The sequence below is a fragment of the Macrotis lagotis genome, chromosome X (genome assembly GCF_037893015.1).
Source record: "Macrotis lagotis isolate mMagLag1 chromosome X, bilby.v1.9.chrom.fasta, whole genome shotgun sequence".
NCBI classification, from domain to species: domain Eukaryota; kingdom Metazoa; phylum Chordata; class Mammalia; order Peramelemorphia; family Peramelidae; genus Macrotis; species Macrotis lagotis.
The window spans coordinates 681,998,798-682,110,329 of NC_133666.1; the positions used below are offsets into that span (position 1 = coordinate 681,998,798).

A 111,532-nucleotide genomic window follows, 5' to 3' on the forward strand; every position below is an offset into this window, starting at 1 on the left:
CAACCCTAGGGCCCCAAGAGGGGTGAGGCAGGGCCACTGTGGCCACTGCTGCCACTGCCACCACCCTGAGGCTCCAAGGGACAGGGCCAAGGGATTTTTCAAATTATTTGATTTGGCTTCATTTTCTTTATAAAAAACTTGTAACCCTTGCCCTCCTCCCCACCCCCACCCCCAATCCCAACTAAAACACACACACATTCACCCCTGGCTTTCTGCTGCAATTTAAACATTTTGGTACAAACTCAAGAGCCGGCCCACTCCTGTGCCTGCAGCTCCTAGAACTGAGGAGGAGGCCAGGAGGCAAGAGGAATATCCATTGGCCAAAGGACAGGACTCAAGTTCACAAAGAGAACCAAGCAGATGGGCTCCCCAGTTTCCAGGAAGGGGCAGGAGATGGGGAGAGGAGGGCAAGCCTGGTCTGGTGGGTGATGGAATTGGGGGGGGGGGGGGTCCTGAAGAGTGACAGAATCCAAAAAGCCACGAGGGGCCCGATGTGGCAGCCTGAGCAAGGGAACAAGGGGTTCCCAGTTGTCCGGCCAGTCCAAGGGGGTAGGAGAATCCTGGGGCCTGATCCCAACATTTGGGGAGTTGATTGTGTCCACTGAGGAGAGAAAGGAGGGACAGAGGAGACAGTCCTGGTGGATTGGCATTAAGGAGGTAAAAGCCGGAGCGAAACGAGAATGGCGCAGCTGGTTAAAGCAATATACATTATGTACAAACTCTGGGTTAATCAGTCCACTCGGCTGGCAGCATCCGCACCCCCGAGGTGGGTGCCTTGGCCCCGGGAGAGAGGGGGAGCACGGAGGAGAGGGTGGGTTCATCCGACACCTTCTTGGCACTCGAAGGGGAGGAAAGAGCGCCCACAGCACCTCCCAATATAAAACGTGGAGAAAAACATCTTTAAATAACGGCACGAAACTGAGAATGTTCCCCCCAGGCCCATGGTGGGCGGCGGGCGGGCGGGCAGAGGGGCCACAGCGCAGTCTCTGCAGCAGCACGGGCGGGGCATCAGCAGCACCGCTTCTTCCGTTTACTGTTCTTCGTGAGCTTGACCACATCGTTCTGTTGCTGCTGCTGCTGCTTTGCTAAGTTTTCTTTCTTTGCTCGGAGAACCAGCTCTGTGATGCAGTTGAACATCTGCAACAGATGGGGGACAGCCAGAGAGGTCCATGAGAAACGCTCTGCATCTGGAAGCCCCCCTCTGCAGGGGGCAGGCAGACTTAGACTAGACTCTGGTGCCCCCAAAGGTCTGACCTACAGGCGAGAAGCCAGATCCCCTTCCTCAACCACCCCTTCCACTCTAGGCCCTCTCACATCTACCCCCAAGGTCCCACTCCACAGAACCCCTTCTTCAGCCACCCCTTCCACTAGGCCCCCTCACATATATATCCCCTCTTCTCCCTGCAAAAAGGGATCCCTGTCCAACAGGAAGGAGCAATGCTCCAGGATCAGCAGGGGGTTTCTTGTTATTCTTAGGAAAAGAGGTCAGAAGAGGGCATAGGCTGAATGGTCTAGTATCTTTGCAAAACCCACCAGGAGCCTACTAGATTTCAGAGGAAAGGAGGCTGAGGCCCACAAGTTTGTCATCCACTGTCAGTCGCTGCTCATGGTGAACATTGACACCAATACCTCCTTGCGCCACATTCCCCAAACCCAGTACCATAGCAAAAGGCATAGTTGTGGCCCAAAGAGAAGAGAGGCACTGTAATGGCCCCTGGAAAACTGGGAGGTCCTGGGAAGCCTAGAGCAGCTGCCTGCCTCCCCCCACTCTTCCCCGACTCAGGAGCAGCAAGGTTTATTTTAAAGACTTGGGTGACCTTGTTCAACATCCGGACCAATTAGAGTCGGGGGGGGGGGGGTAAAGAAAAGCTGGGAGCTGATAGGGTAGATGAACCATCAGAGACTGCAAAGCTTCAACTAGGCCAAGCTACCCCCAAGATCTGGGGAGCACTGCACAATAGCAGGCTAGAGCGAAGGCACCCAAAGAGGCTGCAGAAATCAGTGCCCCATGGAGACCCTTCCCAGAGAAGAAACCCCAGTCCTGCAGAGAAGGCCAGGACTTTACCTCTTCCACGTTGACATTCTCTTTGGCGCTGGTCTCAAACAGCTGGATCCCCATCTGCCCGGCAAACTTGTAGGCATCTTCTGTCTCCACCACCTTCCGCTCCGGGTCATCATTCTTGTTTCCCACTGTAGGACACATCAGGATGAGAAGAGTCCCGGGGGAGAGAAGCCGGCCACTTGCACCACCACCCCGTCCCTTCAGCGCAGCCTCACCTAATATCCGGCACACGTCATCGCAGTTCTGGTTGATTTCATGAAGCCACCGCTTGACATTGACAAAGGACTCTGCGCTGGTGACATCATAGACCACAATGACCCCATGGGTCCCTCGGTAATATCTGGAAGGCAAAAGGGGCTGTGTCAGTGTTGATTTGAGACCCGAGACTCCTTGCCATCAGGTAAAGGACAAGGACTAAGGCAGCAGGGGCACTGTGCCCACCCAAGGCTTGATAAGCCAACTGCCTGATGTCAGGTCAGACTTCCCAGGAGCAGGTCTGGGGCCCCTGGTTCGATGCAGCCAGCAGCACCTCCAGTCCTCTTCAAAAGGCAAACAGGAGCTCTCCTTCCCTGTTGTCTCCTGGCTGTGGACCTATTGAGTCTCCTAGACAACCAGGGATGGAATGAAGGAGGGGCCAGGCATGTGGCTACCAAGTCCCCAGACACCAGCTGAGTATATGGGGGGGGGGGAGCAGAGGGAAGCCTCCTTTGACAATGTTTTTGTCTCCCTGGCCAAGAGACGCTTCTGCAGGGTCATTTAAAGAATGCTCTAATTCTCCTTTAGTTCACTTGAACCTCACTACACTTCCAGAAAGGAGGGGTTCACCAGTGTGATTATCCCCATTTTCCAGATGAGTAAAAAAAATGACTCACCCAGACTCACCCAGCTCCTAAGTTTCAGAGGCAAGACTTGAACCCTCCAAGTACAGCATTCATCCCTTTAGGATAAAAGGAGGAACCTAGGGAGATGACCTGGAGATTATCCTCCCCCTACAGTTGTCATACAGCCCAGAGCTGGCAGAGATCAGTTGGCAGAGGGAGATATTGCAATCGCTCTCCAACACACAGGATTTCTTGCCTAGCAGAGAAATCCAAGTCAATCCCGAGTGCTCAACAAAGCCCCAAGAAAAGGAACAAGGTCATGTGGGGAATGGCTGAACAAAACAGGAGAGGTCAGTGTCATGGAATGGTCCTATGCTAGAAGGAATGGCAAAAGGGACAGTTTCCAAGAAGCCCGGGAAGAATCGTATGGACAAATACGGACTGAACGAAGAAGTGCTGAGTGCCATGACAATATCCCAACCCCACTGGGAAAGGAAACCACTCTGAAAGACTTCAAGACTGTGCACAGCAGGCAGCTGGGACTCCAAAGGGGAAAGATTCAAGGAGCAGGAATTTTGGACATGGCAAATGCAGAAATTTATTTTGCTTGATCATGAATGTTAATTTAAATGTAATTTAAGGTGGCACAGTGAATAGAGCACCAGTCCTGGAGTTAGGAGGACCTGAGTTCAAATCCAGTCTCAGATACTTAATAATTGCCTAGCTGTGTGGCCTTGGGCAAGCCACTTAACACTATTGCCTTGAAAAAAAAACTAAGACACTAAATGTAATTTTAAAAAAATGAGAAAAAAAAGGCGTAAGACCCCTAGCAGCCTCAAGAGGGTCTGTTTTGCTGCCCACTTCTCCACGCTGGCAATTTCCCTGATCCCAAGTTTATCAGTGAGGCACCTAGATGAGAGCTCTAGGCTCTGGGGCTGCAGGGAGAACAGCTCCCCCCACCCCCCCTCAGCTCTCCCCCGCAGCAGAAGGCTCCCAGGGCTTATCAGGGACGGCAGCCAGGCAGGCTGGGAAGGCAGCAGAGCTCTCCTCCTTGCTGATGACAAGGGGCTACTCCCCCAGACCTTTCACTTGGTGGTGGCAGCAACAACAACCAGAGCAAATGGTCACTTTTCCTCCCAGAGGAAAATTACTGGGGGAGGGAGGGAAGAAGATGGGGCACCAGGCAGAGGGTTCCCCAGAACAAGCATTTATCAAGTCCTACTATATGGCATGTCCTGGCTAAGCACTTCACAACTGTTATCTCAATGAATTAGCTCCAGCCTTTTCCATCACCCTGTGTCTGGGCTCTTCTGTCACCTTTCTAAAGGCTCAACTGGCCTCCACTCTATTTTTCCCTTAGGGCCACCGAAGAGTGGGGACCCTCCTAACCTAGCTTTGCACATGGCCCCTAAGGGATCCGTTATCTCCTACAGCCCATTCTGGGTCCCCTTCTGGCCCACACCTCCCTTTCTGGAGAAAAGCAAGGTATGCTTTCAGGAGACTGGGAACAGAGGATGAGAACTAGAACTAGAAGTCTCCGCCAAAATAACAGATCTAACTATCCTTGTGCCAGGAGAGGAAATGTTCAAAGAAAAATGAAGCTTGAAAATTCTCGGCTGAAGAATGCCAAGAAAGTCTTTCGTCACGATGAGTCTCCAGTTCCAAGCTCCAAGCCTCGAGCCTCCAGAAGGAAATCTTCCCCACTGCGACACTCTTGTCCTCGCCCCAGTGACAAGTCTTTTCTAGGACTCTTGTGCTTCTGTCCTCAGGGAATCAGGGAATAGTGGAGCTAGTCCTGCCACTGTATTTTAGAAATGAGCAAACTCAGGTCCAGAGACGCAAACTCACTTGCCTAAGGCCCCAAATGCAAGCTCTCCACTCCTAGAACTTGATGGTTCTTCCAAGGTGCTCAGATGGCTGTCATCTTGGAAGTTCAGCTTCCTGAGAGACCACTTTTCTACTCGCCTCATCCCAGAGTTGAGAGGAAAGCAAAGAAAGGCCTTGACCTTTTATCTCAGGGAGGTATGGAGTATTCAGAGAGAACAGGATGGGGAGGCAATTGGACTCCTGGTGTAACCATCCCTGAGGCCTATTATTTTCTTTTTTGTTTTTATTTAGGTTTTTGCAAGGCAAATGGGGTTAAGTGACTTGCCCAAGGCCACACAGCTAGGTTAATTATTAAGTGTCTGAGACCGGATTTGAACCCAGGTACTCCTGACTCCAAGGCCAGTGCTTTATCCACCGCACCGCGGACCGCCACCGCCGCCCCCCCCCCCAGTCAATCAACCTCAGAATGAGGAGTTTAACCTTTAACCTTCTGGGGGTAGTAAGTCCTGGTCATCCAAAGTGAAATTGGCTCAAATTGGTACCCTGACCTCTTGCTTAGTAAAGATTTCATTTCTTAGTTAATTCTTGTGAATCAGAGAAACTGGCTCTTTTTTAACAGCTCTCATTGTTTTTTTCTCCTTTGACATCAAATTTAAAGAGAGAGAGAGAGAGAGAGAGAGAGAGAGAGAGAGAGAGAGTGTGTGTGTGTGTGTGGTGTCTCAAAGGAAACTCTGGAAATATTTCAAGTTCTGGATGTCTTGTAGACAGTTGGAGCAGAGTCTTAACCTCTCTGGGCTGGCCTCAATTCCCTATAACAGATCCTTCCACAGTCCTAGAAAACAGAGGCCTAGAACAAAGAAAGAATTTCTGGCTCTGTCTCAGGAGACACAAGAGAATTCAGTGGCCAAGGCACTGGTGTGGTAGCTGGAGGGTCTGCACAAAGCCCTCTTCTCCCAAAAAGTGGGCCATTGGGTGGCCTCAGCCTTCCTGTCCTCCCAACAATCCTCAGCTCTCCCCAAAAAGACTCATTCAGTAACTCAGTGAAAGGAGAAGAGGAACATGAAGGGAAGGAGTGAGGAAAGGTGCCCTCCCGGTCCATGTTCCAGACTAGGCCAGCACCACCAAAGCAGACACACATTTCATGAAGGCTGCAGGGAGCCAGGGGAGACCTCTGAGATTTAAATCCCATCTCTAGCAAGAACCTCAACATCATCCCTTTTAATTATAGGCCCAGTTTCTCTGAAGTCAGTTTGGTTGGTCCCAACCCCACACAAAGCATTCTATCAGCCCATCTTCCCTAGGTCTATTCTATGCTTTCTGGGGCCCTCCTCCCCATCTCTCTTTGCAGCGTGACTTCTGTAACCATCTAGAAATACGTCTTTAGTGTTTGTTTGTCTCACAAGGTCATTATGAAGATCGGTGAGGTTTTGGCCAGCAAAAGCATTCGGCAAACATGAAGAGGTTGGTTAGACTCATCAGTGGAACCACAACTCCTGAGTCACAGTCTCCCATCCACAAAATGAGGAAACTAGATCAAGAGTTCTTAACCCAGGGGCCATGAGGTCCATAAGGTCCCCAAGATGTCCAATAATTAAACTTGGATGGGGGAAAAAAACAAATCTATCTTTATTACCACTAACCTGTAAACAAAATTTAGCATTTCCTTCAAATATGAATTAAAGAAACAATCAAAAAAAAAACCACCCCAGATCCTGTACAAAGGCCCATCCCACAGCTGCTGCCAAAGGGGCCAGGCATAAACACAGCGAAGAAGCCAACTGGAAGCTCCTATGACGGCAGATTCCAGAGTCCTGGATTTCACTGCATGGTCTTGCAGTTCTGAGAGGTCCATTCCCTAGACCCTAGGTTCCCCTCACAGCCCTTTCTCTGCTTTGTGATGCTTTGGCTCACTCTCAGCATCTTCTGATTCTGACTCTGTAAGCTTGACAGCTTCTCCTGTAGCTACTACTCCTCTTAAGAACAAGAGGAACCCTCAAACACATCTGCCTAACTGGTGTGATCAGAGAAAGCTTAGGGCCTCTGACCCACATGGTGGCAAGCTCTGACACCAGGGGCCACGGGCATCCCAGGGACTTCACGGACACCAGCAGGTTATCTCCACACACACAGAGGTAAGCCACACTGACAGCCCAGGCTGTCAGCGTCTGTGCTTAGTTTCTTCTCACACCCCCAGGCCCACAGGAAGGACAGGAAGTCAGGTTTCCGGGTGACTACTCAAGGAGCAACAATATTAGTAGAGATCTGGAGAAAGTGAACCTGAGGCTAGGTACCCATCTGAGGAGCCATGAGGGAAAAGGAGTCATTTCACATTCTACTCCAACAACCTAAGAAGCACCAATTCCCCAGACATCCTGCTATGTGGATCAGTCTGGATTTTGCCCCCTATTTATTTGCAACTGAGAACAGGGAAGATGCTATTTGTGGACAGCTGGATGGTAGAGTTGCCCGATAGACCCAGCTAGAGAGCTCTGAGCAATCGCTCCGCCCCAATACCCCAAACCACTTCCTGTCTGAGGTAGCTCCCAGATGAGATTGAAGTCAGGCCTGGACAACCCTGGAGAAGCCTCAGTTCCCTGGACAAATGAGTCTAAACAAACAATACAAATGTCACAAAGCCTCAGAAAAAGGAGCCGTGTCCTAGGGACGAGACATTTGCAGGGATTCCCAGCTAAGAATGTGGCCACTCAGAAAAGTGCTAAAGGAGAAGTTAGGGAGCCCCCCAGAGGTGCTGCAAGGAGGACAGTCAGAGAAGCATTATTTCCCAGCCTCCCCCCACACACCCTCTAGCATGGTTCTTCTCCAGTGGGTGGATGGCCAGGCTGTAAGGCTTCAGAAATTGGAAAAACACTGAGGACAATGGTTGCCAAACAACTCTGCCTTGAGACAAGTTTCCCTTCTTCCCCCAAAACAACCTGTCGCTATTATTCCCTTCCCATAACCCCCCCAAGACAGACCTTAAACCTATCCAAATGGAGTGTGAATGGTCAGCGGTCCACCCCAGGCCACCAGAGCCTGGAAAGTCACCCTCAGCCCACACTGCCAGACTTACGTGGAGGTGATGGTGCGGAAGCGTTCTTGCCCAGCTGTGTCCCAGATTTGTAGTTTGACCTTTTCCCCATTGATCTCCACGGTCCGGATTTTGAAGTCTACCCCAATTGTGGTAATGTAGCTGCCTGTACCAAAAGACCACATTACAGAGGCTCCGCTGGCTAAGATCTGGCCCTAGCCTCCTAGAAGCTGCCGACTTCTCACAGACTAGTTGGGCTATCCTTTCCCAGGGTTCACCGAGCTCCGGCTCACCCGGTTATAGAACCAGAAGCCAAGAATATGACTGGAGCCAGAAGACAGAGGTCAAGCATCTTTTCCAAGTTCCAAAGCAATGACACAAAACAAAGAGAACCATCTCCCTCTTCACCTAGCCTTCCAAGGACAATCACTTCTTAGTTCTTTATTGAAGCACCATTGTCAGTGGAGGCCTTCATGGCACTCACCTGTTGGTCTGGCTCATACTCAGGTACCCATTACAAGTGTCTCCCAACCCCTCCCACTCCCCCCACCCCCACCCCCATCCCCTTTTCCCTTCCTCCTTTCTGTTTTCCTCCCCAGGTAAAAATCTAGAATGGACCAGGAGGTCAATGTTCTTGGCTTCTAGGAAAAGGAAATCCAGAGGGAAAAGAGTCCATCGGGCTCCCTGACATTACTCACCTGAGAAAGTGTTGTCTGCAAATCGTAACAGCAAGCTGCTCTTGCCCACACCTGCAAAAGAAGAAAAAAAATGCTAAGGGTTCCTAGGGCACCAAGAGAACAGGTCACGGTGCAACTTCCTCCCAAAGCCAAGGCTCTCCTTGCTGGAGACAGACAGGCCAAAGACAAGAGTGACCAGCAGGTCCATTCTATTTTAAGGAGGGAAGAGGTTGTGGGGAGCAGTGTGAGGGTCTGACTTGGAATGAGGGACCCTGGATCTGAGTCCCAAGTGCCTCTATTAGTCTCTCCTATAAAAAGGGACCTACTCATCCACACCACCTTCCTCTCAGACCTGTTTGGGGGGCATCACATCAGGAACCATTCCGGACTGGAGAAAGGTCAACAGGCTCCTTAGAACTCCCAGCATGTGCTCAGGAGAGCTCTCTTAAGAAGAAGTCGGAGGTCACGCAGCTAGGTAAGTCGGGTCTTATTCTCTATGACTTTTTGCCAGACCTAAACCCAGCTCTTCCTGACTCAAAGAACAGCAAAGAGATAAGCCAGCCTGCCTCTTTTGATTAATCTGGACTAATTTATAATGATTATAAAGGTACCCAAGTACCACAGTAGGGAAAGCTAATCCCATTCAATCCCTGGTCCCTACTGGTTGATCCACTTCCTGAAGCACTAGCTAAGAGTGAAGTCAAGACGGTGAAGAGAAAGAAAACTCTTCACTCTCAGAATCCTCTCAGGGGCACACGAGAATGTGATCCAGATCCCTGCAGTACGAACCTCCGGCAGAGCCCGAAGGACACAACAAGTCAGACACAGTTGGAGGGTGGCGGCTGCCACTACCACTATCATCCACTATCGCTACCCCCACTATCGCCACTACCAATCACTGCCACTCCTATTACTTCTACCACTAGCATTTTCAACCCCACTATCTCTACCACTACTAACCATTACCAATAACACTACCACCCACTATTACTACCACCATTACCAACTACTACCACTACTACCACTACAACTACCCCCTGGTCATTATTATTTATGTCTTTCACATTTACAAAATGTTTTAAATAAACCTTTTCATTTAAGTCTCACAACAAACCTTTTAGGCAGGAACACTTAATATTATTCCCATTTTACAGATAAGGAAATTTAGACTTAGGAAAGAGACTTGCTCAGGGTCACAAGACAAGTCCACTACCCACTCTGCATCTAGGACTCTGGAAAACAGAATTCAGCCCTCTACTGACTGTCAAAAGCTCAAAACTAGAGGCACAGCTAGGCGGCACAGTGGATAGAGCACTGGCCCTGGAGTCAGGAGGACCTGAGTTCAAATTTTGCCTCTCAGACACTTAAAAATTACCTATGTGACCTTGGGCAAGTCACTTAACCCCATTGCCTAGCCAAAAAAAAAAGCTCCAAACTACACAACCTAGAGAACTCAGAGAGCCTCTAGTTCAGGGGTTCTTAACCTTTTGTTGGGAATCCCTCTGTGTCTGTTGAATCCCACAGATCCTGTAGAGGAAGGTAGGTAGATGAAGTGCTGGGCCTGGAGTCAGGAAAATCTAAGTTCAAATCCAGCCTCAGACACTTACTAGTTGTGTGTGACCCTGAGGAAGCCATTTAACCTGCCTGCCTCAGTTTCATCAGCTATCATGGGAGACAATATTAGCACCTACGTCCCAGGGTTATTATATGGATCAAATGAGATAATATCTGTAAAATGCTTATTACAGGGCCTTAAAAGTGGTTGCTTAGTAAATGTTTGTCTTCTATATCTTCTCAGAATCTTCTTTTTAAATGCATAAACTAAAATCAAAATTGCAAAGGAAATCAATTAGGTTGAAAAACAATGGCTAGCACCTATCTAGTGCTCCAGGTTTTGCTAAGCACTTTTCAAAGGCTAGCACTTTACCCTAAAACTCTGGAAGATGGGGGCTCTTCTTATCCCCATTTTGATGGAAGAGGAAATTGAGACAGCAGAGGTTAAGTGACATGCCCAAGGTCACCTAACTACAAAGTGTTTGAGGCTGGATTGATCTCGGGCCTTCTTGATTCTAGGTTCAAAACTCCTGATGTAGTCCAACTTTCTCAATTTACTGATCAAAACAATAACAACAAAAACCTGAGGTCCAAAGAGGACTCCCCACTGCTACACAACCAAGGAAGGTCCTAACTCCCAGGCCCGGGAAGCCTTCAGCTGGGCCACATCAGACTGCTAGGTCTTCTGAAACAGTCAGAAAGTCTCACTGCAAGGGCTTGGGGGAAGTAGGTGGGGGACAGGATTGGGCCATGATGCCAATACATTCACTGACTAGCAGCCCTACACACACACACTCTCACTCTCTCTCTCTCTTTCTCTCTCTCTCAGAGCTCCTCTCCCCCAGGCATCTGGTGTGCCCACAGACAGTCCAGGAACACTTAAGTCTCCCAACCCGGTCCAACATTCGACATCTTCGGCAATGGGCCTATCATGAGGCTTAGAAAAGTTCCCTGCCCTCACCTAAATCCAACAAATCTCTGGAATTACAGCCTGACCAGAGAATGGGATCCAAAAACCCTGGAGGCAACTGCACCATGTCCTTCCATGTCAAATGTGGATGTACAATGCTGTTAAACTCAGGAATTAGCTTCTCTGGGATTCAACAGCCCGTTGGCTGGTTGGTAAATACCCCACCCTGGGCCCACTATTTCAGCCAGGCTGCACTTTCCTACTTCCCAGAAGTCTTCTCATTAACTGCTGTGCCCCTGACCCCCCCTCCAGTTCTGGAATCAAGATCAAAGCAGCTCAGCCAGAATTCCTGGTCAGAACATGTGGCTGACTGTCTCCTGATCAGCATCCTTGCAAAGTGAAGCCCAAATGCCCCTCTTAGGCCCTATTCCCCCCATTAGGATGCAGGCTCCTCTGAGAGGAGGAACTCTCTTTAGCTTCTGTACTTGATCCTCAGAATTCAGCACAAAGCTTCATTAAGTCTATTTCTTTCATTCATTCATTCACCCAGGCATTACTCAGGATATCTTAAAGGTTCCTTCCAGGTATTCCTTTACCTGACTAATATCTAACTGACCTGGTAGCCAGAGGGATTTATTTTATGGGAAACACTAGCCAGCACAATCGGGAAAGAAAAGCCTGGACTCTCCGGCACGACACCCTGAGCACCTGTAGCTCAGCCCTTCGGCCTGAAGCCTGGAGCTCTGTCACTTCCTCATTGAAATCTCAGATCCTCCCAGTCATCTGTGAGGCTTCCTGCTGCAAGCAGTGCAGTACACACAAGGCTCCGGGGCTGGGTCTTCCCAACGGGCCCAAGGCCCAGCGGGCTTGTGAGCTCCCTCCCCTCTCCCACAGCCTTGAGAAGCAAGGAGGCTCTGTCTGTCTCTCAAAAATCCCAGCACTGTGGCCAGATCCCAAGCTTTCTGCTGGTGCAAAACGTCGACCACGGGACTCGTGACTCCTAAGCCGGCACTCAAGACCCCATTATGGAGGAAACCACTCTAGGGAGAGAGCGCTCCTCCCGAGCCCCCCAAAGGAAGGCCCGGCTGGGAGGATCCGTAAATACCATTTATCCAACAGCTCCCAGCCCAAGGAAGGAAGTGAGGGTACCAATTTACCTTAGCCACAGAAAAAACAAAAGGTCAACAGTGGGTGTGAAACCAAGTGACCATAAAAGTCCTCCTATCTGACATCAGAAGCCTAAGCTTCTGCGACTCCACACCTGGGCAACTCATGTTTCCCCGTGGCCTGCGCAGTTAATCTACGCTGCCAGTCCAAGGATGGGAGTGGTCAGCGGTCCAGCGAGCCCTGCTAAGTCCCGAATGTGGCCTTCCTAATCCAGGGGCCAAACTAAGGAAGCATCAAAGAGAAGTCCCCATCTCTCGGCGGGAGGGAACAAGCTCCCTGGTCACATAAGGTGTCCAGGTCCTTTGGGTCCCCCTCTCAGTCAGACCCCCCTCCCAGACGTGCGGGGCACAGCCGGGGCACAACGGAGGCGGCTCTGGCCCGGGTCAGACCGGCCTTCGCCCCGCACCTCGGACAACCAAACGTTCCGATGGACTTACATAAGGCAGACTGTAAGTGGCAGGCTGGAGGCCTGGCCGGCCAAAGCTAGCTCCGGGGCAGCCAAGGGGCTGGGGGGGATTTAGGGTCTCCAGCACAGCAGCCCCTCCCACCTGCAGTCCCGATGGCTTTCGGGGGACCGCGGTCCAGAACCACAATACCCGCGTTCCCGGACCCTCCAGTCGGGCCCCCGCCCCTCCGCCCGGCAGCCTGGGCCCGGGAGGCACGTGCGGCGCGGGCTCTGAAGGTCACTGGCCTTCGGGGGGCAGGTGGGGCCAGGAGGGGCCCCCCAACCTGGGCACCGCGACGTGCGCCGCCCCCGGGCCGGGCCGGACTCCCCGGGCCGGACTCCGTCCCCGGCCCCGGCCCCGGCCCCGGCCCGCGCCACCTGCCCCGGCCCCGCCGCCGCGGCCCTCCTCACCCGCGGGCGCCCACCCGGCCGCGACCACACGCGCCTCTGCGCGGGGCCGGGGTCCCTGCAGGCCGAGCCCCGGGGCCCCCCGGGCAGGGTGGGCTCCGAGCTGCGGCCGGCGGGGGTGGGGGCCCCGGCAAGGTCACGGCGGGGCCGCAGCCCCCCGCCCGGCCCGGCCCGCCGGCCCCGCCACGGCCCCCGCCCCTCCCCTCCCGGGCGCCGCCCTCCCTCGGCCCGCTCGGCCCGCCCGGCCCGGCCCGGCCCGGCCCGGCCCGGCCCCGGCCCCGGCCCCGGCCCGGCCCGCCCGGCCCCGCTCACCGCTGTCGCCGATGATGAGCAGCTTGAAGAGGTGGTCGTAGTCCCGGGCCATGGCGGGCGGCGGGCCGGGCCGGGCGGGCCGCAGCGCAGGGAGGGAGGGAGGCCGGCGGGGGCCGCGGGGCGGCGGCGCGGGCGGGCGGGCGGGCCTGGCGATCCGCGGCGGCTCCGGGCCCGGCGGATCCACTTCCCGAACAAACAGCCGGAACTGACAGAAACGCCTCCCCCCGCCCCTCGCCCCCCCCGCCCCCACGCCCTCCCTCCCGGCCGCCCGGCTTCCCGCCCCGCCCCGTCCGCCGCCACTGCGCACGCGCCCGCGCCGCCGCCCCGCCCCCGCCCGCTCCCGCGCACGCGCCCCAGCTTCGGCGCCGCCCGCGCCCGCTGTTGCGCACGCGCCCGCCGTCCCGCACCCCACCCTCCCCTCGCTCGGTCGCTCCGGCTCTCGGCGAACGGACGCCGCCGCCGCCCCGCCTCCCCGCCGCCCTCACGCCCCGCGTCTGGCTCTGCGCAGCCGCAGCCGCAGCCGCCGCCTCTGGGACGAACGGCTGCGCTCCTGCGCACGCGCGACGGCAAGGCGGGCTCCCGCGCGCCGCCCTTCGGCCCTCCCGCCCCGCCGCGGAGGCCGCCGGGTCCCGGGAGCGCCCCGGGGAGGCAGGTGCGGCAGAGGAGCCGGGGCCGGGCCGGGCCGGGGCCTCGGCCTCCACCCGCCGCGCAGGCACCGTCCGAGGCCTTGTGGGCCGGGCAGACCCCGCGGGCCGGGCCGGGGCGACACGCTGGGGGTCTCGCATCCCTTCCCCGATGGCTCCCGGGGAAATCAGACCCATGGAAGCCTGCTCGGACGCGGCCACTGGGCTCGGCCCGCCTCCCCGGGGCGTGGGGACGTCGTGGCCTCGGGAGCCGCCCGGCGCCCGCACTCGGAGCCTCTCACTCCCTAGAAACCGAGAAAGCAAAACATTTCGCCCCCCAGACTTTAACATTTTAGACCTGAAAGCTCCTCTCTGGCTCTGGCTCCTGAGTGCCGGGTGACCGGACTTCGGATCGTCTGGAGGATTCGGGTTTTAATGCCGAATGTCAGTAGTGTGAGCACTTACCTCTAACCATGCCAACCCGCCCAACTTGGCATCAGACTTGCAGCGCGCGCATTCCGCCTGGTGAGGCTCCGCGGGGTGAGCCCAGTTGGCATCGATGGGTGCCTGGTTGTCGTCCGTCATTCTCCAGGAGGACCAAGTTCCAGGACTCTATAAGAAGCCTCTCAGAACTGATAGGACCTGCTGGAGCTTGTGCTCTGTTGGCAAAGAACGCAGAAGCTAAGACCACCGCCGAGCCCAGAGAAGTATCAGAATTCAGAGCTGGGGCTAAGAGAACTCACCCTAGGTATGGGAAAACTGACTTAAAAAGATGAAAGGGAGTAAGGATTTTAAAGTCCAAGGAGCACTTCATGGGACAGGCATGCACATGCACAAAGTAGAGTGTGATAGGAGCGAAGAAGAGATGGAGAGAGAAACAGTGCTCCAGAAAATTGGAGGAGGTAAATAACCCTCGGTCAGAATTCTAAGACATGCGTGCGAGGAGGGAACGCATCTTTCCGGGCCTGGGCAGAACTTTGTACAAATGTACCATGGGAGAAAATGTAGTGTAGAGTTTGTAACTGAAAGCATGGGACGGAAGTGAGGAGACTACTAAAAAGGTAGTTTGGAATCAGGTTGTGGAGGATCTGGAATGCCAGGCTAGCCAGTTCATATTTTATCCAGAGAGGAGGTGGGGGAAAGGGGGGAGTCACCAAAGGTTTTTGAGCAAGAGAGTGACATGGTTAGACTTCTACACTAGGGAGATTACTTAGCAGTTGTATGAAAAACAAATTGAAGAAAGGGGGAGATACGGCAGGATCTCTATTTTGTGTGCCTTGTGATTCATCCTTCACAAATGGTATGGCCTTGTGGTTCTAGACAAAATTGTGAGGTCAACCCTCTCTGCCCCTTTCAGGAATGTCCCCTGCATGGAGCGGCTAGGTGGCGTAGCCGATAAAGCACCAGCCTTGGAGTCAGGAGTACCTGGGTTCAAATCCAGTCTCAGACACTTAATAATGACCTAGCTGTGTGGCCTTGGGCAAGCCACTTAACCCCATTTGCCTTGCAAAAACCTTTAAAAAAAAAAAAAAAGGAATGTCCCCTGCTTTCCACCCCTTATCTGAAAGGTGCTTCCCGGAGGGGAATAGCCCTATCCCAGACTCTTTCTACTTCTACTTCAACAGACCTCTCCACCACCCCTCATTGCCTGAGATTACTGCTAACTAAAAGCTCCTGTAAAAATAGAAAGAGAATCCTACATCCCTTCCTGTTCTAGGGCACTCCTCTTATTTCACAGTCAAGAAAACTGAGGCTCAGAGATTAAAACGATTGCTCATATAGTAAGGATCAGAGCCAATCCACATCTAAATCTTGGACTCTATATCCCACACTCCCACTACACCCTACATTTGCCCAGTTCCTCTCGGACCCAACTACACCTGAAAGGAATTAATAATTTTGTGTTGTCTAGAAACTACTTCATGTCCAAATCTTCTACGAGTGGTGTAAGTCAGTCTGATTTGTCAGGTCATTCAGGGACTCCCCCCAAAGCTCCACATTCAGCTGTCCAACCAGGAGGTTACCAGGGTCCACTTTCAGACTAAAGAAAGTCTAGGAGACAGGGTGACCATACTAGTACAGGAAGCCTTTCCATAACATCGCCTACAGTTCGTATTTCCCACAAGGCCTTGGGCAGGAACCCCATAGGCATTGGTGGACATGCTCCCTCTTTCTCCTCCCTCTTATTAAACACTAAAGTTTATAGAAGGCTTTACCACATTAAAGCACATAGCGTCAGGGTCAATATTCCAATTTTTACAAATAGAAAAACGGGCTTTAAAAAGGGAAAGGACTTGTCTAGGACATAGCTAGTGAAGGTAGGAAGTCAGATTCATGATGAGGTCATCTTGATTCCAAATCCAGGGTTGTTTCTACCTCAGGATCTTACCTCTATAATCAGATAAACTAATGTTTACTATGGTCTTAATGGTTTCTTAGTTATGTGAGAAGGAGGTGGGGAGCTTCATTATGAGTCAGGAGTATGTTGGAAGTCAGAAATGATAATTCAGCCTTTGACTGGATGAAAAGATAGCATCCTGTACAAGGGAGGCAACGGGTGTCCTGTGGGAAGCCACACCTCTCCCTCTAGTTCAGTTCCATACACACAGGTGTGAAAAAACCTGTGGTTAAAAAGAGCTGGACCCACCGGGAAGGTAGGGATCTGAGTATAAAATACTAATTCACTCTCTCCTTTCCCTTCTCATTCACTCCAATAGATAACATGGGAAACAACATCGACTCATAGAAACAAATAGAAATTTCACAAGTGGGAACCAGACAAGGCTTTCTATAGGATGGCACTCGAACTGAGCTTTGACGGAAACAAGGAATTCCATGAAGTCAAGAATCTTCAGTGTCTCATTTTCCATGCATGAAGCCTCTAACCACTCCAAGTGAGAGGGCTCCTCTCTGAACCATAGCATCTGTTTGAACCACACACACATTAAATACCACTATCCACTTCTGTGTGAATTTATTCCTTGTATTGTTTGTTTTTCTGCTGTTGTTTATCACAGGTGGGTTATAGGCCAGCTGCAGTTACTTTTTGAAGAAGTAAACAAATGAACAGTTTCACCATCCTCCAATACCGCTACCACCAAGAGCTGCCTCTTGAGAAGAGTAACATTTCCACCCCCTCCCAAATCCCTACTTCATTAATCCCCGCTTTCCTCCCTTTTTCCAGTTCAGTCTCAGTCCCATGTTTAATTAGTTCAACTATACACTGTCTCTCTACTCAGCCTCTTGTCTTAGCAACTCATGCCTTGAAAACACTAATCCTGTGATACTTCCACTATCTACCATGACTCCAACTCATGTGCTGCCAAATGTCTTATGAGTCCACTACAAATCTGTATTCTGATTTCAACTGGATACTCACTGCTGTGTCATCTTTTTATTCTTCTCTGATTGACTCGACTTCATTTTTTACTGTTTCAAAGTCTTAGGTACAGTGCAGAGGGAAAAGTACTGGTTCAAGAGTCATAACCCTGGATTCCAATCTTGCCTCTGACATTAATGTCTTTTTCTGACCTCAGAGAAATCAATTAAGCTCCTTGTGCCTCAGCTTCTTCATCTATTGGTCTCAGAGCTCCTTCCAGCTACAAGTCTCTTAAGTCTGTGATCCCTGCTCAAGAATCTTTTCTCAGATCTCTCACTTTTTAGCAGAGAACCTAACCTTCCTTGCCAAGAATGTCAAATTTCTCTTTTCCCCCTGTTCCACACATCAAAATCATTGTACATCAGTCCTACCCTCTCCTATCTTCTCCTTTGCTCCAGTGAGATGGTGTGGCCCATCTTGTGAAGGCTTACTGTTTATGCCCTGAGCCCACCCCCTTCTCTCCTGGCTCCTCCACGTATTTGCTCTCAAAGGATCCTCTTTCTGTCTTATCTTCAAGGTCTCTTAGGTCTCCTCCATCCTTGGAAAAAACCTTCACTTGATCCTGCTCTCCTGTTAAGCTAGTCCCTTCTTTTATAACAAACTCCTAGAAAAAGCATTTTTGCCTCTACATGTTCATTTTCCACTCAGTTTTTAGCCCCTTTGCAGTTTGACACCTGACACAATTGAAACAGCCCCCTCCAAAGTTACCAGTGAACTTTTTTTTGTTAAATACAATGACCCTTTTTGTGGTTCTCGTTTCTCTTGCCATCTCTGCAGCATTTGGCACTGATGACCACCTCTTGGATACTCTCTTTACCATTAGTTTCCAACACTGCTTTCTCCTCTGTCCACCTGCTTCTTCTCACTTGAAACCTTCATTTTCTCCTCTATTCAGTCACAACTGATCCTTCTTGCAAACCCTCTCCATATTCTCTTGATCCTGTCTCCCCCCCCCCCGTCTTCTCCAAAAGATTGGCCCTTCAATCATCTTTCTCTTTTCTAATCCTCAATCATTATCTACTGATTTCTTCCCGACTACCTTCAAATATGCCTGTCTCCTCCATCGTTAAAAAGTCCATGCCTAAGAGACACCTAGGTGGCTCATTGAATAGAGCACCAACCCTGGAGTCAGGGAGGACCTGAATTCAAATCCAGTCTCAGATACTTAATAATTACCTAGCTGTGTGACCTTGGGCAAGTCACCTAACTCCATTGCCTTGCCAAAAAAAAAAAGTCATCATTCTGTAACTTTCCTAGCAAACTCCTAGAAAAATTGTCCACTTTCATCACCTCTACAATAAATATGTGTTAAACAACTACTATGTAACAGGCACTGTGCTATGTTAGAGATACATTCTAATCCAATGAGGGAGACAGCATGTATTACAGTTGCATAAACAGTAAACTCCATACAGGGTAACAGCAAACAATTAACAGAAGGAAGGCACTAGAACTCACTCCCTACCTAGCCCTTTGCAACACATTACTGAAATTGCTCCCTCAAAAATTGCTGTTCAGTCATCCGACTCTTCCTGATCATGGACCATTGTATGCCAGGACCTTCCATTCCAGAGGTCAAATAAAAAAAAATTCAGATCATTCACTGAAAAGTCAAATACTGAACCTGAAACTTAAATACTCTGGCTACATAATGAGAAAACAGGACTCATTGGAAAGACTAAGATTGGGAGCAATTGAAGGCAAAAGGAAAAGGGGCTGGAAGAAGGTAAGATAGTGATGTTTGTCCTTCATTCTTGAAAACCATGACTGCATTATTTCTCAGTCTATCCACATTCAAGCTCATTGTTTCCATGGTACAATCTTAACTACTGCCAGTGCCCAGGATGACAGGGGTCTCCAGGGCAACCTACAACGACCCCACTGTATCCTCTGACTTGGTCCTCCCATTGCCAACACTGCCCAGAGCATTGCTCCTCGGAGCAGCAAGGTTGGTATAGTAGAGCACCAGCAGAGTCTAGAGGATCTGAGTTCAAATCCAGCCTCAGACACTGGACACTTCCTAGCTTTGAAACCTTAGACAAGTCACTTAACTCTGATTCCCTCACATTCCGGGCCATCTGCAGTCATTCTGATCCACGTCTGACCATGGACCCAGATGGCTCTAGAGGAGAAAGTGAGGCCAGTGCCTTAGAACAGGCCCCCTCACTCAAATCCAACTCATGGGCATGTCATAGTAAGATCTCCTTGAAGTCATGGTCTTCTTCAAGAATGAAGAACAAAGGGGCGGCTAGGTGGTGTAGTGGATAAAGCACCGGCCCTGGAGTCAGGAGTACCTGGGTTCAAATCTGGCCTCAGACACTTAATAATTACCTAGCTGTGTGGCCTTGGGCAAGCCTTAACCCCATTGCCTCGTAAAAACCTAAAAAGAAAAAAAAAAATGGACAAACATCACTATCTATCTTACCTTCTTCCAGCCCCTTTTCCTTTTGCCTTTAATCTTTCCCAACATTAGTCTTTTCCAATGAGTCCTGTCTTTTCATTATGTGGCCAAAGTATTTAAGTTTCAGGTTCAGTATATGACTTTCCAGGGAATGACCTGATTTAATTTCTTTACTTTTTTTTTTATTTGACCTCTGGAATGTCCAAGGGACTCTGAAGTTTTCTCCAGCACTGCAATTCAAAAACATTGATTCTGTGGCACCCAGCTTTTCTTATAGTCCAGTTCTCATAGCCATACATTGCTCCTGTAAACCCCATAGTTTTGACTATATGGACCTTTGTTGGCAAAATGATGCCTCTAATCTGTAGTATGTCATTCACATTTGCTATAGCTTTCCTTAAGCAAGTGTCTACGGATTTCTCGGTTGCAGTTGCAGTGTTAATGATCTTTGAGCCCAAGAATATAAATTCTGACTGCTTCCATTTCTTCTCCTTCTATTTGCCAGGAAGTGATGGAACCAATTGCCAAGATCTTGGTTTTTTTGATGTTAAGCTTCAAGCCAGTTTTAACACTCTCAGCCTCATGAAAAGGCTATTTATCTTCTTCACTTTCTCCTATCAAAGCTTTAAAAAACCAGTCTCCCACTGCATCTGGGGCCAATTCCAGTTGTCCTGACCTTGCCACTGGACTCAGCAGATTCTTGGTAGAGTGTGAGGCACAGCCTTGCCTCACTTAAATCCAATTCACTCTCCTGGTGGATAAACAACAACAGATTCCTTAGGAGCACGTATCTCTTTGAGGACTTGCTACATTTGGTTGTGCTCCACATAGAGGCGCTAGTGTAGTCAATGAAGTAGTAGTAGTAGTAGTTTTTCTGAAACTCTCTTGTTCATAATGCAGTGGAAGTTGGCCATTTGGTCAGTGATTCCTCTGCCTCTTAGAAGACCAGCCTACTCTTCCGGTAGTTCTTGGTTTATCTATTGCTGAAGTCTAGGTGCAGAATCTTAAGCATAACCTTGCTGGTGTGTGAAATGAATACAACTGTCCTATAATTTGAACTGTGATTTTGCCCCTCTAAAGGACTGGGACATAAACTCATCTTTTTTTCAGTCCAGTCCAGTGCCGCTGTGGTTTTCCAAATTTGTTGGCATATTGAGTGTTAATACTTTAACAGCATCATCTTTGTGGATTTTAAATATTCTATCACCTCCACTATCTTTATTGTTAACTTCCTAAGGCCCATTTGATTTCATTTTCCAGGATGTCTAATTCTAGATCAGCAACCACATCATTATGGTTATCAGTGATGATAAGATCTTTCTTGTTTAGTTCGTTTGGGTATTCTTGCCACCTCTTCTTAATTTCTTCTAATGCTAATAAATCCCTTCTATTTTTGTTTTTTTATCTCACTCTCATTCCCTAAGAGTCTTTTCCATTCCATTGTACTTATTCTATGTCGTTGCATTGCTTATCCAAGAAAACCTCATCTTTCCTTGCTATTTGCTGAAACTCTGCATTCAGATGGATATTTTTCCCTTCTTAACTTTCTGCTTTCCTTCTTTGCTCAGCTATTTAAAGACTCATCAGACAGCTGTTTTTCTTTCTTGCTCTTCTTTTTCTTTGGAATTTTTTTTGCCACCCCCTGTACAATATTGTAAAACCCCTGGCCATAGTTCTTCTGGCATTCTTTTACCATATTTAATTCCTCAAATCTATTCATATCTCCATTTCATATTCATAAAATATTATTTAGGTCATACGTCTGATGGTTTTCCCCTACATTCTTCAATTTAGGCTTGAAATTTGCAATAAGAAGCTTACTCTTATTTTGACCAACTCTGTAGCGATTTGACTGCAAAGTATTTAATCAATCTGATGTCTGAGTTCATTATTGGTTGATATCTATTTGTAGAGTCACCTCTTGGATTGTTGAAAAAGAATGTTATGACAAGTGAGTTATCTTGGCATAGTCTGTTAGTCTCTGCCCTGCTTTATTTTGTACTTCAGGGCCAAACTTGTCTGTTATTCCAATTATCTTCTGATCTACTGCTTTAGCATTCTATTCCCCTATGATGAATGTGACATTTCTTTGGTGTTATTTCTAGAAGATGTTGCTCATTGAACTGAGCAGCCTTGGCCTCTTCATTAATAGTTGGAGCACAGACTTGTATTACTGTGACAGTGAATAGCTTGTCTTGGTTTCAAACAGATATCATTCTGTAATTTTGGGGATCATACCCCAGTACTGCTTTTCTTACCCATTTATTGACTATGAGGGTAATCCAAATCTTTGAAGGGATTCTTGCCGATAATAGTATATGTAATGAAATGATGCTGATGAACCCACCGTTCCTTTAAATGTTTCCTAAATGGTTTTTGCAAGGCAATGGGGTTAAGTGGCTTGCCCAAGGCCACACAGCTAGGTAATTATTAAGTGTCTGAGACCAGATTTGAACTCAGGTACTCCTAACTCCAGGGCCAGTGCTCTATCCACTGCGCCACCTAGCTGCCCCCACCATCTTTATGGTCACCCAGATTGGCAACCTTGGGAGTTATGCCTAGCTCTGCCTTCTCCATCACCCCCAAACAGCCAGTCAATTGTCTTGTTGGTTCTCCTTTCACCAGTCTCGTAATTGAACTCACCATTTCCCCTCTCAAACTATCCTCCACACAACCTGATTTTCCTAAAGCACAAGTCTGACCCTGTCACTCTTCTTTAAAATAGACTGTGGCTTCCTATTTTAGCCTCTTGGATACAATCAAAGCTGCTCAGTTTGACATTTAATGTTCTTCATAATCTGGTTCTAGCCTGCATTTCCAAATGTACTCCATCTCACTCCTCCCATTCTGCATTCCAGCCTCACTGGCCTACTTGTTAGTTCTTAATTCAGCATTCTGTCTCCACCTCCATGGTTTTGCACAAGTCTTATTCCATTCCTAGAACGTTCCTTCCTTCCTTCAGAATCTTAGAATCCTCCGGTTTCCTTCAAGGATCACTTCCGCTGCCCCTTCCAACTGAAGCCTCCTAATTGTTTTCGCTAAAAAATATGTCCACTTTGTTGAGAGCAGCTCCAACCTTTTACTTGTGTTTTTGTATCCTACCAACTGGCCTAGCACAGTTCAGTGGATGCTTGTCTAAATGAACTGAGGCAATGATAATTGCTGTTTATGTAACACTTCAAGGGGGATGAGGTGCTTTGTGAGTAGGATTTCATTTGGTCTTTACAATCAACCTGTAAGAGAGGAAGTTCACCTGTTATCACCCCCAATTTAAAGCTGCAGAAAATCAAACTAATATGCCCACAGTCACATAGTGTGGAAGTGTGGAAGTAGGGCTTCAAACTCTCACGTCAAGTGGAGTCAAGACCTGGATTCAGATCCTGCCTCTGCAGCTTGCTACATATAATCTGGTTCAAATCACTCAGCCTGGCTGGGCTTTGGTATTCTCCTCTTTACAATGAGGGGATTAAGATCAGATGGTCTGTTCTGTTTTGCCAGTGTGTCTCAAGGAAACTAGCAGTATACCATGGTGGTTGGTTTTTTATGAGCATTTTTATTCTAGTTTTACTGATATTTTTGTTTTTATTTTACATACATTCACAGATTATTCCCACTTCATGAGAAATCTCTTATAATAAAGTAAAACAAATCAAACTAATAATGCAATGATCTCTTCTGAAAGAGTATGCAACATTGCACATGTTTTTTTTTAATTAACAGAAACCTTTTGTTCTCTATATCCCCACTCATTGAAAACAAAGATGAACTTCTTAAAACAAATATGCATAATGAAGCAAAATTAATTCCCTCAATATCTATATGCAAAACTCATGTCTCATTCTGCATCCTAAATCATCTCTGTAATGGCTAGCATGCTTCATTATTGTCTCTCTGAAATCATAATCATTGGATTGTTCATAGTTCTTACAGCTCTCAAAGCTGTTTTTTGCTGTATTGTTATTATAGAAATTACTCTCCTAGTTCTGCTCACATCATTTTATCAATTTATAAAGATCCTCAGCATTGTTCATATTTATAATATTGTTATATAAATTATTCTTGCATTTCCTTTCACATTGCGTCGTTTTTTCATGTCTTCTTGAAATCATATCCTCATTTCTTACACATAAAAGATATTTTTCTCTTTCTTCTCACTTTCTTTGACCTATATAAAGCAGTTATATATCAGGGTCAAAGGACCCACATTGAATAAGACTCTCACTGCACATATTTTCACTGGCTGCTCCTCATGCTTAGAATGCTATCCTTGCCTCCTGAATCCTCTGACTTCAGGTTCCAGCTAAAAATCCCTCCTGCTATCCGAAGCCCATCCTAACTTCTCTTAACTCTAATATCTCTCCTTTTAATTATTTCCAATTCATTTCTCCTCTATAGGGTTTGTTTATGGTTGTTGGACTGCTAGTACCCCTTAAGATGATGAACTGTAGAACAGATACTATCCTTTTACACTCCACTTTATCTCCAGCATTTAACACACGGCCAGTAGAAAGTAGGAGCTTAATTTTTTCTTGATTAACCTTTTTGCTATAAAGTAATATAATTCTATTATTACTTTTGACTATAAAGTAATATAATTCTATATTACTTTCCAGAATGGCTAGACTTATTCACAGTTCCACCAAAAGTGCATTAAAGAACCTGTTTTCCTAACACCCTTCCCACGTTTGTTATGTTCCTCTTTTGTCATCTTTGCCAGTCTGATGGGTGTGAGGTAATATTAGTTGTCTCAGAATTAACTGTCTATTAATAGACATTAAAAATAGGCATTTGAATTCTGCCAGAATTTTGTTTCGACTCAAGGGTTCTAGCACTATAAAAGAATGTGAATGGCCATGCTGTCCGGTCCTGCTTCCCTCACATATGTAGTCTTGTCTCTGCCACCAGAGCGCAAGCTCCTTGAGGGCATTGCTGTATGCCTGCTGATACTGGCCCATAATAAATGCTCAATAGATATTTGTTGACTAGATGGATTCCACCTTCAGTAGTTTCCAATTGGCTCCTAAATAGCCCAAATTCCTTATCCTGGCATTCATTCAGGGTCCTCCACAAACTAGATCCAACTTATTAGTCACCTAACCTCTGTTTCCTCCTAATGCTTCCCAGTCATTTGCTTATGTCTCAGCCAAACTGAATCACTCATTAAGCTTTTCTTGTTTCTCTCTTCACCGTCTGTCTGATCCTTGGAATGAACTCCAACCCTGGCCCCTCACTCCCCACCATTCTCCACCTTTTCCTCCAAAGTCTCACCTCATCTGTGAAATCCTTATTTTGTCCAAGTAAAAGTAGGCCCTCTCCAGTTTCTCATAGGAATTTGAACCTTTCTTTTATCTTCACCATGTTCTGTGTTCACCAGTTTTGTGAGTCAGTTATTTTTATTATCTTAGACCCTCCCTGATTCAAAAAGAAGCCTTTTGAGAGTAAGATTTGTCATATTCTGAGGTTTGTCCCCATTGCCTGGCACTTACTGTGATTCATCAGCCAAGGGAAACTGGAAAACCCCAGCCTGTTTTTAACTTAGTCAACAGGTCCTTGAGAACTGTCTCGGACACTGAGAGGCCAGGGACTTGCCCAGTGCCACAAAGAAAGAATCAAAAACTAGACTGGAATCCAGCTTTTCCTAATCTCAGTCTGACATTATCCACTGTAACTAATAACCCATTTTTAAAAATGAATCAACAGCCACTACTGTCCTTTCCATAGCATATAATCAGGTGCTTTGTGAAATAACTTAGAGGGAAGTCTTGGCTTTACATACCTCATAAAAAATAAAAACAGAAATCACAAAATCATGGCATTTTAGACCTGAGACAATAGTCTTTACACATCACCTCGTTCAATCCCTTTTATGGGTGGTGAAGGAATAGTTAGGGGATCATAGATTTAGAGTTGAAAGGGACCCTTACGGGGCATTGAGTTCAGCCCCTTCATTTTGCAAGAAAGGACTGAGACCAAGAAACTCTGTGATTTGTTCAAGGTTAACCAGTAAATGCTCAAGTTGGGGTTTGAAACCAAGTTTTCCTGACTCCAATTCCAAAATGCCATCTACTACCCAAGCTGACTCTGGGTTTACTTATCTACCCCCACATCCCTATTGCAATTGTTCACAACTCAAAACCAGAAATACACACACACACACACACACACACACACACAGAGCTTTAAGATTCTAGGACTATTTATGTGATTCTTCTCCCTCATCTACTGAGTTGGAAAATTCTTAAATGCATCTCTTCTAGGAGTAACTAAGGTTGGCATCAAAACCATGAAAAAGAAGCTCAATCTAAAAGAAAATCAACTACTCTCAAGTTCACAACATGCCAAGATAGAGTATGACCCATTCAGAGCTTTCCACTTTTGCTTCCCATAAGCCTGGCCCTCTAGGTCAGTTGCTATCCTTGGGTCCAAGTCGGGGGTGGGGATAAGGGAAGACAGGATGAAATGCCTCAGAAAGAGTGGCAATAGATGTCAATGATCGATGTGGTCACAATCTTTGTAGTACCCAGGAATAGTCACTCAGAAATGCTGTTAAGCTCATCTTGGGACCAGTTTTTCCAGTTCATGGACTTTTCTTGACATAAGCACTCCCACCCTCTCTCCCAGGCGACCAGGATCCCTCAGAGCTGAACTAAGCAGCAATGGCCCAGAGGCCAGTTAATAAAAGTTGAGCTCCTCCTTCCCTGGAAGCTGAAACCCACAGTGCCTTTGAGGGTTATGGGCTAAAAATCTAACTCATTGCTCTTTTTTCAATACTTCTTGCAAATAATTGGGTAGGAACACTAGGCTCAATGACAAGAGAGTAAAGGAATACGGATTCTTTTCCAATTTCTTCCACCTGACTATGTGACCTTGAACAAGTCACTTGCTTTCCCTGACTCCACTTTGCTGTCTCTAAAATGAGGACAAGGTCCCAGTGACCTCTCCCATGGGAGAATCTGAAGTTTCATTCACCAGTAATTAAAATATTTTAGCTTAAGTAACTAAAACCTTATCAGTCACATTAAACCTCATTGATTTGGACAACTTTAATGTGGAACTTATGGTAATTCAGCCACAAAATTTTCTCTTATAAAGGAAAAGGAAAGTTTTCAGGAAATCAAATTTTAACAACAGAAAGCTCAGAAAATTCAGGATTCCCTCAGTAAGTCTTCGTGAGTCCAAGAATTCATTTTTATTAATCATTTATTAAATGCATCTGTGTATTGCTATGTAAGGTGCTAGGGAAGCCAAACAGTTCAGCACAGAGATAAAAAATAGCAGCGACTGGCACCAGAAAAAAGGTTAGGCACCGTCCTATGGCAGAGGGATTTGCATACCAGCTAGAGGAGTCTAAATTTGACTGAACAAGTAATGGGGAGCCATGATGGATTTTTTTTTTAGGTTTTTCCAAGGCAAATGGGGTTAAGTGGCTTGCCCAAGGCCACACAGCTAGGTCATTATTAAGTGTCTGAGACTGGATTTGAACCCAGGTACTCCTGACTCCAGGGCCCGTGCTTTATCCACTGTGCCACCTAGCTGCCCCTGGGTTTTTTTCTTAACAGAAGTAATGTGACCAGACCTTACAAAACATCACTGCAGTGGCATGAAGACTTAGATTAGAAGCATTCTTCCTGGATAAAGAGCACTTTTTATTATGCAGTCTGTGCCTAGAATGGATTTATTTTTTCCATTTATTTCCCTTTACTCATTATTCCCCATTTATATCTCAGTTTACTAAATAACAATAACTAAGGCAACTCCTTTGGAGTTTTGGAAGTGAAGCATGGTCAGGAGACTGTGTGTGTGTCTTTGGTGAAATCACTTACTCTCTAAGCCTCAGTTTATCTATAAAATGAGGAGTTAGACTAAATGACTTTGAAGGTCTCCTGTCATTGTAAGGAGCCATCAGCCTTGCCCTGACAATTTTCTTTTTCATAGTCTAGACCTGTGATTTTATTTGGGTCAGGTGCAGACTGACAGCTCATCAGGAATACCTGGTCTTACAGCTATCCAGGAGCACAAAGAGATTAAGTAACGTGCCCAAAGTCACAAAGATTCGAGATTAGACAGGTCTTGCCTACTCTGACACCAGTCTCTTTATTGAGATTTCCACCCCCCCCTTAAATTGTATAATTAACCTTACTTTTTTTTAAATAAAATTTTACTCAATTTTTTTTGCTTTTCCATCACCTGCATCTTCCAGTTAATCCTCCCTTCTCCCAAGAGAGCCAGGCTTTATAACAAAAAATAAAAAGGGAGGTGGTAGAATCAGCAAAACTAACCAAGACATCAGAAAAGGCTGACATAAACAGTGTTTCACCCCTAAAGTCCCCCACCTCCACAAAGGATAGAAAGAGATGTTAAGTTTTATTTTAAACAATAAAGTTATTTTGGTCCATGTGAGAGAAGCACATGAATTAAGAAGGGGAAGAGAAATCTATTTTCCATTCTTATTTTAGTATTTTCACTTTGTAAATCTTAAAGTACTATATGCCAGTTGTCATGGTCATCAGCACCATCACCATCATCATCATCATCATCATCATCCTCCTCCTCCTAAAAACATAACACTACTCATTCAGATGACTGCAAACAAAATAGCTCTTTCCACCTTGTGCTACAAAACTCACTCCCTTCACAGATCTTACCTGTGCCTAGTTTCCCACAGGTAACATTCTGGTGTTCCTTTGACAGCCTGGCTCCGGCAGTTTGCTCCCTTCCCCCAACCCAGAAAGCCCTCCTCCTCCTCAGCTCTGTCATCTGGTGCTGACACTTAACTGTCCTTGTCTCATGTGCCAAGGATGGCCTTGCCTCTTCTCCAGAGATGCCCCAGCAGGATGCCCCCAAAGCAGGCAGAAAAAAAGTCCTTTCTCTCACAAACAGCAGCTCCTGTGTCATACTGCTTCTAAAACAGAAGTGATCGTCCCGGTGAGCGGATGACATCTGGAGGATTCAGTCTGTTCTGGCCCCACGTTAGGCAGGGCATTCATGCAAGCTGGAGAATGTCCGGAGGAGGGCTCCAAGGAGGCTGAAGGGCCTCAAGATGATGCCATCTGAGGTAAAGGAACTGGGGTAGTTTAATCTGGAGTCAACATTAGAGAAGACAGGACGGCTATCTTCAAGTATTTGAAGGGCTGTCTTGAGGAAAAGGGATTTCAACGTTTTCTCCTTGATCCTAGAAGACAAAACTAGGAGTAACGGTGGGGAAGCTGCCAAAAAGCAAAGTTAGGTGATGTCAGGAAAAGTCTCCTGACAGTTGGCACAACGGCAAAATGAAATGAATTGCCCTGGAAAGCAGGCAATAATAAAGGCCAGCTAGGCACTGTGCTAAATAGTTTACAAATATTATTCTCATTTGATCTTTGCAACAATCCTGAGAGGTAGGTGGTATTATTATTCCCATTTTAAAGATGAGGAAACTGAGGCAGAAAGAAGTGAATGATTTGTCCAGCTAATAAAGTGTCTGAGGTCAAATTTGAACTAAGGCCCAGGGCACTATCCACTGAGCAACCATTGTTGTTGCTATTGTGTTGTTTCAGTCATGTCTGTGTGACCCCATTTGAGGTTTTCTTGGCAAAGATATTGAAATGGTTTGCCATTTCCTTCTCCAGCTCACTTTATGGATGAGGCAAACAGGCTGAAGTGACTTGCTTAGATCACACTGCTACTAAGTGTCCGAGGCTAGATTTGAACTCAGGTCTTCCTAACACTGGTCCTTGTGCTCTGTCCACCAAGTCACCTAGCTGCTCCTACTTGCCCCAATACTTGTCAAATATATAGAAAAGGCAATCTTGTTCAGATACAGGTTGGATTAGACAATTTCCAAGGTTCTATCCAACTCTGAGACTGGGTCATTGGAAACAAATAACTGTAAATAATGACTGTCAGTAACCATTAAGCACCTACTATGTGCCCGACAGGAACACGAGAAAGGTAGTCCCTGCCCTCAAGGAGCTTACAATCTAATGGGGAGACAACGGGTAAACAAATATGGACAGACAAGCTCTACAGAGGATGAACAGGAGACAAGAGGGAAGGCATTCAAATTTAGAGGGGCTGGGAAGGGCTTCCTAGAGAAGATGTGTCAGGGCGGTCAGTAACTAGAAATAATAAATAGAAGAACCAGAAGACAATGATCTTAAAACCTAGAGAAGAGGTTACAGAAATGTCAAGAAAAATGAGGATGGAGAAGGGGTCATTGGATCTGGCAGTTAAGATGACTTGAAGTTGGGGAACATGAGAAAACATGTAATGATGAAGTTAGAAGCTAGGTTGGTTGTATGAGCTTAAGAGAGAGGAAAGTGGAGACAGCTATTGGCGATGGTCTTTTGAGTTCTGCTACAAAAGGCCGAAGGAAAATACAATGATACTGAATGGGAATGGAAAGATCAAGTGAGGATAGACAAAGCATGGTTATGTTCATAGGCAGCAGGAAAGAAAGGAGAGAGTGGCAAAAGGCATCTGAGTGATAGATGAGGAAGAAAAGCGGGTTCTCAGCAAGTCAGTTTTTCCTGTAAACTCTAAGGCAAGACTCTCAGCTAAGAAGGGAATCCAAGGGAGGCTTGAAGAGGAGTGAGGTCTGGAAGGGCCTTGATGGAGACTGGGAGAGTGAGCTCATGAGGGAGAGACATGATTGCCTAGCACTTAGGCCTAGGGAAGTAGTGTAACATAAATTTACAGTGGATCCAATTATACATGTTGTATAATTTTCACCACTTTTGCTTAGTTCTATATAGGAATGAAGGCAGTGCTTGATAGAAGCGATTCAAAGCTAAGGGGTTAATGCAGTGTTGTTCCAAGATGGGAGGATGGCTAGAACTGAGGTATTGAGGGACTAAAGGCAGTGTGGACCAAGAGTGGGTTTTGGTGAGGGGAAGTAGACGGAGAGAGGTGGGAAGCAAATAGATTATGATCCTATTTGGGGATCCTTGAACATAGAGGTGGTATGTTTGTGGGTGATGGCTGGTGGGTGGGATGAGCAGCTGCTCAGGGGAGATGAATTGTTCAAGGGAAATGACTTCAATCATTGATTTAGAGCTGAGGCCTCAAAAATCAAGACCAGCTCTCATTTTAGAAATGAGAAAGTAAGGCCCAAAGAGCTAAGCTGGCTTCCCCAAAATAAGGGGCAATCAGGATTTGAGCCTCAGGTATTCGGCAGGTCTAGGCCTCTCGTGTGCTCTCTTTTCAAGGTGATTGCGTTTTTCATACCTGGTAATTTAGGGAGGTTACCACTTGTCTAAGTAGACAACCATCCAGCCCAGGACATAGAAACAAGTGTTTACATCTAGATGCATATGATGAAAAGGGCAAAGCCTGGGACTCAACCCAGCTCCTCTCCTTTGGCAAAAAACTGTGCTTTCTTTGGAGAGTAACTAAAATGTATCTTAGATACAAAAATGAGAATTAAAATTTACCCATGTTTAGTGAGAAAAGTTCTATCTCCCCTCTGAAGGGTAACTTTAATTAAACTTTTATGGAGCTAAATTACCTCCTTGGGCATAATAAATTTGTTAGCATCTCTAGTCCAATCTCTTCACTTCTTAGAGAAGGAAAGTGAGACCCAAGGAAAGGACTGACTTGCTTCAACTTTTGACTGTGGGTACAAGCCATACTTGGAGAGGTTATTTGTCATCTAGTTTCTATCTCCTCTCCTAAATCCTGGAAAGAAAAGAAAGCCATGGGAGTGGGAACATTATGAGCAGCAGAACCTCAGGGTGCTTGGGACCCACAAAGGGAGGGTCCCTAAGCCTCCCATGGTTGTAGCAGGCCCCAGTCATACTAAATAGCTACTCCACTGCTTAGGCATCACAGATTGTCATCCTATGAATTTGATTCCAGGATCATAAAGGGACCTCAGAGGTCATTTGGTCTAACTTCTTCATTTTAGAGAAAGGAAACTGTCTCGGTGACAGGTAAAATAACTTGTCCAGGGTCACACAGTTAAGGGTCAAGAGTCAGGATTTGAACCCAAGTCTTGTTGACTCCCAAGTCCAGCCCATTATCCACTGATCTCGGTTGCTGTTTTTGAGGGTCAGCCTTGAAGTTGATGAAGTCTCTCCATGGCGCCAGCTGTTCTCTTGGAAACCTTTTACCAGTTTCCCAAGGGCTCACTCCATTCTCTCCTGCTCATGAAATGCAATCTAAACTAGTTGGTGAGCCCCTAAGTCACTTCCATCTACAAATCAACCTTCTCTCTTCCATTCTGAGCAGAAAGAACTCTTCCTTCTCTAATTTCTGGAATGCAATTAAGTGCAATTGTTCTTTTTTTTTTTTTGTTGCTTTCCAAAATTTGAGAAAAGCATCCATGGATTTCCTTGAGGATCTATCTTCCAGTTTTAATTCAGCAGGTGTCCCATGCAACTTAGAACTCTGAAAACTGAAGGCTGATGGCAGCTACAATGGTTTTAAGGATCACAGGAAAGAGATCAGCTTTGGCTCTCCCTGGAGAAGACTTCACATGCCCCATCCTTCCCGCTGGTGGTGGTCAGAGCTTACTCTTCATAATAACTCAGATCTCAGAAGATGCCAGAGCTGACAGCATACACACAGGTGGTTTGCTAGACTGATGCCCTGGACCAACTGTGAGGGCACCAATGGCCATAAAATCCTGAAAACGGGATATGATTACCAAGTTTCTATGGTTACCATGAGATAGTTCCCTTGTGTGAAATGTCAATTCAGCTGACCTCTCAAAGAGTTTTCAGACCTGGAATTCTACAATGACAAGGAGCCAACCGAGATTGCCACAGATTCAAGAAGCTGGGATGGGTCTGGGAGGTAAGAGACTTGATCCGAGATTGCAGAGACCCTCAAGGTCACATTGTCCTCCAAAAGAAAGGAGGCCTCCAGTGCTGACACTGAACTGAGGGAGCCACAATGTCCATAGCTCATCATGGCTCCTTTTTCTCTGGTGCTTTACACCTTCTTGAAGCCTTTTCATGGTCATTTCTTTGCCTTCTCTTTCTTTCTTCCCCTAACAGTCTCAGTCAGCAGTTTGGACAGGGGCACTGAGGGAAATGGCCCAGAAAAGCTGATGTCACCAGGCCCAGCAGGGTGTGCTCCTGCAGACAGGACGCAGGCAGGCGTCACGAGCCTTCTAAGAACCAGGAGGAAGGAAGTCATTCGTAAGCCAGGCAGATGCTGACCTGCCTCCCGGTTTCCTCTTGGAAGCTCCTCACCCCAAGAACGGGGCTCTTTTGCCACCAGGGGCGGGGTTTTCTTCCAAGGTTGATTTCCTTCCAGAGGGACCCAACCTCACCAATCTGCTTTAGAGTGGAGAACAGGGAACTGGTAAATCAGAACACTGCATTCCCAAACAAATACCTGACTGGGAATACCCAACAAAAAAGGAAGGAAAGAGCTTTCCCCACTGCTCGGTTTGATGAAAGCTCAGCAGAGAAACCAGCTCTTGGCTCTGATAATCTACATGGCAAGAAGCTTCTCTTCAATTCAGTAAGACCTAGGATATCAGCACAGGGGAGAGGGAAGGGACGGGGTCAGAGGTTAGTGTCTGCTTCCATGGTCAAGACAGCTGGGCCCCCAGGGAAAAAGAGAGCAACTGGTCTGCCTCATTCTAAAAGTTACTGGGGCAACATCTGGAGAAAGGACAGAGCTGTCAGCATCAAGATTAAATCAAAGCCTTTATTAAACGTTTGTCCTTTAAACAGCCTGCATCTAACCCCCCTCCCCCGACTCACACTTGTTAATTGCTAAGGCTATTTAAATACGGCTTCAGTCTGCTTGGAGCGCTGGGCCAGTCACAAGCAGCACTGCGGGAAAAAGCCAACCCCTATGCCCGGAGCCCCCCACCTCCCCTGGCCTGCTAGGCCAGGCTACTGGGGAGGGGGGTTGAGGGAAGGCCATTCTCAGTTGCATGTGGGTCTGATTAAGGCTTTGGCTGTGGTCTGTTTAGATAGTAAAATATTCTCTGGGAACCCTGTCTCCTATGCCCCAGTCAAATGAACATTTTCAAAAATGAAAACACTGAGAATTAATGCAGAGTCGAAAGGCTGGGGCCACACTCAGCTTGGTGGGCTGGGGGTCACGTCAGAATGGTGTCATCGATCTGCTCCACAGAGTCTGCCTGGTTGGCCAGCTTCTTCAGAGACCTTCGGCAACCCTCATTCAGCAGCTCCAGGCTGGCCACATCCAGGATCTTGGAGACAGACTATTAGGATGGAAAAGAGAGGAGATCCATAGGAAACACAGACCAGCTAAAATTTCACCAAACACAGCCTCAGTAGTCATGTTAGCAACAGAGGCCCTGCCTGTGGGTAACAGGAAAAACCAGAGAACCCAGCAGATCTGGATGGCCCCAAATCAAAGAGCCTGCACCCCTTTACACTCACTCTCCCTGTCACTATCCCCACAATTAGTATTAGCAAATGCAAAGGTGAGGGAGAAATACAAGGGTTCGGGCCTGCTGGTGAATGCAAGGCAGACAAATGCTGAGACCTAAACCTGAAAGGAGCCTACTCCCAGGCTGCCTCTAACAACCCTCCACAGCAATGAGCAAAGCCATGGGGGGAGGGGGGTGTATATGAGCATATGTGTGTGTGTGTGTGTGTGTGTGTGTGTGTGTGTGTCTGTGTGTCTGTGTGTTGGGGGACCCTCAGTTATGAACAGGGAATGAGAAGTGGAAAAAGCAGCCCCCAGAGGCCAAGTGTATCACCCCTCTGACCTGCAGCACATCCTCGCCCTCTCTCATCTTGAGGAGATTGACAATGGCCTGGTCGCTATAGGCCCTCACGCTGGTGTTCTTGTCCTTAGTGTTATCCAAAAGGGCCTTTAGAATAGGTTTGATGACTTGAGGATCCAGTGAGGGCAAGTGGTCTTTGTTAGCCCACCAGATCATCTTCTCAGCTACCAGCTTGATGTCACTGGATGGATTCTGCAAACACTGTTGAGGAGGAAGGGGAAGAGACCACAAGCAGAACTACAGTTAAGCATGGCACAGGGTGGGAGAAGGGGGAAGTGGACTAAAGTCCTTCTCAGACCTGCTTCGCTTCCATTCCCCATTCTGTTGGGCTGCCTCTTTCAAATGCTTGCTCCTCCAGGGGCCATGTCTCCAGTCCACCCCCTTAGGCCATGGCAAGGTCTCAACCACAGCCATGATGCTGAAGGGAAGGACGGCAAAGGGAAGGATGGCAGAGTCCACAAGCTCCAGCAGCCCCAACTCCCACTCACCTTAATGAAGAGGCTGGTGAGCTTGCCTGGTAAGTTGCCCCCTTCTGATTCGATGTGATACTTCATCAGAAAGCCCATGCCCCGGATGCCACTCACTGCAATGGGGATCTGTAGGAACACAGAGAGAATGGGCTTCTGTGGGTTTCCAGCACTGCTCGCCCTGACTGAGCCCTTCCCCTTTGCTGTAAAGGGCTTCCCAGCCCAGGAAGGGTATCACTGTCAACAGCGCTGAAGAGCCTGGACCAGACAGCATGAAATGCCAGGGCTGGGACTCTAAATCCTTCCCTTTACAGCCCAGCTAAGAGACAGGAAGTGTCCAGAATCAGACAAAATTTGGGTTCCATTCCACCTCTGACACTCAGCAGGCATCCACTTCCCCAACCACTGGGTGCCTCATCTATAAAATGAGGACAGCCCCTATGGCCCCACCTTGCAAGGTAACATAAAACCAACAGAGCATGACTAAAATGTCAGACACCAGGTATCACACCCCAGGTCCCAGAACGACTAAGGGACTGTGCAGGGAGGAGCCGCCAATCTTATCCCCCAGGGAGCACCCCAGACCCCCAAGGCTTCAGGATCTGGGGTAAGGGCTCACCCACCCCTCTGCTCACCCTGTCTGCAGTGGCATTGCTGAGAATCATCTCCTGCACCCCAGGGCTATATCTGGCTGTACACAGTCGGTCTGGACACACGTTCACAGCCACAGAAAGGGCCAGGCTCCGCCCATGCCGCACCATCCAGTCAATTCCAGACACATCCGCTAAAAGGAACAAGACGACCCGAGTCAGCCGCTGGGGAAGGGCCCAAGCCTGGCTGGCAGGGAGGTACAATGCCACCATTCTGGGCTCAGACCTACCTAGCAGGTGCTGCTGGAGCACAGCATTCAGCTCCTCCTCAGTCAAAAAGGCACACAGCTCCCCAAGGCAGCCAGCAGAGGCCATCCTCGTGGCATCCTGTGGGAATGGATAGAGAGGCCATGTGAGGGCAGGCGGGCAGCAGGAAGTCGGGTGCTGCCCCTGTCTACCCCATGACCCTGAGGCCAGACAGGAGCGGAGCTCAAACAGTACACCCTCCACACTAGATTTCATTAATGTGCTGGGGATGGGGATGTATGGGGGGGAGGGGGAATTGTGAACATCTTCACACTAGCAGAGAAGGCCTTTATTTACAGAGCACTTTTCTGTGGTGGAGTCTCAGTGGGCCGTTTATTATCTCCACAACCTAACAAGGAGGCAAAAGACAGGGTTGAGATTCAGATAAGGAAAGTAACCAAGAAGTCCATGACCTGCCCAAGAGAAGAGATCTGGACTGGGCACCCTCTTCCTGTCCTAAAAGATAGTCCAAAACTGCCACCTCCACACCAAGGCAAGGGGACCCAAGGGTGGCCCTTCCCTACTCCCAAGCAAAGCAGATGAAGATAAACACAATCATTCCTGCAATGTTCCGCTATACCAGGATTAGTCTTCTAAATGACAGGCTCCTTGCTGCCTTGCCAGGAGCACCCAAAGCAGGGCTTTGGGCAGGTCAGCTGCAACCACAGCAGGAGAATGGCCATTTAAGCCCGGGGCTTTATTTGGAGGGAGAGGATGAATGAGAACAGGCTAAAACAGCTGAGCAGAAGCTGGGGAATAAATCTGCCCCAACAGAGCCAGAATGAGGCCACTGAAGTGTGAATGGAAGCACAGACAGATGAGCCAGGCTGCAGGAAGGCACGTATCTCCCCTGCCCTCCGTGGAGAGGAACAGCTTGACCCCTCACTCACTCACTAACAGAGTGCTAAGGGAACCAGTCCATCACCCGAGCACTATCTCCACCCCTGGGTGGGGGAGGCAAAACTGCCAAGGCAGGTGTGTGGGGTCTGCCTAAGAATCCTTCATTCATTCACTGAACAGTAGCAGCTACAGGGTTTGGAGCGCTCCTGGGAGAGCTACCCAGTCCCTGCCCTCATGCAGCTTATAGTCTCGTAGGAGAAGATGCCAACACAGATGACACTGCCTGACCATATCAGATGGTTACAAAAACAGTGGTATGGGAAGGATGCAGAGAACAGTCCTAATGAAGCACGGTACGCATGAGTCTCTCAAAAATCCAAAGTGAAAATGACCCAGCATCTGGGTCTGAGCTGGGTCCAGAAGTCTACCCCCGCCATTCCTGACTTGTACTGATCCAATCAGTTTCCATATCCTGTCTTCCTAGGGTGAGGGTGTCTGCCCCACCTCTGAGAGCCACCCAAACCCGAGGCTCCCTTCTTCCCATACCAGCCAGACAGCATCCCCACACCTAAGGAAAGGATGTGGCCCTACAACAGACTCCATTTGAGGCAAAGTGTCTGGGAAACAAAAACATGATTTCTGAAGCTGTAATAGACACTAATTAAGCAACTGCAACCCCTGATGGGCCCAGACATCGGCAGGAACATGTAAACATCATCACCAAGCAAAGGCGCCATCTTTGGAAGGGCTCCCCTTCCTGAGTTCACACACACTGCGGCTGATGGACGGCTTAGGTGCATGTGTGAGAGGGAGAGAGAAAGAATGAGAAGAGCAGAGGGTGGGAGAGGTCATCTTACAAAGGAAGCCAGCCCTTTCAAGGGCCCAGCACAGTGCTGCTCCAGAGTCCTCTGACCCAAGTGGAATAACTTCCATTCCCCAATGATACTCACTGAAAGAATGGAAAAGAAGACAAAAGAAGAGAATAGATTCCCTCCAAAAACCAAAGGTTAGGCACTAGGGTGGCCAGGAGCCCTGGGGCTGCAGCAGTACCTCGTCGTGTCCCAGCATGCCCAGCAGGACGGTGGTGATGCTCTTCCGGATGACTGTGTCCACTTTGCCCCCTGCTCCCTGGGTCACAAACCTCAGGGCTTGCAGCATGGTGTCCCTACAAAACAACACTCCATTTTAAAGCCCGGCTTTCCCCATCTGGGGTTCTCCCTGCTCACGGGGACTTCTTGGCCATGACATGCCCCCCCTTGGGAGGAGTTCTTTCTGGACACCCAGAAAGACCAGACACGCAGCCCTTTCAGGAAACTATGTCCCGAGAAAGCAGGCTTCTGCCAGCCTCTAACAATGCCCTGTGCCAAGGGGAGCAGCCAAACCAGGTGGGAGTTACTGAGAAGCCAGTGCAAATAAATGCACTCAGTGCAAACAAATGATGTTCTAATATTGTCCCTGGGCAGGTGCCTTATTGCTCTGTCTCACCAGGCCCGGCCCTGCCCCACCTGGTGCCTTCCTCTCTCCCATCTCACCGGATACCAGAGTCCTCGGTGGAGCGGATTCCATTCAGCAGCTCAGTGAAGAGGGGGTCCACCTTGATGTGGATGGCAATGAGCTTGCCCAAGGCATCAGCAGCTTTCAGACGCACGGCTCGGTTGGAGTCCTGGAGCGCTTTGGTGAAAGTCGTCTGCAGCTGAGGCAGGAAGGGCTTCAGAGCAATGCCAACCTGCATAAGACACACAGCCTCAACAACAGACTCTGGCCGGGCCCAGGCACAGCCTTCCAAAGGAGAATGGAAAGGGCCAAAAGAATCATGAGAAGTGAGGCTTCTTGTTCACCTGGTTATGGATCCCCCCCACCCTCCTTTTATTTATCCAAGATAAAAAAGTCCATGGATTCAGAGATGTGAACACACGGACAAACATTAAATGTGCAGTGTCAAACAGCGGCTTCTCCTTCGTCCTGCTCTGTTCTGGCCAAGTCTCCTGGTCATCATACACATAAGGCAACGACACATCCGTGTACCATATTTGGTCCTCTCCACTGGGGGTCAGTAAAGGACTTGCCCCAATGTTCTCCCTGGGCCATCCTTTAAGGTGTGAGTGGGCAGAAGGGGAGAGCTGCTCCGGAGGTGATACTGGGCCGGGGGTCCTGCTTGCCACTGACCTTAGCCAGGAGGAGGCTCAGGGTCTCCAGCAGGGCCACCTTCACATTCCAGCTAAAGCGATCTCCCAGGATGCGAATCAGAGGGCCGGTGATGCTGACCACAGAGGGTTTCAGGGCATCAGAAGAGGTCAGGCGGATCACCAAGCCCAGGGCTCTGGCCGCTTCTTCTTTCTGCTCTGGGTTGCCAGTCAAGACTCCCTCCCGGAGCACAGGCAGGATTGAGGTCACTCCCTAACAACAGGAGGATACCTGAGTCAGAGGGCTTAGAAAGGAGTCCACCCACCAGCAGCTCCTAGCGGCCTTCCTGCCTAAAACATGGACACCGAAATCAGTGGACCCAGGGCATTCATTCTGACGAGGAATGCTGGCTCCTACGGGACACCTACCAGGGTGGCCCTACCTCTGCAGAACCTCAAAACTCCCCTCCCCCCTGGCTTCTCTGTTTCATGGCTTCCACAGACCATCGCCTCAAAGCAGGAACCTCTTGAACCCACCTGGCCAGCCTTCACCCGCCCGGAGCACCTGCCACATCTCCACCTCCGCTGCAGCTGCACAGCCAACTGGCAGCTTAAACTCAACAAACCCACCACTTTGTCCCAAACCCTCCTGTCTCCTCCCAACTTCCCTCTGACCATGGAGGTCGTCCAAGTCCTGACCCCGCAGTCTCACTTCAACAGCCAGTCAACTGCCCTCTCTAGGCCAAGCACTTCACCCAACAGCTGATCCTTACCACAGGCCTGGGCCGTGGCTGCCCACTCTGAGGCAGTTGGAGGCTAAGAGACTTGCCCAGGGTCACACGGCCAGTCAGTGTCAGAGGGCAGCTGAATTTGAACTCAGGTCTTCCTGACCCCAGGCCCGGTGGAGTATCCACTGGGTCACCTCACCAACCCTTGACATTCTTCTTTCTCAGAAAAATGAACCCCTCCCCCTTCTCTCCAGCCCCCCCCCCCCCAGCCCTGAGACTGAGCCAATAAACCTTCTGCCCACCCACCCCCCCTGCCCCTAGCCCCTGGCTCCCCACTGGGCCCAACCAGCCCTTCGCATGAGTCTCCCCTTCCCTTCCAAATGACACACGGCTACCTCTCCAAGGCCCTGGCCTCCAATTAAACTCTCCTCCTGCCATTCCCAGGCTTGAGGTCTTTGCAGAGGCCGGGCCCCTGTGCCTGCTTCTCCCCCTCTTAGAACCCTCCCCCACATCCCCCACTCCTAGCCAGACTCGGCTCAAATAACCCTTCCTGTGAGGATCTGTCTGGATACCATCAGTTATTGGTAGCATTGCCCCTGTCTAAATCACAGCGAATTTATTTACCTGGGAACATGCTCAAGAACCCCACAACAATGTAAGGCCACGAGGGCAGGGGCCCTCTCTTCTTTGTTTGTCTAGCATCTACCTGAGCATCCTGAGCACAGCAGGGATCTGAGTAACTCAGGTCACTTTTGACCCTCAGTTTCCTCTTTATAAGATGGTGATAACACCACCATGGCCCCCCTACAAGATACCTTTTAAAACGATTTGCAAACCAGAAAGTATATCATCAACAGATGCTACTGTTTATCATCTGCCCATCACTAGAGGAAGCCAGATAACCACCTGGGGCCCTCATCTGATCTGCCAGGCAGAGCAGGGTGCAGCAGGGCGCCTGGCCCTGCAGGCTGACAAAAGGGTCTTCTGGGGTGATGGGCCAGGCCAGGAAGAAGGTTGCAAGATTCCTGGGGCCCAGACCCTGGTTCAGGTGCTCCTCTGGGGGGATGAGGATGCCCTCTGTTCAGCACTCCTCTGGGGGGCCAGGGGACCATACTTTACCTTCTTGGGAATGCAGAATCCTGGCACATGCTCTCCCTTGGCCTCATTGCCCACCATGCGGATGTCTCTGTGCAGATCCTCGATGAGTGCCAGCTGGTTCCCTGCATCCAGCTTCTAAAGAAATCCAGGGAAAGCAGAAATGGGTGGGTCAGAATGCTCCAGAAGTGAGCTGCTGCTGACTGGATTTACTTGATGTTCACAAGATCTAATGACTGCCCTCCAAGGCTACTCTTAAGAGTCAATGAGGGCTTGTCAGTGAATGAATGAACGACAACAGCTAATCCTGGGGCTTCAGGCACAGTAGCCCGCCCACCTTGGTGATGGCATTCAGGGCATCCCAGCTCTCATCCAGGACCACACTGTTGGAGTCATTGAAGAGGCGAATCAGGCCTGAGACGAGACCGCGCAGGTGACCCGTGTAATCTGCCTTCGACTTGGAGCAATAGATGTTGAGGATGATGGCGGCTGCTTGCCTCATGCCCACCTCTGGGCTGCGCGTGGCTTCCAGAAGGTCCTCGATGATGATCCTGTGGCCAGTATCGTCATCCACTGACAAGATGACTGCCTGACAGTTTGCCATCTCCTAAAGCCAGAAGGAGAGGACAGTGAAGACAGCAGCCTCCAGATCAACAGTCCAGCTGTCCCAGACCCACAGTTGCCCCAACCCTTTACCTGGGCCTCCTCACTGGTACCCAGCTTCTCCTTCAGGGCTGACATGACAGCCGGCAGGATCACCCCGAGATGCCGGGTCAGAGCGTCACCAGCCACAGAAGAAAGGAAGGCCAGCACACGGGTGTTGATGGGGGGAGTTGTCAGCTAGGGTGAGGGAGGAAAACCAACAACTGCCTCATGGAAGGGACTTTCCCCAGGCCTATCTGAGCCCCCCCACAGAAGCCCCAGGGAGACTCCCTCCTCCCCACATGTGGTGGCATGGCAGGGCTACCACAGACAACCTGCCCAGGGGACATACTTTGGGCACCAAGTAGGGCAGCACCACTCGACTTTTGACAGCCATGACCTGCTTCAGACCATCCAGGGCAAATTCTGACATCTCTTCATCATCCTGAGGAAAGAGGCGAGATAGGCCTTGGGCTGCACCACTCCACCCCCTTGGACATTGCAATGCTCCCTTTTCATTTATCCACCCGCAGAGGGATGTGCCCACACAGGCATACATGTGCGTATACACACACGTACACACACACACACACACACACACACACACACGTACAAAACACATCAAGAACCCAGAGAGCCGACTCACCAGTTGCTTCAGCAGGAAGGGCAAGATGTCCTCAAGAGCCTGGTAACCGATGGTGGAGTGGAGCTGCTCGAAGGTCTTGGCGGCCGCCTCCCGGACCTCCTCCAAGGGGTCACACAGGGCCTTCCTGGCTGTGGGCACCAGGGACTCAGAGAAGAACAGCACCTGCCCCAGAATCAAGTGCACAGGAGCTGGGTCAGTCAAGACTGGGCAATCCCAAAGGCCAGGACAGAGCGGGACCCCAGAGCTGGGGATGGGGCTGAGAGGGAGGAGTTCCAAGGGACTAGGGGGTCCACCCCAAAACCCTGAGAATGAGACTTGTCTCCATCAGAAGTGGCACAAGATGGGAGCATCACGAGACAAGAAGTCAGGGCCCAGGGTGCCAATCCCTGCTCTCACCCAGAGCAACTTGTCCTCTGCGCTCAGAACCTTGGATGAACTTACACTGATTAAGCACCTACTGTATACTAGTCATTGTGTGTATCATCTCATTTGATCTTCACAACAACCCTCCAGGCAGACACTATCAGGACTCCCTTGTTACATGTGAGGAAAGAGGGAGGCAGAGGTACGGTGACTGGCCCAGTGTTCTGTGCTTGTGGCAGCCCCAAAGGGCTCTGAACTGTGGGCCAAGCAGGTTTGCTGCTCCCCATCACCATCATCTCCGGAGGGGCCCCGGCAGCCTCTCCAACACTCCCACAAGGGCTTCGCCAGCCTCTCCCAGTGGTTGCTCAGAGCCTATCGCAATGTCATGGACTCCTCCTTCCATAGAGCTAGGGACAGCCCTTCAGAGCCCCAAGGCAGTCAGGAGAACCCCAACTTCTCTTTCCTGTGTTAAACATTGCCAAGTTCCATCCACTAACTCCTCCAGTGGCATGTTCCCAAAGTCCTTCCGCATCCTGGCTGCCCTCCAGATTCTATGCTCTGCCCATTCTCTGCCTCTTCTGCTGGGCCACTCTCCCTTTCCCTCCAGTTTAGCAATGCCAAGACCTGGACACCCATGCTTAAACTCTCTCTAAGCAGGACCACCAGCTGCCTCTGGGCACACCATGGAGGTCTCCAAAGGGAGCCTCTTTGGCCACCAGACCACATTGGTGACATCTACTGAGTCCACCAAGACCCCAGATAAAGGACTTGCTTGCTAGTCAAGCCTGCAGCCAGGCAGGAGGGACGCCAGAAAGGCAAGGTCCATTTCTGAGCTGACACCTCACTTCATTGGGACCACGCTGGTCTCAATTTTAGATGAGATGTATTCCTAACTAACCCCCCAGAACCTGTCTTAGAAGAAAGATCAGGAAGTTCTCTCCATTCCTTGAAAACAGTTCTTGTGGAAATACCCATCCCTAAGGACAGAAACATCCCTGCAGTTCTGGCAAGCTGGCAGGGTGACAGGGCACACTCACGGCATCCCTGCTGGTGGACTTCATGATCTCGCTGAGTCCCACGCACACACCCTGCCTTTCATCGCTCTTCTCAGATCTCAGGCCTTCCTCCAGGATTGGGATGATCTCTGGCAGGATTTTTTCCCCCAGCTTCCGGACAAGATCCCCCAGTGTCCGTGCGGCAATCTACCAGAAGAAATCCGAGAAATCTTTCTGCAAAGCCCTTAATGATGCATCCTAGAACCCCATGAGGCCAACCTGAGAGGAAAATTCAACCTAGAAAATGTTATCTATCTCCTCCATTTAACGTTTCAGACACTCTCCTACCTCAGTGTCTTCAGGGCATATACAAAATGATAAGCACAAATAAAATTCTCTCTAGGATTCTGACCCACCCAGAGAGACCCCAGCAAGAGCCACTACTAGTGAATGGACATAGACTTCCACAGGCTACAGTCATGAGCTGATTCCCTTTGATTGGAAAACCCAAGGCCTATCAGTATGCTTTGACTTAAGGGAAACGGGGACTGGAAAGGATGTTTGGAGGAAAAAAACTCCCCACACAGCCCATGTTCCAAACTCAACCATGAATTTCCATGCCTGGGGATGGAGGCTGGAAACCAGAATTCAGAAGAAGGGCATCTTCAATTTAAGTGACTGACCCAACAAGACAAGAGCCCCCAGTGCAGCCCCTTCTTGAACCTCCAGCATAGAAATTCTCTCCCATGGACTGATCCCTTGCAAACTTAGACTTCAGAGGCTGCCTAATCCAACCCCATCATCTCATAGACAAGGTAGTTCAGGTCAGACAGGCCAAGGGCCTGTTCTAAGGTCACAACAGAGCCAGGCCATGGACCAGGGGAAGCTCTTACCGTTCGCTTATCTGCACAAGTGCTAGCCAGGAAGCCCAGCAGAAGGCCAAAGAGGGTGGGCAGGATCTCTCGAAGGGTGCGGGGGGTGTTGGAGACCACAATCTTCCAGACGTGTAGAGACGCCTGTCGCACAACCAGCTGAGTATCAGAGCGTCCCATGTACAGACCAGCCAACACACGGTTCCGCCGCTCCACTCCCAGGGCACTGATGATGGCCTAAAACCAACCAAGGGAAAAGGAGAAGAAAAAATAGGAATTTGTGAAATTTCCACATCCCAATGGAGATCAGGGAGATCACACTCCCTCCATCAAAGACGTCACCTTATTGGACTGGGCCGTGCCAAAGTTGTCATCTTCAGAGGCTGTTTCTGTGGTCATTTTACCTGTGACCCCTGAGATGTGGAACAGAAGGTCTCCTAGGAGCTGCACGGAGCTGAACCTATGGAGGATGGAGAGTGGAATCACACACAAGCAACAAATCAGTTCCATTCAAAATGATGCACTGACAGGAAGCAGGACTTCCAAGAGGAGCTGTCATCTATGCAACCCCCACTTCAGACCCTTCCAACTAGGTGGGCAGTACCAGGCCTAGCCCCATCCTACAGATAATGGGCCAAAATCAATGTGCTGGGCTAAGCAGTGAGATGCAAAGATAAAAATGTAACGGCCCTGCCTCCACAGCTTACATTCAGACATGGCCAGGATGAGGCAGAGGTATGGCTGTGAAAGCGCAGCAATGGGAAGGACCAGGGCTTGGTGAAACACCAAAAACACAAACTCATGACATCCGAAGACTCATGCCCCAGCATTAGGGGTAAGGCTGAAGGGCCCGAGGCTCTGCTGGGTCAATGCCAGAGCCCTGCCAGAGGCCAGAGACAAAGTCACCTTATCCTCCAGAGGTCATCAAAGAGGCCTTGCTCCAGCTGAGGCAGCAGCAGCGCGATGGCCGTCTCTGCATACATGGAGATAATCCTCTGTCCTGCCCGCAGGGCAGTGTCTCGCACAAACTCATTCTCATCTGCAAGAGCCTGCAAAGAACCAGCTCTTCAGCCAGAACCAGATCTCCCCAGAGGTGGCACAGAAGCTCCAGAATCATGCGGGGGTCTTTAAAATTGTTTGACAGTCTGGTCCCTCCCTCTGTGCCTGCTCCCTTCAAGGCAGGCCCCTACCTTGAGGATGCAGGGAATGATGGGCCCCACATAAGGGGTGAACTTGTCTCCAAAGGTGATAGGCAGGTAGTTGAACATCATGATGTAGCCATCGCGAACATGGGGTGCGATGTCCACTTTACTGGCTGTAGCCACGATCTCTGGCATCAGTTTCTCCAGCTTCTCGACTCCCAAACCAGCCATGACCTCTGCCAAGCCTACAATGCAAGTGCAAATTGATGGCCTCTCTCCTCACCTGGGAAGCAGCGAGAACCCATCTTGGTGAGAAATGGCCAAAGGATATGAACAGAGTTATCGGAACAAGAACAAGTGGAAAACTTTGTTCTAGATCACTCAAAATCAGAGAAAGAAAAATCGAAACCATCCAGAAAATTGACAAAAATGACAAAGGATAGAAATAGTCAATGTTGGAGGAAGTGTAGGAAGCAGGCACACAAATACACCAATGGGAGAGTAGTGAACTGTTCTGGAAGGAAATTTGGAATCAGACTAAGGAGGTGATTAAAATATGTCCTTCCTTTGGCCCCTCATTCCCAGTGCTAATTAGATCTCCCAAGAAGACCAAAGCTCCCTGTATGCCCTTTGTGGTCTCAAAGAGAGAAGTGAAAGCCATCACTGCAAATGGAGTATTACTGGTCTGGGAGTCAGAGTGGGCACGAATTCAGAGGAGCACCAGAAAACAGTGGACCTGAGGCAGGGAAGCCAGTGGAACCAAGAAACCAGTATGACCTAGCAATGCAAACCCAGTGGGGGGAGAATGAAACTGGACAATAGGTACTTCTAATGATAAGCATGACAAAGGTGGGGATGTGGGAACACGCCACACCCCATCTTTGCAGAGCTGGGGGCTTTGGGATGCCCTAGCTTGTTTTCTGAACTGCTTTTTCTCTGTTGTTTTAAAATTCTTTATGACAAGGGATGGCTTCCTCAGGGAGGGGAAGAGATATATTTGCAAAAGGTGATCTATCTAAAATACACACTCCTCCCCTCCCCTCTCCCCACCCCACCTCCCAGAACCAGATTGCAGCCCTCCCCAGTCTTTGCTCACCTTGTGCGGCACCAGAGCGGTCCACTGAGCTCTGTTCGTATGTCAGGGTCTCCATCAGCCATGGTAGCAAATCCTCAAAGCACGACTCCCCCATGCCTTTCACCATGGCTCCCAAGGCCTTCGCCGACACTGTCCGAACCTACCCAGGAAGCAAGAGCTGTGCTGGGATTGGGATCCCAAGGCCCAGGATTCCATGCGGTGGCTGTGTTTCCCCAAGCAGAGCCACCAAAGCGGCTCCTCAGGTTCCAACCACAAAGCCTGCTCCCTGGGGGCCAGACATGAGGCTAGGCACAGGAAGACCAAGACCAGGTGGGGCCTTCAAGGCACTTCCATTCCATCATTTACAACAAATTTTAGAGAAATGTCTTTGTTCCAAAATAAACAATCCCAGAAACTTACCTCAGGCACCGGGTCCAAGAGAGAGGCTTTCAGTCCGGGGGTCACACTAGGCAAGTAAGGAGCCAAGTCCTACAACACAAGGCAAAGAGAGGGGCTGGGGCAGGCTCTGGACACCAACTTGTGATGAAGTCCCTTTGGCCTTCCCTGCTGCTCTACGGGCTGATGCGGAAAAACTCCAGGGTTCTCAGATCAGCAGAGAAGAAGAGGGAGGGAGGAGCTGGGGAGAAAGCTGCCAGGAACCCCCACCTGCCACAAGCAAGACTCTTCAGAGATCCTGGGTCTTCTAGACAAGAAATATCTTTCTTTTGTGCCAACCAGCCACTGCTGGCTACAGTTTTAACTTCTTCGGCTCCCTCACAGTCGGGAAGAACAGGCTGGAAAATCTGGTTCAAATCCTTCCTCGGGCACTTCCTGAGTGTCCCCAAGCAGGTCACTTAACCTCATTGGACCCCATTTTCATCCTCTATAAAACCAGGGAGTCCTAAAGACCTCCGGATCAGGTGCCTATCTGGGATCTTCTCCATATAGGAGGCCTCTGAGCCTCCCAAGCTTCTGGTGCCTTTCTGCATCATAATATTCAGCAGCTCCTTCCACAGAAACAGAATCTCAGTAGGATGGAGGGAGAGTAGACAGGTCCATGGGCAGCCTGGGCCGAATCGGGCCTCAGCACCCACAGCCTGTACAACTAGAAAAGGCTCTAGTCATCCTGGTTCCCAATGGAAGATTATAAGCACCTTTATCTATTCCAAGGGAGTATTTTAAAGACAAACCACACGGATCATTCCAAAACCTTGGCTTTCCTTCTCAATCCTGAACTGAGATAATTCCTTCTCAATCCTGAACTGAGATAACTTCTGGTGATGCTGGAAGGTTCCTGACCAACCCACTGCTTCCCATGCCCATTTCCTCCCCTCCTCCTGTCCCTTCCCAGTACAAGGATCTGCTTCCCACATCCAAATAAAGCAAGAGACAGAAAGCTCATGGCCTGCCCATCCTAAGCGGGCCACACCCTGGCCAGGCCTCACCTTCTGGTCAGTCAGGGAGTACATGTTGCCAATGATCTGAGCAGCCATCTTCCGGGTGTCAGTGGACCGGTCCTGAAAGGCCCTTTGGACAATGGGCATGATGAGAGCCAATGAAGGGGCATCGATGAAATGGACAAATTTGGTGTCCAGCAGGGTCTGCAGGCACTGCTGCGTCTTCCTGGAGGGATCCGTCAAGGCATCCAGGAGGACTGGGGCAATAGCTACAGGTTCAGAAATAAGAGATGTGTCCACCAAGGATAACCCATAGACTCCAAAAGTTCCCCTAAGCACCCAGCTGGTGCAGTTGGCTTGGCACCACTCAGAGCTCTGCTAGTCTGGTCCCTGTTGATGGAGCAGGAACAAGGAGAGAGGTGGCACCTGCTCAACTCTGCTATATGGAGAGGGTGTGACCTCTCTGCCAAGGATCCTGGGGGTCACTTCCAAGAGGCAGTGAATGGCCTGGGTCTGTGCTGCTGAGCCTTCTTTGGACAGACAGCTATGGCAGAGTAGCCCCTAACACCTAAACTGGGAACTAAGACAAAACACTGAGAAGCCCAAAGCACTGAAGATCAAAACTGGAGCTGAGGGTGAGGGGAAGGGCCAGGTGCCTTTGAGAAATAGAAGAGGATGCCTCTCAGTTTTCATCCTAGTCCCTGACAACAAAGTGCAGTAGGTGAGCACACTGGCCCAGTGACCAGTGACTGCCTGGACACCAAGGTCACCCAGCAAGTTCTCCTTCCTTTCCACCAGAAGGAGGGAGACACCCCTCCTCTTCTTTTTTTTTTTTATTTTATTTCTTATTTATTTAAGGCAATGGGGGTTTGAGTGGCTTGTCTATGTGTCTGAGGCCAAATCTGAACTCAGTCCGCCTGACTCCAGGGCCGGTGCTCTATCCCCTGCACCACCTAGCTGCTCCTGCCACTCCTCTTCCTAGGGTCAGGTCAAAACTGGTCCTTGAGGTTCTTAGGATGTGACTTTGTTTCCATGGTGACGCCTTTGTCATCAAAGTCCTTCACTTCTCCTTACCTACTTCACTCTGCATCATTGCCTCAAAGCTTCCCAAGTTTCTCTGAATTCTTCTCATCCACTGTTTCTCGTGGGGAGGAGAATCACAAGCTCTAGTTTACTGAGCTTTTCCCCACCTACTGGACACTGTCTTACTCCTGGCTTTTTGCTCTCTAGTACCCTCCCTCCGACTCATTACTCCACACTAAGATGTTGGCTGAGGTTTCACTGTTTAAAAGTCTGTTTATTTCAATCTGAGTTCATCTTTCTGAGTTCTCCATAGACTTTCATGAACAGGCTCCACATGTGGCTGTGGGAAGATGACTTGAAGTCCGAACAATGAATGGGTTGAACTGGAAACCTCAAATTTCCCTACTTGCTTTAAGACTTGATGAGACCAGAAGGATGCCCTGAGATGAAGTAGCAGCAAGAAGTTCAATGAGTGTCCCATCCCCAACAACTCCAAACAGGTCTAGAAAACCCAAGTCATTTTTCTAGGCCAAATCAGCATATGGAAGAGTAGAGAGGTGTGCTGCCCACTCCGGCCCACAGAGATCAGTACTGATCACAACAGGAAGAGGTCCGAGATCCAGCCCACACCCTGGTTCCCAGATCCAGGGAGGAATGAGAAGGGGACCTGTGCCTAGCAGGGGCATTTCAGGACAAGGAGTGGTTGTAGGCCCTAGAGGTTCAGGACCAAGTAAAGTTGGGTTGGCCCAGGACCCAGAGGCAGAACAGAAGTCTCAGTTTCATCTTTGAGCCCGGCCTCAAGCTGCAGCAGAATAAGCAGGGAGACCAAAGGGAAGTCTTACAGTTCTGTTGTTCTGAATCAAGAGGACTTTCTAGTGGGCTGAGAATAGCTGAACTCATCAGCAGTCAAACAGATCTCCCAAAAGGGCAATCCTTAGGTTTGCTTCAACCCACCTTGTAGGACAGATTGGGGATGCAAATGATCAGACTTTGCCCCAAATCAGACCACTCTGTGGGCACCAAAAGCTTGCAGGTCTCAGCCTAAGTTGTCTTGAAATCTTGGATTAACATAATACTTAATATTCTGAGAGCAGCTCCAAGGACCAGCTCATACATTCCCTCCAGAAATGCAAAAAGGCTGACCCTAGGGGCAGCTAAGTGGCATAGTGGATAAAGCACCGGCCCTGGAGTCAGGAGTACCTGGGTTCAAATCCCGTCTCAGACACTTAATAATCGCCTAGCTGTGTGGCCTTGGGCAAGCCACTTAACCCCATTTGCCTTGCAAAAACCTAAAAAAAAAAAAAAAAAAAAAAAGCTGACCCTAACAATAAATTCTTAAGTCAGAAAGTAGGCAGAAAGAATGAGTAAACAATAACAAAAAAAAAAAAATCATCATAAAAAGTTATTAAGGTGATGGGAACATTCAAAGCACAAATCCCATAAAAGAGAATGACTCCAAAACATCTTTTAAACAATGCCTCAAAAAAATAAACCACACACACACACACACACACACACAAAAACACCATAGTTTGGCCATTATTGCAACTAGGACTTAACTAGGACTTCTAGAAGAAATGACACAAGAACTTTTTTTTTCTTTTTTTTTTTTTAGTTTTTCAAGGCAATGGGGTTAAGTGGCTTGCCCAAGGCCACACAGCTAGGCGATTATTAAGTGTCTGAGACGGGATTTGAACCCAGGTACTCCTGACTCCAAGGCCGGTGCTTTATCCACTGCGCCACCTAGCTGCCCCCACAAGAACTTTTTAAAAAACGGTAAGATACTTTTACAAATGAAATGAAAGCATTAGAAGGAGAAAAATGGAAAACAAAGAGTTGTAAAAGAAAGAATTGGAAAAGAAATGAATATATTTGGCACAAGTTTGGCATAAGAGATACAAAAACTTTTGCAGGTAAACAAATGCCTTGAAAATTAGAATGAGCTGAAATAAAAAAAGAATGATTCTATAAGACTACAAGGAGAATTAAAACAAAGTCAAAAGACTTAAAAGAAAATGTCAGCTGCCTCACAGCAAAAACAACTGACCTGGAAGAGAGAACTCAGGATTCACTTAGACTACCCAGAGCATGGTCAAGAAAAGAAGGCTCTTTTCATGCTATTTCAAGAAATCATGAAAAAAAAACTGCCTCAGAACAGAAGATAAAAGGAACTAGAATCTACTGGTCACTACCTGAAAGAAACCACTCAAATGAAAAGGAACTTTTTAGTCAAAACCCAGAACTTTAAGAATCCAAGCATCCATGATCCCTGGTCAGATTCAACTCAGTTTATTCCATGTCACTAAAAGGAGTAGAGAACTCAGAAAAGGATAATCCAAAAAGCAAGAGATCAGCCAAAAACCAAGAATAACTTCCCCAGGAAAAATTGAGTATAATCTTGGGGGGGGGGGAGAAAGATCTCCAAATATTCCTAATGAAAAGACCAAAAGGACTAAACAAAGATAAACTGTTAACATTCTAAAGAAGGGAAATGTATGGGTGTCTCCTCTAAACCTTATTACTCATCTGGGGTCATAAGGGAGACTAATCAGACAGAAAGCCTGGGAATATCTGTTTTATTCTGATGATCTTTAAAAGGGAAGAGAAGAATACATGGGATGGGGGGAGTGAGGATAAAGAAAAAGGTTAAAGAAATTTTTCTGTATCAGGGTACACAGATGAAAGTATATACAAACAAGGTAAAAGGGAGGGGGGGAGTGGTTGACAAGGACCGCATTTTCATTACACACACACACACACACACACACACACACACACACACACACACTCAGATTTGGGTGGAAATTCATTTCGTTCTGAAAGGAGGGAAAGGGGGCAATAAGGAGAGTAGAATGAGAGAGATTAGTCCTAAGCAAAATAAATTGTTGTTCAGTTGTTTTCATTTGTGTCCAATTCTCTGTGACCCCATTTTGGATTTTCTTGGTAGAGATACTGAAATGTGTGCCCCTGCCTTCTCCAGTTCATTTTATAGATGAGGAAACAGATAGACTGAGTTAAGCGACTTGTCCAGGGTCACATAGTGAGTTACTGAGGTCAGATTTAAACTCAGGAAGATGAATCAGGCCCAGTACTCTATCCACTGAGCAATCTAGCTTCCCAAAAAACAAACTCTAAGGACATACAAAAATACTAAGAGCAGCTCTTTTTGTAATAGAAAAGAACTGGGAACTAAAAAGGAAGTTCATCAATTGGGAAGTGGTTGAATAAATTATGTTTTATGAATGTGATGGAATACTATCTCAAAAAAAATGAAGAAGGGGATAGTTTCGGAGAAATCTAGGAAGACTTGTATGAACTGATGAATAGTGAAGGGACTATCACCAAGTTTACACAATGACAACAATATGTTAAAGACAAACAACTTTTAAAGGTTTAAGTACTCTCACCATCATCATGCCAGAAAACTATTGAAGAATCACCTCCTGAGGGAGGGGAAGGACTCAGTGCAGAATGAGCAATTTTTTTAATATGTTCTGCCTGACAAAACCTGTCTGTAAAAAATGGGGGGGTCCCCTTTTTTTCTCATTTAGAAGAAAAGGTAGGAGAAAAGACAAATTTTGCTAATTGAAAAAATAAGATTTGATTTTTAAAAATTAAATGAAGGAGTTGTGGAAGAAAAGTAAAATGAAACCTAAACCTGAATTTCTGAAAAAATAAAATGAAAATAAATTGGAAAATGGAAGAATCAAGGCACCACAAAATCAGAGAATTTTGTACTTGTAAGCGATTTGGACTCAAAAGATATCTAGTACATGAAACCTTCAACATCTTAAATAATGGTTTGTTTTCTGGCATTTGACAAGTAATGGAACTTTTCGTCCCCAAGAAGGGAACCACTCATCGTTATAGACCCACAATCGTCTTAACTATAGTGTCATTAACAGCAAAACTGTGTGATGGTCAACTATGATAGCCTTAGCTCCTCACTGATCAAAAACAATTCCAAAATTTGATCCACATCCAGAGAAACTATGGAGTCTGAGACTAAAGCATACTATGCTTACTTTTTAAAATTTGTTTTGTTTTTTGTTTCTTGTGGGTTTTTTCCCCCTTTTGTTCTGATTCTTCTTTCACAAGATACCTAATACAGAAATATGTTTAACATGACTTTACATGTATAAACTATATCAGATTACTTGCTGTTTTGGGGAGAGGGGAGGGAAGGAAGGGAAGCAGAAAAATGTGGAAATCAAAAGCTTACAAAATGATGAATGCTGAAAATTATCTTTGTATGTAATTAGGAAAAAAATAAAATAAAAATGAGAAAATAGACCAAGCTACAAAGTATTCAGTATTCCCTTTTCTTCAGTTCATTCTTTGTCCCTAGGACCAAGAATTCATTGTTTCCTAATCCCTGCCTGTCAAAATTCTCTTCTACCAAGGCTAACTCAGGTGCTAGCCATTTCCAAGAAGACTTTCCCAGTTTTCAACCCAATTCTCTACCACCCCTTTTCAGGGGTCAATAGTTTTTCTTCTCAAATTTTCCTAGAGCATTTTCTTCCATCTGGATCTTTTTGGTCCCTATCCCATTCTCCTTCAGGTTATTCTTATCTGTATCCATATGGCATCTATCCCATTCCCCATCCCACCCTCTCCCCATTACAGTCCCCTTCAGTATTTTCTGAGTTCCATGACTAGACTGGATCCCAAGGCACCAGTCCACTGTCTTAATCAACCTTGATAATATGCTGATCTATATGCAACTTGTTCTACATTCCTAGCTCCCACTCCCATTAGACTGAATTTTTTTATAAGGGAGGGGTTAGACAGTGTTGTCCACTTTTGTACTTCCAAAATCAGAAGTTAGCACACAACAGGTACTCAATAGATCTTTAGACCTTAACTGAGCCAAATCACAACCCTAAAACAACCACTGGGGAAAAAACAACGTAGGGCAGCTAGGTGGCACAATGAATAGAGCACCGGCCCTGGAGTCAGAAGGACCTGAGTTCAAATGTGACCTCAGACACTTAATAATTACCTAGCTGTGTGGCCTTGGGCAAGCCACTTAACCCTACTGCCTTGCAAAAGAAAAAAAGTAAGAAAGAAAAAACTATACACCGACACCAACTTTATATAAATGGTGCTTGCAACCCCACTTTCCTCTATAAGGTCACATGTATGTAGTGGAACAAGTGGTGGATGTAAGAAGGAAGAAGACCTGGCCACGGGGGCAGCTAGGTGGTGCAATACCAGCACTGGAGCCAGGAGGACCTGAGTTCAAATCCAGCCTCAGACACTTAATACTTGCCTAGCTGTGTGACCTTGGGCAGGCCACTTAACACCACTGACTTGCCAAAAAAAAAAAAAAAAATCCCATTGCCCTAAATAAATTAAAAAAAAAAAAAATTAAGAAAGAAGACCTGGCCACAAACTGAATGTTGCCATCTAACACAAATCACTTCTAGATCTCAGTTATATCATCTGTCAAATGGGACTAATAACACAACATTTGGTATAAATCAAGCTATTAGTATTAGATAGTTTTTCAAAATATTTTTCATTCATGTGCCAAACCTCCAAATTCAATACCATTTCAAACAAATCTTAAGTTTCTTTTTTTTTTTTAGGTTTTTGCAAGGCAAATGGGGTTAAGTGGCTTGTCCAAGGCCACACAGCTAGGTAATTATTAAGTGTTGGAGACCGGATTTGAACCCAAATCTTAAGTCTCTTTAGACATGACATAGAACAAAAGCTGGGAAAGAATTCAGTCGAATCTATAAAACAATGATGCTCCAAATGCCTTCAAATTATTTGTTTATTAGATTAAACAGTAATTCCCCTATCCTTCCCTTGTCCAAGAAAAAAGAACTATGAATCAATATCATGTGCTGTATTTGGTAGAGAATGGAAACCACTCATCGCTCAGGACAGCCAAGAATCAACCTTCTTTCAATTATGAAATAATGATTTAAGGATAACAAATTCCTTCTAGAAATGACAATAAATAAAAACAAGGAGCCACATTAAAAGGGGGGGCTAGGTGGCACAGTGGATAGAGTACTGGCCCTGGAGTCAGGAGTACCTGAGTTCAAATCTGGCCTCAGACACTTAATAATTACCTAGCCGAGTGGCTTTGGACAAGCCAATTAACCCCATTCATTGCCTTAGAAAAATCTAAAAAAAAAAAAAAAAATGGGGGGAACTCTATAAAAACAAAGTAAAATAAGACCCCCGACACTGCCACTGATAAAAGTTTATTTTCACACAATGCCCCAAGACCCTTCTTTGTGACTTCCCACTCCACAGTTGTTGATACAAGTCTTTGTTTAAAAAAAAAGACAAAAAAATAACTATGGAAAAAGATTATGGGAAGATAGTGGAGGTCAGAAAATTCCATGCTCTCCAGATTTCCTCCATAAATAAATCAAAGAAGCTTGTCAGAGTGAAACTAAAGTGGCAAAAATAAATAAGAATTGGCACAAAACAGGGATTCTCTTGGGACAACTGGGGAAGATCAAGACAAGGTCCCTCCCAGCCCCCACCCCCACCACCCCAGGAAAGTGTAAACACCGCCAGGTTGGGAGGTCACCTCCACTTCAGCCACAGGAATTCTCACCTCCCAAACAGTGTGGGCATCAGGCATCTGAGAAGAAGACAGGGGAGCTCTGCCATTAAGGGACACCAGGCCCAACTACGCTGCCCAGATGCAGTCCTGGGCAAGAAGGAACCAGCATATGACCGGTGAATGTAGAAGCAGTGGGGACAATGTGGATGGACACTAACAGGAGAATTGAGTTCTCGGTCTTGATTCCAAGTCAGAAGGGAGGACTGAAGGTTATAGACAGTGGAGGGTTCTCAGGGACTAAGAACATTTCCAGCTATGTGTGCAGAGGGGCCCTAGCAATGGCTTGGAAAGGGAAAGGAGTTCAGAGGCTGGGCTTAGGAAAAAGGTCCTAAGGCCAGAGGCACCATCCCCCACACTCTGGACTAGAGGTAACTATAACAAACTGCTAAAAATATTTTTTTAAATGAGAAAGCCAACCTTAGAATATGGGAATAGAGAAGACTGTTTTATCATCAGAAGATAATGAAGCAAACCTACTCAAAAAGAATTCTTGGAAGAACCCACAAAAGACTTTAAAAATCAAATGAGAGGGGCGGCTAGGTGGCGCAGTGGATAAGCACTGGCCCTGGAGTCAAGAGTACCTGGATTCAAATCCGGCCTCAGACACTTAATAATGACCTAGCTGTGTGGCCTGGGGCTAGCTACTTAACCCCATTTGCCTTGCAAAAAAAAAAAAAACCCTAAAAAAAATCAAATGAGAGATTGAGGAATAACTTACAAAAGAAAATAAGAACAATCCAAGAAAAACAAGAAGATTACAAAAAGAAATCAACTGGAAAAGGAGATGCAGAATCTTAAAGAAGAAAATGACTCTGAAAATTAGAATTTGCCAAGGGAAAGCCAGTGAAGTTATAAAAGAATCTTAATTCAAAAAAACCAAGAAATAATTCAAGAAAATTATCCTGAAGTGTTAGAACAAGAAAAAATTCACCAACCACCACCTAAAAGGGATCCTAAAAGGAAAACTGACAGGAATATCAGAGAAATTGCAAAACCCCCAAATTAAGAAAACATTAAGAGCAATAAGAAAAAAACAATTCAAATATAGCAGAACCACAATTAGAATTACACAAGACCTAGCAGTAACTACATTAAAAGATCACAGGTCTTAAGCAAGATTGGAGGGAAAATTGTAAAACTCAAATAATATCTTTAATAAAAATAAATTAAAAAAAAAGATCACAGGGCTTGGAATATCACATATTGAAGAGAAAAGACCTCCAGTTATGACCAACATTATCATATCCAGTAAAGCTAAGCATAATTTGGAACAGGAAAAAAATGGATATTCAATGAATTGCCAGACTTTCAGATTTTGCTGCATCTGAACATAATAGAAAATTTGACATACAAGAACAAAGAGAAATATAAGGTAAACATCAAAGACAAATTACAAGAAAATCAATAAGGAAAAATTATTTACTATCTATACGTGGAAATGTAAACCATAAGTCCCAAGATTGTTATTAGTACCTGGATAGTTAGAAGGGAAGATGGGCCTAATGGGAAATATAAATATTAATTATTAATTTATTGTTTATTATTCAGTGGTGGTATTCAATAGGATGGGATTCTTAAAAGGAAAACGGTATAGGAAAAGTTAAAAAAGTTATCATCTTATATAAATGAGGTGTGAGAGGAAGAACGGATACAGAGGAATCAGATGGGAAAGGAGAGATTTTCAGTTCTGGAAACCTACCCTCATTTCTTTCTGAATTTAAAAAGCTTTTATACATATATGCAATATATGGATAATATAGGTAATATATAATAACCTTTTAAATTCAGAAACCAAGAAAGGATAGGGAGGGTAGCGATTTAGAGGGTGAGGGAATAGGATAAGAGGGTATATAAACAGTGTCTAGATCAGTGAGGAAGGGGGTATAGAATGGTATGTGAGGAGGGATTCTTGGAATGGCAGTAGGTAAAGGAACAGGAGGGCATGGCAGCAAATAGAAGAAAAGTAGAAGAGTGAAGAGTTGTTGCTTTAAGGAAATGTTATAAAAATGACAGATACACACAAACCATATAGCCGATATCTATGAATATGTATTTATGTTATTTGTGTGTATGTGGATATTTGTAAAAATGTCTATCATATATAGAGAGTAAATATGTGTATATAAGATCGCATGTACAAGTCTATGACTATGTATGTGTATATCCATATTAACCATAGCCATCCTGGCGGGGGGGGAGGGGAGGAATATCCTATACCCTGAACAGGGGAGAACAGAAGAGAACCTACAAGGAAGCAAAAATAGATGGATGATTTTGGCCATACTGTCTAGTATTTATTTCTATAGACTTTCTTGAAATGGCAATATATTGTTTTATATTATGAATCCTCTTATGTTTTGCTGTACACATGACAATGATTTTTTTTCTTATAAAGAAAAAATAAAAGGAACCTGGCAAATCTCTCTGTGAGCCATAAAACAGAGCAGCACTCCTACTAGACACGACCCAGAGACTTCTGAAGCTCCCAGGCAGAGGTAGGAGACACCTGCTGCTTCATCCTCAAGCCATCCTCTCTAATGGAGCCCCCGCTGACTGTGGGAGAGGGCAGAGCTGTCACCCTCGAGAACCCCGTTTGTAATGCTCACTACCCATGTCCACCCCCAAAATCCAGTGAAGCATTTCCCACCACAGAATCCCTGTAACTCAGCTGTGCCCACTGCTCACAAGGGCTTAGTGGAGGCTTCTGGGGTGGTGATTCAGTGTCCCACCTTTGCTAAGCCAAAGACCAAAGTCAACTTCCAATGGAGAAAATGGCCTGCCTATCAATATCGCAGAGACATTTTGATGAAGGCACTTCTAGCTGCTAAGTGACCAGATCATGGAGGTCTTCCAGGGAGGCCTCAGGATAACCCATGTGCAAAGAAGGGAAACTTACCCAGGATCTCTGGATTCCGGATGACAGAGCCGATCTGTCTCAGTGCCTGCTGTCCAGCCTTCTGAACTTTCACGTGGGAATCAGTCAAGACCTCAGTGAGCTTGGGCACAATATTGGGCAGGCAAGAAGACAGCTGCTTTGGGGCACAGTAGGCCATTGCCCCAAGCAACTCCACAGACCCTAGGGACAAACACATATATCATTGGGGGGGCAATCTGACGTGGGCCCTATGCACTCTCAAGAAGTTGGTACAAGTCATGACAGACACAATGAAGAACACCAGCCTTGAATGAACTCAAGTAGCTTTGTGGGAAAAATGATACTGATGGGGCAGCTAGGTGGTGTAGTGGATACAGCACCAGTCCTGGAGTCAGGAGGACCTGAGTAAAAATCTGGCCTCAGACACTTAATAATTGCCTAGCTATGTGACCCTGGGCAAGTCACTTAACCCTAATGCCTTAAATAAAAAAAATTTCTTAAATGATACTGATAAAAAATGAACAATCACACCAACAAGGTACGCAATACCTAGAAATCAATGAGCAAATCAGCTGGGTTTCTGAAAAACTCAGGTCTCCCAACAACTGGGGCAAAAAGTCACTATCAGACAAAAATTTGTTGGGAAAACTGGAAAATGGCCTGGCAAAAACAAGGAACAGACCAGAAATTTTGAAGAGATCCAAGCTATCAATAACATTGTTTTAAAAATGCTCTAGATCACTAATAGAGAAATATAAATGAAAACAACAGCTTCTTCCTTAGCCATCACACTAGTCAAGGGGAGAAAAGCTGAAGGGGCTGTGCACAAACAAGTATATTATTGCCCTGGTGGTGGAACAATGAATGCGCTGAGTCTTCTGGAAAGCAATCTGCATTATGCTTAAAAAAAAAAAAAAAAAAAGGAACCCTATTCTTTGCCTTGGTCCAGATCTCCCAAATCTATGCTCATGGAGATTAAAGAGGACAATAACCTACAGATACAAATCGATTTATGAGGCAGCTAGGGGGCGCCATGGACCTGAAGGCAGCATCCTTGCCAAGAAAACACCCCAGGCAGTGTTGGCGCTATGGTCAGACACCAACTGAACTGAACAGCAACATTTCTGGCAGCACTTCCTATGCTGGCAAAGAATTTTAATTGAAGGGAGGAGATGCCCAGCAACTGAGGGATAGCTAAACAAATCATGGTATGTGAAGGTAATGGAATATGATCACACTGTAGGAAGTGATGAAGGAAACGGCTTCATAGAAATCTGGGAAGACATGTACAATGCGGAGTGAAATGAATAGAATCAAGACAAGTTACACAACATCAAAAATATGGGAAAAACAATCTTCCTTCAGAGAGAGAAAAAGAGACGATACTCAGAGAACAGATGGAAATGTAATTTTTTTAGACGTGGCCAATGTAGGAAATTGTAATGGGGTTTCTGTTGTTATGTTTTGGGTTTGTTTGTTTACTTTTTCAATTTTCTCAACTGAGCAAGGGTGGGAGGGAAAGAAAGAAAATCTCAGTTTGAAAAAATTTTTTTTAAATTGATCAGTTGCTTTACTCCCAGGTCTAAAGCTCACACCATGGCAGGGAAAAGCCTCAGAGCTGGTGGAGAAGGGAGGGACTGGTCGAGGCTTCTGGGATAAGCACCACAGATCCCTAGAATCCTCAGCATTTACCCAATCAGACTTCAGATAGAGGATCTGGGTGTCTTTAGAAACTCCTTCCCCAATCAGTAAGGAAGAACCATGGGTGTGGAACACTGCAAATAATGTTGAATTTTTTTTACTTCATCTTTTTAAAAGGCTCTCACTGAGGGATTGTTGGAGGGTTTCAGGGGGAGATTTTTGTGATGTGAATAGAGAAGATATCAACAAAAATATTTTCTTAAAAAAGCAAGATTTCAGGGAGCTGAGAACCAGGAGGAGTCTCACATCTCTTCCTGGATGCAGGGCTTTAAAATAAGGAAGAAGGGTTAGGTGCCCTTTGTAGGGAGGGACACACAGGGGAGAGCAAGGCTCCTACCAGCTTTGGTTCTCCATGACTCCTCCTCAAGGGCAGCCAATAAGGAGGGGAGAACCAGCTTCACCCCATGAGCGCTCAGGTTACTCATCACGGCTTTGGCACAGTCATCTGCAGCCTCAAAGGAGAAAAGAAATTCAGAAGCAGCCCCCAGGCCTTGCAGCCCTGTCTGCCCGGAGGGAGCACTGAGAGGAGACAGGGTCTCCACTTGGGCCTGACCATCCCTCGCTCCTCATGGAGTCCAGCTCTGCGGCCTATCCACCCAACTGCTCTCCTCTGGGTCTCACAAGATGAGAAACTGAACAGGGTCTCGGAGCTCCCCTAACAGCTAGGGGAGTGGAGGACCGGGCCCCTCGCCACTCTGTCCACTAGACCACACTGCCCAAAGGTGCCCAGGAGGAGGAGAGCCTCAAGAATTACCTCACGCACATACTGGTTGCCGTCTCCAAAGCAGAGCAGTAAGTGTGGCAGCACATGCACAACGTAGGGCTCAAAGAGCTTCCCCAACATGGTGCAGAGCATCTCGAAGGCAAAGAGGGCCCCTGAGGGAGAAGCAGAAGTGGTCACCTCATGGAAGGAGAGGAGGGGGCTTCTTCCCATACTACAAGTGAAGCAGCCCAAGAAGGTAGGGGAGGGAGCCCCAGCCCTGGTTCTGAGCATTTCCCAGGAAGAGGCAGAGCAGGCAGCGTGAGCCTGCCTGCCCTGAGGAGCCCTACGCCAACCCTGGAGCTGGAAGGATGCACCCACTTACCCTCCCGCCGGCGGAAGTTCTTCTTGTCCTGGATGGCATCAGTCAGGGTGGTCATCATCTCCTGCTGCTTCAGGGAGAGGATGCCGAGACCCTTCACCAGGCCTGCCAGCCCATAAGCCGCCCCTTTGCGCTCAGCATATTTGTCTGACTCCAGTAAAAGTTGCATCAGCTTCTGGATCATGCCACCAGCATCCTCCTTGATGGCGGGCACCAGGGGAGGCAGACATCCAGCGACAGACTCCTGGACCTGAGAAAAGAGGCGTTCTGTCAGGCCAGCCTTCAACCATCTAAAGAACTTGGTTACTCCCACCCACATGTCTCGGGCATCTGAGGGTAAAGCCTTCACTACCAGCGGCCAGCCAACCTGTCCACAATGATGCCCGAGGACCTTCCAGCCTCATTTCTCCCTCCTCCCTTCATATCCTCAGTGTTTTGGCTCCATCATCGGCATTTCAGCTCTGCCTCGACACTGGTGGAGACTTGATGCCCCTGTTTCCCAGGTGCTCCCCACTTCACTGCCCCCCTCTGAGCCCCTGCCTCCCTCAACCCACCTGGCAGGCCCCTCCTTGTGGACAGACTATCTGTGCCAAGGGAATATAAGCTCCAGGAGATCAGGTCAGTCAGAGCTGTGACCGCCTCACTCACTCAGCCACCACCCACTCTTAGAGTGACCACACAAAAGCTATCAACTCAAAAAGACAAAGCTCCTGGAGGGCAAGTCCACATCTTAATTCAACTTTCTACCCCGGTACAAGAAGGCCAACCAATGTCTGCTCAACTCGACTTGGAAAAAAGACATCACACAAAACCAGAAGCTTCTCCCCCCTTTCCTTTCTCTAGTGTCCCCCCCATCCCTGCCAAGGCACCTCAATTTGTCCATACAGAAGCTAGACTGTCCACTAGCCTTTCTTTTCAGGAGGGCGTGGATCCAATCTGAAAAACCAGGCCAGTGGATGGGGAAGGGGAGAAGGGAAGGGGACAGGAGGGAGAGGGGGAAGGGAGGAAGGAAGGGGAGGTGAGGGATGGGGGAGAGAAGGGGAAGAGGAAAGGAAAGGAGTGGAAGGGAGGCGAGAGGAGGAATGAGGAAGGTAGTGGAGGGGACGGGAGGGGTGAGGGAGGGGAGGGGAGGGAGCAGGGGAGGGGATGGAAGGAAAGAGAAGGAAAGGCTGCTACTCTCCTCCCCTTCCCCCGGGCATCCTCAGCCTGGGGCTGCTTCTGGGGCTGCTTCTGGGGCTGCTTCTTTTACAGAAAACCAATCCCTGCCCCAGGTTTCCTTTTTTTGAGGGTGGGAAGGGAGTATGAGCCCCAAGAAGTCAGATCTGTTGACCTCGCTGGATCCTCACAGCGACGCTGGGAGGAGGAGGGTACCCCATCTTACAGCTGAGAAAACTGAGGCAGGCAAAGGTGAATGGCCAGGGTGGCATGGCTAGAGGTACTCAAGGCTGGATTTGAACCTAGCTCTTCCTGACTCAGGTCAAGTGACCCTCACATGTCTCTACAAGGTGTCAGGTGTGCTGGCAGGGCCACCTGTCACTCGCAGGCAGCTAGCACCTCTGCACCCGTAATCCAGGGCAGATCTGTGCCATGCTTGGAGCACCTTCTACTCCCCTAGTCCAGGTCACTCATGTCCCCCTCCTACCAAGCCCCCTCCCTCACCTGCTGTGGAGACCAGAGAACCACAGCCAAGCAGTTGACACAAGGGGAAGTGGTGGGGAAGGAGGGCTGCTACCTGTCTTCAGGCCTGAGGCGACTAGCTAGTACCTGCTGTGAGGGGGTGGAGAGAGCGGCCACCAGCTTGGCCACAATTGGCTTCACTTTGGGATCACTCTTGTCCAGATGCTTGGCAAGGGAGCCCATCAGGATGACCACACTCTGCCGGACAGCATCGTAGCTGGCATCGTTGGGAGCGTCCTTCAGGAACTCCTCAAATACAGGCAGTAGGGAATTGACATTGTCCTGCAGCCAAAAGACCCAGAGACCACTGAATGTTTGCCTGCCTTGGGTTAAGACTTCCAAGGAACTCTGCCATGGGGGCCAAACTTGAGGATAGTGCCCGGGCCTGTGACCTGGACTTGAAGGAAGGATGTGAGGCTGCTGGGAACAAGGACAAAGGCTCCACTGTCTGGGAAAATTTTCTTCCAGAAAAACAAGGATGTTGGCACCATAGAACTGCCTTCCTCCAAGTTTTGTGAGAACAGATCCTGCCTAGAATGTGGGGCTTCCCCGGCAAGATGGTGCCATCCTTTAGCTAAACATTGTGCAAAATGAGCCCTCCTCTGAGATTCCTCTCCCTGTTCTTCCTTCTCCTCCCCGCATCAGTGGTGAAGGAAGGACAGTTGCCCCCCAAGGAAGGTGCCCTGTCCACTGCCGGCCACCTGCTCACCTTGCCATGGGTATTGAGGGTCGAGAGGGCAGCATCCAGCATGCACTTGCGGACATCGGGGCTGCGGTCATTGAGGGCATCGGGGACAAAGAACTGAAAGAGTGGCTTCACCTGGGAGCTGTCCAAGTACTGGGAGAGCTTGTTCAGGGCCAAGGCCAGGCCGCACCTGGGATCAAGACAGGAAAGAAGGGGAATGCCAGGACCCATTAGCAGGGGTCCTTCCCCAAGAGGGAGCTAGGAGAAACTGCCCCAGCCCAGGTCACCTCAAGGGGCCTCAGTCGTACACTGAAACACCTCCTGTCTGGGGAGAGTCCATTGCTGTGCCTCAGTTGCTCCCCTGCTTCAGAAATGTGTTGTATAGATAAAAGGAAGTACCGACGACAGGCAACAGTGAGGATGCTTCTCATGTGGACACTGGGTCCCACAAAAATGAGCCCCTTCCCAACTCTCCAACCAATCCCAAAGGCCAAGTGGTCCTGAAACAAGCCCCTAACCTGCTCTGGTCTCAAAGGGTGACCAGGGTATCCCTCAGCTCCTACAGTCATGCTTTCGTACATTTAAAGACAGACACAAGTTTCTTACATCATGACAAGCCTAACAAGGAGACTGTGCAAATAGAGTGGTGCCCATTTTATGGAGGAGAAAGTCCCCGAGAGAAGTTGTTTGCCCATGATCCCCCCAGGAATGAGCACCTGTCTGTCCTGGGCCTCCTAACTCCATGCCCAAAGAGGAGGCTGTGCTGACTGCACCAGATCTGAATCACTTAAAAGCAGCTCCCCCTCCCCATCCCCCTCCCCACTCCGGGTCCATTTCCCAACAGCTTCAAAAACTCTGGAGAGCGGAGACAGCATCCAATACCTGGCTTCCCACTGATCCGGTGGAGATTCTGAGATCACTCGTCCCAGGGCATCCAGAATTGGGGGTGGCCTCTGTAAGAGATCATCTGATCACGGGGATTGGCCAAATTAAGTCAGCAAATTCCACCAGCCCCCCGCCCAGTCCTGAGCCAAGAGACCCAACCCAAGGGCACTGCCATTCAAAAAGGTCTTTCACATCAGAGGAGGCAGCGAGTCCACACCCTCTCCAGTGAACTCACATAGAGCTTTTCCTGGTATATCTCCATGAGTCTCCCCATGACTTCAGAAGCCTGCCGTGGATATCGAGCCACCGCTTGGGAAAGGGCCTCAGCCCCTGCCTGCCGAACAGCGGCCTCATGATAGATCACATCGCCAATCAGCAGGGAGCAGAGGTCAGGCTGAAGCTCCAAGTTCATGGTCTCCCAAAGCCTCCAAGAAATCAATACTCGGGGTTTAGAAAGCAGCTCCTCCACGCCCCACCTGAGCCCCGCTCCCCAAGGACAAGCACGAGCAGCAGGAGCTCCTGGATCTCACTGGCCCTCCCTGCCAAGCACACCAGCTCATGTGCTCACCTCTCGGCCAGCTTCCGGATCTCCTCCTCACTGTCAAATTTGACCACCCAGAGCCTGCGCAGAAGGTTCAGGCCGTTCTTCTCGTCACTGTCAGGGGTTGGCAACACCATCTGGAGCTCCCCCAAGCCCTACAACATGCACAGACATCAGCCTAGGACTGAGGCAAGGAGCCTCCCGGGACCTGGAGACAGTCTCAAGTGACCCCCCAATGCACAGATCTTTCTGTCTGGTGGTCCAAGGTTCTGCCCAAGTCAGAGGCAGAGGCAGTGGTGGCAATGGCTGCAGGGAGGGAGCCTCGGGACAGAGAAACTTTGGGCAGGGTGCTGGGAGAACCAGCAGGTCTTTGTGAGCATTCTAAAGTCCTATACAAATGCTTGCTGCCCCTGGGGGGTTCAAGAGAAATCTGGCTAGACTCCTCCTTCAATCTCTATGCATGGAGAGAGGTGTCAGGGACCAGGCCACACCCCTACATACCTGGAGGGCCGTGTCCCGCACACTGGAGCATGGAGACTGCAAGGCCTGGAGCAGCACATCCACCTCCTCCTGCTCTGCAAATGCACAGCCATCATCTCCACCACTGCTGGCGCACAAAGCCTTCAGAGTGTCTGCAGCCAGACCCTGAGAACAGAAAAGATTCTGAGGTCCCCCACAGGGACCAGGGCTCCAAGAAGCTGAAGGCCCTTGGCCCAAGGCTAGGACCTGTCCCGAGGCCCTGAGAGGGCAGAGCAGTGGAGAGCACGTACCTGTAAGCGGGGAGAGCCAGTGCCGATCACCCCTGTCAGCAGCCGCAGCATATCTGTCCGTGGCAGCAACTCAGGTCCACTCTAGGAGAAAACATCGTGACTGGAATGCTCAGGTTTGGCTGAGTTGGGGGGGGGGGGGAGGGAAATGGTGAGTTCTGGCCCCCACCCCCATTACAGGCACAGCCCTGCCCATTGAGAACGTGAACTCTGCAGGTGCTTACAGAGGACAGGCCTGGCCAAAGTGTTCATCTGTGGGGATTCAGAAGGTTCACCTTCTAGCAGCTTCCAAGAAACAAAGCCTTGGATCTGCTGAAAGAGACCACCTGACCAAGTTTGATTCTCAGGCCGTTGGATGTTTGATCCACCAAATAGCCTCTGAATCCAAACCAAAGCTCATTTGGTAAATTAGTCAAAAACTATTTGGGGCAGAATACTGGAGGTCGTGGGCAGGCTGAGAAGGAGGAGGGGTCAGCTGAGGGATACCGCCACCCGAGGGATGGACTGAGGTGGGACCCGGCTCTCCCAGCTGCCCTCTCTTGTCCCCAGGGCAGGCCACCACACTCACCTCATCCACCCACAGGACCGGATTACTCAGTGATGGTGATGACCTCAGCTGTGCATGGACAGTAAGAATTTGCAGTATCTGGACCATGAGCTGCTCATCATCTTCACTCCGATTGGGGGTTTCCGTCAGGACCATCTTCAGGAAAGGAAAGACCAAGGAAAAGGCCGGGGCGGATAAAGGTGAAGCATCTGTAAAGAAGGGAAAGTTAACGATGCTGGACCAACCAGTGGCCAGAACAGGCAGCCTTACGCATCCCCCATATGTCCAGGACCCAGGGCAAGCAGAATGTCAGAGCGAGACCTGCCTGAGAAGCCCCAGTGAAATGAGTGACCCTGGGCTCTTTAAGATGGAGCAGCCTAGGCAGCTAGCCAGACAGAAGCACAAGTTTCCCCAATACCCTAGGAAGGAAACTAGGATCCCATCCTTGGTGCTCTGACAGATAGAAGACCCTGGCCCTTGGGACAACAGCCAGTCAGCAAGGCCCAGCTCAGGGCAAGACTGTTCCTCCTACCTGGCTCCCCCTTGCCTGTCTTGACGGGGATGGTGTGGGTGTGTAAGAGGTTCACGGCCCGCCGGGTGGCGGCTGCCAGATCTTCCTGGCACCATGACTTATCCAGGACACACTCTGGTCTCAGTAGACGCAGAGTCACGTGGCTCACCAAGGAACCTGAGGAGGAAGGAAGAGCCAGGTCAATGGGCCCAGGAGGGCAACAGACACAGTGGCAGACCAGACCTAGCAGGAGAGAACCAGCCTCCCCAGTCCCAAGGACGATAATGACACTCAAGGTCTACTGAGCCAAAATGCCTTTGCATCTTTCCAATGGTCATCACCCCAACCACCCTGGAGAGCGGGCATCACATTCCCCATTTCAAAGAGGAAGAAGCAAGCTTGCCCAAAACCTCAAATGCTAGTGAGGGTCAAAGTGAGTCTAGAAGCTGGGTCCCCTAGCTCCAAGATCAGCATGGCTAGCCACTGGAGCCACTGGCTCCCAGACTCTCATGTCCCAGGTGGACAGCTACCTGGCCAGCTCGAGGGGGGGGGGAGCTCCCCAGCTCACTGAATTATTTACTTAGAAAAGACTCACAGTTCAGAAACAAAATCTCAGAAACAAGAGTTATTCACTCCCCAGAAGAATCCCCATTCCAGCATCCACAGTGAGGGAGCTTGTACCCTCAGGAGGCAGCTCCCCTTAGTGGCCCTCGTTCTACACTCTGGAGTCCCTCCTCAACAGGCCATCATTCCAGTCCTGGATGACAGCTCCCAGGTAATGTGATCCTCCAGTGTCCTCTCTGAGCCCAGCAGTCTGGCATCAACTCTCAAGCCCTCTGCCATACAGTGTAGCCCAAGGTCACCTGCCCTTGTTTGGCTCCCAGGAGCCCCCTGTGGGCTCCCTGCAGCCCCTGAATCCACAGCTCTCTCTCAGAACACCTGTCATCTAAGCATGTCTGCCAGCCCCATGCCAGTTATATGATATCCACAACCCTGCTACTCAAGGAGTTTCAGCATCTTCCCCAGTCAATACAGAGATCAAACCTCCACAACAGCTCAAGATGTCCATGACCTGATACAGCTCCCTACGTTGCATTAAACTGCCCTCACCAATGCCATGGCACCCCTTGGCTCATTTGTAGTCTCCATGCAAAGGCCAAAGCCCAACTGGCGGCCAAAACTTGGGTGACCCTAGCCCTTCAGAGTTGGCCCCACATACCACCCCTCACACCACCCTTCAGTCTCCCCTTGAGAATCAAATCCAATCTCTCTGGCTTGAGCCTGCCCATTGTTCCAGCCTTCCTTCACAACACCTCTTCCAGAAGGCCACCAGCTGGCCTCTGAACCTGACTGCACAATGCCCTTCTCCAGACACTTGCACCTTCCAGCCCCCTGCCTGTAATGCCCTCCCTTGCCCCTTCTTCCCTCCTCTCCTCTTAAACTCTTGGTTTTCTTGCAGATTTTCAACCTCAATCTGCCTTGTATGATAGTGACACACAGACAAGCTGCATCTACCTCTTTAAATGCTGCTTAAGTGCTCTTCAAATTAGCTCTTCAGACTAATTCTTCATCATAAATGTGAAGTCGTCTAGTACAGTGGAAAGGGCATTAGATTGGAGCCCTGAGAATTAACTGAACCCTGGTTCTGGAGACTTCTTATGACTCCATAGACAGTGTGACCCTGGACATGTCCCTTCCCCTCTCATCCACAGAATGGAGGTTACTCTAAATGACTTCTCCCAGCTCCAAATTAGATGAAGAGGACCCTTCCTCTAACAACCCCCTAGGTCACACTTGACAATATTGAGCCAGTGGGTCCCGTGACTAAGTGGCTGCCCCTAACCCAACACAAGAACCCAGCGAGGGGAGCCCCCCATCCCCAGCAGGCAGGCACTAACCCAAAGTCTTCAGTCTCGGGGGCATGACGCAGCCAGCCAAGGACAGGAAAGGGTCCCTGATCCTCGGGGCAGCCAAGGGGGACTTCAACAACGGCAAGAAGGAGCGCACCAAGATGGGGATGTACTGGGTCAGCCCTGGCGGGTTCCTGTTCAGAATGGTGTCCAGAAGGCCAAGGGCTGCCTCCAGGGAGCTGTCCAGCTGCAAGGAAACAGTCCCTGATCAATCCCCCTGCTCTGGGTAGGGCCTCCTGGCCACTGGGAGAGGGCGCACGCTAAGTCTGCCTGGAGAGCTGCCAGCTCCCTCACCTCCTGCAGCCGCCTCCGGATCTGCGCCTCCTTGTCCAGCTGGGCCCGCATCACTTCCTTCTGCTTGCTAGTCAGCTGCACCTCATCCTTGACGCCCTTCTTCTTCTTTATCTCCTAGAAGAGGAGAGGTCAAGGAGAGGAGGAAGCTGGAGCCAAAGGAGTCCCTCCCTGGCCCCAGGGGACACTGTGCTCCCATGAGGCCTGGTCAGACCCCAGAGTCACAGCAGAGATGCTCCCCATCCTCCCCAAGGAGGGCAGTCCCCGCTGACCTCCTTCAGCTCCAGCTCGATGATCTGCTCCTTAAAGGAATAGGCCTTGTTCTCCCGCTTCATGTTGGCCTTTTTGGTGCTGTCCTGCTGGGCACTAGAGACACCAGAGGGGGAGGAGAGTGGGTCAGCCTGGGCCCTGTACCGAGCAGACACTGGGAAGTAAATGCCCAGTCATTCAAAGAGAAGATCAGGAAAGGCCTCCGGAAGGATGAAGCCTTGCAGAAATGGGAGGCACGCCACAGGATGGGGAGGAGCCAGGATGCTGGCTCCCTAGAGGCCCGGGGGGGGGGGGGGGGGGGGGCGGCGCAGGGGCTCACCTCGGGATCACTGATTTGTCATACAGTTCCCCTGCTGGGGTCTTCATGATGGCAAATTCCTCCCTGGTCACCTGGCTCAGGGCAGGGTTCTGCACTGCAGCCGTGATGTTGCCGATCAATTGCGGCAGGACCCGGTGAGGGGACAGCACCGAGAGGGAGCCCATGGCATTCATGGATGACTGTCAATGTGTGAAAACAGAGGACTGGATGAGAATGGCACGATGCCAGCGCCTGTCCCTCCCCTCAAGCGACTCCTACCATCCATGAGAACTCCCGCCCTCTCCTTCAAGACCACTCCTTCAAGCCTAGCATTGATCCTACCCCCCTGTGGACAAAGGGTGGGGAGACAAAGACAAAGCTTATGTTCTATGAAGGAGAGAAGGAGAGGAGAGTCTGATCAAGAGAGGACACTAGCAGAGAGAGAGGAGAGGGACAGCGGGAGAGAGAATGGGGGAGAAGAAGGGAGAACAGAGGCAAAGACAAGAAGAGGGGGAGGGAGAGGAGGGAAAAGGAGAGAGATGAGAGAGGCAGCGGCACAACACATGCCCTCAGAAGAGAGGCCCCAGAAAAATTCTGCCCAAGCAGAGAGTGCTACTGAGTGGCACCTTGGCAGAAGCTCTGATGGGGAAGAGTAAGGGCTTGCCATGCCTGGCTGAGGAGCATGTGGCTTATCCCAGACATACAAAGAGATACTCAAGGATTGGGGGGGCAAGAAAGAGATGCAGTGATGCCCGTGGGGAAGAGGAAGGTCAGAGGAGGACAGAAGCAAGAAGCCCAGAAAGGAGTGAGGCCTGCGCTTGGTGATGAAGGTATGAGGGAAGAGAGGGGGCCAGAAGGATAGAAATGAGGGAGGGCGAGGGCAGCTGAGTCCTACAAGTACCAGTTCAATAATGACTGTGCACAAGAATCACAAGTGAGGACAGGGATGGTGGCACCCTCGAAAGAAAGAGGGACATTTGGTACCAAACTCCCTTCCAGATTCATTAAGGGGAGATATCATAAGAGAGACGAGGGCTGAACACAGACAGAGTCATGGGAGCTTTCAACTGCAGGGCCATGCCATCTTCCAGTCAGTGTCCCAAGGGACCAAAGTCATCTAATTGCTCAAGCCATGGGCCATTTACCTGGTTCAAGGGTGTCTGAGTGGTGATTCTGGGAAGAATCTGGTCCAGGTGTTTGGTGATAAAATGCGCAGGGTCGATCTTCATCTTGACCAAGAGGGTTGGCCAGAGTCCAGACTGCACCGCAACTGAGGGGCAAAAGCAAAGTGACCTGAGTCCTGCTCTTAAACCTCCCTTTCACCAAATGGCAAAGAAGCCCTGCCCCTGTCCTGCCCTTGGTCCCAGCAGCCCCAGACCTATGGAAGGATGATGGCTGACAATCAACATCTCCTGTGCCAGGCGCTCTGTCTCTGAAAAATCAGCCTCTAGCCCCGGCACTCCCGAGATCACACACAAGGTTTCCTGAAGGACACGAGGCGGCACATAGGCCTTCCCCTGCTCGGACAACTCGCCCGACTCGGTCACCAAAGACTCCGCTGGCAGCACCTGTGAAGACGGCCAAAGAAAGTCTTAGCCATGTCCACACTGAATCCAGACTTTTCTCCAGTGCCCGGGCAGGGGTTCCTGATGACTGCAGACTTCCCACCCTGGGTCCCCTGGGTTAGGGGACGGGGCTGCAGGAGGAAAGCCCCCAAGGGTCAGACCAGGAAACTGAGCCACTGCAGGTCTGCGGCAGGCCCCATGAGGCTCTTCTAGGGAGGGTCCAAAAGCCAGCTTTGCCTCTCTGCTAAAGGGGCCCTAGTACTCTCCACCTCCACAGGGAGTTGTGGGAATCAGAGAGGTTCACATCACTAAGATACAGTGAGGCACAAATGGACAGACTCCAATCAGAAAGAAGGAGGACAGGGCCTGGGATTACATTATGGAACTATGGCAAATGATAAGTTACCCAAAGAGAACATTTGGAAGAAGGGAAATGGGAAGTTGGAGGAGGTGAGAATAAAAAGCCTCAAGTGACTGGGGGAAAATCTATTTTGGATTCCACAAAACATAGCCTCAGAGTCCCAAGTTTGAGTCTACTCCAAGACTGCCTGGCTAGGGGTCCCATCACTTCTAAACCTCAGTTTCCTCTTCTGCTTCCCAAGGGGACCATGATGCTTAAAACACTTCATCCAAATCAGTTATCAAGACAACTCGACCTCTAACCCACCCAGAGGGAAGAAGAACCACAGCTGATGAGGAGCCCAGCGGCTCCAGATCGCAGCCTCTCACCTTGTGAGAGTTGAGGATGGCTTTCAGCTCATCGAGCAGCCCGTGGGCCAGCATGTAGCCACCCAGAGAGGCCAGGAGCTTCCGCACTGTCTGCTGAGCCTGCCGCCTCACGTGCCAGGTGCGGCTAAGGAGCACGGCCACAAGGGCTCGGTGATACTGCCTGCAAGCACAGAGATGGTGGCTGAGAAAGGCCCATGGGCACCTCCCCAGAAAGCCTGAGGACAGCGAGCCATACGTACTGGACTTTGCTGCCAGGGAGGCGGTGAGCGTGGTCCAGGAGCAGCCTCTCGGTCAGCTGAAGCACAGTGCACATGGCTGCAAGAGACAGGAGGTTAGCCATGAGGAGATCCAGTCTGTCCATCACGAGTCATTCTAAACAATGATGTCCCCTGCTCTTAGCCAACAGTTCGGGAAACCTCATTTTTCACAACTAACAGGACTGAAAGTGCAGTCCTTTGTTTTCTGCACACAACTAAGCAACAGTGCGTCTCCCCCTGGGAGTGGAGGCCGCTACCACTCCTCCAAAGCTTTTCAGTTCCCTGTTAAAACATGAGAAAGCCCTCTCGACAGCCCCAATTAACCAATCAGCTCTAATTACAGCCACTCCAACAGCTCCATTATTTCCTTGTCTCTACAAATGTCACAGCTTCTCCCACACGCTTCCTAGGCTCCGCAGCCCTTCCCTCCTCACAAGCCGCGCACGCTCCCACAGCACACCTGTCCTTGCCTCCTCAGGTCAAGAGATGGGGAGTCAGTGGCCTGGGTTCCTATCCCAGCTCTGTGACCTTGGACACAACCAGCCTCCTTTCGGGCCTAAGCTTCAGCTCTACAAGTAGGTCAAGACGCCCTCCAAGGCCCCTTCCTGTCCTGAATCTGCAACCCCAGGATACCACCTGTACAACCCTGTCAACCCTGGGTTTTTTAAAAATGTTTTGATAAATGGGATTCGATATAACTGGTTTCCTTGGTAATCTGATGCCTTTGAAGCAAAAGGGTCCTTTGGTGGTGGAGGACACAGAAAAGGTGGAGACCCCCAGGTCAGCACAAGGATCAGGACCTGATTGGATCCAAGAGGCCAGGCTTTCCACAACTCACCATCCTCAGAAGCCAACAAGAGGAATTTCTCCGAGGTGAAAAGCTGCTTCTTTTCATCTACAATCAGCTGCCAGAAACTGTTCAGCTTGGTCTCTGCAAGGAGAAGGAGACCTCACATCATGGAGCTGCACCAGGCCCCCTTTTTTTTCTTTTGAATGTTAGTTTATTTTTTCAATTACACGTAAATAGTTTTCAACATTCATCTTTTTGCAGACTTTTGAGTTCCACATTTTTCTACCAGCCTCCCTTTCTTTCCCCTTCCTCATCACAGGGATCAATCTGATAGAGGTTTTATATAAACCACATTTAACATATTTCCATATTAATCAAGTTGTAAAAAAGAATCAAAACTAAAAGAGAAAAAAACCCATAAAACAAGTTCTATACAGTCAGCTTTGGTCTGCTTTCAGGCCCCATTGCTTTTTCCTCTGAATGTGAATGGCCCTGTCCATCACGAGTACATGGGGCCCCTTTTGATGCAAAGCAGGCCCTGGCCCAGTCCACAGTTGGCCCAAGTATTCACTCCAGGATTTCTGGTGCCTCCCTTTCTGTGACTGATGCTTATTTGGAAAACTCCTCTAACGCAGACATCTCAACAAGCCTAACTCCCAAGTGGTCAGGCAACATATCCCTACCCCCAATCTCAATAACTAACAGAAATGAGGAGGGATAGGACCCACTGTATAGAGCAGAGCAGGACTGAGTAGACCAGGGGAGGCAAGAGCTAAGTGGCACCAAGGAAGAGAAGGAATGGAAGGACAAAGAGGTCAATCCTGGAGAGTCTAGTTCCATGTGGCCCTTTATTCCCCATCTACTGGAGCTTGTCTGGCCTCATGTATCCACATTTGGCCTTCCCCATGCACAGTTCAGGATGCAGGTGCCCACAATACAAACTGAGAAATATCCAGAGCCACTCTCACGTGACTGCTGCCATGCTTGGGGGCTAGTGAACCAGAAAGCTCCCAGAGCCACTTCTGTTGCCTGGGGCCCCCCTGGGGCTCCTGCACACTGAGACTGAGTAGCTTCTCCTCTGACCAGCCCAACATGACAGCAGGGGGAGACAAGGAAAGGGATTCTCTTTTTACTCAGTCAGACAAACTCCTTCAAGTTCAGATTCACTCGGCAAAGACCCAGACGTGAACCCACCCACAGACTAAACAGTACAATGAACCAAAGACTCTGGAACCCTTACCAGCTTGCGCGTCAATCACAGACAGTCTACATATCAGCAAAGCTGCAGCAACACCTTCCGTTACAATGGAAACCTGAGTGCTCTGGGATGCCGCCTTTTCTACTGTTTGGATCAGCAGGGGAAGAAAGTCCATTCCTTGCAGGAGTGTGTCACCTGTCGAACAGGAAGAGACCCTCAGGAGCCATGACCCCATAGGGGGCAGAAGGGGCCTTATTTGAAGAAGACATTACTTTGGGTTTTTTTTTTTAGGTTTTTTTGCAAGGCAATGGGGTTAATTGGCTTGCCCAAGGCCACACAGCTAGGTAATTATTAAGCATCTGAGACCGGATTTGAACCCAGGTACTCCTGACCCCAGGGCTGGTGCTTTATCCACTACACCACTTAGCAGCCCCTTGAAGAAGACAATACTAACACTAATTGACTTCTTTAAAAATCCTCCACAGGGATTTGCATGAACTGATGCTGAGTGAGATGAGCAGAACCAGAAGAACACTGTACACCCTAACAGCAACATGGGGATGATGATCAACCTCGAAGGACTTGCTCATTCCATCAGTGCAACAATCAGGAACAATTTGGGGCCATCTATATCCACAGAAACAACTGTGGAGTTTGAACAAAGACCAAGGACTATTACCTTTAATTTAGGGGAAAAAAACTGCTATCTTATTGTCTGATCTTGCTATCTCTTATACTTTGTTTCTTCCTTAAGGATATGATTTCTCTCTCATCACATTCAATTTGGATCAATGCATACCATGGAAACAATGTAAAGACTGGCAAATTGCCTTCTGTGGGGGTGGGGGAGGGAAGTAAGATTAGGGGGGAAAATGTAAAACTCAAAATAAATAAAATCTTTATAATTCAAAAAAAAAATCCTCCACACAACAAAGGAAAACCAGCTCAGAACTGAAAACCATAGTTGGACAATCAACTCTTTGCTGGGATATTGGAGTCAAAACAGAAGTGTCTGGGGAGAAGAAGGCAATTTCAGACTAGAGTCGATGCTCATTTCCCCCTTCACTGGCCTACTCCCCCTCATTATCCATCCCAAGACTCATTCCCCTCCATCCACTGGGGAGTTCCTCCCTGAGCCTTCATGACCCTCCTGCTCCTGACTTCCAAATCTAGGGCCTTTGTTTCTCCCAAGCCAGCTTCTGAGTCTCCTGAGGTATTCTCCCATTGGAAAGGAAAATCCTCCCTAAGGGCAAGAGCTCGCTTTCTTTTTGCTGATATTTGTATCCCCAAGTCTGGTGTTTAAGCATGGGTCCTTAATAAATACTTGTTTCCTTTCCTTTGTCCTTAAACCACTGAAACCCACTAACCAAACTGGTTTCCATTCAGTCTGAGCCACTGATCTATGTAGAGAAGTGGAGGGGGCCTGGTTGAGTCATTATGGAGTAAGGTGATGTGCTTGCTCCCAAGAGTCAAAGAAAACCATTTTGCTTTCTGGGCACTGGACTGAGAGCAGAGGCTTATGGATACACCTGACCACGAGCAGGGAAGTTGCCAACTTCTCCGAGAAGAAGCACGGGACAATTGGGTGATCTTGGTTTTCACTCAGAACCATGACTCTCCTGTCCTCACAGCACCCAGAGGAGGAGGGCAATGAGAATTCCATTCTCCTCACTTTATTGGGGGGGGGGGGGGGTAGGGATCTGGCCAGGATAGGACAAAGACAAAAGGACTGAGCCCAGCTGCAAAGCCAGGTCTGACTCCAGTCCACCGCTTCTTCTCCCTCTGAGCCTGAATAAAGCATTAGCACAGACCTTCTCGCCAAGTCACAGTTGGAAAACTGAGGACACAAAATTTATACAAGAGCTGGTTGCTCTGAAAGCATCCACCATCAGTGTTCTCTGACATCTGCTGAGGATGGGTGGACATGACAGGCTGTCAGACACTGCGGAGGTGGTGGCTGGTTCTGCTAAGCTGCTTTTTTTTAAATTTTTAATTCTTTCTTACAAGGAATGGCTCACTACATATGCTGGGAAAGTGATATATGTGGAAACTGAAGTATATAAAAACAAAAATAGCAATAAAAATACATTTAAAAATAGGCTAAGCATTTTTCTAATTAACAATGATCAAAAGTCTCAAACTATCAAAAAAGGAAATCATACATGGGGGAGTGGGTGGAAACAGAAATAAGCCCTTAGAATTTTCTTCAGTGTTTGAAATGTTCATTCAAAAGTCAAAAAACAAACAAAACCCTCTCTATTAACATGAAATTCTCCACTTCTCTACTTCTGATGACCAAGGCTATATCCAACTAATTAGTGCCTACTAATTAGTCACATGGGTCATCCCAGCATAGATCAAAATGAAGGGTGATTCCCCAAACAGAAGCTCCTGGGAACTAAGAATCATTCAGCTTGGTCTTTAGGAATCAGGAACACACTTTCACAGATTCAGAAAGCTAAGTTTGTGGCCCTGGCCACAGGAGGGCAACCAGCTCCCACTTCTGACTCACCTCGGAAGGAGATTAGCATGCACTGCAGGTAAGCATGTCTCACAGCAGAGGTGGATGTCTTCAGGCTGAAGGCCTTCTTCAGCCACTCGATGACCTTCTTGGGCACTTCAGTGGTAAAACGGTTACACCAGAGGGCAAGGGTGGAGACAGCATGGACCAAGGTACCTTCGTGAACTGGCAAAGGAAGGAGCAGTCAGTCAGCACAAAGATGAACAACCCAAACTGATTGGGCCACAGCAAGCTAAGCGAGGAGGTGTGGTAAGTGTGGACAAAGGGAAGCTGGGGCATATGGAGAAAAGGCAGGGAGGAAAGGAGACCCTGCCCATGGACTCTCCAGCAACCAAACACAAGCCTTTGAAGCACCCAAGCTCAATACCGCCCTTGCCCTAAGCCCATGCAGAGCCAATGAGGTCTGGGAGCTCTCACCTTCTTGTTGGAGGAAAGGAATGAAGAGCTCGGCCACGGTGCCACTCAGGGCTTGGCTGGAGAGCCCAGAGACCACATGGTGACTGAAACTTCCAATCCCTGGAGGAGCAGCAGACACCATGATCAATAAGCACTATGGGACCAGCTGTCCTCCTGCTTCCTCCCACTGGCCAGCTCAGCTCAGGCTGCAGTCACCCAGGGCATAGGCCCCCTTCACTGCCAGTGCCTCTGGCCCCCCACCCATCTGGGTCCCCCAGGCTGTCCTCCCCCCACCTTTCTCCATTCAGTTTTGCTTTAGGCCTCTCCAGAGAGCTCCGGCACTGGGGCCAGCCCTCTCGGAATTTCACAGTTTCCTATGTGTTCCCTTTCTAGTTGCTGAATCCCCATCAGAGCATCTGCTCCTTGGGAGAAGAGCTGGTTTCAGTCTTTGTCCTCCTCTGCCCAGGACCTAGCAGCGAGTAGGACTCGGCCAACTGAAGTCCAAGGAAGTACTGGTCCCTACTCGAGCTCATCACAAAGCCTGCCCTACTCCTGACCCCACTTCTCTCTCCTACTGCCCGGTACCTGAGAGGACACTCATCTTCTGAGAAACAATGGTCAGTTTCCCTTCAGAACCTGTCAGAAAGATAGACAAACACAAGATCTACATTATCTGGACAGTAAGATAACATTTCTTTTAAAAAGTCACCCAGGGCAGCAGCTAGGTGACGCAGTGGATAGCACACCGGCCCTGGAGTCAGAAGTACCTGGGTTCAAATCCGGCCTCAGACACTTAATAATTACCTAGCTGTGTGGCCTTGGGCAAGCCACTGAACCCCGTTTGCCTCGCAAAAAAAAAAAAAAAAGTCACCCAGAGCTATTGGGATAAAAATTCTCTCTTTGATGAAAACTGGAAGTTAGTATGGAAGAAACTTAGATTAGACCAACACCACACACCCTTTACCAAGATAAGATCCAAATGGTTACAGGATTTAGACATAAAAAACAATACTATAAGCAAATTAGAAGATCAAGGACTAGTTTACCTGTCAGATCTATGGAAAGGGGAGCAGTTTATGACTAAGGAAGAGATGGAGAACATCACCAAAAACAAACTAGATGATTTCGATTACATTACATTAAAAAGCTTTTACACAGATAAAACCACTGTAACCAAGATCAAAACAAATGTAGTAAATTGGGAAACAATCTTTACAACTAATGATTCTGACAAAGGACTCATTTCTAAAATATACAGAGAACTGAGACTTTTTTTTTAGGTTTTTTGTATGGCAAACGGGGTTAAGTGGCTTGCCCAAGGCCACACAGCTAGGTAATTATTAAGTGTCTGAGGCCGGATTTGAACCCAGGTACTCCTGACTCCAGGGCCGGTGCTTTATCCACTGCGCCACCTAGCCGCCCCCGAGTCATATTTTTAAAAATAAAAGCCATTCCCCAATTGACAAACGGTCAAAGGATATGCAAAGGCAATTTACAGATGAGGAGATCAAAGAAATCCATAGTCATATGAAAAACTGCTCTAAATGGGGCGGCTAGGTGGCGCAGTAGATAAAGCACCGGCCCTGGAGTCAGGAGTACCTGGGTTCAAATCCGGCCTCAGACACTTAATAATTACCTAGCACACAGGCCTTGGCAAGCCACTTAACCCCATTGCCTTGCAAAAAAAAAATTGCTCTAAATCATTACTTATTAGAGAAATGCAAATTAAAGCTTCTCTGAGGTATCAACTCACACCTCTCAGACTGGCCAATATGACCAGAAAGGATAACGATCATTGTTAGAAGGGTTGTGGGAAATCTGGGACACTATTACACTGTTGGTGGAGTTGCGAACTCATCCAACCTTTCTGGAGAGAAATTTGGAACTATACCCAAAGGGCAACAAAAAGCCTTTGACCCAGCGATACTACTACTGGATCTACACCCTGAATTGATGATGAAAAAAGGTAAAAATATCACTTGTACAAAAATATTGATAGCAGCCCTGTTTGTGGTGTCAATGAATTGGAAATCAAGTAAATGTCCTTCAATTGGGAAATGGCTTAGCAAACTGTGGTATATGTATGTCATGGAATACTATTGTTCTATTAGAAACTAGGAGGGACAGGAATTCAGGGAAGCCTGAAGGGATTTGCATGAACTGATGCTGAGTGAGATGAGCAGAACCAGAAGAACACTGTATACCCTAAAAGCAACATGGGGGTGATGTTCAACCTTGATGGCCTCACTCAATTCATCAGTGCAGCAATCAGGGACAATTTTGGGCTGTCTGCAATGGAGAATACCATCTGTATTCAGATAAAGAGCCATGGAATTTGAACAAAGTTCAAGGACTATTCCCTTTAATTTAGGGGAAAAAAAACTGATATCTTATTGTCTGATCTTGTTATCTCTTATACTTTTTGTTTCTTCCTTTAGGATATGATTTTTCTCTCATCACACTCAATTTGGATCAATATATATCATGGAAACAAAGTAAAGACCGACAAATTGCTTTCTGTGGGGGTGGGTGGGGGGAGGGAAGTAAGTTTGAGGGAAAAATTGTAAAACTCAAATTTAGGGGCGGCTAGGTGGCGCAGTGGATAGAGCACCGGCCCTGGAGTCAGGAGTACCTGAGTTCAAATCCAGCCTCAGACACTTAATAATTACCTAGCTATGTGACCTTGGGCAAGCTACTTAACCCCATTGCCTTGCAAAAAAAACCCAAACAAACAAATAAAACCTTTAAAAATAAATAAATAAAATAAAAAAAAATTAAAAAGCCACCCAAGACAAAGAGCCCTTCCAGAGCTCCATATGATATTACCATATTGTAAATTACTATATTATAAAGCAACAATCATCAGACTATCAGGTATTGGTTAAAAATATAGAAAGGACAGTGGAAGAGACTAGACAAGAGAGAACCTGAAACAAGGGAACTCAACAACCCAGTGTTTAATAAATCGGAAATCTAAGTCATTTAGGAAAGCACTCTCTGATAAGAACTGAGGAAACTGAGGCAAACAGGGTGAAATGACTTGCCTTGGGTCACTCAGCTAGTAAATGTCTGAGGTCAGATTTGAAGTCATGAAGATGAGTGGATGCCCAAACTACCATTTATATGCAATTGGGAAAAGCCTTTGTGGCAGTTCTGGATAATTTTTTTTTTCAAAAGCACTGTTATATAGTATGATTCCCTGGGAGAGGGAGACAGGAGAGGTGGCATACTGGAGGACAATAAAAGATTTCAATAAGGAGTTGCCTCAATTTTCTCAGTTATAAAATGAACTGGAGAAACCACTCCAGTAGCTTTGCCAAGGAAAACCCCAAATAGGATCATGGGGACTCAGAAGTAATTAAAACAAATGAACCACCATGTAAATGGTAGTCAAGATCTTGACCAACAGATTTTCCTGAACTACAACCTGAGTCAACAGCCTTCCCCATCATCTGATGGAGCCCTGAAGACTACTCACCCCCAAGGATAGCAAAAAGGTGTCTTGTCAGGGACTCCATAGCTGATGGATCACTGCACTGACGGGCCAGATTCCTCAGGGCCACCACGGCCTCATCCATCAACTGAGGAGTGTTGGATTTCAGTTGACCTAATGAGAAAGGATACACAAAAAAACATACAGAATCAGTTGAAGGGCAAGTCAGCCCTCAGTTAAATATCAATGTCAAGGAATGCTCATTTCAGAATTCTGAATATAATCACTATAGTTTTACAACACTCAAATGGGTTACATCAATGTGTCAGTGATCATGTGTTCAAATGACAACTGCCCCCAGCCCCACCCCTAGCCCTCATTTCCTTCAGAGTCATAGATTCAGGGCTGGACAGGACTTTGGAAATCATCCAGTCCAACCCCTGTATTTTAATGAAGAGGGCTCTCCACCTATTAAATACTTTCATTCTAAGTATTAAAAAAGGGTATAGACCACTTAAAACACAGCATACCATCTCAAGTCTGAAGCCAGACTATTAAAAAAAAGGAGATCAATTATTTGGAGATCAAGTAACATGGCAAAGGAAAAAAGGGGGGAGGTGGTGGTGGAGCTGGAGAACCTCTCTATAGAGAAGACTCAGAAACTGCCCAGTGCAGCTACCTTCTCCTGAAGGACTAAAGAGCACCAGCTCCCTTACTCATTGCCTGGGTGATCCTGGGCACTCTTTCTGTGCCTCAGTTTCCTCATCTGTAAAATAAAGAGCTAAGCACTGGGAAACCTCTCAAGCCCCTTCCAGCTCCAAAATTACGGTCCTTGAGTCTCCTGCTAGACCATGAAGCAAGAGAAAAGAGCAGAGGGCCAGCAAACTTAGAAAAGGGTCCTTCTTTACCCCATCACCTACTAAAACGTCTCTTCTGGTACAAAACATCAAAAGCTAGATGCTAGTTGCCTTAAGGGCCTCTAGACAAAGCTGCTCCTCCTCATCCTACCAGAACAGCAGAGAGGAAGAATTCATTTCTAAATAAGCAGATTCAGGGCAAATTAGATCAAGACAGAATGAGAATAAACAGGGATTGACACTAGTGAAGATGAGTGAGAAAGGTGCTTAATTTTTCTTGGGCATCTCTGTTTCTTCAAATCTGACTCAAAGCAACAGAACTATTTAACTCTAGTTAAATTAACGTCAATGGAACACTCCACTATTTTAATTAAGAGTTCTCTTTTGTAGAGACACACGATTAATCAGAAAAGCACACTTTAGACTCAGTTATGTCTATGAATGAGAACCTAAGTCAAAAGGAGCATGGAGGTTATCAAGGCAGATTTCTCATCTTAGAGAAACTGAGAACACAGGTGAGAGCCAATCTGCCATGGCCCCAGACGACAGCACCAAATAACAGGAAGGACCATCTCCAAAGGCTCCCAGCTGTCCCCCACAGAACATGCTGCCTTGTTTCTGGTCCGAGCCTCGCCCTGTCTACAGCAGCAACTGCACAAGTTCCAAGTGCCTTCCTACAAAGATAGGGCAGGGGTCCCAATACTTACTAGCAAGACCTTTCACGATGTCCAGAGCATACTGGCTGAGGTCAAGGGTCACTGAGGCCAACAAACAGGACACAGCTAATGGGAGGGAGACGGAGAGCTTTAAGTGTATTTAATTACTCCATTAGTTTAATTCCAAGTTGATTCCAACTGAAGTCAAGGAAACCACTTCCCAAGAGTCCATTGGTTCGATCTCTCCATTCATGCCACAGAAGATCAAGTAGCTGCCCTGTGCTACTACATGAACAATCATTTCAACAGACCCACACAGCTACCGTGCCAGGCCAAGGGTCTGCTGAAGACACTACAGCCTAGTGCTAACTGTTCTCCACGGACACCACTAGGAGAAGCAAAGCTGGGGATCTATACTCCTCCTCTTCACAAATTAAGGTGCCACCCCTGCAAAGAGATCCCAAATGAATCCAGAACTCTTTTCTTATCTTGACCCTGGCAACTATGGCTAAACACTGCCTCCAGGACCTGTGACCCTCCACTGTCCCTACCCAGCTGAGGTGTCTCCAACTCACTTTCAATGACATTTTCAGGGCTCCGAAGTAAGGATTTCTGCAGCGAGGGCAGTACCAGGTCCTTGAATTCAGAATGTGAGATATAGCGGAGAATTGGGGCACAGTTGTCCTACAGAGAGAAGTCTATCAGCAAGCAGCCACAGCTGCCACCTCAGGATGCCCTGAGAGGCTTAGGAAGCCAAGGACGGGGCAGCCGGGGCTCTCCCTCACTCACCAGCAGGTACCTCTGAGGCTTGACTTTGCTCATCAGGATGTTCTTCATGTAGTAATCCAACAGGGCACTCTGGAGAAACAACAGTCTCCTAGTTAAAGGGCCTCTCCTCTGCTCTTTGGTCCAAGCTCTCCTCCATCCAACTCAACGTAACCAGGACTTCCCAGGGTGGGCGGTCCCTCCCCAGTGCAGCAGTACCCTTGAGGAGTTGGCAGGTCTCAGAGAGCCCAGGACCCCAAAATCATCCCGAGCTGAGCCTTGCCCCTGCTCGCACACTCGGGGTCATGCCAGGTCATGGTGAGGCACTGGAACATTCATCCTGCCTACTGGCCTGCCCTAGAGTTCACATCATCAGATGAGGTTGCACTCAAGGGACAAGGGAGAGAAACCTCATCCCTGTCTCTCCAGGACAGACATTCTATGGAAAGCTAATCCCAACCGAGTCCCTCAGGACCCTCCAACCCCCAACCCCACTTCAGGCCAACCTCTGCTACTGGTCTCAGCTAGGCCCTTCCCCCAGCAAACTCACAAGACAAAACAAGACCCAGGCCCACCACCCAAGCCCCAGGTCCCCCCAGGTCTTGGCCTCACCTTGTGTCTGTTGACCACATCCATCTCCTTCTGGCTCGTGCAGAACTGCACCAAGAGTCCGAGCATGCCAGCATAGCTCTGGCTGGGCTCAAGGCCAAGAATGACAACCAGGTACTGGTCCACCAGGCCCGGGTTCTGCAGGAAGAAGTACCAAGGAATCAGAGGTATGGACAACAGAGATCATGCCGAGGTCATTCTCTCTCAGCACCCGCCATCACCTCTTTCCACAGTGTGTTCAGCTTCTTCACGGCACTGTCTACTGCATGCTTATGAGAGCCGCCCAGGACTTCCACTAGAAGCAGGCACTGAACCTCCACCTGCCGAGACCAAGCAGAGCCAGCTCAGAGAGGGGGCAGCAGATGGATGGACAAAGAGAGAAACAGACCCTACTCCTGCCTGACCAGTCCTCTCCAGCACCCTCCACATAGACCCGTGCTGTCCACCATGCCCATTTTGATCCCTTTGAGGAAGACTCCTTCAGAGTCCAGGGCCAGAACAGGCACCCCTGGAGGCCTCCCCCAACTTTTCCCAGGATCAATGGCCTCTTTCATGTGCTCTGGCAACACTTGCACCCCAACTTCAGTGGCTCTTGGACTGTCTCCTGGGGATTGCCAGCACCCAGGAGGCCCTGAATCAATTGGACAGGCTTGGATGGGCACTGCCATGGGCAGAGGGAAGCAGTCCCCAGTTGGTTAACAGGAGACCTACACTTGTCGTCCTGACCCACCACTTACGGAGATACTCAGAGAATGACCACCAGTGTCCCCCTGGTACACAGGACAAAGCCCAAAGATGAGGACATATGGCAATGCCAGGGGTGCAGATGCCCAGGGCAGGGCTTTCTCTGGTATATCACCCCAACAGACTCCTCTTATCTTGAGGGTACTCTGAAGCCTACAAAGTCCTTCCCCCATCGACTCCATGAGGCTCAGAGGCTTAGGTGCCCTTTGGGTCCAGACTCAGAGAGCTAGGAAGTGTCCAAGGCAGGATTCAAAGCCCAGCCTCCCAGCTCCAGCCCCATTATACTCTCCATTATGCTACAGAAGCCCTCTTAGCTACTTCAGCTGGGTTTCCATGTGCATACTTGGACTACTTCATGGTGGCCCGCATGTCCACTGATTCAGCGATGCCCTTGGTGACCCAAGACCCCAAAGCCCGCACTTCAAAGTGCATTGTAAATGATTAAGAGTAAGAATTCTCCTCTCCTGAGGTCTCTGCAGTTAAACAATCAGATCAAGATAAGCATCCAGGAAGGACCAAAGGCTGGGAAGATAAAGGAAAAAAGGGAAGCCCCCAGCCCCGGAGCTCACAGTCTCATGGAGGAGCTAACACACAAACATATTTATACATGTTTGTTATGTAAGTATATTGACATGAAAAGGGCAGCCCTCAGATTAAGGAGGCCCTTGAGGACACCAGGCAGTGGACATGAGGAAGGTGGGAGTTCTATACATGGAGGACAGCCCTTGGAAATCAGTTTCAAATCTGCTTATTTGAACTTCTAGGCTTAACAGACCCACAGAGGAGACTCAAAGACTTCTTGGGATGGAAGCTATGAGATCAAGAGTAGATCTAAAAGTCAGGAAGAGCCAAGTTCAAGTCCTGACCCACCGAGGCTAGATGACCCTGGGTCAGTCACCCAAGCACTCAGGCCCCCAAGCCCCCTGCTACAACTAAGCCAAAGAGGCGACAAACAATTCAAACATGGACAAATTTACTGTAAATCAAAGTGGCTCAAGGCCAGCTCCTGTGGTATGCTCTCTACTGCTCCCCCACAAGACACTAACCCAGGCAGGAGGAGGAGGGCCTGCCTTCCCAGGAGCCCCAAGCAGCTCCCTCCTCCACTCACTCCCAGGCCCAGAGCTACCCACCAGCTTCCTCCAGGTCTCGCCCTGTCTCTTGGCACGGGTAGGAAAGACAACGCGGACGAGCAGGCAGGTCCAGGACAGCGCCAGCAAAGCTGCGGATCCGCTGCTCTTGCTGGGACAAAAGGGAGAAGCTGAGGTCAGAGCACCGACTGCCGGCCACAGGACCCCACTGATGAATGACTCCGGCAAACAGACCTAACAGGAATTCCCCATCCATGACCCATGACCAATCCTCAGTAACTCAACCAGCATCAGAGAATGCTGACATGTAGTAATAAACAAGGGAATATTCTCCCTGGATTACTTTTGATGGGAAGCTAAATCTTGCCTCACCACAACATGATAAATTTAATTGAGGGAATGGTAAAATAAATTATGGCCTATTAATGGAATAGAATGTTACTACACAACAACAAATCATAAATTCAAAGAAACAGCAACAACTTAGATGAAATAGAGTGAAGGAAGAACAAATCATCATTTTTTATAAAACTACTAGTTTACAAATCACTTTTATAAATATTCTCTCTTCTGCTTCTCACAATTCTGTCACATAAGTGATATTATCATCATCATTTTATAGATAAGGAAATGAAGGCCCAAAGAGAGGAAAGAATTTGTCCAGGCTAGTATAAATTAGGATTAGAACTCATGTCTTCCCTAATATGGAAATATGTCTAACATGACTGAACATGTATAACCTCTATCAGATTACTTGCTATCTTAGGCTATATGGTGGGAAGGAGAGGAGGAGGAAAACAGTACAAACATGAATACTGAAAATTATTTTTACATGTAATTGGAAAAATAAATATATTTTAAGAAAGAATGAATAAAAATAAAAATAATTCAGGTCTTCCTAACTCCATCCACCGCACCCCCAGATACCTAAAGAAAACAACTTTCCAATTAAGGACATTAAATGGTCATCTCTGTGACTACCTCTATGCATTTTATACGTTTGTTTTAAACCACATTTTTCTGGTGTTTCAAGTTCTCAGAGGGCTCTCCCACAACCCCTCCTCCCTCAACTCTCCACAACAAGCCCAGGAGAGAGCCAGTGCAGGGACCAGCATTCCTATTGATCAAATGCTCTCAAGCAGGAAAAGTCACTCCATCCCAGCCTGCGCTTCACTCCCTGGACCACCCAACTGATCCCAACTGGCCTCCCCAGACTCCTCTCTGCTAGGGATGCTCCCTGACTCAATGGTCCCAAGACAAAAAATGGTTCCATCCACATCACAAGGCAGTGAGCAAAGAGCCTTTAGAACCATTTGTGATGGATGGATTTGGTTTGTTTTCCTTTTCTGGCTGTCTGTATTCGCACTTTTTCCATTCTCGGTCATCTATATCTGAAGGCTGACCCAGGGAGCTTGAAGTCACTTCAGATGTCTGTGTGAGTCTGTGTGTGATTTCTATAAATACAGAGTCACATACACCTGGAAACATATAGAAGCATATAGACACATATAGGCCTTTTGTGGTGATGTCCAATAACCTGTATCAGTCTTCAAATATATAAATGATAAAAAAAGAAAATGCAAAAAAAAAACGCACAAAAGAAAATTAAACCATTTTTTAATCAATAAGAAATTAAAAAAGACTTTTTTTTAAGGAGGGGTGGTTTGTATATATGTGTATATATGCACACAGATTTCTAAACTTCCTGATCCTGTTGCTGGGAATGCCTAGACCCAGGACAAGCACACTTTCCAGTTTCCCCCTGTAATTGTACAGGACAAGCTACAAGTGGCCAAGGCTGCGTAGCAGACCCACACTCCCCACATGCCCCCACTCCCCCAGTCCCATCAGGTTGCTCCTGAGTAGCCCATGCTGAACAGGCCTTGCCCTCCCAGAATTCGGTGCTCACCTAGGAACGCCTGCTTTGCCACCAATGCCCGAAGACTGCAAAGACTGCAGTAGGTTCTTGGCGGTGGCCTCAGGTTGGGCTTCTGCCAGCTGTTGGATTGCGGACTGCAGAGCTCTTCGAGATGCCGCGTCTCTACAGGACAGGATGGAAAGTGGGTGCAGTGGTGTGAGGAGGCTCACTGGCCCCTCCCCAGCCAAGCCCCAGCCTCCTGTTCAGGGCCCAGCTGAGCCATCTCTCTCTCAGGAGCCAAATGTTCTGTCTTGGCCACCCCAGACAAAGAACATGAGAGTTTCTCAATGAGCCAGACTCTGAGGTTCTATCCACCTTTCCAAGCTGCCCTAAAACCTTTTTAAATTTTTTTGGGGGGGAGTCAATTCAGACAATTCTCACTAAGGGAAAGCCCTTCTTCCTGTCACCCCAAATATGATTTAACAAGTAGTCTCATGTTTATCAGATATGAAGATCCATTAGCATTTCCAAGTTAACTTCTAGGAATACTGACTCAAAAGAGATGACAACTTCAGAATCAAGGGGCAAATCCTTCAGCTGGCCCAAGAAGTTCCAACACAGAGACTCCAATGAATAATTAAGACTGGAAGAGATTGGAGTTCCCCCCAAACAGCCATCCACTCTGCTCTCAGCTACGTCCTTCCTGACTCAATGGCCACACGACCAGCTGACAAGCACGGCCATCAGTCCATGTGAGCAGACAGGACGGACAGTTCCAGGAGAGACCAGGTGAGCAGGTCTCCTGCACAACAAGGGTTATGTTGCCTTAACCTCAAGTAGGACTTACTGAGGAAAGGCTTGGTCCTGGTCCCACATGCCCCAAAACATGAAACAAAGAAAATCCAAGAAATCAGCTAATGAGATTAAACCCACTTTGAGGGGTTCCCTGGATAATTTCACCCAACCCAAGAAAGATCTCAGAACTCATCCTCTCTAAGACTTCTTAGCCTTTTTTCATAGAGTGGGCCCCTTTTTCAATCTGTTCAAACCTGCAGACAGATTCCCTCTTGAAGAATGCTCTTAAATGCATATAATAAAATGCAGAGGGTGATAAAAAGAAATCAATTCTTCTGAAATGCAGCTATTAACATTCTCCTGATCCACGTCACCCAAGGAACAAGCCAAGGTTCAGAGGACAGCTGCCTTTGTCAGTCACCCTGGGGGTGGCTGGAGTCAGGCCTTGGGTCCCGGCCAGAGGTGTCCCTCAGGCTGTGCCATCCTCACTGCCCTCCCCACCTCAGGGTCTCACCTGTACCGATGCAGAGTCAGGCAGAAGAGCTTGCAGAGGCCTTTTACTGCTCCCTCAGGCAGGTCTGAAATCAAAGCATTCCCAAGAATTCATCCATCAACAAACATGGGGTGAGTGACCACTCAGGAAAAAGCACCCGGCTAATAGTGGGGAAGAGAGAACACCTGAGGACACAAGTCCTCAACTGCAGGACTGGTCTCCAGATAAGGAGGCACCTTTCCATGGGGCTCTTGTTGGACAAAAAGCAGAGGGCAGAGCCTGGAGCAGGCAGCTCTGCTGAGTGAGTGCATGGAAGAGAGGTGAAGACAGGACTTGGGAGAAGAGTGATGTCACTTCCACCAGGGGCAATCTGAGAGGGTTTAGGAGGCTGGGGTCTGGAGCAGGGCAGGACTGTGTCCAAAGAAGTAGGAATCCCACAAAGGACAGACCACAGAGCCAAGGCACAGTGGTTTCAGAGGCTGGTGAGCAGGCCAACCATCGGCAGAGGCTTCAAGTTTGGGGAACCAGGAAGGGCTCTGAGTCCCAGGGCAACAGGGTGAAAGTGTAGAGTCATCAGGAGATAAAGGCCATTTTTCACTCCTACCTCTGCATGCCAGCCCCTAGCAGGGGACCCTGCACCTTCATCAGGGTTTGCAGGACTGAATTAAACTGATCTTCTGGCAATGGACAGGATGAACCAGAGCAGGGAAAAAAGAAAATCAGGGGGATGACACTTAGAAGACCATTCCTATTGATTTCATTTCTGACTGGAAGAAAGCAGCTAAAATGATGGGAGGGCCCAAGACTTGGTCAGATAGAGGCCAGGGGTCACCAGCCCAACCGGATCCAGAGTCTCACACACAATGCAATGCAGCAGGCACTCAAGCCAGAGTATTCATCAGAAGTTGTAACAAGAACCCAGGAGAAAAGTGACAAAAGGGGCTGAATCCAATCAGCAGCAATGGAGATGAAAAGAAAGACAGTGGAGGGTAAGCAAAATAACAGAAGGGAAGAACTGCTGAGCCTTGGGAACTGGTGGGCCATGGGAAACAAGGGCAAGGAAGAAAGGCAGCCAAGGTGACACTCAACAACTCTAGGAGAGGCAAAGCTCAAGCCAGTTTGGGGGCCAGGACCAATCCTGCTGACCTACCACAGCCCTTCAGAGAAGCCTCACCATTCCTCTCTCCCATAAAACCATCTTTCTAGCCTGTTGGGATAATTGCTTGTTTACAAAGGAATGGCCCCAGATCCATAATCACTATTTCAATTTTTTTTAAAACATCAAGAACTTTGCCAGAAAGATAAGAAGCAAAGTATTGAAGCAGCAGAGGACACCCTCAGTCAGCCCCAGGAATTCGCAGCCTATTCCAGACAGCATTTACTTTGGGTAGGACCCCCAAGTTAGGTGCAAGGGAGAGAAACACAAGAAAGAAACAATATTCCACAGGGAGATACGAGAAGTTGGGGCAAGACTAAGGAGGGACTGATGACCTAGCACTTTACAATCAAACAAGCTTTATGTCCAATCATGTCTTCGTGACTTTTTTTAACTGATCACATTATTACATGAAATTCTAAGTAAAGATAGTTCCAGCTATATAAATTCACATTACACTAATTAAACTTTATGTAAAGAATTCTGAAAAAATGCCACATTCCCCAAAAAAACACCTACATTAACTTTACTGTAACTTTAACTCCACTCCTGTACACACACACACACACAGACACACACACAAACTCCCTCCCTTCCAAGTGAAAGCAGAAGAGATATGCAGAGAGACCTGTAGATGGGGGGCTTAGCTTGAGACCTCCAAAGAAGCCCATCCATGTGTCCATCCACACCCAGGTACTGCATGTCTATCCTCAGCTGCTCTTGTTTCCTCTGTCCCTGGGCCCCAAATGTTCCTTAACCAAGGGGCCCAGGACTCCAGTCCCTTCCCAGGTCTATGGCCACATTTGCATTACATAAAAATTGCTATTTAGAAGACTAGATATTTTACAAATTTCAAATATATGGCATCTTGCCTCACTCTTTATTTAAAGAATTGTGATCACCTTCTATGATGTGCCCTCATCTTTGTATCTTATAACTCCCAGGGTTCCCCAATCTGTGATGAAGAGGTGGCCCTTCTCTGAAACAAGACCAATACCTCTTCATGAGTCACTAAATATCATCCAGAAAATATTTCCACTATTATTCTCCCCCCCCCCCAACTTCGGTTCTCCCCATTTCTCCATCCAAGTCTCTGCCATCCTTAAGTCCTGCCTACTATCGCTTCCAGCCGGCATCCTTTGTTTCCCCCCCTCCCTTTTTCAGCCCAACTCTGAGAAAGCTACATTCACTTCTGGTCTCTACTTCCTCCATTTTCACTCCCTTCTCAATCCTTTGTAATCTGGCTCCCAAACATATCACTTGACCAAAATCACCCACTCCAAAGATGCCAATGATCTCGAAGGGCCTTCTCCACCTTCCTTTCCTGACATCCCTTCCAACTGGATGCCCTCAGTTCTCCTGCCAATGACTGCTCCTTAGTCTCTGATGGACCAGCACCTACTTTGTACTTCCTGGGGACATCCCCAAAGATCTGTCCTGGCTCCTTTTCTTCTCTACATAGTGTCATTAGGACCCTGGGTCCCTCAAAGCAACCTCCTAAGTGACACTCCTTCCCCTCAAGTCTCTTTCTATTTCAATTCACAACAAGGACCACTGAGGCCCAGAGAGACTAAAGGACATCCCCTGGGTTCCCAGTCTAGGGCAGAATCTGAATCTGAGTCTTCCTGATTCCAGATCCAGGACTCAACCCATCGTACCACACTGAGAATTCCCACTCTTGCCCAGGCCTCCCCTTCTCCCTCTGGCCTCCTCTAGCTCTCCGTCCCTTCACAGCCAAAAACCTTAAAAAGCTGGTTCCACTCTTGCCTCCTCCCCTTGTAAACTTTCTGCTGATCTTATTGTCCCTCTTTAGCATCCTGAGGCCAATTCGACAGGCCTGAGACTTAGCGCTTGCCTGTCTGACCTTCTTTCCCTGTAGCATTTCCAACACTGGATCCTTTCTCCTGCCCAGGTCATTGTGTCTCTGCTTTCTCCTGTGGCAGAGGTGGTGGTTATCATCATCATCACCATCATTCACCATCATGGTAACGATAACAACAGCCTACATTTACACACCAAACACAATGCTAAGGGCTCTCCTAAAAGTATTAAACTTGATTCTCACACAGAGCTACAGGCAGGTGCTTTTACCATCCCCATGCTAGCGGTAAGGAAACTGAGGCAAACTGACTTGCCCAGGGTCCCACACCTAACAAATTTGAGGTCACATTTGAACTCAGGAAAATAAGGAAGTGAGGAAGGAAGAGAAGGGATGGAGTGAGGGAGGGAAGAAGGCCAAAGGTATAAAAACTTCAGACAGATCTGGTGTAGGACAAACACAAGTTTGTTTTTTTTATTTGTTCTTTTGTTTCTATCTTATTAAGATTCTGAGAGTCTTAAATAAGAGTTTACACTTTAACTTTTGTATGTTTGATTCTTTCTGTATTATCATTTCTTACAACATGTCCATGGAGGGCCTGGGCTCTGGTCCAACAGAGGAGAAGAGCTGATGCAGAGAAGTCTACAGAAACTTAAGTTATTACAACTGAGACTCATCATGACTATACCAGGTCAGGAAGAAAAGGTCAATCACATTTTGGTTCTACTTAAGGATGTAGGGAAGTGTTTCCCAATGGCTAAACTCCAATCATCCAGTCACCGCCAGGCAGCTCCTCCATCTCTTCCACTCCTGCTTTCCAAATAATGTCACCAATGCTCCAAAAGAGAGTGGGCAGTAGCAGTTTCCTCTGGCTCCCTAGAACCATCCCTGAAACTTTCCAAAAATATTGCCACCATCACACACTCCCATTAACCCACCCCCCTTTTCTGTGCTAGCTCCCCTTATGAGAATATAAGTTCCCCTCATGAGGGCAGGGCCTCTTCACTTTCATATCTGTTTAACTCACAGAACTCACTTAAAAAGGGGCGGCTAGGTGGCACAATAGATAGAGCACTAGCCCTGGAGTCAGGAGTACCTGAGTTCAAATCCGGCCTCAGATACTCAATAATGACCTAGCTGTGTGGCCTTGGGCAAGCCACTTAACCCCACTGCCTTGCAAAAAAGAAAAAGAAAAAAGAAATCACTTAAAAGACTTTTTTTCATTCATTTATTCTTTTTTTTTTTTTTTAGCTTTTGCAAGGCAAATGGGGTTAGGTGGCTTGCCCAAGGCCACACAGTTAAGTAATTACTAAGTGTCTGAGACTGGATTTGAACCCAGGTACTCCTGACTCCAAGGCAGGTGCTTTATATCCACTAGCCACCTAGCTGCCCCATTCATTCATTCTTAAAGGGATTAAGCCTCTAAACCATTCAGCACAATAATTCTCAAGAGTTCAGAACAACAGAGCAAATGGCCCATAGAAAAGAGGAGAGAGAAGTAAAATGCAGCTACCAAAGCTAGGACAACTTTTCTGGACAGAAGCACAGAATCACACCTTTGAGAAGCACCTGAAAAATGCCATGGGACTGGGGGGGGGGGAGGGGATGCCACAAAAGCAAAGAAGTGAAAACACTGAGAAACAGCTGAACTCTTTCCTCCCTGATTCCCCAAATGTTCACAATTTTAATTTGTTAAACCATGAAAATAGAATTTAAGGACTCCTAGAATTATTTAAATATAATTTTTTAAAGATTGGTTACTTTGCAGGAGAATCTGTTACATTTAATTTCTTTAAAAATATCCCAATTTATGGTACCATTAGTTCCATTAAAAAATAAATGTTCTGGTTTAAAAAACCTCTTTACACTCTTAAGTGTTACCAAGAAAAAAAAAGTCATGAGCAAAAGAAAATATAATTTATACTTTAAATGATGTATATCCCCATCTACATAAACGAACATTCCTGTACCTTTCCCAGCGACACATTTCCCAAGATCGTTAAGGATCTCTCTCCGCTCCTTCACACTGGCTGTTGTCACCTTTACCGCAAAACGCTTCAGTGTCTCAGAAACCTGTAAAAGCAACCGACAGACACACACACACACACAAAATTACCTGTGAATATATGAATTTAAAGGCATGAATATATAAATACACACACACACATATATATACACACACACATCCCCAACAAGAAAGCAGGACAAGAAGGGGGGGGGGACAAAAAGAAGTTAAAGAATCTCTCAGCCAACTGGCCAGTCCAGCCTAGAGAAAAGCCAAAAAGCCATGAGATGGAAAAACTTCAGTAACTTCAAGACTGAAAATAATGCCCTTTCCATATGGAGGCCCTGTAACCTTGGCACTCAGAAACAGGATTCAAACCACCACAAAATCACAGGTGCCTCTGAACTGAGGTCGGTCATCCCTTAAGTTTGTTCTGGCTGTTGCAGCCAACATTCATTAGGCAGAGAGCCATAGGCAAAAAAGACAGAGGACACATTTCAGGAAGTCCATTCCTAAGCAGTTGGTGAGGCAGGGTGATGTAATGACCACTCTCTTCTCTTCCTCACTCATGACTTTATATATATGTATATAGATATAGATATAGATATAGATATAGATATAGATATACACACACAAACACATACACATGCATGCATGTGTGTGCATGCATGTATAGATTTGGACATATGTATAACATGTTTATATATAGTATACATATAGAATCCAATACACATACATATAAAATTCAATTCACACAGATATAATTTAATTTTATATTTCTCCTTCCTTCTATGTAGAAAAGTTAAATTCTAACACTATCCATTACCAAATAAATGACCTTGATTTTTTTGTATAACCCCCTCCACAAAGGCAAAGGGGATTCCCTACCATTAAGATGTCTCCCTAATTCAGACTGAAACTGAAGGGGTGCTGAGAGCCACGTGTGATGAGTCCCACTCACAGGTTTAGTAAAGAAGGTGGTTCAGCGCTTCCTGACCACCCATGTGGGCTGATGCTACAACCTAATGGGCAAATCCTCTCCAAATGGCATTTCGGGAGGACTTCTAATGAAGTAGCAATAATAAAAACTGCCCCAAAGCCTGCTGCGAGATGGCTAGACAGTCTCAGGAACTATCTATCTCCAATCAGAGACTTAGAGCCAGAAGTGCCCTTAGAGATGACCTCATCCTTTTACAGAGGTGATCACTGAGGTACAGAGAAGTGAGGTGACAGACCAGGGTTTTACAGGGAGAAAGAAGCAGGGGCAGACCTCAAACTCAATGGGGTTTTTTTTCTGCTGTCAGAGACTGCTGGTGCTACCTAAAGGCCAAGAGCTCCCTCCTTTCCTTCAGTCTTGGCTTTTTTTTATTTTAATCTCTTTCCTTTAACTATAAAATGGAAACTTTCCATGCTTTTTTCTTTCCCCTCCTTGCCATAACAAAGTTGGGCTATGCAGGGCACTGTGCCAGATTTGGGTGGGAGGGGGTTGTCCCTGCCAATCTGGACAATAAAGCTCTATGAGGATTTTCCAGGGAGGCAAATTCAATATGGGAACCTCTCTTTTCACTTGAATTTCATCCCCACCACTCCTAGGTTGTTAACCCAGGCTGGTGGCTACTCAGATGGAGATTTAGGTCCTAGGAGTTATTCCCATATTGCCCACAACCTCCCAGTCTATCTTATACAAATATCATTTGGCTCCCAATGAGGTCCTGGTGGGCTCAGGCCCCTTCTTTCAGATAAGGAAAACTGACAACTGGAGAGAAGCATTGCTAGACTAGGGATATCTCAGGACTGTCCAAGAGCACTTCATTTATAAGCAGAGAATGTGAGTTTGAATCCTGTTTCTGAGTCCATGTTCAACCAGGAGGAGTGATTTCATACTTCAGTCTCAGTTTCCCCCTCTTGTAAAAAGAGGAGGCCACACCAAACTGACCTTTTGCTCTCATGATCCCACAGCAATTCAGATAAAGGATTCTATTACTTTAGTCTGGTGACTGGGAGCTCTTATGAGGTGCTGGGGGATGGGAGGAGGTGGCCCCAGAGCAGAACCACCAGGAACAGGAGGGACAGTCAAGTGCTATAAAGGAGCTCAAAAACAGGGGTGAGAGGCTGAGCCAGCTGCATGCCAAGGGTTAAGCACCGATAGAGAGGAGGGGTTAGGGGAAAGCCCTCCCCTCTCAGTGGAAGGGGGTGAGGAAGGACAAAGTGAGCCAGGAGGGAAGGATTCAGGGATGAGGGGGAGAGACAGAAACAAAGAGATAGGAGAGAGAGAGAGAGAGCTGGAGAGAAGAATAAAATGACAGAGAGACAGAAAAAGAGATAGAGAAGAGAGATAGAAAGAGGAATAAAAATGTCAGAGAGACAGGATAGAAACAGAGAGAAAGAGAAAGATGGAGAGAATAAAAGTTGCAAAGAGATAGAAAAACAGAAAGGGAGACAAAGGAATTAAAATGGCAAGACAGATGAAAAAGACAGAAACAGACAAAAAGAAAGATGGAGAGAAGAGCACAAGTTGTGGGGCAGCTAGGGGACACGGGGGAGTCAGGAGGACCCGAGTTCAAATCTGCCCTTAGAGACTTGATCCTAACAGTGTGACTTTGGACGAATCATTTAACTCCTTGCAAAAATAAAGACTAAAGATTGCTGAGAGGGGCAGACAGAAAGAGGAGAGACAGAGGAAAGAGACAGCCAGAAACAAAAACAAAAAGAAAGAGGGAGAGAAGCAGCAAAGTTGCAGAAAGAGGCAGAAAGAAGAGATTCAGAGAGGAATGGAAGTGGGAAGGAGAGAGAAAGAGAAAGTTGAGAGAATAAAAGTGGCAGAGACTGAGAAGAGAGGCAGAAAGGAGAGACAGGAAAACGGGAAACAAGAAAGAAAGATGGAGAAAAGGACAAAAGTTGCAGAGAGAGGAAAGAGGCAGAAAGAAGGGATTGGGAGAGGCATGGAAGTGGGAAGGAGAGCAAGCTGGGGAGAATCGAAGCTGCAGAGACCAGGGCAGGCAGGCCGAGGAGAGAGGACGGAGGGAAGAGCACAAGCTGCGGGGCCGCCCGGAGGCCCCGAGTTCAAGTCTGCCCTCGGCCCTCACAGTGCGACTCTGGGCGAGTCACCAACTGCGCCGCCTCACAAAAATGAAGCAAAAAGCCTGCGGAGAGGGGCAGAGCCGGAACCTACGGCAGAAAGAACGCGGGAGACAAGCAGCAGAGTTGCAGCGAGAGAGCCGGGAAGAAAGGAGCGAGGCAGGGCGCCGGGAGGGGGTCGGGCCGGGGCCGGGCAGCGCCAGGCCCAGACAAAGGGCGAGGGCGGAGGCGGCCGGGCCCGGGGCCGGGGCCGGGGCCGGGGCCGGGCCGGGGCCGCTGTCAAAGGCAGGGCTGGCCCCCGCGGCTCCGCCCCCTCGGGCTCGGCTCCCCGGCGCTCCCCGGCGCTCCCGGGCGCTCCCCGGCGCTCCCCGGCGCTCCCCGGCGCTCTCTCGCCGTCTCTGCCCGGCTCCGGCCGTCTCTGCCCGGCTCCGGCCGCCTCGCCCCCACCGGGGCTCCTCCGCCCCCCTCTCCCCCGCGGCCTCCGGGGGGCGGGCGGCCGGAGGCGGGGGCGGCGGAGCCCGGGGTGGCCGGGCCGGGAGCCGCCCGGAGCCGGAGCCGGAGCCGCAGCCCCCCCGCGCCTCGCCCGGCCCCGCGGCCGCCAGCCTCACCTGCGTGTCCGCCGCCATCCTGCCGGCTCTGACCCCGGAACCGTTTCCGGCTCACATCCGGGTCACCGGAGAGCCGCCGCCGCCGCCGCCGCTCCCCTCGCACGCTCACACCCCTCCCCTCCCCCTCCGGTCACCGTGGAGACGCCGGAGCCCCGCCCCCTGCTGCGCTGGCGTGGGCGGGGCCTCCGGGCAGCTCGCTCTCTGATTGGAAGCTCCAAGCGGCCGAGCCCCGGGCGAACCTCGTGGAGAGGACGCGGGCCCCGAGGGCGGCGTCCGGCTGCGGAGCCCGGCGGATCCGTTTCCATCCCCTCCGATGGGAACTCCGTGCACAAAGCGACACCACGCAACCGAGCGGCGAAGACTTCACTGTGGCGCCGGGAAACCATCGGTGCAGCTACAGCTTGCGACCAAACCATCTGGAGCACGGAGGCCAATGCACGAGAACACGAGCCGTTCCCCGGCTGAGAAATAGTCAGAGAGGAGCAGATCTTAGCATGAGGACATGAAAGCTATCCAGAGATACAGGGCGAAAATGTTCGAAATCGTTGTTAGAGCCCCTCAGCCGCCACCCAATACCTATGGCCCATATGATGGTGTGGGAGGGGATGTGGTGGGCACCAGAGCCTGTGATCCAGCCATGCCCCTACTGGGTCTGGATCCGCGAGAGAGCATGAAAAAGGCCAAAACCCCACGCCTGCAAGAATATTCAGAGCGGCCCTGTTTGTGGTGACCAAGACTTGCAAATTTGGGAGATGCCCATCAGGCCTGGCTGCACCTGCGATGGTATGTGAATGTGCTGGGATAGTATTGCTCTGCAAGAAATCATGGGGGGGCAGGCCCTGGAGTCAGGAGGACCTGAGTTCAAATCCGGTCTCAGACAATAATGACCGAGCTGTGTGGCCTTGGGCAAGCCACTTAACTCCATTTGCCTTGCAAAAATCTAAAAAAAAAAAAAAAGAAACCATGAGGGGGACTGGACTATCATGCACAAGAACAGCAACACTGGGTGATGATCAGCTGGGATGGACTTAGCTCTTCTCAGCACTGCAATAATCAAAGACAATTCTTTGTTTTTTTTGTTTTTAGGTTGGTTTTTTTTTTGCAAGGCAATGGGGTTAAGTGGCTTGCCCAAGGCCACACAGCTAGGTCATTATTAAGTGTCTGAGACCGGATTTGAACCCAGGGACTCCTGACCCCAGGGCCAGTGCTCTATCCACTGCACCACCTAGCCACCCCTGTCAAAGACAATTCTAAAACACTTGTGATGGAAAATTCCATCTACATCCATAGAAGGAAGTATGGAGCAGCAATACAGACCAAAATTTGTTTTAGGTTTTATGGTTTTTTTCCCCCTCTCATGTTTTTTCCCTTTTTGTTGATTCTTCTTTCACATCATGATAAATATGAAAATAGGCTTGACATAATTATATATGTATAACCTATATTAGACAGCTCAGTCAGGAGGAAAAGGGAGGGAAGAGAGGGAGGAGAAAAATGTGAATCAAAAAATGATTGTTGAGGGGCAGCTAGATGGTCCAGTAGATAGAGCATCAGCCCTGGAGTCAGGAGGACCTGAGTTCAAGTCCGGCCTCAGACATATAATACTTACCTAGCTTTGTCATCTTAGTCAAGTCACTTAACCTCAATGCCTTGTAAAACCAAAAAACAAAAAAAGACAATGTTGAAAACTCTGCATGAAGTTGGAAAAATATATAAATTTTTTTTTAAATGTTCTGATGGAGTGGTTAGGTGGTGCACTGGATAGAGCACTGGCACTGGAGTCAGGAGTCCCTGAGTTCAAATCCGGTCTCAGACATTTAATAGTTACCTAGCTGTGTGGCCTTTGAAGCAAGCCACTTAATCCTATTTGCCTTGCAAAAGACCTGAAAAAATAAAAAATAAAAAATTATAAAAAAAATGTTCTGTGGAAGGACAATGTGCATATGTCATCTCCTCACCTTTGCAAGAGGCTAGGATCAACCAATCAGTTGGCATTTATTAAACACCTACTATATCCCACACTTTGGGCTAAGCACTGGGGGTAACAAAAAGTAAAAGACAGTTCTGCCCTCAAGTGGTTTATGATCTAATTGGAGACAGTAAGTAAACAAATATAAACAAACAAGCTATTTTGCAAGTTAAGTAGAAAATAATAAAGGAAAGACCTAGAATTAGGGGGTGGCTTCCTGTAGAAGATGAGATTTTAGATGGGACTTTTGGGAAGCCAGGAAGGTTAGCTATCTGAGCAGACAAGGAAGAACCTTCCAAGGCAGAAGGCCAGGGGGAATGTCCTGAGAGGAGAGATGTAAGATCTGATTCATCCTCTTCTCCAAAGTTTCCTCAGAGACTGAGCCCAAGCATTAGAGCCTTCATGAGGCCTGTGCTTCCATAATTCCTTTATTTGGAACATATCTTGTGTCTGTTACTGCTATCTGCCTACTATAAGATTTTAGACTGTCCAGGATTACCATCACTACCTCACCCCTAACAAATCCAGAGAAACATTAACTCTCCAAAAGGACTTTTGAAAATTCCAAAACCCCTTTCTCCTGATGCCATTAAAAAAGCCAATGAAAACTATTATTAGTATGAAATGGGTGAGGGAATAGAATTCGGGAGGCCCAAGGTCACCCAGCAGGAGCCAAGATTGAATCAAGTCCAGGGCTCCTGCCTCCCAATCAGGTTAGTGGACCTCCCAATCAACATTACTTAGATTTCTTATAGTTTAAAAAGGACTCAGAAAATTCTATTAGTGGTTAGAGACCCAGTGGCCTATTGTGTTTTTTTTCAGTTTGTGTTAAATAAGAGGGGAGCATGAGTGATTCACCCACAAAAACAAGTCTATACACTTTTTGGCTTTTCTTGGGATTTCCATTGCTTAGCTCAGTGCTTTTATCGAGCAGCTGAGGGATGGGATAGAACACTGAGCCTGGAGGTCAGGCCAGTTCAAATCTGAACTCGGACATGTGGTGAGCCTAGGCAAGTCACTTGTTTGCCTCCATCTTCCCGGAGTTAAGCATCAGATGATTGTAAAGGAGTGGGTAGTAGCTGGCACATGGTAGGTTTAATGTTAGCTATTAGTAGTAGTGGGTAAGCTAGGTGAAGTATAGAGCACTGAGCCTGTTTCAAATCTGACCTCAGACAACCAATAGTTGTGTGACCCTAGGCAAGTCACTTGCCTCAATTCCCCATCTGTAGAGAGGCCACATTGATGGCAGAGCACTCCATTACCTCTGCCAAGAAAACTGCATGGACAGAAATCCATGGGACCGAACAGATTGCGATGTTTTACGAGTGGCACAGCTCAAAGGGGCAATTTGTCCTAAATGTTTTCCCCCCAGTGCTCCCCACAATCTGGCCCCATTCCCAACCACTGGGCAGTTTCCAATTACTGGCTGGATATGGAGTTTGGGTTGGACCTAGTTACTGCTCTAATGCTTAATATCTGTTCCATCTTGAATAGTTTATGCAAGGCTCTCATCAGTAAATGCCCCAGCCTATGCCTGGCCTCATACCCAGCAGGATCCTCACAAATCTGTTTCCCCAAACATCAATCCTTAACAAGCACCACTTGCAAGTTTATAGAACGCTTGGTGGTTAAGAACAGAAAATAAAGCTGAAGCCCATCCATGGCTAAACAGGTTTGTGGTAGACAATGTTTCATGACTCTAATATTAAACAGGGCTAGTCTGGGAACCCATGAAGTGAGGCAATGTGAAGCAAGAAAAACCAGAAAATACATAATAAACTTATAATCAGCCATCACAAGGGAGAACCATAGGGCCAGGATCAGAGTGCTCTAGGCCGGGCAGTTTCATTGAATAGCTGGACTGGTTATAAAGGATTGGAGGCAACACAAAGACAAGTGATGGGTATTCCTAACACAAGTTATGAGCTCGAACCTCCATCACCCTCCTACACAAACTGGGAAAAAACTCCAGGCTACCCGACTTGGGTCATCTCTTTAAAAGTTTGTAAGGCAAACATTTACAACAGCTACAAAGGATTTTGCAATGATCCCTTCACTTTCTCCTCCCAAGGGGGGGGATGCATTATCACCTTTTATAGATTTTACATCTGATAAATTCTTGAGGTTAAGCATAAACAAAAGAACAAGAGGCAGAGATAATGAGCATTTTTATTTCTTTGTTCCACAAATAAACTGTCAAAATAGTTGTATCCCATGGGCTAATCAAACAGACCAAATCCCATATCTTCATCGGACTCTTCCGACTCTTCCTTGGCTTCTACTTTGGCTGGAGCAGCAGCAGCTGGTGCAGCAGCAGCTGGAGCTGCAGCCGCAGGGGCAGCCACTGCAAAGGCTGAAGGGTCAGCCAGAAAGGCCTTCACCTGAAAACATGAGAGATGAGTTAGGGCCCTGTACATCTCTCCTCCCAAGTCCAATTTGTGCAACAGGTAGACATAAATGGGTACTAAGCCAGGAAAATGGAGGGTGGTGGTGGTGAAGATTCCCTTGGACAGAAATTAGGATGACTTTCATACCAATAACTCAAGTTACTAGATTCAGGGTCACCACCATGACCTCATAATGAGAAAACTTTGGTTCTGATTCTCAGGACCAGAAGGGGAATGAATAGTTCTGCCCTCAAGGAGTAACCAGAGGGGCACACACAGGATAAAGTGCAAGTGTTTTGGGCTTCCTGAAGGTGGAGGATGAGTCCCATCTCTGCCTAAAGCCAGGAGAGGGATGCTATGTGTGTAGTTCACAAGCTGGCCAGGGGCTGACACAGATGACCTATTTGATCCTAGAGGCAAGAACAGTAGTGCCCCAGGGACCTGCATTTGAGGAAAATCCTTCTGGTAGCTGTGAAGGAGTTTAAGGCAAAGAAACCAAGGAGATTCAGGCAACACTCCAAACAACATCCCCTACTTGGCCAATTCTACTCCAATCTTTACCTTTTCAGCAAGTGGGAAACTGTACTCAGTCTCCACAGCTACAGCCAAGACCCGCTTGTACCCATTGATGATAGAGTGGGGCACTGATGCAACAGTTGGGTAGCCAATCTGCAGACAGACGCTGGCAACATTACGGACACCCTGTGAACAAAGAGAACCAGAGGCTTGGTGGCCATCCTGCCCCAATGTGCTCCTAAACCTCCTGAAGCCCACAAGATCATTCAGACCCCTTCCCTCTTTGAATCTGCAGTCTAACTGAAACCTCAGACAGATGCCCCCTCTCATCTGGTCCAAGATCAACCAACACTCCAGCAGAACACCCTACACCCTTGACAGCTCCCATCCCAGTTAACCTCTTGGCTGGCCATCATTACATTCCCAAGCCCTCATGAGAACATTAGGCAGCCCGGTGGACTGCAGGGAGTCCCAACCTCTAAGAAGCGAAGGTGCAAGGTCTCCTCTGTGATGTCCAGCACTTCAGGGTTATAGATGCTGCCATTGTCAAACACCTGCTGAATGATCAGCCCAAAGGAAAACGGGGAGATATTCAGCATGTTCAACAAGGTGGCCTCGCTGGCACCCACTTTGTCTCCAGTCTTAATCAGCTGCACATCACTCTGAAAAACAAGAGAAAAGTCAGCCAGAGGGAACAAGGTGGGAGTGTTGACAGCTGTCAGCATCAGGGTGAGGAGCACCAAGACCACACTGAGATCACCCCAGATATGTGAAGCAGTCCTGACCCCTGACCTCCAAAAGGTTATCACCTCCATCCCACAGCTGCTCACTGCTCAAAGATTAAAACCCAGACAGGCAACCACACTCACCAAAATTTCAATGGTGCCCCTGGAAATCTTGGTGGTGATACCCAGAGCTTGGAAGAAGGAAGTCTTCTCAGGACCCAGACCAGTGTTCTGGGCTGGCACCGTGACATCACATGGGGCGATGGCACCAGCACGGGCAGCAGCTGGTACCTAAGTAGAAAAGCAGGAATGGATGAGATTTGCAGTTCTCTCCACCCACCAGAATGAACATCCAGATGATCCTGTCCCATGGCTCTCCCATATACCTTATTGGCCAGAAGCATATCCCTAATCTCAGTCAGATCTTCCTTGGTGAACACAAAACCCACATTCCCACGGATATGAGGCAGCAGTCTGAAAGAAAAGTTCCATTTTAGTTCATCTGCCAGGCAGCATTCCCTTCCAACCTAAGAAATAAAAGGGAAGAGAGAGCTTCCTGGCACTTCTTGTACATACTTCTCCAGGGCAGGGTTATTCTCCAGATGCCCACGAATGGCTTTGCGCATCATAGTGTTTTTTCCCATCAGCACTACGGCCTTCCCACGGAGAGACATCCGGATCTGCTGCATCTGCTTGGAGCCCACATTGTCTGCTCCCACAATGAAGCATTTTGGATAATCATCCAAAAGTTGCTATAAAACAAGCATGAGAAACAAAGATTTGTTACTTGGGAAAAGCAAGATGTTAAAAAAAAATCATAGGTTTTCTAGAAGGTAATTTATTCCCTCAGTTTACAGAGGAAGAAAAGAGATTTAGATTCTTGGTCACAAAGCATTAAATAGCAGAAAGGAAATTTCGACTCAGGTCTTCCTCACAAATCTGGAGTCTTTCTATGACATCATCTGTTGCTCTCTTCTAGTAATTCTTATTATTCGTTGTAGGTCCTTTGTTCTCTAAGAGGACCATAACTTTCAAGTGAATTAGATATAAATGGGGGTGACTCTGCAATCACCTGTCTCACTCCTCTGGAGCCATCTAGGCAAGAGTGGGAAAACATAGATGGCCCCAATAATGGAGACTGTGACACACAAGGCAGCCACCTAATGGAAAAGCCCTTGGATATAAAATACTGCCAAAATACCAACCTGTCCATTCCACTCATTGCCCTAGCCAATGAGCCTAGTCACAGTCCCTTTTATTGTGAACAAATGGGATACAAGTCATCAACTTTAAAATTAGCTCCTAATACTAAAGAGTTTCTGAACTATTGAAATGATTTTTGCAAGCTGCTAGCCACCAACTAAGTCCAACCTGGGAAAAGCATCTTTGGGGGACACCTAAATTTTAAAAATGATGAACCCTCGTGTCAAGACATAAATTCCAAGTTTAACAGTGACCTTAAACCAATAACAACATGTCAGAATGTAACATTTTCTTGTGGGCAAAGCATTGAATGAAAACTTTAAACACATACTAATTATTGTGCCTCATACACAGCAGGGACTTCTGTCACTGCCTTCATGGGGCTCACAACTGTGCAGGTCACACCCACTCACAACTAGAACACAAAGTTGAATATTAAGTAGAAGTACAACTTTTTTTATGTACTTCAAGCACACATTCCCAGATGTGATTTCAGACAAACTCAAAAACTACAAATAAATGGACACCACTTTCATTGACTGAATCTTTGTTCTTTCCAACCCATTTAACTTAAGGACTCCTTCCTAAAGAACAAAGCACAGAACTGGAAGGTAACAGCATCCCTTTTCTGTACATCAACTTCAGGTTTACAAGTCAACAGGACACACCATCATCTCCTTTTCCCAGACTGGCACACTTTACTCCAACTTTGGCAAAGCCTGAGGCCTTTCTTGTTCATCCTCCTGTTCCTGGAGTCCTGCTTCCACTTGCACTCTAGCTTTTATATTGTCACCTGCAGGTTGCCTCTTGAGACCAAGGACAGTATTTGTGCCTTTCTGTATCCAAGCCTGGCACACAGGAAGGAAGCAGTTAGGTTCTAGTATGACCCCCTAGATTACAAGGGTAGATTAGCCCAGGATTGATTTAGTCTTCCTTTTATCACCTGGTTCTGCAACAGCTATGGAAGCACAGACAATTAACAGCCCTGCACTTACAGACCTGAGTTGGCTTCCTCCAACTTCTAATCCATGAGCACACCATCACTCATGTTCCACATGGACCTGTCCACAAGGATAATGCTAATTTATAGCTTTCTAGGTCAACCTAAGGCCAGATATGAAACAGGATGACTGGAAATGGCCCCAGATTGGATGGGAGGCAACCAGGACTAAATGACTTGCCCAAGGTTATACAGCTATTAAATGTACAGTGCAACGAATACTAGCCTTGTACTCAGGAAGACCTGAGTTCAAATTTGACTTCAGGCAATTATTAGCTGTACATACCTAACCCTGATCACCTCCCATCCAGGGTCACCTGTAGTCATCCTGACCTATATCTGGCCACTAGATCCAGACAGTTCTGTAGGAGAATGTGAGGCTGCTGACTCAGCCCAGGAGCCCCTCACTCCAATCTTATTCATGTGCTTGTCGTGACATCTCCTCCTTGATGTTATGGTCTTCTTTGAGAACAAAGGACAAACATCTTTCACCTGCCACAAAAAGTAATCTCCTTGGAGGAATGGACATTGTTTAATGACTGACCCTGCTTTTCTGACAAGTCAAACATCCTTTATTTCTTCAAACTCACCTGAACCTTCACCTTTCTTCCACTCTAAGTTTTTGGCTTCAAGGAAGCGGGAATAAACATCAGAGCCCTGAGAAACTTGGACGGCTGGACCTTGAGTGCTGGGGGGTGGGCAGCAACTGACTGACCATTGGCACCCCCAATCTGGACCACAGGGAAGCAGCCCAGTCACCAAGGACAACACCAAGCGAACCCCCTACCACTTCTTCCTACCACTTGCCCAGGAAGGAGAAGACGGAGATCCATTAGGAAAACACAAGTACAAACAGAGCAATGAGGGGTCTGGCCTACGGAGCCCACCAAGGGCAGGGGGGACCCACCCTGGAAGCCCTCACTTACGATGATCTTGAGGAAATAATTGGATTTCCAGGTAGCCCTGTCTTCCCTGGGCATCTCGAAGGTGCTTCAGGGATTGCCGCTGGGGGTTTAAAGACGATGTCACTAGAGGAAGGAAAGGAGCCGTGAGCAGGGAGCCTCCCCCCGGCCGGGCCCGGAGCCCCCGGGGGTCCTCACACCCCCGCCCCGCGCGGACACGCACGGTCGGGGCCCGCCCCGCCCCCTCCCGCGCTTCCCGCCCGCCCCTCCCCCACGCTCCGGGGCAGTTGGCCGCCCCCCCCCCCCGCCCGGCCCCGGGTCCCGCGGCCGCACAGGTAACGTTGGCCGCGCCGGGGCGGCCCCTCCCCCGGGCCGCGCCGCTTCCCCCTCCCCGCCGGGCCGGGCCGGGCCTCCGCGGCCTCCCCGGCCTCACGCGCGGGGCTCGGCTCGGGCCTCAGGGCGGCCGCGGAGCTGCTCGAGTCGCGGCGGGCGGCCCTCGGCCAAGCCCAGGCCCCGGGCCGCGCCGCCGCCGCCGCCAGACCCACCTCGCACGAGGACGCCTGGAGAGAGAGCGGCCGCGCGCCTCCGCCGGCCTTTTATAGCAGGCGCGGCCGCCCCACTGCGCCCGCGCGCGGGGCTCGCTCCCATTGGGGGCCCGCGCCGCCCATCCGGCGAGCGGGGCCCGATCCGGGCTGCCATTGGACACTCGGGCCGCAGCGGTGCCGCCCCTGGAGAAGAGGCTCCCGGATTTCAGGAAAGGAGAGTCCAAACGCCCGCCCGCTCCCCCTGCCGGTGGGCCTCGGGATCGGCGGGCCGGGCTCCACGAGCGCCCACTGTGTGCGGCGCCGGGCGGGGAGGAGGGGAAAATGGGTGGAAAAGCTGCTAAAGGCTTGCTGTGGCCGGGAGGGGCGCAGGGTGCGGGCAGGACCCGGCCCGGGGCCTCCTCATGCTCGCCCTCCCCCCTCCCAGACCCTGATGGGACTGGATTGGAGCGAGGCCCAGCCCCCTCCCGAGCCCCGAGTCCGGGCCAGGCGGCGTCCGAGGCCGCGGGTGACCCCGGCCCGTGCCCGGCCCCCGGTTGCGCCATCTCTTGGCGGGGACTGGCTGGAGGCCCTGGCTCGATCAAGTCGATTTGATTTGATTCAGTCAATCAACATTTATTCGGCGCCTACTGCATCAGAGGTGCAGGAGAGGCGGTCATCCCGCCCCGGAGGAGCTGACCCGTCCCCTGGGCAAGGCAGTCCTGTGCCAGAGAAGGGGACTGGCAAATAAACGCATGGGGGGATGGGCAGAGGGAAGGCCTAGAATGAAGGGGGGCCGGGAAAGGCTTCGGAACGGCCGGCCCGTGTTCCATGGGCAGCCGGCCGCAGCAAGGCCCGGGTGGTCCCTGCGCTGTGCCCTTGGGGGTCCGCAGCTTCCCCGCAACCAGCCTCTGCGTTGTCCCTGTTATGGGAATGCTTGGTTGTTCCCTGAGCTCATAAGATGAAGCCTCCAAGGGAAGAAAGAGAAAGCAGGATGGGGGCGAGGGCCTGGGCACTAACAGCCAAGAAAAGGACCCAGATTGCATGACCCGAGCCAACTCCCCAGGCTGGAGCTCCTCGCGCTCTCTCTCTCTCCCTCTCTCTCTCTCCCTCTCTATCTCTCCCTCTCTATCTCTCTCTATCCCTCTATCCCTCTGTCTGTCTCTGTCTGTCTCTGTCTCTGTCTCTGTCTCTCTCTCTCTCTCTCTCTCTTCTCTTCTCTGTCTCTGTCTCTCTCTGTGAGTTGAAGGAAGGCCCCAGTCCCTAGGGGATGATGTAAACAAGCCGGTCAGGTAGACCCCTGGCCTCAGGAGAACCAGCTCATACACACACACACACACACACACACACACACACACACACACACTGGTGGTGGTCTCTGAGCTTGCCTCTTGGGGGTCTCACCCGGAACAGAGGAGGAGTCCGTACCTGCCAAAGATGACCTGAGTCAGGAGCCCCAGGGACCCACGATGGCTGGTCTCCCCTAGCTGAAGGCCTCTCCTATGGAGGAAGCAGGGGCCTGCTGTGAATATTTAACAACCGGCTCTCCAGAAATAATGTTTCATAGATGCCATTTCACCTGCATTGTTAAGGTTTTGTCCTTTGCTTTCCTAAATCTGAACAATGGACACCATAAAGCAGCCCTTGACCTGAAGGGTTTGTGGATCTCTCTTCATGGGTAAGCCCCTCATTGAACATTTCACACCCAAGGGAGAGACTGGCTTGGAGGAGATTACAGGTGGGGGGCTCCTTCCCCTCGGGGAGCCCTCACACAAAGGTGGGGCGATGACTTTCAGTGTGATGCACAGGGCTTTCCCTTGAGTGCAGGTTAAGCTGGAGGTCCCTTCCAATCTCTCCTTTGGATATCAGGATGACTTAACTGGAATTCTCTCAGAAGTCTAGATAGATCTGTGTTCCGTCACCTTTCTAGACCTTCAACTGAAAAGTGATGGGATTTCCCTATGCATGCTCTGAATGAGGAAGGTCTGTGTTCAAATCCAACCTCACACACTAGCTGGGTGACCTTGATCAAGTCACTTACCTCGCGTACCTCAGGTTCCTCATGTGTAAAAATGGGCACAAGAACAGCCCTCTCCCAGGATCAGTGTGAGGACCAAACGGCAAAGTGCTCGCACATCTTGTTCTAGGCCAGGCTCTGCCACTAATGAGCTGTGTGACCTTGAGCAAGTATCCTTTGGGAACCTCAGTCTCTTCTTCCATAAAGGGGTTGGACTAGACCATCTACTCATGATATTCTATGTTTTGACATCAAATAAATACAATAAACTTTGTAAAGTCAGGGGCTCTGGGCAATTCCTAACATAAAGAGCACTGATACAATGTCCTTATTGATGTGGAAAAATCAAAAACTAATCCTGTGTAACAAAATAAGACTCCACATCTTTAAATGACGATTTGTCAACCAGGGCAAGTGAGGGAGGAGCAGTGATTTATGAAAAAGGCATCGTGAGAATCATACACATCTAATGTTTTAAAGGGTACAAAGCTTTTATTTAAACTGGGGGGGGGGGGTCAGCCCTGCAATCAGGAGGACCTGAGTTCAAATCCAACCTCAGACATTTACTAGCTGTGACCTTAGGCAAGTCACTTCACTCTGATGGCCCTGAACCCAGGGCCATCTCCAGTTGTCCTGATTCATATCTGGTCACTGGACCCAGACGACTCCAGAGGAGAAAGTGAGGCTGGGGACTTGGCACAGTCCAATTCAATTCACTTGTGTGTCATAGCGTCACCTCCCTGATGCCAGGGTCTTCTTCAAGAACAAAAGACGACGACGACGACAACAAAACTTTATTTGCACCATCTCCACTGAGTCTCATGAAAGCCCACCCGAGAGAAGAGTTAAGCTAACCTGCCTCCTTCCCTTTTTTTGGTGGCAGAGTGGGGGGGGGCTATGGGAATCGAGGGCCACATCTTTGTTGTTCATCCTTTTGAAAAGGATCAGTAGCATCACAGGGTGATGTCTTGACTCAAGTGAAGTTGTAGAGTCATCAACTCTCTTTAAGTCTCATCAAAGCCTGGTGGCAGGACAAATGTCAAGATGACTGGCCATGGGGCAGCTCAGTTGCACAGTGGATAGAGCACCAGTCCTGGATTCAGGAGGACCTGAGTTCAAAATCCAACCTCAGACACTTAAAATGGCCCAGCTGTGTGACCTTGGGCAAGTCACCTAACCCCATTAACTCAAATTTAAAAAAAAAGATGACTGGCCAATATGCTGGATTACAGTGGATGGCCTTGGCTTCTCTATCCCATACTATACCTCTTCTGGGCCACATCACCCAACAAAGACTCGTCAAGGGCTGCCTCCTTCTGGACACCCCCGCACAGACTATACTGTCGGACGAGGTCACTTTGGGTTTTGCTGACCCACTCTCTTTTTTCCTTTGCTTTTTAAATTTTTCTCACAAAGGATGGTTCCCAGGGTCGGGGGGGGGGGTTGACTTGGGAATGAATATGATGCAAAAACAAAAAGATAATTAAAAAATATATTTTTTAGGGGAGGCTAGGTGGTGCAGTGGATAAAGCACCGGCCCTGGAGTCAGGAGTACCTGGGTTCAAATCCGGGTTCAGACACTTAATAATTACCTAGCTGTGTGGCCTTGGGCAAGTCACTTAACCTCATTGCCTTGCAAAAACCTAAAGAAAAAAAAATATATATATATATTTTAAAAAAGAGCCCTTTGAGCCACATTGCCCTCTGGTCCTAAGGACAACACAACAGGGGCTACCAGAAGGCCTCCCTGCTCTGAGATCCCCTCACTCTTCACAGGGCCAGCTCTGCCCCTGAAGTCAGGCTCTCCTGGGATTCATCAGATGCCCATAGAATGGAGGATCCTGAGCCCACCCAGAAGAGAGCCTCCAGGAGAGGGAGGATCTCTCCTGCCTTGCTTCTCTTCCCAGTCGGCTGGGCCCACTCAGGGGCTCCCCCAATGCTCAATTATTCGGCACCTCCTAGTGAAGGCAATAGCTAGTAACAACAGCAGCTTTCCAGGGGCTCATGTCTGGGAGAACAGAGTCAGAGAGGGACTGGCTATAAGATCTGCTCAAATAAGCAAAATCAGCATCATCCAAGAGACAGGAAATCAGGACTGGGGGGACCCAGGAAAGACGGTAGCCGGATTGACCCTTAGTGGAGGCGGGAAGAGAGGCAGGGAAGTTGGAGGGCTAAATGGAAGCTAATGCCTGTGACTTACGGGGAGAGGCAAGGGAGGTCTGGTTGCATGGGTGAATGGGGAAGGTCAGGCAAGAGATGCTTGCGGGGGGAGAACTGACACCCATCCAAATCCACCCTCCTTCCCCTTTTCCTCAATCGCTGCTGGCTCCTTTCTCCCCAGCTCCAGAATACATCCTCCTTTTCTATGCCAGTGTCTCCATGCTTCTTTGGGAGAGCTACTGTTGGTCACTACTTGGTCACCCCCTTTGGGGTGGGTTTTGCCCACCAGAGCAGAGAGTGGGTTCTCAAAGACACACACACACACTCATTCCCTGGGACACTGCCAGCTGAGACATTGGCAGTCCAGGGGATGCCCATGCCCCACTGCAAACATGAACACAACCAAGTTGGGATGGCAAGCTGAGTCAGTCTTCTACTAGTACTGGAAAGTCAAATCTGACCCTGAGGGCATGGCACCACCACCGCAACCCAGAGGCCACCGGGGCTGCAGAGGTGCCAGGCGTCACCCAAGATGACCCAGAGCCCTTGGTGTTGGGCTAGGCTTTCCAGGGTGACCCTTGCCTTTGGTATTTCCAGTATTTTCTCCCTGTGGGGGCAGCGAGGTGGATAGAGTGGTCAGATCTTGAGTTCAAATTCTACTTCAGATACCATGGGCCCGGACCCTTCACTGTATTCCTTCCAGCCTCAGATTCCTCATTGGTTAGCAACAATAGCTGCCATTTACATAGTCCTTTGTGGCTTTCAAAAGGGATTTTCTTCTGATTTGATCCTCACAGCTCACACAGGAGGTAGGTGTTAGAACTATTCCTGTTTTAATAATGATAATAATAATAATGATGATGATGATGATGATGACAATGTGTGTTCTTCATTTTCGAAGAAGACATGACATCAGGGAGGTGACACCGTAACAAGCACGTGAACTGGATTTGAGTGATGGGGGGCTGTGCTCAGTCCCCAGCCTCACTTTCTCCTCCAGAGTCATCTGGGTCCAGGGGCCAGATAGGAATCAGGAGGACTGGAGATGGCCCTGGAGGCCATCAGGGTGAAGAGACTTGCCTAAGATCACACAGCTAGGAAATGGCAAATGTGTGAGGCTGGATTTGAACTCCCATCCTCCTGACTCCAAGGTCAGTGCTCTATCCACTGCATGCCCAATTACTCCATTTTATAGATGAGGAAGCTAAGGCTGAGAGAGCTTGAGTGACTTTTCCAAGGTCTCACAGCTAGCAAGCATCTGAGCTAGGATTTGAACTCCAGGTCTGATGCTCTAACCCTCTTACTTCCAATACTGGAAGTCAGCCATCGCCTCCTTCCCATCTTCCCTGAAGCCTTCTACTTCCTTCTCTGTAAATAAGGGGGATGGATGGAGGGGCCAGAGGAGATGGTCCCCCACGTCCTTCTAAGAGCTCAGTCAGTGATCCTGGGAGTCCTTTTAAATTCTTCCAT

At 48.5% G+C, this 111,532-nt stretch overlaps 4 protein-coding genes across 5 annotated transcripts; 1 reads left to right on the forward strand and 3 right to left on the reverse strand.

The window, feature by feature from the left end:
• Positions 1 to 361: 361 nt before the first annotated feature.
• RAB35 (RAB35, member RAS oncogene family) lies at positions 362 to 13,344 on the reverse strand. Of its 2 annotated transcripts, XM_074205990.1 has the most exons (6): positions 13,212 to 13,330; positions 8,437 to 8,487; positions 7,781 to 7,904; positions 2,278 to 2,402; positions 2,066 to 2,190; positions 362 to 1,137 (listed from the first exon to the last, which is right to left on the reverse strand). In XM_074205990.1, the coding sequence occupies exons 1-6, from the start codon at positions 13,261 to 13,263 to the stop codon at positions 1,009 to 1,011; spliced, it is 606 nt and encodes a 201-aa protein (XP_074062091.1). In that variant the 5' UTR covers positions 13,264 to 13,330; the 3' UTR covers positions 362 to 1,008. The 2 variants fall into 2 exon arrangements, with proteins under 2 accessions (XP_074062091.1, XP_074062092.1); XM_074205991.1 differs by lacking the exon at positions 2,066 to 2,190 and having other exon boundaries at positions 13,212 to 13,344.
• On the forward strand, positions 13,262 to 16,811 carry LOC141499588 (uncharacterized). Its single transcript, XM_074202251.1, has 3 exons — positions 13,262 to 13,313; positions 13,411 to 14,736; positions 16,552 to 16,811. The coding sequence occupies exons 1-2, from the start codon at positions 13,262 to 13,264 to the stop codon at positions 14,232 to 14,234; spliced, it is 876 nt and encodes a 291-aa protein (XP_074058352.1). The 3' UTR covers positions 14,235 to 14,736; positions 16,552 to 16,811.
• A 16,421-nt stretch (positions 16,812 to 33,232) lies between these two features.
• Positions 33,233 to 96,748, reverse strand: GCN1 (GCN1 activator of EIF2AK4). The gene is made up of 58 exons (XM_074205992.1): positions 96,663 to 96,748; positions 92,942 to 93,044; positions 88,018 to 88,081; positions 86,760 to 86,891; positions 84,893 to 85,001; positions 83,240 to 83,338; positions 83,022 to 83,156; positions 82,434 to 82,502; positions 82,220 to 82,328; positions 81,696 to 81,770; positions 80,177 to 80,305; positions 77,284 to 77,334; positions 76,720 to 76,818; positions 76,294 to 76,467; positions 73,824 to 73,976; positions 72,632 to 72,724; positions 71,776 to 71,851; positions 71,537 to 71,696; positions 70,621 to 70,810; positions 70,388 to 70,512; positions 69,264 to 69,442; positions 68,947 to 69,040; positions 68,678 to 68,791; positions 68,372 to 68,570; positions 66,495 to 66,650; positions 65,984 to 66,171; positions 65,419 to 65,499; positions 65,150 to 65,293; positions 64,676 to 64,803; positions 64,343 to 64,532; positions 64,105 to 64,175; positions 63,247 to 63,412; positions 62,625 to 62,819; positions 60,864 to 61,110; positions 60,533 to 60,654; positions 60,116 to 60,230; positions 58,099 to 58,278; positions 47,639 to 47,859; positions 46,614 to 46,682; positions 46,215 to 46,353; positions 45,167 to 45,363; positions 44,883 to 45,025; positions 44,319 to 44,436; positions 43,998 to 44,213; positions 43,147 to 43,311; positions 41,747 to 41,908; positions 41,453 to 41,545; positions 41,155 to 41,298; positions 40,796 to 41,065; positions 40,483 to 40,596; positions 38,679 to 38,909; positions 38,045 to 38,238; positions 37,563 to 37,677; positions 35,657 to 35,753; positions 35,412 to 35,560; positions 34,798 to 34,905; positions 34,292 to 34,510; positions 33,233 to 33,778 (listed from the first exon to the last, which is right to left on the reverse strand). The coding sequence occupies exons 1-58, from the start codon at positions 96,678 to 96,680 to the stop codon at positions 33,653 to 33,655; spliced, it is 8,022 nt and encodes a 2,673-aa protein (XP_074062093.1). The 5' UTR covers positions 96,681 to 96,748; the 3' UTR covers positions 33,233 to 33,652.
• Positions 96,749 to 100,788: 4,040 nt separating this feature from the next.
• On the reverse strand, positions 100,789 to 105,995 carry RPLP0 (ribosomal protein lateral stalk subunit P0). Its single transcript, XM_074205993.1, has 8 exons — positions 105,910 to 105,995; positions 105,389 to 105,490; positions 102,836 to 103,011; positions 102,646 to 102,733; positions 102,404 to 102,550; positions 102,011 to 102,196; positions 101,580 to 101,720; positions 100,789 to 101,012 (listed from the first exon to the last, which is right to left on the reverse strand). The coding sequence occupies exons 2-8, from the start codon at positions 105,440 to 105,442 to the stop codon at positions 100,851 to 100,853; spliced, it is 954 nt and encodes a 317-aa protein (XP_074062094.1). The 5' UTR covers positions 105,443 to 105,490; positions 105,910 to 105,995; the 3' UTR covers positions 100,789 to 100,850.
• Positions 105,996 to 111,532: the final 5,537 nt, after the last annotated feature.

What these genes read in the sequence shown, in the direction of transcription:
- LOC141499588 (XM_074202251.1), top strand. Translation starts at nt 13,262, where the DNA reads ATGGCGGGCGGCGGGCCGGGCCGGGCGGGCCGCAGCGCAGGGAGGGAG. An exon ending in CAGCGCAGGGAGGGAGGGAG is followed by an intron (nt 13,314 to 13,410) that starts GCCGGCGGGGGC and finishes CCGAACAAACAG; the next exon opens with CCGGAACTGACAGAAACGCC.
- RPLP0 (XM_074205993.1), bottom strand. Translation starts at nt 105,442, where the DNA reads ATGCCCAGGGAAGACAGGGCTACCTGGAAATCCAATTATTTCCTCAAG. An exon ending in ATTATTTCCTCAAGATCATC is followed by an intron (nt 103,012 to 105,388) that starts GTAAGTGAGGGC and finishes CTTGTTTTATAG; the next exon opens with CAACTTTTGGATGATTATCC. An exon ending in GTTTCCCACTTGCTGAAAAG is followed by an intron (nt 101,013 to 101,579) that starts GTAAAGATTGGA and finishes TCATGTTTTCAG; the next exon opens with GTGAAGGCCTTTCTGGCTGA.
- RAB35 (XM_074205990.1), bottom strand. Translation starts at nt 13,263, where the DNA reads ATGGCCCGGGACTACGACCACCTCTTCAAGCTGCTCATCATCGGCGAC. An exon ending in TTCCGCACCATCACCTCCAC is followed by an intron (nt 2,403 to 7,780) that starts GTAAGTCTGGCA and finishes TTTGCCTTCCAG; the next exon opens with ATATTACCGAGGGACCCATG. An exon ending in AGAATGTCAACGTGGAAGAG is followed by an intron (nt 1,138 to 2,065) that starts GTAAAGTCCTGG and finishes CATCTGTTGCAG; the next exon opens with ATGTTCAACTGCATCACAGA.
- GCN1 (XM_074205992.1), bottom strand. An exon ending in TCCGGAGGCGGCTGCAGGAG is followed by an intron (nt 68,571 to 68,677) that starts GTGAGGGAGCTG and finishes GTTTCCTTGCAG; the next exon opens with CTGGACAGCTCCCTGGAGGC. An exon ending in ATCCGGAAGCTGGCCGAGAG is followed by an intron (nt 64,533 to 64,675) that starts GTGAGCACATGA and finishes GATTTCTTGGAG; the next exon opens with GCTTTGGGAGACCATGAACT.